At 41.2% G+C, this 106,033-nt stretch overlaps 3 protein-coding genes and 1 pseudogene across 6 annotated transcripts; 3 read left to right on the top strand and 1 right to left on the bottom strand.

Moving 5' to 3' along the window:
- The first annotated feature begins 11,555 nt into the window (after positions 1-11,555).
- LOC141501764 (2'-5'-oligoadenylate synthase-like protein 1) lies at positions 11,556-26,278 on the top strand. The gene is made up of 6 exons (XM_074206039.1): positions 11,556-11,908; positions 16,894-17,170; positions 19,219-19,394; positions 23,260-23,501; positions 24,456-24,603; positions 25,594-26,278. Exons 1-6 carry the CDS (start codon positions 11,726-11,728, stop codon positions 26,140-26,142), a joined length of 1,575 nt encoding a protein of 524 aa, XP_074062140.1. The 5' UTR covers positions 11,556-11,725; the 3' UTR covers positions 26,143-26,278.
- Positions 26,279-31,923: 5,645 nt separating this feature from the next.
- On the top strand, positions 31,924-35,313 carry CXH12orf43 (chromosome X C12orf43 homolog). 2 transcript variants are annotated; one of them, XM_074206037.1, is made up of 6 exons: positions 31,924-32,104; positions 32,652-32,691; positions 32,799-32,893; positions 33,537-33,610; positions 33,704-33,794; positions 34,137-35,313. In XM_074206037.1, exons 1-6 carry the CDS (start codon positions 31,956-31,958, stop codon positions 34,507-34,509), a joined length of 822 nt encoding a protein of 273 aa, XP_074062138.1. In that variant the 5' UTR covers positions 31,924-31,955; the 3' UTR covers positions 34,510-35,313. The 2 variants fall into 2 exon arrangements, with proteins under 2 accessions (XP_074062138.1, XP_074062139.1); XM_074206038.1 differs by having other exon boundaries at positions 31,925-32,104; positions 32,795-32,893.
- Positions 35,314-36,369: 1,056 nt separating this feature from the next.
- On the bottom strand, positions 36,370-96,857 carry HNF1A (HNF1 homeobox A). 3 transcript variants are annotated; one of them, XM_074206036.1, is made up of 10 exons: positions 96,598-96,857; positions 46,739-46,938; positions 44,850-45,036; positions 43,839-44,074; positions 43,471-43,634; positions 41,717-41,918; positions 39,587-39,778; positions 39,052-39,173; positions 38,837-38,930; positions 36,370-37,529 (listed from the first exon to the last, which is right to left on the bottom strand). In XM_074206036.1, exons 1-10 carry the CDS (start codon positions 96,627-96,629, stop codon positions 37,402-37,404), a joined length of 1,557 nt encoding a protein of 518 aa, XP_074062137.1. In that variant the 5' UTR covers positions 96,630-96,857; the 3' UTR covers positions 36,370-37,401. The 3 variants fall into 3 exon arrangements, with proteins under 3 accessions (XP_074062137.1, XP_074062135.1, XP_074062136.1); XM_074206034.1 differs by lacking the exon at positions 96,598-96,857 and adding an exon at positions 68,086-68,573; XM_074206035.1 differs by lacking the exon at positions 96,598-96,857 and adding an exon at positions 66,838-68,179.
- LOC141496980 (non-histone chromosomal protein HMG-14 pseudogene) lies at positions 52,183-60,688 on the top strand (annotated as a pseudogene).
- Positions 96,858-106,033: the final 9,176 nt, after the last annotated feature.

Here is a 106,033-nt window from a genome sequence, read left to right as displayed (position 1 = left end):
CATTTTGCACTTCATAAATCTTTTTCATTGCATTTTAATCCTCAAGTCTGAAAGTCCTAAAATGGTTAACTTAGACCTGGCCCAGAATTAAGAGAAAAAAAAGTCAAGAACAGTAGGCCTGGGCCTTCCCTTTAAGGCCTTCTCTCTAGGAAGTCCTTTAAAACCTTCTCCTCCTGCTCTTAGTCATCCTTTTCTACCCCAATCTTACAGGAGAAAGGAATTCCTCATGGAGATGCTATTCTCTGTCTTTTGAATCATCCCAGCCCATTGTTTGCTCTACAAATCAATAAAACTTGCCTCATTTCAAACTTATCTTTTTGTTGATGTCTCGAGCTCCCTGTGTGTCATGGGGAACAGATAGCCTTCTGTGTGAAAGATCTGTGATCCATAGGGCCATATGCTGATGTTTGTCCTTCATTTTTGAAGAAGACCATGACATCAGGGAACTGATGCTGACAAGCAAGTGAATTTGATTTAAGTGAGGATGTGCTATGCTAAGCCACCAGTTTCATTTTCCTTCCAGAGCTATATGGGTAAAATGGTCAGATATGAATCAGGACAAATGGAGATAAGGGCATCTCATTGTAACCCCAAGAGCCATATGTAGCTTGGTTTACACATACTTCAGTCCATAACAAATTCCTGGAGAAGATTATAAAGGGTCATGTAAGTGAATGAATTTATTAAATATTTGAGCACTGAGGCTACAAATACAAAATTAACCATAGTCCCTCCATTCCCAGATCTTACACTAATCCAGGGAAACAACACAAATAAAAGAATTAAATTGCAAAACTAATAGAAATTGGGGCAGCTAGGTGGCGCAGTGGATAGAGCACTGGCCCTGGAGACAGGAGGACCTGAGTTCAAATATGACTTCAGAAACTTTAATAATGACCTAGCTGTGTGGCCTTGAGCAAGCCACTTAACCCCATTGCCTTACAAAAACTAGATAGGATAGATAGATAGATAGATAGATAGATAGATAGATAGATAGATAGATAGATAGATAGATAGATGATAGATAGATAGATAAAAATTCCTAAAAGTATGAAAAGTGAATCAAAAGGATGGATGTCAAGACCCACAGTAAATCAGATGGCAGTACCTAGAGGTCTGAAGGATGCTGCAGCATCAGAGAGCAAAGCCTAGATGTCCTCCATCTCACTGGAAGGGTAATATGGTTAGTGACTCCCTGCTAATCCAAGTGATATGAGCTTTCCCTGTCTCAAATCTCTCCACACTCCAGTCCATCCCCAACTCAGCAGTCCAAGTGGTCATCCTAAAGCTCAGGTATGCCCATGTCACCTCTTTCTGTCCCCTTCCTTTTCTCCTCTGGCCATTCAATGAACTCAGAGAGGTGAATTGGAACCTTCTCCTATCAATTGTTTGTGTGACCATGGACAAGTCATTTCATCACTGAAATACTTGAAATACTTTAAGAATATAAGTTGTAGAATTGGTGCTGAGCTATATTAATAGATTAACTTTTCTCTATACTACAAAAATCACCAATCTGGTCCCTATCCCTATCCTATTCTCTTTATATTTATTTAAACTGATACATCTTTGTTGTCTCCCCCATTAGAATATTAAAGTCTCAGGACTCATTTTTTTTCCCATTCCTTGTATTTGTGTTCCCAGAGTCTAGTACATAATAGACATTAATATATGATTGCTGATTGACTGACTGAGTGTCACCCATATGGGAATGGAAGACTGATATAAGGCTCCTTTTACTCCTATAGAGTCAATTTCTCCAGATCCATAGATTAGCCTCCAAGTAGAGAATAATCAACAATTAAAATTCTCTAAAATCTCTCCTTCCACCAATCCAATGCAAAATTTGGAACTATATATTCCCTTTCATCCATCAATCACACCACTATGTCGATATCCCAAAGAGATCATAAAGATTCACATGTTCAAAAATATTCATAGCAGTTCTTTTTATAATGGCAGAGAATTGAAAATTGAGGAGATGCCCATCAATTGGGGAATGACTGAACAACTTATGTTATATGAATGTTATGGAATACTAGTGTTCTGTAAGAAATAATGAGTGGGGGTGGCTAGGTGGCACAGTGGATAAAGCACCGGCCCTGGAGTCAGGAGTACCTGGGTTCAAATCTGGTCTCAGACACTTAATAATTACCTAGCTGTGTGGCCTTGGGCAAGTCACTTAACCCAATTTGCCTTGCAAAAACCTAAAAAAAAAATCACGAGTGGCAGGAATTTAGAAAGCTTGGAAAAAGAACTGATGTTGTGGGGGTGATGATCAACCCTGATGGACTGGCTCATCCCTTCAGTATAACAACCAAGAACAATCTTGGTCTATCTGCAATAGAGAATACCTTTTGTGTCCAGAGAAAGAATTATGGACTTTGAACAAAGACCAAAGACTATTACCGTCAAATTGGAGGGGGAGGGGAAGCATTACATTATTATGTAATTTTACTATCTATACTTTATTTTTCTTCCTTAAGGATATGATTTCTCTCATCACATTCAGCTGAGATCAATGTATAACAAAACCAATGTAAAGACTAACAGAATGCCTTCTGTGGGGGGGTGGAGAAGGGAAGCAAGAATGGGGAGAAAATTGTAAAACTCAAAATAAATAAACTCTTTCTTTTAAAAAAACTGATATTGAATGAAGGGAGCAGAACTAGGAGAACATTGTACGCATTAATAACAACATTGATCTTCTATCAATTATGACGGGCATAGCTTCCCTTAGTAGCTTAGTGATCAAGGACAATCCTGAGAGACCTGTTATGGAAACATGTCATTCGCATTCAGAGAGAAAAAAAATAGTCTTATTGTAGAGAATTATTTTGTTGCTGTTGTTTTGGTTTTTGTGAGGCAATGGAGTTGTGACTTGCCCAAGGTCACAGAGTTAGTAGCAAGTGTCTGAAGCTAAATTTGAACTCAGTGCGCCACCTAGCGCCCTCCCAGAATATTACTTTTTGAAATTGATGATGTGTTTTTTTCTTTCTTTCTCATGTTTTTCCATCTTAATTCTAATTCCACTTTCACAGTAATACTAATATGGAAATATGTTAAATATTATAGTACATGTACAATCTGTAACAGATTGTTCACTGTCATGGGGAGAGGGAGAGGGCAGGGAAGGGAGGAGAGTAGAAAATGGTGGAACTCAAAAGTTTGCAAAAGAACAAATGTTGAAAACTACCTTTGCATGTTATTGGAAAAATAAAATAAAATAAATTAGAAAAAATAAAGTATACCACAGACTACTGAGAAGTTGGGAGAACCCATATCAAAAGTCTGATATAGCAGTAATGAGGGATTTTAGTTTTCCAAACCTGCTGGCCTATATTCTCAGCTTGGTTCCAGAGGGTAGAACTTAGAACAAATGAATGGACTTTGGTAACAAAGCAGATTAAGCCAGATAAAAGGAAAACCATCCTAAAGGTTGTCCAAGATTGAAATGGAAAGCTTCAGGAGGGTTTTCAGTGGAGGGTCTCAGGCAAAAACTTGATGATCATTTATTGGCAAGATTATAGAGGGAATTCTTGCTTGAATTTTGATTGGATAAGATTATTGCTAACCCCTTCCAACTTTGTAATTCTGAAGAGTCATCACACTGACCAGCTAAATAGAGAACCAGACATCTCTTGATTCTCTCAAAATTCTTTACCAAATATGGGGGCCTCTAGGTGGCACAGTGGGTAGAGCACCAGCCTTGGAATCAGGAGGACCTCAAGTCCAGCCTCAGACACTTCATAATTACCTAGCTCTGTGTCCTTGGGCAACTCACTTAACCCCATTGCCTTCAGTAAATAATTTTTTTTTAATTCTTTACAAATTAGGATTTGGGGCAAGCAGTAAAAATAATGGCAGCTGTCTCCTTCACAAAATAACAGCAGAGAGACCAGTGAGAGATTTCTCTCTAAAAGAACACAAAGGAAGGGGAAGAAAGAGAAAATGGATCTTAATTTGAACTTACAATGTGTTGTTTTAAAAAAAGAAACAAATTAAAAAACTTAGAAAATTAAATTTAAAAACTAACAAAATAAGTTGAAAAGGAAGAACAAAGGTGATTCTACTTGCCTGAGAAGAGGAATGATGGGAAGAATTATCTATCTAGAATAAAGAAAAGAAAATTAAGTTTAGCAAAACTTCAAACCTAGGGAAAGAAAAAACAAGAGGGAGAATCGAGGCTTGAGAATGTGGGGAAGAGGGGGCATCTAGGTGACGCAGTGAATAGAGCACTGGCCCTGGAATCAGAAGGACCTGAGTTCAAATCCAGCCTCAGATACTTAATAATTACCTAGCTATGTGGCCTTGGGCAAGTCACTTAACCCCATTGCCTTGCAAAAACCTTAAAAAAAATTAATTGGAGGGAGAATGTGGGGAAGAGAGCCTGTGAGAATAAAACTGCTTTCAAGTAGATAAAACAAAAATAATTAAAGAGAAAAATGGATCTTTAAAGTGACAAAGAAATTTTTAAAAATAAAAAATTTTTAAAATTCAGGGAGGAAAACACTACTAGAGACAAATGGAGGAAAATATAAACAAACTCTCATAACTTTAATTTAAATGTATGAAACAACTCAAAAACCTGAAAAATAGATGACAGAAACTAGAAAACTTCATGTTATGTTGCTTATGAGAATCTAAAAAGCAAAGACATACAGAGAATAAGAATAAAAGACTTAGAACAAAATTTACTTTGTATCAGGTAAATTCAAAAAACTGAGGAGTTGTGACTGTGCTATCAGACAAAGCACAAACAAAAATTTGCAACGTAAAAAAGAGATTAAGTAAGGTAATTTTATTATTCTGAAAGGAACTGTAGACCACAAGACAAGTTCAATAATAAATTGATTTGCTCCAAATTAGTTAGCATTGAAATTCATAAAGGAACAATAAAATGAATTACAAGAAGACATGGACTAATACAATAATAACAGGAGACTAATGTCCTCAAAGTTTTGGACAATTCTAATGGAAAATAAACAAAAGGAATATAAGACTGAACAAATGGTTGGAGAATCTAGGGCTAAAAGAATTATGACAGAGGACTGTGAAAGAATTCTTAGAATAACATGGAACATTTATAAAAATTGATCTCTTGTAAGGCACAGAGAAATTTCATATAAATATAAAAAGTCAAAAATATTAAGTATGTTCTCCACAGATAATGTTTATTAACAATAAAAATGTTAATCAGTTTGTAGGACACAAACAAAACACAGACCTAAATGGAAATTTAACAATAAAATCCTCAAAAATGATTAGATCAAATTAAAAAAAAATCACAGAAATAATAATTATGTGAAAGAAAAATGAGAATGATGAAACAGTGAACAAAAATTCTGGGATGCAGTTAAAAAAGTCTTTAAGGAGAAAAGTATCACTAAAAAATACAATAGCAAAATTAAAAAAAAGAGAGAGGATTAATGAATTGAATGTGCATTTTAAAAATTAGAAGACCAACAAATAAACCTAAAAATAGCATAAAAGAGGTGACTAAATCCTAGAGGAGTAATAAATAGGAAACCAGGGGGGAACTAAACTGGTTCTTTGAAAAAACTAACAAAAGTGATAAACCTTACTAAGAAACCTTACTAAAAAAAAAAAAAAAAAAAAAAGACGGGGCGCCTAGGTGGCCTAGTGGATAAAGCACTGGCCTTGGAGTCAGGAGTACCTGGGTTCAAATCTGACCTCAGACACTTCATAATTACCTAGCTGTGTGGCCTTGGGCAAGCCACTTAACCCCATTTGCCTTGCAAAAAAAAAAAGAGGACAGAAAATCAAATCTAGCAATTCAACAATATGAAATCATAATGGAATCAGAAAAAAATTATCAAATTACCAAACACAACATTGAGAATCTGTCCTAGAAAGGGCTGGTGTGCTTTAGAGTTTCCAAACAGGAAGATCAAGAAATAAAACTCAAAGAATTATAAATATGATAAGAGAGCATCTTAAAATGGCATAGGAAAAAAACATTGAAAATCCATATGGAGGGCCGCTAGGTGGCGCAGTGGATAGAGCACCAGCCCTGGATTCAGGAGTACATGAGTTCAAATTCTGCCTCAGACACTTAATAATTACCTAGCTGTATGGCCTTGGCAAGCCACTTAACCCCATTGCCTTGCAAAAACTTAAAAGAAAAAAAGAAAGAAAGAAAATCCATATGGACATATGGACCTTCCCTAGCTTTGCATTTGACCTCAAGAAAGGGAAAACTGAGCCTTGCCTCTTTCATCTTCTCCAAATCTTTGGACTCGAGATCAGACCCAAGAATTTGGAGCATTTACAAGCTTGCGAATATAAGACTGGTGAATGCTAAAGTTGAGAATCAGTTTAAAAAGAAGGGTCAATTTGGAATTATGTCCAAAAGACTGTCAAAATGTGTATTCTCTCTGAACCAGCAATACCACTACTGTACAGTTGTAGAGTTATACAGAGCGGGGATCAACGAGATCAAATGAAAAGGAAAAGGAACTATGGGTCCAAAAACTATATAAAACAACTTTTTTTGTGGTGGCCACGAATTGGACATTAAAGGGACATCCATCAGTTGGGGAATGCTTGAGCAGGTTGTCAGTTTTTTGGTTGGTTTGTTTGGTTTTTTGGGGGGGGGGGTTAGGTTTTTGCAAGGCAAATGGAGTTAAGTGGCTTGCCCAAGGCCACACAGATAGGTAATTATTAAGTGTCTGAGATCAGATTTGAACCCAGGTACTCCTGACTCCAGGGCTGGTACTTTATCTATTGTGCCACCTAGCCACCCCTAGGTTGTGGTTGTGATGGAATACTATAGGGCTATAAGAAATGATGAGCAGAATAGTTTTTAAAAACCTGGGGAGATTTATATGAACTAATGAAAAGTTAAGTGAATAGAACCAGGAGATCATTATATACAATAACTAATACTATAAGAATGATCAGCTTTAAAATATTTAGCTACTCTGGACAATACAATAAGCCAAAAAATGTCAAAGGACTCATGATGAAAAACACTATTCATCTCTGTTTAATTCTGAGTGCATATTGAAGCATCCTGTTTTTAATTTTATTTTTCTTGCTTTTTTGCAAAATGACTAATATGGAAATATATTTTGCATGACTTCACATGGATAACTGTAATCATATTTCTTACCTTCTCAAGGCTGAAAAGGGAAATGAGAATTCAAAATAATCAAGAAAAATTAAAATAAGGTAGAATTATTTAAAGAGAAAGGTGGGGGCAATGCCAGGGAGAAGTCTACCTGGAGCTATTGCCAAAGCTAAGAACAGGAACTGTTGCAGGGCTTCCTGGAAATACTGGTCCCTGAGCCTGGTTGCCTTTCTTAGAGAGAAACCTAGGAAGACTTAAATGAACTAATATAGAATGAGGTAAGCAGAAGGAGCAGAACAATTTAAATCATGACAGCAATGTTGTAAAGACAAATAACTTAGAAAAACTTTGCAGCTCTGATCAAAATACTAATCAACCATAATCCCAGAGGACTAATGCCACTCACCTCCTGCAGAGAGGTGAGTGTAGAATAAGATTTTTTTTTACATATTCAATGAGGAAATTTTGTGACCCTATTTGGAGTTTTCTTGACAAGCTACTGCAATAGTTTGCCATTTCCTTCTCCAGTCCACTTTACAACTGAGAAAACTAAGGCCAACAGGGTGAAGTGACTTGCCCAAGGTCACACAATCAGTAAAGATCTGAGGTTGGATTTGTATGCATGAGAATGAGTCTTCCTGACTCCAGGCCCAGCACTCTATCCACTAAGCCATATAGTTGCCTCTATGTTTGTAATTGGAGTATGTTTTTCTAATTTTCTCATTGGAGGTTGGGATGGAGAAGAGCTGGATTTTTGCTGATTGAAAAAATAAAATTTAATCTTTTGAAAAGAATCAATAGGGGCAGCTAGGTGGTGAAGTGGATGGTGCCCTAGAGGCAGGAGGACCTGAGTTCAAATCCTGTCTCAGACACCTAATACTTAGTTGTGTAACCTTGGGCAAGTCACTTAACCCCATTGCCTTGCAAAAAAAAAGTCAATAGTATTTTGTCAGAGCAAAGAATTAGAAACAAAACAGGTGACCACAAATTGGGAAATATCTAAACCATGTGGTGCAAGAGAACTAGTCTTTCCCACAGGGTGACATATCAGGTGATCCAGGCATGTGTCCAATCATTATTACATTTTTTTACATAGGATAGCTGGGGGGAGGGGGAATGATTAGATGGGAGGGATACTAAGAGAAATTCTAATGATATTTTTAAAAGAAAAATATCAATAAAAATACATTATTTAAAAAGTCAATTATGACTTTATGACTGTGTAAATGAGAAGAACATGAATGGGGGGGGCGGGACTCAAGAAGTAAAGCCATGAGTAATGAACATGCATTCACCTCTCTAAATTTTCCCTGGAAAGCCTGAGAATTAAGTAGATTTTAGCTAAAAGGTCATGGCTCCATCTCTGAGGGAAGAATGCACAGCTGGATAAAGAAATATAGTTCACCCCAGAGAAAGGAAAGGAGGGAAAAGAGAAGAGAGAAATAGAGAAAAAGTAGATGGGGAGTGCAGCTAGGTGGCGTAGTGGATAGAGCACCTGCCTTGGAGTTCAAATCCAGCCTCAGACATTTAATAACCACCTAGCTGTGTGGCCTTGGGCAAGTCACTTAACCCCATTGCCTTGCAAAAATAAAATAAAATAAAATAAGTGAATCTAGTCAGAGAGGAACAAAAGGGGGTGGGAATGGTTTTGCAGTTGTCCTATTGGGTTCCAGGCTAATATATAAATTTATCAATCATTCAATCATGGATCAGAATTATAGACTTTCCCATTCAATGCAAGGTAAATAGCATTTGCCTTGGGGTAGGGCTCTTATCTGGAACAGAAAGGGGATATGAGGACAAAAGGCAATTCTAAAACATGGCAAAGCTGGCCCTCATAAGTCAAGGTAAGCAAAGTCATAAAAACAAAGACAGCCTGTTGAAAGTTGGGGCAGCTAGGTGACACTGCAGTGGAGAGGTTGCAAAGTCTGGAGTCAGAAAGACTCATTAAATTTAAAAGACTCATTAAAAAATTAAATAACAAATTTCCGAGGTGTATGACCCTGGGCAAGTCACTTAATCCTGTTTGTTAGAAGGAAAGAAGGAAGGGGAGAAGGAAGGAAGGAAGGAAGGAAGGAAGGAAGGAAGGAAGGAAGGAAGGAAGGAAGGAAGGAAGGAAGGAAGGAAGGAAGGAAGGAAGGAGGAAAGGGGCAGTTAGGTGGCACAGCAGATAGAGCACCAGGTCTGGAATAAGGAGGATCTGAGTTCAAATCTAGCATCAGACACTTAGTTGTGTAACCTTGGGCAAGTCTTGCAAAATAAAGGGAGGGGAAGAAGGAGGGAGGGAAGAAGGGAAAGTACATTAAGACAGCTAAGTGGGCATCACTCCTGGAGTTAAGAGAACCTGAGTTTAAATCTGATCTCAGACACTAGTTGTGACCCTAGAACCCCATTGCCTCCCCTCCCAAAAAAAAGGAGGGGGGGAAGAAAAGGAAAGTGCATTGTAGAAGTCCATGGCTGCCAGGAACTCACCAGTTCTACAGGGTGAGGTGTGGAATAAGCCAGGGTGAGCCTGTAATAAACACAAATTGTCAAAAGTTCTTATTACACCATTTCCATCATATGGAGGTCATTCCACCAAGATTCTAGAGAAGTTTAGCAGTTAACATTGCCATCAAGTCACTTGCCCAAAGTACCAGTCTCCATCTGGCAGCAATGGAAAAAATACTTTTGCATTTTGTGGGGTGAGTTTGGTGAGTCCTAACTGCCTCAATTCATGTCTCTAGTCCAAAACTCTCCAACTGCATCCCTGTGACCAGTTTGTTAATCCCAATGCTAGTACTTGCTTTAAATAATAAATTAAAGGGGTTTTTTATTATTTTTAAGAGGCACCCCTGGGCAGAGTTGTGTAGTAGAATCTGATCTGTCTTTCATCATTATTACCCATTCCTCCTCTTCTCACATTCTCTCTTCCAAACTGGCCTTCTCAAAATCCCTGATCCGTAACACTCCCCTCGTCCTGGGTCTGCCCTAGTCATACCCCCATGCAGAGGCTGCCAAGAACATTTCCAAAGAGAACTCCTTCCCATCCATTCTTAGATCAGTGATGTCAAACTCAAATAGAAAGGCAGGCACTAAGCCTTCCCTAAGGATCTTTGTGGATTTCATGTTGATTCAGAAAATCATACATCAACACTTTCGGAGAGGTGGTATATTTTAACTTATTTGTTAAATATTCCCCAATGTCATTTTATCTGGTGCAGATCACTTTGAGAGCCAAATATTTAAATTTCTGTCTTAGAAGAAATAGTTGGCTCCCTTCACAACTTGGTTCAGGTACCATCTGAGATCAAATCTGGCTTCAGATTCTTCACTCTTACTAACTGTGTGACCCTGGCGGCTAGGTGGTGCAGTAGATAGAACACCGGCCCTGGAGTCAGGAGCACCTGAGTTCAAATCCAACCTCAGATACTTAATAATTTTCTGGTTGTGTGACCTTGGGCAAGCCACTTAACCCCATTTCCTGAAATTAAGACAATGAAAACACCCAAAGTGTATGACCCTGGGCAAGTCACTTAACCCTGATGGTTTCACCAAAAAAAAAAAAGAGGCAAAAAATACAGCTCATGTCACAGAGTAGGGGCTTAATAATGCTTATTGATTGTTTGGCCTGTAGGAATTGCTCACTGCTTATAAAAGGTCAAACCATTGCAACAGACTTCCTTGGAGTAAAGAGTCTTCCCCTCATTTCTTGATTCTATGGACTGCTGGTTACTCAACCCATTTATTGTTGTTGAGTCATTCTTCTGTGTCTGACTCTCCATGACCCCATTTGTGCTCTTCTTGGCAAAGATCCTGGAGTGATTTGCCAATTCCTTCTCCAGCTCATTATATAGATGAGGAAACTGAGGCAAACACAGTTAACATGACTTAATGGGATCACACAGGAATGTCTGAGACTGGATTTGAACTCATGAAGGTGAGTCTTTCTAATTCCAAGACCACTGTACCCACTAGTTGCCCTGCTCAACCCATACCAGAGGTCAATGCAGCATACAAGCAACACATTATTCCTTCATATGGGAAGGAGGAGAGGAAATTGGGACAAGAGAGGGAGAGAGCTATGGAAGGAGAGGGAGGTTGGATAAATACAAAGATATTCGACCCCTGGCAAGGCACTTAACTTCTGTCTGCTTCAATCTCAACTGTAAAATGGAAATCATAGGAGCCTGAAGTGTGGAATTCAGCCCAGAGAAAGGGCCGGAAGACACTGGAGCACCAAGGACATTTCCAAAGGGAAAAAACCTTTATCTCTTGCTAAAGAACTGAATAGCAGCCAACCTAGGAAGAAGAGAGTCAAACTTCAAATAACTTGTTTCCAAACGTCATAAAAAGGAAACTCAGAAAGCAGAGAATTGAAACTGATATGTTTGGTGGCCAGTAAAAGCCCAACCCCCTAAGGTAGTCCAGAAGAGATCCTGCCAGGGTCTCTGACTTATCAGACACCCTTTCCTTTAATCTTTGATTCTAAGAAGAGAAGCCCCAGCTGTTAACCCGATCCCATAAAAGCTCCCCACTTTTCCAAACCTTTTCCCATCAAGGCAAAGTAAGAAGAAACAGGGCCACCTTAAGGAGGAGAGCAAGGGTTGAGCAGGACTATTTATCTGTAGCCATTCCCATCCCTAAGCACAGATGGAGCTAACTTCGAGCCTGTTTGATACTCCTGCAAAGAAGTTGGATTCTTTTATCGCTCATGAACTCCTCCCTAACAAGGAGTGCAAAAAGGAGATCCATGATGCCTTCCAGAAGATCCAGAGATTCCTTCATGACTATTGCTTCAAGGATCAAGATACCATGCTGCTGAAGGTGGTGAAGGTGAGAGCCTGCCCCAGGAGGATGTAGTAGACCATAATGCTGTCTTAATGCTGTCTTTTCTCCATTTCCCTGGGCATGAAAGCCACAAATACAGCTCCAGAGTCATGTCAAATTAACAAACGTTGACTGTTGTATTAAGGCCCTGAAAGGCAAAAAAAAAAAAAAAATCCTTTGTTTACGAGAATTTTACAGTCTGGTAGGACTATAGCAGAGACAACAAACAAATGGAGACATAAACAAAAGGGATTTGGAAAGGGTTATTTCGGAAGATGGAATCTTCTCTGAGGCCTTAAGGAAAGGAGTCAGGGGGTAGCTGGGTGGTGCAGTGGATAGAGCACTGGCCTTAAAGTCCAGAGGACCTCAGTTCAAATCTGCCCTCAGACACTTAATATTTGCTTAACCGTGTGACCTTGGGCAAGTCACTTAATCCCATTTCCTTGCAAAAACCAAAAGAAAAAAGAGGAAGGAAGTCAGGAAATCCAGAAAGAAGGAAGGCCAGTGAGTGTATCTGGATTAGGTTTTGCAAGGATGGGGTCTCTTTGGTCCCAAACTCCCTTTTGCCCTGCGTCGATCCACCTCCATTAATGTCTCTGAGCTCTACCTACCCTCCTGCCTTCCAGGATTGGACAAAACCCTTCACAAGTGACCGATTCTTTGTGCTCTGTGACCACCGAGCCTTGGTTCACACACCGCAACTGCTTCAATCTACTTCCCCATCCCACTCCAGCTTATCTAGTTTCTTTGCAATAAGGCACTTTGTCCCCAAGCAATTCTTCACCTGACTTGCTAAGCTAATTGTCAACAACTTTGGTGCAATTTATCCATAGCAAACAGGTGCCCAACTTTACTAATATACTCCCAAACAGCTAAATACAGACCATCGGTTTGCTTAACCAGATACCAGTTTGTTTAACTAAGCTAATGTGCATAAAGTGGGCAAGTTAATATGCTCCTGGCTTGATAGACTAACAAACTGCTAACCTGCTAAGCTACTTTATGTCTACCTTACTAAACTAGTATGGTCCCAATTTGGCTTGATGTTGTCTTTCTTTTGGTTTTTTCAAGGCAATGGAGTTAAGTGACTTGCCCAAGGTCTCACAGCTAGGTAATTATTAAGTATCTGAGACTGGATTTGAATTCAGGTCCTCCTGACTCCAGGACTGGTGCTTCATTCACTGAGCCACCTAGCTGCCCCTAGCTTTGACTTCTTAAATTAGTTTGTGCCTAATTTGATAAAATAATATTTACCCAATTGCTAAACTAATGACTACCAACTTGCCAAAATAATACATACCTAATATTTTTGTTCAATAATATTTTATTTTTCCTAATTAATTGTAAAAATGATTATTATCATGAGACAGAGAGCAATTTAATACAGGTTATACATAAGCAGTTACACAAAACAGAGTTCCATATTAGATATCTTGTGAAAAGATACATTCCTCCCCCCAAAGAAAACTAAAAAAATAATGGAATTGAAAAATCACATTCTTTCTTTGGAGGTAGATAGATTCTTTCCTCATCAATCCTTGGATTATATTATTAACTGAGGATAACAAGTTAGTCATAGTTGATCATCATACAATGTTGCTGTTACAGTATACAATGTTTTTCCAGTTCTACTCACTTCATTTTTTGCATCTAGTCATATAAGTCTTGCCAGGCTTTTCTGAAGTTATACTGCTCATCATTTCTTACAGAATACTAGAATTCCATTAAAATCTTATGCCACAACTTGATCAATCATTATCCAATTGATGGATATCCCTTCCATTTATAATTCCCTTCTCCACAAAAAGAGCTGTTATAAATATGTATGTATTAATTGACCTTTTTCTCCCTTTTTTAATCTCTTTAAGATATAAACCTAGTAGTGGTATATAGCTAACCTTTTAAGCTAACAGGAACTAATGTACTAAACTAAGATGTACCCTCTTGCTAAATCAATGTGTCTCTAACATACTAAATTGATGAATATCAGCTTTCTAAGCTAAGACTCCCAACCTCAAGGACACAACTCCGTACATGGAGAGCTTCCCTATTTCCTATTTGTTGAGCCTACCTTGCTTACCCAATGACATCAATGTGTGGACCCAATATGTTCCCCACTTACTAAACAACTGTTTGCCAGCTGGCTAAGAGACCCTAGTCCATCCCTTTGGTCCTGTGACTCCTCCCGATTCCCATTTCCTGTTTGTTGCATCATCTCTCCTACCTATTGCTACCCCTAGGCTAGCCCCAGGAGGATGCAGGTCCCCAAAGAATGTGAGGAAATATGATCTGCTAGAGGAAATAGAGCCTCAGTGGTTTCTAGAAGCCTTAAATCAATGGAATGCACAACAGTCTGTGGGGCAGGACTCTCAGAGATGGTCCTGGATCATAGGCTAAACCAAACATGCCCAGGACCAGAGAGACCTGGGGCTGGAGGACTAATGCTGGGATTGGTATTTCAGAGCTACACAAAATCAATTAAAGAGAATAATTGAGTGTGTTTAGCTCTGAACTATGTATTGGGAGAAATGCACTGAGTGTGAGGTTGGTGAACGTATCCTTCCTAGGTGTCAGTTCCCTTTTCTGGAATATGAGAGAGGGTTGCACTAAATGACCCTTTCAGAGATTTTCTGTTGCAAATCTATGGTTCTATAAGAGATAGAAATCACACTCACTGCCATGGAGTAAGCTCCCATTAGGGCCTTCGACAGGCATGGATCAAATCTACTTTGTGCCAGATAGTATTCTAGGTTGGGACAAGGGATACAAAGACAAAAATAAATAATCCCGAGTTTCTATTATATTTCAGAGAAACAACATAAACACATACAACTAGATATAATATAAATAAAAGCAACAACAAACACCAAACTCTCAGTTATTTTGACCCAAGGACTCAAGAGAGCAGGTTGTCATTCCAGTTCAACCGCTGGACAACGATGGGAGCTTGGGCAAGTCATTTAGTTGCAGAAGGAATCATGGGTTTACAAACTTACCGGTGAAGATGACCTTCAAAGCCACCTACTTCTCATTTCAGACCCCTTGTTTTCTTAAGCATTCCTTCTGAGGTGGTGCAATGGATAGAGAACATTGAGCCTGGAGTCAGGAAGACCTGAGCTCAAATCCAGGCTCAGATATTTACTGGTTGTGGGACTCTAAGCAAGTTACTTAACTTCTGCCTGCCTCAGTTTCCTCAAATGTAAAATTGGGATCATAATAACACCTCCCTCTTTCAATTATTTTTTTAGGTTTTTTTTTTGCAAGGCAAATGGGGTTAAGTGGCTTGCCCAAGGCCACACAGCTAGGTAATTATTAAGTGTCTGAGGTTGGATTTGAACTCAGGTCCTCCTGGCTCCAGGGCTGGTACTCTTAACCACTGCACCACCTAACTGCCCCCTCTTTCAATTATTTTGAATTGTTTTTTCCATGCTTAGTGTTCTCTAATATAGCTGACTGAGTATATATAAAATATATTTTAAAATGTTTTCATTTTACAGATTACGGTCAGAGACATGAAGTAAATAGTATGGAGTTAAGTAATTAGTATGTGTCAGAAGTCAGATTGGAATCCAAGTCCTGATTCTAAGACCAGTTCTGAAAATACTAGGTCATGCTGCTTCTCATACTATTCTACAGATAAGGAAATTGAGGCTCAAGAGGGAATGGAGGGAAAAAAGGAAGAAGTTTGGGGCAGGGGGAGGCTGGAGAATAAGCATTTAATTTTTTGTTATGCTATTTTTATAGTATTTTTCTAATTATATGTAAAAATAATTTTAAATCATTTTTAAAAAATGTTGAGCTCCAAATTTTTCTCCCTCCCCACTTCTGAATATGGTAAGCAATTTGATATAGGTTACATATATATGCAATCATGTAAAACATATTTCCATATTAGTCATATTGTGAAAGAAGAAACAGACTAAACAAAAACACACAAAAAAAATAAAAATAATATTATTTGATCCACATTCAGATTCCATCAGCTCTTTCTCTGGATATGGATAGCATTTTCCTTCATGAGACTTTTGGAATTGTCTTGGATCACTGTATTGTGGAAAAAAGCTAAGTCATTCATGATTGATCATCACACAATGTTGCTGTTACAGCATACAAGGTTCTCCTGGTTCTGCTTCTTGCATTGTGACCTTGCATCAGTTCATATAAGTCTTTGCAGGTTTTCCTGAAATCCACCTGCTCAGCATTTCTTATAGCGCAACAGTATTCCATTAAATTCATATGCCACACCTTGTTCAGTCATTCCCCAAATGATGGGTGAAATTCCCGCAAAATCCAATTTCTTGCTAGCAAAAAAATTGCTGCTATAAATATTTTTGTATACGTGGGACTTTTTAATCTTTTTATGGTCTCCTTGGGAATCAGACTAGCTGTATGATAGGGTATACCCAATTTTATAACCCTTTTAACATAGTTCCAAATTGCTCCCCAGAATGATCAGATCAGGAGATAACTCCACCAACAATGTATTAGTGTCCCAGGTTTCCCATATCCTCTCCAACCTTTACCGTTTTCCTTTTCTATCATATCAGCAATCTGTGGAACTCAAAAACTTGCAAACAGTTGAATGTTGAAAATTATCTTTGCCTATAATTGAAAAATATAAAATCATATAGCATAAAAAATTAAAACTGATTAATTATGATGATGACAACTTGTTGGACTTGACCCTAGGAGGCAAAAATAAGAGCAATAATCAAAGTCATAGGCTCGCTTAGATTTAATCAAACAACCAAACAATAAACATTTATTGAGTACATATTATATACGAGGCCCTAACGATACCAATGGAATAAAGCAAATGAAAACTTCCTAATAATTAGAGTTATTTATGAAGGTAGTCAGTGGACTCCCCATGAAGTAGAATGTGCCTTTTGGGGGACACTGAGGTAGAAATTTTGTATCCATGATGCTTAGATCAAATGGTCTCTGAGACCCATCCCAGATCTATGACTCTGTTATTCTATGCTTGACAGGCAGGGTCTGTGATGAATGGGACACTGCTTAAATACAAAGGAGAAGTGGACATCGTTTTATTCCTCAGCTGCCACAACTACAATACAGAAGCCTCTTATCACCTTGACATGCTGAGGCTCGTGAGGAAGAGACTACACTGCTGCTTGAAGAACCTGGCCTATGTCAGTGAAATATGTGTGAACCCTGATATCCCTAGCTCGCTGTTCTTTACCATTCAATGCACAAAGACCTCAGAGCCCATTGATGTGGTTATCCTGACCGCCTACGATGCTCTGGGTAAAGTAGATCCTGATTCCTATTTCAGATCTCTTGGTTCTAGAATGTCTTAACCTAGAATGTCATGATTTTTAACAGTCAAAATTGAATGAACAATTATCATCAACTTTAAAAGTCAGCAAAAGAGAGATATTAAGAGATTCAGACAGTGGGGTGGAAACAATTCAGACTGCAAGTGAGGAAAGGAATGGCTATGCCACTGGAGGAAAATGTTTGACAGAGAAATGAACAGAGATTAGAAATTGAACATACTGAAAATTAGCTTTGATGGGAGAAGAAGCATCATTCTGGTATGTATAACACAGTATAATATACATAATACATAACATTGTTATAAATTGGATAAAATGGTTTATAATATGAATGTATTATCCATAATGGTTTTTGAACAACATAATATAGTGTAGATTACATCATATTCTGTGTGTAATATATGACATATATAGTATACTTATTTAAGTGTATGTTATATATGACCTATAGTATATTTTATTGTTTATTACATTTTATACATATGTTATATATCTTACCAGGTCTCCTATAACTTTTTAAGTTGGTACTAGTTATTCTTTCAATGACTATTGCTGCTCAGCATTTCTATATATACAAATTTCTCCCCAGAATGATTGGATCGGGAGACAACTCCACCAACAATGCATTAGTGTCCCAGGTTTCCCATATCCTCTCCAACCTTTATTGTCTTCCTTTTCTATCATATCAGCAATCTGTGAAACTCAAAAACTTGCAGATGGTTGAATGTTGAAAATTATCTTTGCCTATAACTGAAAAATATAAAATCATATAGCATAAAAAATGAAAACTGATTAATTATGATGATGACAACTTGTTGGATTTGACCCTAGGAGGCAAAAATAAAAGCAATAATCAAAGTCATAGAGAGGCTCACAGATTTAATTGAACAAACAATAAATATTTATTGAGTACATATTATATACAAGGCCGGAGATATAAATGGAATAAATGAAATGAAAACTTCCATGATTCTTCCTTTTTGGAAAATTGATGCTCTATTTGGCAGAAAAATTTTATTGCATATGTATATCTTATATGCGTATAAATATATAATTGCATTGTTGTTTTGGTATATAAAATTTATGTATATTTTTGTATTTTCTTTGTATGATATTGCTATATAGAATATATGTTGCATAATTATATGTAGTTTATATTATATTTTATATACTATATTAATTATATGATACACAGTATGTAATTTGATATGTCTATAATTACATATAAATGTAAATTCTGTTTCCACAATGGTCATTTTCTAGGTTCCAAATTCCTTTGATGACTGATGATAACTTTTTCACTTGGTCAAGTTTCCCAGATATCATGCTGTTCCTTGCCCCACATCTCAAACTTCTCATATATTCTGGGGTTTGGAGGGGATGGAGTTCCCAGGAAATGCTGCATTCATGCAGCCATCTTGGCTCTGCCCCTCCTCATATATTCTGAATGTGTCTTTTGCGAATGAAAGTCTATTTTGTTTGCATTGTTATTATTGGTGTTTTGTCTGACTCATAACAGTATTTGGAGTTTTCTTAGCAAAGATACTAGAGTGGTTTCTTCAGTTTATTTTACTCATAAGAAAACTGAAGCAAATAGGGTTAAGTGACTTACCCAGCTAGTCACACAGCTGGTAAGTGTCTGAGGCTGGATTTGAACTCAGGTCTTCCTGACTTGAGGCCCAGCACTCTGTCCATTAAACCACCTAGCTATCCTTTCATATACAATAGAAAAATTCATTTTATTGAGATATTATTTTAAGGGTAGATTGTTCCAATCTGCAGTTTTGTCCTTAATTTTTCTCATGCTGACAGATAAAATGGATTTTTTTTTTTGTTATAACCATGCCATGGTCCTTTATGTTCATACTGTGCCAGCCAGGACCCAAATTGGCAACTAGGAAGTATCATGTCCCTGGTCCTCTGACTCTCAAGCCCATGTTCCATCTCTTGAACCACATTGCCTCCCTTCTACTAGTACCATCTCAAACATGTCTCCCTCTATTCTTCTCTCCTCAGGACCCTCTCATGCTATTTCTCCACCATTCCCTGAGACCTACGTGGATCTGATTAGGGCCGACGGCCTCCCTGGGCAGTTCTCTCCATCCTTCATAGAACTTCAGAAGAGTTTTATAAAAAGTCTTCCCACTAAGCTGAAAAACCTCCTGAGACTGGTGAAGCATTGGTACCTGGAGGTGAGGGGGTAGTGGAGTTCTTGGGGGCCAGGGGCAGAGAGGGAGGTGGCTGGGAGTCCTTTAAGATCAGCATCAAAGGAAAATGGAAAATTATGGGGAGAGAGAGAGAGAGAGAGAGAGAGAGAGAGAGAGAGAGAGAGAGGACTGATAGAAACAAAGAAAGAAAATCAGACAGGAAGAACCCCATGGACAGACAGACAGACAGAAGGGCAGGTAGGTAAAGACATAGAGATAGGTAGATAGATGGAGAGATAAACAGGCAAGTAGGCAAAAAGAGCTTTTGAGGCAAATAGAGACAAGAAGAGAGAGAGAGAGTGAGAGAGAGAGAGAGAGAGAGAGAGAGAGAGAGGTAATCAATCAACAATATAAACAAAAAGGAAGACAAGGAGAAAGATACAGGTGGATAGAAAGAGACACAAATAGAAAGACAGAAACAGGCAAAGATGGATGGGCAAGAAAGCAAGTCAACTCACCACACACTGATTTATCCCCTACTTTGTAAAAGGAGCTGTGTTAGGTGTTGAGGATACAAAGAGTTCTTGCCCTCAAAGAGCTTCCAATCTACTAGGGGAATGTAACATATTCAGAGAAAAATAAATACAAAGCAATAGGAGAAGAGACTTTGCCAATAACCAGGGGGTCAGGGAAGGCTTCCCTGAAATGGACACCAGTAGAGAAAGTTGGAAGCATTCCAGAGACATCATGGAGCTAGAGGAAGAGGACATGGCACCTAACTGGATATGAGAACCTTGATGACTGGTCCAATGGTGGTGCCCTCAATAGGAAAAGGGAAATCAGAAGGAAGAGTAGGAAAAGATGAGTCAACTTTTGACATGTTGGGTTTTAGATGGCAAGGCAACATCAAGCAGGAAGTTATCCAATCCAATTCAATTCAACAAACATTTAATAAGCACTTACTGTTTACCAGACTCTGTATCCCTTTTCTCAAGAAACTGACATTCTTTGGGACTATGTGGGACTAGGATTAGGAAAAATCTAAAATTTAAGAAACTAGATTTGATTATCATCTTCATGGAGAAGATCACTGAATCTGGGAGGTGATATCGGATCATAAAGAGAAAATATAGAGGAAAAATTAAAAAGAGCTCAAGTGGAGCCTAATGGAATAAGGGTCCAGAAGAGACTGATGGCCACCAAGACACAGGAAAGAGAGGGCTGTCAAAGAAGCCAGGAGAGGATCAGACGAAGAACATGGAGATCATTAAGTTCAACCCTCTTGTGGCACAAGTGAAGAAAAAGCAAGGCCTAGAGAGCTTAAGTAATACACCCACATTGCTAATCAGAATAGGAGGCAGGATTTGAATCCAGGTCTTCTTGATTCTTAAGTCAAAGAGGATATCCAGAAGGAGAAATTGTCTGATAGGGTCCAAAGTTTCAGAGACATCTAAGAAGGTGAGAACAGATTTGTCAATTAATATCTGAATGTTGACTTTACAGAAAATAATTTCAGTTGGGTTCAAAAGCAAAACTGAAAGATATAAATAGTGATAAGAAAATACAGAAATAACAACAGCAGTTAATGTAGAGTGATTTAGTGTGGGAGAGGGAAAGATGGAGAGAGAGAGGGATGGGGAGAAAGGAAGGAATGTAAGAAGGAAGGATGGAAGGGAGAGAAGGAAGGAGGAAAGAAAAAATGAAGGAAGGAAAGAAGAGAGGGAGAAAGGAAGGAGGAAGGGAAGGAGGAGGAAGAGAGGGAAGGAGGAAGAAAAGAAGAAAGGAAGACAAGAATGGAGGGAAGGAAAGAAGGGAAGAAGGAATACAAGAAGGGAAGAAGGAAATAAGAGAGGGATGAAGGAAGGGAAAAGGAAAGGAGGGAGAAAGGAAGGGAGAGAGAGAGAGAGAGAGAGAGAGAGAGAGAGAGAGAGAGAGAGAGAGAGAGATGCAGAGGCTCTGAAGACAAGGAAGCTGAACTTTGTAGACTCAGACTGACCCAAAAAGAATCCAAGAATATAATAGCTTACCCATCCTTTTGTATTTGTATGTCTAATATCTAGCTCAGTACCTGCCACATAATAAATCCTTAACTGCTTTTCTCATTCATTCATATAATGCTTTAAGGAAAATAACATCCTTTCCTCCCGCCTTTCTTATAAGATAAGCATTACTATTGGGGGCAGGGAGAATGCTGAGAGGAGACAGCAGATCTGAATCCTGGAGTTTCCTTCCTCTTCTGCAGTCATGCTATCATTTATGATGACATTCTACTAAGCATTTCCAATGCATCAGTGCTAAAATGAAGAGCTGGTAAAAAAAAAAAGACAAATAAGGAAAGAAGTCTGTGAGTGACCTCTACACTTTCTGAGGGATATAGGAATAGTCTGGATAAAAAAAGAAAAAAAAAAGGATACTTACACTTATGGTCTAATTAGTCAAGTTGCAATACCCTTGGTAACTGTCCTAACTTTCTCTCTTTATGTAGTTTATTCCCTGCTGGCTTCTGCAGATCAGCCCACTTGTAATCATTTTCTTTAAACAGCTTAGCTTCTATAGACCAGCCAAGTTGCAAGGACCTTGCAATTCTTTTTACTTTCTCTCCTAACTTCTGCTAAATTTCCTTAAGAAATCTAGTCTGTATTACTCCTGAATTTCTTTACTTGTTTAACCACATCAATACATGAATAAACTCTTTTGTCCCTAAAAAAAGGAATAGAAGAGAAAGAAAAAGGGATAATAAGAGGAGAAATGAGAGGAATAAGTCAGTCAATAAACATTATTTATATTATGGACCAAGCACAGTATTAAGCATTGGTATCATGAATTTTAAAAAAGAAAGTTAATCCCTGACCTTGAGGAGCTTACCCTCTAATGGGAAAAACAGCCCACAAAAGGAAATTGAAAAGCAGAACAAGGGAGGGGAAAAGAAGAAAGTATCAGGGGAATCATCTAAGGATGATTCATCCAAAGAATTGGGTGCTCTGTGAGCCCTGTTTAAATGCAAGCTTTGGGAGGAGTTTTTTGCCCCATCTTCCCATCAGAGAGGGAAGAGGATACTGGGGAGATGTAAGTTGATGCAGTCACAGAATGATGAGTTTTAATGGTAAATAAGTTTCCTGGAAGCATGATGATGATGGAATCCAATTCCAAGGAGTCCCATGGGTAGAAAAGGAAGGAAAAGAAAGAGGAGGAAAAGGAAGCCCTATTTCTGGTAAAAATTAGGCAAAAGCTCATCTCTCAGATCCCAGTGGCCCATAGGCAGAGTCCAAGGTTCTGTTGGGAAGAGAATGAAGAAGTAGCCTGAGAGCAGGCACTTGGTATGGAAATGACCAAAATGTGGTATATGGGTGACTTCACAGTTAAATGACTAAGTCATGGTCATACAACTTATCCAGGTCAAAAACAAGTCATATCCAGATCTTCCTGACTCCAAGGCTAATTTTGTAGCCATATTCCACCATACTACTTCTCTCATTCCATTTTACAGTTGAGGAAACTGAGACTTATAGAGATTAAGAAACTTGGGAAAGGTCAACCATCTAGTAAGTGTAATAGTTAGAATATGAACTCCCAAGTACTCAGTAGCTTACAGAATATATTCCCAGAATGCAGCAAGGTAATAGATAGAGAAGTATCGAGGCAGCTGGGTGGCACAGTGGATAGAGTCCTAGAATTAGGAGGACCTGAGATCAAATCCAACCTTAGACACTTAATACTTACTTAGCTGTGTGACCTTGGGCAAGTCACTTAACCATGCAAAAATTTTGAGAGAGAGAGAGAGAGAGAGAGAGAGAGAGAGAGAGAGAGAAGTATGGAGTCCTGGTGAAAGAGACACCCAGAGTTACTCAGATCACCAGTAGTATTCCCATTATCCCACTCATCCTCTGCCTTTATCTGCTTCTCCCCATAGCACTTGAAATTCCATTGCCCCAAAGCCCCTCTACCCCCAATATATGCCCTCGAATTGCTGACCATCTATGCTTGGGAAATGGGGACCCATCAAGCAGAAAGTTTCAACATGGCAAGAGGTTTTGCAACAGTCATGGAGCTCCTCCAGGACCACAATGATATCTGTATCTACTGGACCCAATACTACAGTCTCCAAGACCCAATCATCAGGGACTCTGTGAAGCAGCTGCTGAAAAGACAAAGGTAGTGGTCTTCTCCCTATGCTATTGGGAAGCACAGAAAGACAATAGAAAGAAAGAGAAAAGGGAGGTCTGCTCAAGACAATATTTCACATTTCTCAGGCCCTTCTAGCACCAGAGGAGAGCGGCATGGTGGAGTACATCTGCAATCCATGCTTGCAGTGGGTCTGAAGTTAGTGGATAACATAAGCTCAGGAGTTCTGAGTTGCAGTTAGGCTAAAGCCAATCTGGGATCTGATGTTAATCTGACACCAATATTAGGATGTCTAAGGAGTGAAAAGCAAACCACATTAAAGCTCTGGAGTTCATTGGCAGTGGGATCACCTGTGCAAGGTGCCTATCCGACTTGGACAAAGAAAAATGTGTGGGGTGGGGGCTGAGAAAGGAGAGATGAAAAGGAACTGGGGAAAGGAAAGGAGAGAGAAAAGAGAAGAGGAGAAAGAACTTGGAGAGAAAGAAGAGGAGGAAGGGGAAAGCAGAGAAAGGGAGGAGTAAAAGTCAGGAAGAAGGAAAAAGGGGGAGAAAAAGATTAGGAGGGAAAAAGAAGATCAGAAGAGATAAAGGTAGGAAGGGGAGAGGAAAAGAGAAGAAAAGAGAAGAAGAAAAGGGAGTTAATGAAAATGGAGGAAGAAGGGGTATAAAGAAGGGGAGGAGAAAGGAAAGAGAGAAGGGGAGAGAATTGTAAGGAAAGGGCTGAGGCCCAGACTCAGCCCTTAGTCTTTAGTTTTCATCTTTTCTCATGGGGCAGCTAGGTGGCACCGTGGATAGAGCACTGGCCCTGGGTCAGGAGCACTTGAGTACAAATCTGGCCTCAGACAATTATAACCTAGCTGTGTGACTTTGGGCAAGTCAATTAATCCCATTTCCTTGCAAAAAAAAAAAAAAGCAACTGCAGGGTAGTGGTGGTTTGATTGGGTTTGTATTGAGCACTCAGAGAAAGCCCCTTCTTTTCCTACAGACCTGTCATCTTGGACCCAGTGGATCCTACCCACAATGTAGGAGAGGGAAAGAGATGGGACCTGGTGGCCCAGAGAGCTGCCCAATGCCTGAAAAATATCTGTTGTCTTGACAGATATAACTACCCAATCCCAGTCTGGAAAGTTAAGGTAATGGCCATTCCCCTCAAATCTGTCCTTGGCCTTGAAATTCAGCTATCAATTAAGTCAGCACTTCTGGGAGGTGGGATTTTCATGGTGTTCATTCCCTCCCTCCATTCAACCCCCCCCCCCATCCTGGGTTCACCCAGTCCATACCCTTCCCAAATCTTTATAGATATCTGGGGGGGGGGGGGAATTTTTCCTTTTCAGAGATTGGGGGGGGGTGGCAGATAGAGCATACACTAGCCCTGAAGTCAAGAGAATCTGAGTTCAAATCCAGTCTCAGACAATAATTACCTAGCTGTGTGACCTTGAGCACATCATTTAACACCAGAGAGAGAGAAAGAGGACCTCTGAGTAATTACCTTCATTACCCTCCCACCTCCTAGATCAGAACTCTGTCAATAAATTTCAAAGAGTCCATGAGTTTGAAAGGGGGGTACAAAATCTTTATTTTCACTAACCTCTAACTGAAGTTTGGCATTCCTTCAATTATTAATGTAGGCAGCATAAAATTGGCAAAGAAGTCAATGACACACAAATAAGAAGGGTTAATAACCTCTCTCCTAGAGATAAAATGCCTTAGGAAAAAGGAAAGGTGGCTCCAAATTCACCTTTATTCTATTCCTTTCTGGGTTGACCTTGAGCCTGGATGCCACTTCCATTCATTCCCCTCACCTTTTTCTCCCCTCCTTTTCTCCCTTTCTGTTCCTTTCCTCTTTTTCCCCCTCCCCTCCTTTCTCTTCTCTCTTCCCTCATCTTCCATCCCTTCTCCTTTCCCTTCTTCTTCCCCTCCTTTCTTCTCACTTCCCCTCTTCCCCCCTCCTCAAACATGGGTCATCCAACTCCCCAGGCCAACTGTTCATGTTTCACTTTCTGTCAGCATGAAGCAGTAGTAAATAAGAATGAATAGGCAAAGAAGAAACAGATGATATTATGAAGGGACTAAAATACCAACTAAAGGAGTTTGAACTTAATTTCCCTTCCTCTCCCTATCAGAGAGTAAGGTCTATCCAAGTAACAGCGAAAAGAGAAAAAGGAAAGAATCTGACCATTTGGGTAGATCCCTTTGAGCCCATCCAGCAAATGAAGAAGGAGCCAAAGCTGACCTCCCTCTTCTACCATCAGCAGTATCTGTTCTTCCAAGAGTCTAACAACCAGCAGCAGCACATCCTTAGGTGCCACCACTCCTTAGCAGATTATGGGATCTTCTCTGATGTCAGCATCTACTTATCAGAAAGAGTCAACTCCAAGATCCAGGTCTGTGTCAAACACCCCAGAAGCAGGATTGCTGAGGGTTACTCTGTGGGCTCCAATGATCTCATAGGGAAACTGATGTGTATGACTGAAGAGAGAGGACGACTAATCCCTGGACAGCACATTCTGACGTTCCATGGACAAGAGCTGCAGATGGATCTCACCCTTGGGTATTATGACATACAGGAGGGCGACATCCTTGTTCTCTCAGAGAAAGAGCCCTGCTCATCCTCCTTCCCCAGAAAAGAGTTTGAACAACATGCGGGATTTTTTTTTAAATTTCCCCAATGAGGAGAGAGGGGAGAGAAGGAGGAAGAGAATTTGCAACTCAAAACTTAAAAAAAAAATTAAATATAGCCTCAGATGCCACATTTACTGGCTGTGTGATCTTGGAATTCAATTACATAAAAATAAATAAATAATAAAAACGAGGAATTCCAAAATTGTTTTTTGTTTATGACTGGGGAGGGAATGAAATATTATTTTAAAAAATATTTTTCCAGTATACTCCAACAAGTCTTTGTTGTTCAATACAACTTATCACAGTTCTCTGATGGAAAAGGGGTCCATCTCTTTATTTTTTTTAGATTTGGTTTATTTAAATTTAATGTTAATTCTATACTATATTTCCATAAGAAAACAGATTCTGTATCTATAGTTCCAGTCAGATGTCCAGTAGTACAAATTAGATTCAAGTTACACATACTTTAAAAAAAAAGAGGTTGTTGGGGTGGCTAGGTGGCTCAGTGGATTAGAGCATTGGCCCTGGAGTCAGGAGTACCCGAGTTCAAATCCAACCTCAGACACTTAATAATTCCCTAGCTGTGTGGCCTTGGGCAAGCCACTTAACCCCATTGCCTAGCAAAAAAAAAAAACCCAATTAAAAAAAAAAGAGGTTGTTTTAAGGTTGATCGAGGGAGTGGTCTTGCAAGTAAAAGCAGCCCAACTTGAGATAAGCCTGGGGATCATTAGAGAGAGATTGTTTTAATTTTCCACTGCTTTCCTTGGGAAACCATTTAGCCCTTGTGAAAGCCATAACTAACAATTTTGGGGTAGTCATATAACCTGCCTTGTAAATCATCATGTGAATAAAACGGATGTAACTGCAACAATTTAGGTGAGCAGGAGGAGAGAGTTAATTATTAGAGTGGTTTCTACACTTCTGAAGAAGGCAATGTCTTAAATTTCAATGTCTGGGGATAAAGTACTAAGTCAGTAGCCTAGCTGCCTATTCTGAGAAAAAGTGTGAAATCCATAGAGTGATCCCTTCCACATCATGACTTTTCCCATTGTGGTTTCCTTATATCTTGGATGGGCATAAGAAAAGAAATGGGGTCAGGGGAAGCTAGATAATGCCTGGGCCCTGGAGTCAGGAGGACCCAAGTTCAAAACTGGCCTCAGACACTTGATACTTACTCATTGTGTGACCTTGACTTAACCTCATTGCTTCACAAAAGCCAAAAGAAATTAAATGGGAATTTAGAATTTTGCAGAAGCCACAAACAAAACACAAAGGCCAGCAGCCAACACAGAAAAGTTCTTTTTCTTTCAGCTTTTTTATTTAACATTGACCTACATATAGCCTGTAACCAAATACCTAACCCAGATTTTACAATAAGGTACTATAAACACCCCATAAAATAGGAAAAAAGATCAGACTTCTGCTGTGGTACAAAAAAGAGCCAAACATTTTTCTGCCCAGATCAAAGGGCCCAGAGATGTGTAAGAGATAACTGTAAAGTATGTCTTCACTGCCTTTGCCTCTCTTCTCTGTCCTGTGGCCTTCTCAGACCACCTGCTTTTATAAGGAGACTATAGGGAATCTGCTGAATTCATTCACCTTGGAAAGAGGAGAAACTCGATGCTCCTTCCTTAGCAGAATTGTGGCGAATGTCAAAGGAGATAATACTTGTAAAATACTGGACATGGGATCTGCATACAACAAGTGCTTAATAATTGCTTCCTGCCTGCCTTCCCCCCCCCCCCCAAGGAATGTACATTTTCAAAGGAGAAAGAACAAATGCAGAATATTGATCTCCTTCTCCCAGCTGTCCTGGTCCCTTCACCTAGGGGTCCAGCTTATCCTGAGCTTTTTTCCTAATCATGCTACTTCAGCCAACAAGGATTTATTAAGCACCACATGGCACCAGGCTCTGTACAAGATGCTGAGAATAATACCATCCCTGCCTTCAAGTAGGTCCTATGTATGGGTGAGGTTAAGAGTTAGCAGAGGCAGGGAATATATATATATAAATATATATATATATATATATATATATACATATATGCAGGGTGTATGTTATCTACATGCATCTGTCTAAATGTGGTTCTTTTTTGTGGGGCAATGAGGTTAAGTGACTTGTCTAAAGTTACACAGTATGAAAGTATCAAGTTTCTGAGGTCAGATTTGAACTCAGATCCTCCTGACTCCTAGGACCAGTGCTCTATCCACAGTGCCACCTAGCTGCCCTTCTAGACGTGGTTCAAAGGAAAACACCAATAGATTATTTCTAATATCTCCTCTGTCCTTCTCTAAGAAAGATTGATACCTGCCTGGAGGGGAGAAAAATATTGGGGTCACAATTGTCCTGATTCATATCTGGTCATTGAATCCAGAAGGCTCCAAAGGAGAAAGTGAGACTGGTGATTTAGCATAGGACCCCCTCACTCAAATCCGATTCACTTGCTTGTCATGGCATCATCTCCTTGATATCATGGTCTTCTTCAAGAACAAAGAAGCAACATCACCACTCTGGTCCACTTTGCTCTCCTCAGAGAGAAGAAACCAGGCTAGAATTAGATTTATTTGCCCATCCTTCTTTGAGCAGGGGCAGGGGGCACACTCATTTCTACTTAAGGAAAATCACATTGGCAGCTTATGTGGAGGATGGATTGGAGAGAAAGACTCTTGATGAGAAAGCCAATTAAGGGGCCATCACAATGGTAGAGAAGAGAGGGAATGAAGCCTTCAATTACCGTGCTGGCTTCCAGATTGCTTCTCTTTTGTCTTTGCTATCCTGTCCTGTAGATATCTCATATTTATCATTTCCCAAACAGAGCTTTTAATAACCACTCCTTCCTCTGATTCTTTGGATTTTGCCAAAGCTGGGAGCCGGGGGAAACCTGCCTGCTGATTTTATATTTTATTTCATTATTTTTACTCTTTGGTTGCCGCAGGCAAATTGGGATGATCCTGCTGACTCTTGAATTTGGATAGGGGCCGGACAAGGGAACAGGGATTCATAGAAGCAATTTGTGGAAAGATGTGGGAAGAAGCAGAAAAGGTGGGAGACCTTCCTCAACTTGGTATAGAAAAAACACCCTAAAACTTAAATCCATATGATCTGTATGTTGTCTCCCCTATGAGAACACGAGTGCCTGGAGAACAGAGCCTTTCTTTGTATATCCTGGTCCTGGAGAAAGTTATGCTGACTCAGCATCCCATTGTTCCCAGCTCTGGTTTATCAATCCATGTTGGGGGAAGCTTTGAAGTGGAAGATCACACTATGTCCATTCTCTTTTTTTCACATACCTGTAAACTGAGGCAGATGCTCTCTAAGGAATATGGATCTCTCTTTTGCCCAAAGGGGGAAGAAACCTGGCGAACACAAGAAATAGTTCTCAAAATCCATAGTCTTATAGTCCATACTCTGTCACATACCTGTAAACTGAGGCAGACACTTTCTCTAGGGAATATGGATCTCTTTTTGCCCCAAAGGGAGAAGATACCTGGAGACCAGTTCTCAAAATGCATACTCTTGTATTCCATACTCTTTGACCCATACCTAATAAACCAAGGTAGATGCTGTATTTAAGGAATATGGATCTCTCTTTCCCCCAAAGGAGGAAGATACCTGGAGATCACAAAGGTCAGTTCCCAAAATCCAAATCCCCCTTTTCCCTAAAGGGAAGAAAAAGAAGACAATCCTAAAGGGAAATAGTACCTGTGAAATTAAAAACGATTTATATTAAGCTGAGAGGTAAGCCGTGCTGACAGGAGCTATCAGCTCGATAGGGAGCAGCTCAATGTACTGGATGGGGAAGGCACGAATCCTTTTCAAACAACTTCAGGTAAGGAACTGGAAAGAGAGGCAGCAAGTGGGCTCAGCTCAGAAAGGAATGAGGCAGGGAGCTCCATTTTCAAGGAGATCTAGGAAACAGGGGTGAGAAATGCCAAGTGTCAGGCTGTAATCCTAACTGAACCAAATTTATAAAAACAAATCATTTCTCAATTGATCAATGATAAATTGACAAAAGATTAATCAAAGGATATAAACTGGCAGTTTACAAAAGAAATCAAAGCTCTCTGAAGTTACATAAAAAGTACTCTAAATCACTATTGATTAGAGACATGCAAATCAAACTACTCTGAGATACTATCTCACATGTGTCAGAGTGGCTAACATGGCAGAAAAGGAAAACAATCAGTGTGAAAGGGGATGTGGGAAAACTGTGACACTGATGCATTGTTAGTGGAGTTGTGAACCAATCCAGCCTTTCTGGAGAGCAATTTGGAACTATGCCCAAAGGGCAACAAAACTATGCATATCCTTTGACTCAACAATACAAATACTAAGGACTGTATTCCAGAGGAATCAAGGAAAGGGGGAAAAGGGTTTTTTTTGGTATATTTATTGCTGCTCTTTTTGTAGTGGTAAAGAACTGGAAAATGAAGTCCAACAATTAGGGAAAAACTGAAGAAGGTGTGGTATGAGATCGTGTGGAATGTTATTGAGTAGACTGCTCTGAAGTCAGGAGAACTGAGTTCAAATCTGAACTCATACACTGGTTGGATGACCTTGTGTAAGTCACTGAAGCCTGGTTACCTTGCATCCAGGGTCATCTCCAGTTACCCTGATTCATATCCTGTCATTGGACCCAGATGGTTCCAGAGAAGAAAGTGAGACTGGTGACTCAGCACAGCCCCCCCACTCACTCAAATCCAATCCATGCGCTTGTCATGGCATCACCTCCCTGATGTCAGGGTCTTCTTCAAGAACAAAGGACAAGGGGGCGCTAGGTGGCACAGTGGACAGAGCACTGGCCCTGGAGTCAGGAGGACCAAAGTTCAAATGCGGCCTCAGACACTTAATAATTGCCCAGCTGGGTGACCTTGGACAAGTCACTTAACCCTTAAATAAAAATTAGAAAAATAAAGGAGAAATATCACCACTCTGTTAAATTAAATGCTGAACAGGATGAATGCAGAAAAACTGGAGAAAACTTACATGAAATGACGCAGAGTGAAGTGAGCAAAACCAGGGGAACATTGGACATAGTATGGGCAAGATTCTGATCAATGTAACGATGCAGAACAATTCTAAAGGACCAAGATGAGAAAGGGCATCCACTTCTGGAACGAGAATAGAGGGAGAGGGCAGCTAGGTGGCACAGTGGGTAGAACACCGGCCCTGGAGTCAGGAGGACCTGAGTTCAAATCTGGCCTCAGACACTTCATAATGACCTAGCCGTGTGGCCTTGGGTAAGTCGCTTAACCCCGTTGCCTTGCAAAAACCTAAAAAAAAAAAATATGAGAAAAGAGGGGGTCTGAATGCGGAGTAAAACATGGCTTTTTCCACTTTGTGCTTCTTACTGCTTTGGGGGTAACACAGGTAATCGGGAAGCAGGGCTGTTCGCGGGGTGCGGGCCCGCCGTCGGCTCCCCGAGTTTAACCCTGGCCCGGACGCTTCACTCGGACGAGTCACGGCGCCCTGTTTGCCTCAGTTTCCTCATCTGTAGGAGGATGACGTTTGTCTCTGGTTCTGGAAGGAGACCGTGGCATGGGGGGGGGGGCGTGACGGGCGCGTGGCCTGGAGCTGGGTGAGGGGGCTGTGCCCCCCAGAACCAGATGTGGGCCCCGGGCGGCCCCGGTACTGTACGATGGGGTGGAGGAGGGGAGGCGGGAATCCGTGTCCAGGGGCCCCGGGTCAGCCTGAAGCGCAGCCCCATCCCCGGCCTAGTGATGGCGCCGGGCAGCGGAGGCCTGGGGGGCGGGCGGCCGGGTCGGGGGAGCCCTCCGGGGGGCTGAGCCAGGGGACTACATTCCCCAGGATGCCCCGCGCGGGCTCCGGGAAGTGGCGCGGGGGGCGCAGGGACGGCCCACAATGCACGGCGGCGGACAAGATGGCCGCGCCCAGGGGCAGCGCGAGCGACAGCGACAGCAGCGAGGACGGCGACGCCGACTTGCTGCGGCGGTGCCGGGAGGCGGCCGTGCCGGCCTCGGGCTGGGGGCCGCGGCCACAGGCGGGGCGGGGTAGGGGGCCGGGGCCGGGCGGGGCGGGCAGAGGGGCGGCCGTGCCGGGCTGGGGGCCGGGGCCGGGCGGGGCGGGGCGGGGTAGGGGGCCGGGGCCGGGCCGGACGGGGTAGGGGGCCGGGGCCGGGCGGGCAGAGAGGCGGCCGTGCCGGGTGGGACGGGGTAGGGGGCCGGGGCCGGGCAGGGGCAGAGGGGCGGCCGTGCCGGCCTCGGGCTGGGGGCCGCGGCCACAGGCGGGGCGGGGTAGGGGGCCGGGCCCGGGCAGGGGCAGAGGGGCGGCCGTGCCGGGCGGGGCGGGGTAGGGGGCCGGGCCGGGCCGGCCTCGGGCTGGGGGCCGGGCGGGCGGGCGCCTCCTCTGTTCTGTGGGGTTAAGCGACTCGCCCAAGGCCACACAGCAAGGCCACGAGTGGCTGAGGTCGGACTTGAACTCAGGCCCTGCCGACTTCATGGCCAGGGCTCTATGCGCCGCCCCGCCCCCACTCTGCCTCTTGCAAAGGAGACCTTGACCTTGACCCCTCCCAGAGCCTCACCCCCCTTCTTCCCACAGAGGTCACGGCCGGTTCTCCAGCCGCCCCACGGAGCCTCAGGTACGTGGCGCTGCGAGCCCGGGGCCCCCGACCCCAGAAGTGGAACCCACGGGGGGGAGGGCCCCGGGCCCCTGGTGAGGAGACCCCCTTGTCTCCCCGGCAGACAGAGAGCGGACGGGCACGAGCAAGATGGCAACGAGCTGCGGACCACCCCCGAGTTCCGGGGCCACGTGGCCAAGAAGCTGGGGGCCTTATTAGACAGGTGAGGCGCTGGGGCCCCACTGCGGCGGGGGAGACCCGCAGGGCTCCAGGCCCGGCTGCGCCCTCCCGTGCCTCCCTGCCCCTCGGACCCCTGATCCTGCCCCCACCCGGAGCCACCGCGTACCCTCCACAGGGACCCAGGCCTGGCATCGAAGGCGGCCTTGCCCTCCCTAGCCTCAGTCTTCTGGGGTAGAAGGCGCTCCCTTGAGTCCTAAACATGGGGCGGTTTCCCTGCTCATGCTCTCTAAACCCTCTGAGAACCATATTGATCAGCCTTAAAGCTTCCAAACACAGAGAACACACGATCTCCCTTGAGTCCACAGCAAGCTGGAGAGGAGGTGCTGTCGTTATCCCTATTTTACAGATGAGGAACCTGAGGCAAAGAGGTGAAGTGACCTGCCCAGGGTCACACACACTGTGTCACAGGAAGGCTTTGAATGCTGCTCTGAGGCATTATTGTTGGCATTAACGCAGCACTCTTAACATACCTTGTTTTTTCTGATCCTCCTGAAGACGAGGACAGCCTGGCAGGGGCATGCTGACCCCCAACTCTCCACCAGGCTCTGTCCTGCCCGTCTGTCCTGTTGACCCGAAGCCTTGGCTGAAGGTTTTGAGCTTAGTCCCTGGTGTTCTCTCCCCTTTAGCTGTATCACCATTTTGGAATCCAGCCCCAGGCCCTCGCAGGCTCCCATGCAGACGGACCCCGGGGAGGATGATGGTGAGTGCCCAGCCCCCCCCTTTCCTTCCTGGGTGCCCCCTCTCCCCCACCCACCTCAGGGCTCACTCTCTTGTGTTTGCCTCTTTTGGCCAGGTTTCCGTCTCTTCTTCACATCCATCCCAGGCAGCCCAAAGGACTCAGGTCCCCCCACCGGGAGCAGAAAGCGACCTCCATCCAGGTCCAGGTGAGTGAACTGCTGGACCCAGAGCCAGGTGCTCCTGCCTGCCTGCCTTGCCAGCCCCCTTCTGCTCAGATGGGACTAGAAAGTCATCTTAACAGCCCTCATTTATATGCATATAAAGCACTTGAGTTAAACCTGTGGGGGAATGGATGACAGGGAGCATCCAGGGTCGGAGGGGTCAGGTGATTAGCCCAGGGTCACACATCTAGGGAGCCCAGCTCCATCCCAGATGGTGCTCTGGTCAGATCCAACACACTGCCCACTAACCCACCCCACCCTGTCAGGAACCTGAGCTTGGTAGTGGGTCAGGGTCCGGGGAGACCGATTCTGATTGTCTCATAACAGTGAGTCAGACAGCGATGAGGAGTGGAGGAGATGCCAGGAAGCGGCTGTGTCTGGGACAGACATCATCCGCCACGGAGCTCTGCCTGCCCAGGAGGCCCCTGAGGAGAAGCAGGTGCCAAAGAAAAAGAAGAAGAAAAAGAAGAAGCATCTGGAGGTCGGGCAAGACGAAGAAGCTGGACCCAAAGTGACCACGGAAAAGCCACCTCAGCCCCTGTCCCTTCATAGGCATCCAGAAGGGGGAGAGGCCCAGCACAATGGGGGCCATGCACCCCTTAACACAAAGAAGAAAAAAAGGAAGAAAAATCAGAAAGAGGAAATCAAGGCTCCATCCTGCACAGTACAGAAGGGAAAAGCAACCAGTGCTGCCGAGTGAGTCCAAGATGGGACTGGGTCCTGCCTCCACTGTCCCTGCTACACCATCCCCCAAGAGCCAGAGGGATACAGTGGGCTTATTGACTTTCATTCCTCTGGACCCAGGACCAGAGAGCTGTGGACTCCTGGGGGCCATCAAGGCCCTTCCTTCCATGCCCTCTGGTCTGGCCTCCAGTCTCCCTTTCTTGCCCACTTCCTGCCCTCCCTTGATCATGAGGGACCGGCATGACCTGGCTTAGTGATCTCGGGCAAGTCACTTAACTCCATTGCCTTGCAAAAAAAAAAATGTTTAAAAAGTCATTTCCATGTCTTAGAACATGTAGAAATGCTGCATCCCAAGGGTGACACAGGAAATGTTGATAAAACCTTAAACTGTGTTGAGAGAAGTATGTGACCAGGTACCAGAAGGGCAAGCTGGACTCATGGTGAGGCTTGGTTGCTTTACCAAGCCACTATCTGCCCCACTGGACCACTCAGGAGGCCCTCCACCAAGTGAGGAGGGGAACTGAATTAATCAAGTTGTGGCCTGTGGCAGCCTAGTGCTCTGACCCAGGAACAGCCCCCTCTTCTGGATCCCATTCTATCAGGTGGGGAACCTGGCCAAGGGTCCCCCAAGAGGGGCTTAGGGAGCCCTTTTTTTCCCTGAAGCAGCCCAGATCTGGCCACTAGAGAACTAGAGGCCCAACCATGACTGGGACAGGACCCTCCAAAACTACTGAGGAAATCTCCATGTGCCTTCTCTTCCCACCTCCTCCCCTTTCCCTCCCCACTCCCCTTCAAGCCCCTGAGGATTTTTTGTATTTGTTTTCTGAAAAAAAATATATTTCCTAAAAAGTTTGAGTTTTGCCTTTCTAGGTGTTTAATTCTATAAAGATTAGGGGAAAAAAGGGACAACTAAGTGGAGCTATGGGTAGAGCACTGGCCCTGGAGTCAGGAGGACCTGAGTTCAAATCTGATCTCAGTAACTTGGTGGTACAACCTTGGGCAAGTCACTTAACCCCATTGCCTTGCAAAAAAAAAAAAAGATTAGAAATATGACAAGAAGACGGAGCTGCCCTAAAAGGTCCCTTAGTCAAGCAAACAATCTTGGGATGTTGGGACATAGAGCCGTTAGGAGCCATCCTGTCCAAGCCTCCCACTGCGCCAGATTGCTTCTCACTGGTCGGCTGGCCCTGCTGACCTCTGAGCTTTTGTCCAGGTCTAAGAGTCTGTTGATTTCTTGTTTTCCTTAAGTTCCATTTGTCTCCCAGTTGCCCTCTATCTCTCCTCCCTTAAAAGATGTTTAAGGGGCAGCTAGGTGGAGCAGTGGATAGAGCACCGGCCCCAGAGTCAGGAGGACCTGAGTTCAAATGAAGCCTCAGATACTTAACAAGTCCCTAGCTGTGTGGCCTTGGGCAAGCCACCTAACCCCAATGCCATGTTAAAAAAAAAAAAAGAATTAGAAGGATGACTATAAGAAGGGCACTAGGTGCTTCTGATTGGTCTCTGTAACAGCAGTGTCCGCAGACATGTGGACCAGACTCATTGGCCTCAGGCCCTTTCTACCCCCGGATTCTGTGACTCCACTGGATTGGAACAGTGTAGGCAGCTTAGAGGGCGCCAGAGCACAGAACAATGGAGGACCCAAGTTCAAATCCAACCTCAGACGCTTAGCTGTGTGACCCTGGGCAAGTCACTACCCATCTATTTACCTTCCCGGGTTGTGGGAATCAGGTGTGATACTATTTGTATAGTCCCTGGTACCTGGGAAGCCAGAATTCAGGAGGCTCTTTCCTGAGAACTGAGATGGTCTGGCCCCCAGTTCCTCCCACCCACCATACCCCCCCCCATAAGGCGAGGTGAAGAAACAAAGCACTCTGCCTGAAAGTTAAATACATATATATTCCGAAGCCCACCCCCTGCTCAGGAGCGAGCTGCAGGAGATCTCTGTGTCCTGTTCAGGAGCCAGGGCCCAGGGGATTCCACAGTGAACACGACCAAAGCCCCAGTGTCCTTGAGCCAGGGGCAGCAGTGCCCAGAGGAGGAGGTGGCTGGAGTCCTCAGGACGGCTGGCTTCTCCATATCCTCCTCTTGCCTTGACCCAACTGGAGCTGCCTCCCTGGACTAGTCTGGTCTTCACCCATACTCACATCTGTCTCCATCATGATGTGCTTGGGCTTCTAGGCTTCTGGTGGCATGGTGGAGAGGGTAGGGAACCTAGGCCTTCAGGCAAGACAGCAGAGTAAAGAAGGAAACAAGATGCTTTGGCCAGAAGGAGATGGGAGAAAGAAGCCAGCTGCCCATCACCAACTAGCAGTTCAGTCACAGTTGGCAGAGCGGCTGAGGAAGGCAGCTGGGGAGGGGCCGGTTGACCCCATGTCCTGTTGCTGGGAAGTTTACCCCAAGAGACCAGAGCCGAGCTCAGCCAAGGCCAGCGGTAGCAGCTTTGTCCAGGGAGAGCTGCTTCCTGCCTTTCCTCATCCCTCTGGCCAGTGAGGCTCCGCTTGAAGAAACTGGACAGGCCCAAAGAGCTGGTGATTCAGAATCCCCAGGAGAGTGGGAGGAAGGGAGAGCTCTAGAGAGGCAGGAGGACTGGGTAGAATCCCAGCTCCACAGTCCACGAGCCACGTGGCCCAAGGAGCACTTCCATCTTCCTCCTGGGCCTCAGTTTCCTCCTTTGTCTTCCTTTCCTCTAGACTAACATTCTAGGACATGTCCCTAGGGCCTCTTTTCTCTTCAAAGATGGTAGAGAAGATGGGGAGCCAATGTCCCCAGGAGTCCTGGTTTGGTGGCCTTCCAACTGGGGCAGGGAAGGTCAGAAAGGGCCAAGGAGACCCTGGCTTCTCTCACCCCCGCCAGCAGGGCAGTGCCCCTTCCCGGCAGAGCCTAGGCCCTTGGGGCATGGTCACCAGGGTTACTGAGAAGAAGATGCCATGTGTGTGGAGATGAAGGTCTCGATGACGCCATGATTGGAGGACAGGAGCTGGCTGTGGCTGTTGGTGGAGTCAGAGCCCTGGTACAGCACCAGGCTGCTGGAGGAGACTGAGGAGACAAGCGTGATGGTGAGCCATGCTTGCCCCAAAGTGGGACCTGGTAAAACCCCTCCCCTGTGACACAGATGAGGAAACTGAGGCACAGCCACTCAGCCACCCCAAAGTGATTCAGTATAAATGGCCAACAGGACATGATAAGAACAGTGATGACAGCTAGAGGGTCCATTATGTGCGGGCACTGGGCATTGTTCAATCTTCACAACAATAAATACTATCATCCCCTTTTACATATGAGGAAACTGAGACAGAGGAGAAGTGACTTGTCTAGAGTCCTACAACTATTAAATATCTGAGGCTGGATTTGAACTCAGGTCTTCCTGATTCTGGTCCTGGTACTATTTGAATCCAGGTCCTCTGAGGGCAACCATTTGCCCAATGGCAGTACCTCCTGCAGTTTTGAAAGAGGAAGTGGCCCAGTGGTACAGTGCATAGGGGCCTGGCGTGGGAGATGGGAGGATCTCAATGCAAGTCCAACCTCCAACACTAACTCTCTGTGTGACCCTGCACAAATCACCTAATACTTCCCAGCCTTAGTTTTCTCATCTGTAAAATGAGGGAATAATATGAACACCTACCTCCCAGGATTAAATACCTGTAAATGATACCTCTCCTGGCAGATACTAGGACCTCTCCCAAGGCCTCAGTTTCCACATATTCAGTATCAATGGATCGAATTAGGTGAGCTCTGGGGTCCCTTCCAGCTAAGTCTGTGATCCTCTGACTTGCCCATGGAAGCTTCCTAGTGATCTGGCCAGGACCTCCATTTGGGGCAGGTTGCTCTCTCCCCTATCCTCTTCCCCGCACCCCTAGCAGAAATGGACCAGTAGATACAGGGTTGGACTTCAGTCAAGAAGATCCAAATGTGAATCTTGCCTGAGATGCTAGTTAGACCTCTCCCAGCCTCGGTTTCTTAATCTGCAAAATGAGTGGTTTGGACTCTCCAGCTCTAAATCTATCACCCTACAATAACACCATGCTGCTCTTTTGCATATTTTCCATTTCCTCCCCACTCTCACTTTTCCCTTTCTTTCCAGGGTTTCCTGGGATTTAGATCCTGAGAGCCCACCAGTCCAACCTCATTTTATGGAACCCATGTGATTTGACCAACATTATTCAGCTAGTAAGGAAGTCAGAGTCAGGATGTTTCATTTTCCTTTCCATGACCCCACAATGCCTCCTGCCTCCCAGCAAACATCTATCCATTGGGTGATCCTACCAGAGGGACAAAAGTAGGGCAATGAGCCTCCCCAGCTGGGCTGGTGCTGAGGCTATGTCCATGCTGCAGGGGCTAGATACCTGGGTCCTGGCTGGGGATGTGGATGGTTGAAGTCTGAGACACTGGCGTGTGTAACCCGGACTCACTGGGGGTCTCGGAGTCTGAAGTGAACACCTATGGCAAAAGAGAAACCGAGTCACAGGAGAGAGGAAGCCACTGACACCTGAGCTGAGAGGCATCAGAACCTTGGATGGCGACCAGAGGGAAAGTAGGCTCCATGACTTCTTAGCCTTACCTGCTTGGTGGGTGTCAGGCTGGCAAGTGCACTGAGGTTGGCAGTGTCGGTGATGAGCATAGTCTGGGGAAGGAGGCCGGTGTGTGTGTACTGAGTAACATCAGGTTTGTGACTGTAGAGGGCTGTGGAGGAATCTAAGTGAGAAGAGGAGCCACAGAAAACACAGGAACCAGGGACCCTAATGTAGCTGGGAAACATTTAGCCAGTGACACTGTCTTTTTTGAGTTGTCCCAAAGAATGGCCCAAAGAGGTTTCTGCTTATAGAGGAATGGAGGTGTCAATAAACTGTAAAGTGCCTTGTTTTGATGTGTGAATGACCTAAAGTTAGTCATTTGATCATTTCTAGGGTTTCAAACTTCATCTGCAACTAAGGGTCCAGGATTCCATTCTCAGAGTACAGTACTGAACTGAGTGAGGAAGGGAATCCTTTGGACTCTGAACCCCACAAGTGACCAATCAGGTTGGGATTTCCCAGGCCTCTCCCCAAACTGGGACTCAAGGCGGGCCATGTAGAAAGGAAGAGGAATGGACTCACCATGAGGACTCTGCAGCTGGGCCATGGTGGCCATGAAGGGACTCTGGGCCATGTGACCCTGAACCTGCTGCATGAGCGGTTGCTGATAAGAGGGGTGCAGCGACTGTGAGAACTGCACAGGCTGCAGAGTCGTCAGGCTGCTCCCCATGCTATTGATGACAGGCACACTCTGGGCCTGGCTGGAGGCCAAGCCTAGAACACAGACAGGAAGAGAGTGGAACCCACTTCCCCATTCCATTCCCCTTCTGCCCTCTGGGTCAGAGCCTAGGACCCAAGGGGCCCTGCAGGTTCAACTCAAGTTCGTGTGGGGAATATCAGCTAATACCATCTGTAAAATGCTGGTAACAATGACTGGTCTTCCTGTCTCCATTTTCTCCCCTTTTCAAATCATCCTTCATTCAGGAGCAGCTAGGTGGCGCAGTGGATAGAGCACCAGCCCTGGAGTCAGGAGAACCCAAGTTCAAATCCAGTCTCTGACACTTAATAATGACCTAGCTGTGTGGCCTTGGGCGAGCCACTTAACCCCATTGCCTTGCAAAAATCAAAAAAAAAAAAAATGTCACCAGGCATGCACTAGACTTGGTCATTCCCCTACTTAACAAGCTGCAATGGCTCCCTATTTCTCCTAGGATAAATCCAAACTCTCTGGCCTGACATGTAAGATACTCCACAGTATGGACACATTCTCTCTTTCCAGCCTTCTCCCATGGTTCCCCTTCATAACCATCTCCCAGCTGTCCCTAGAATGATTTGCAGAGACCGTAACCCTGAAAACATCTCTCATCAACTCTGCCTGTTGAAAATATACACTTTCAGAATTAGAGAAAACCCCAGAGGTCCCCAAGCCCAACATGCACCTGAAGAATATCATCTACATTATACCCATCAACTCCAGCCTTTCCTCAACAATGACATGGCAATGACCCCTCTTGATTCCCTCCCTGCCACTCCCAAAGCCTTCTCTTCTACAAACTAAACACTCCCAGATTCTTTGACTGTTCTTCACAGGACATGAAAACCTCAAGTCCTTTTGACTCCTCAAACCATGAAGTCCAGAATGAAATGGTCCTCCATCTATGAGCTGGTCAAGGCTGTAGAAGGATGGGCATCTATTCATTCTTGGACATCAATGTAGTTCAAGGTCTCCCCAGCTTGACTGGCCACTATATCACACCGGGCAACCCCCCAAGCCTGCTGGAAGTATTCTCTCTTAAGAGGATCCTCAGACCCAGAATTTGTGTCAGAAGAACCCTTGAAAGCTATTGAATCCAACCCAGATCTGAGCAAGAATTTCCTTCTCAGTTTCCCCAAGAAATCATCATCCAACCTTTGCTCAGAGACCTCTAAGGACTTCCTCACTTTACAGGTGGGGAAATTGAAGTCCAGAAGGATTAAATGGCAGTCAGGATTCTAACTCAGGTCCTCTGACCTCAAAGCCAGTGCTCCAGTTTCTGACCCACAGGTCACCATCCCCGCTTTCAAGGAATTTACATTGAAATCTAGTGACCCAGGCTTTCCAGAAGAGGTGGACAAAGTTATTGTCCTTTCCCAGTCTTTTCTTCCTCCCAGTAATCAGAAACAAGAGTTTGTATAGTATAAAGGAAAGATCACTGGCCTGGGAATAAGGGTTCTAACTCTTCTGTTAGCTTCCGGTGTGACTTGGGAACAGTCACTTCCACTCTTTGGCCTTCTATTTCTTCATCTTAAAGATGAGGAGATCATCTCTAAGGCCTCTCAGCTCTGACATTCCCTGTTCTAAGACCTAAGACCCCTCCCAGTTCTGACATTCTCTGTTCCAAGGCCCCTCCCAGGTCTGACCTTCCCTACTGGAAGTTCTCCCAGGTCTGACAGTCTCTATTCTGAGGTCTCTTCTAGCTCTGGCATTCTCTGTTCTAAGGTCCCTCCCAACTTTGACACCATATGTTCTAGGTTTCTGGTCTACTCTGAATTCTGTGTTCTAGGTTCCCTCCCAGGTCTGACATTTCCCTATTCGAAGAACTCTGCCAGCTCTCATATTCTCTGTTCCAAGCCCCCCCTCCCCCAGTTCTAGTAGTCTACATGTTAGCTAGCTGGAACCTTGGGATCATGTCTCTCCCCACCTCCATTCCGTTCAACCTGACCCCAGCTCACCAATGACCAAAGTAGAAGCTCCTGTGTTGGTGAAGGTGGGGCCCAAGGAAGAAGGCTCGCCTGCCCCAATGGCCATGACCCCAGGGAGTGAAGCCATGATCAGGTTCTGGGGCTGTTGGTTGATTCCTGGGGGCATGGGCTCTAAATTGTGTAGGGCAGTCAGGGTACTGACAGGGGGAAGGGTCCCCCCAGATGCTGAGACCTGCAATCAATAGAAAGAACCACCAAGATGGGAGATGAGAGGAGGCACCTCATGAAATCCAAAGGAGGCACCCCTGCCACCATCATTTCTCCCTCCCCCATTTTACAACCTCCTTCATTTCAAAAGCTTGGTGTGCCTACAACAGTGGGGTTTCTCCCAGGGGCGCAAGCTCCATGCAAGTCTCTAGCCCTAGTCTGGGCCAACACTACTTTTTAAGGCCTTTGCCTTGAAGGGAAGAATAGTCCAGTAGAAAGAACAATGGATTTGGAGTTTCAAGACTTGGGTTCAAACCTCAGTTCCATTGACTATCCAAAGGACCCTGGACAAATCACTTCACTGGATCTCAGTTTCCTCATCTGGAAAGAGTTTGATTCTAAATTCTTTGTTGTTATTATTCAGTCATGACTGACTCTTGGATTTTCTTGGCAAAAATACTGGAGTGGTTTGCCAAGTCCTTCTCCAGCTCATTAATATGTGGTGAAACTGTCACACAAGGTTAAGTGATTTACCCAGGGTCACACAGTAAGTGTCTGAGGCTGGATTTGAACTCTGTGGATACAACACTGGCCCTGAAGTCAGAAGGACCTGAGTTCAAACCCTGTCTCAGACTTAATAATTGCCTAGTTGTGTGACCTTGAGCAAGTCACTTAATCCCAGTTTCTTTTCTTATAAAGAAAAGAAAAAAGTATATGTTGCAACTTAGATGCTGAATCTGTGTTACCAGAGGGAAGCCCTTACTTCTTAGAAACCCCATAACGGATCACATTCACCAGATGATTTACTTTTCTTAAAGCTATTTTTATTACATTTTTAAATTATATTTTTTATTTTTCTTACATAATTATTCTTGCTGTGGAGCTTGCTGTGGAGAGAGCCCCAGGGTAGGGCAGCTGAGGGCACACAGGTCCCAATCTCTTTTCTTGCTTTAGAGCAGCAATAGGCTACCAGACTTGGGAATAGTCCCAAGAAGTGGAAGAGGGGCTTTCCTGAAGCCCTGAGCACAAACCAATAGATTTGAATAAACTCATTGTGGGCTGAAGGTGTTTCATTTGTTATCTTTTTCTCCCCAGCACAGCTACGGTACAATTTAACAAATCCTTGTAGATTTATGGCAGGATTAACTGAATGAATAGTCGGTGTTACTGCTGATAACTGGATCTAGAATGAATGGAATGCTTCTTGAGGGCCAGTACTGCCTTGCTTGTGCAGCGACCTAACAAGGCAACTCTTAAATGCCTGCTGAATTGAAGGGAAAAGCTACCAAGGAGGCTACCAGGACAGTCCTGGGCATTCCTACTGGACTAGAAAAAGGCTTCCAGGAGTGGAGCTTCCTCCATAAGAAGCAGCACAATAAAAGGGAAAGAATCAGATAGTGGCAGTCAGCACTGAACTCAATTTGTCTCCCTGTTCCAAATCCCCTTTTTGAGCCTCAGTTTCCTCTCTGTAAAATGATGATACACACTTTATAATTCCTGGGGCAGGGGCAGGGGAAGGGAGTGGTCCTGGCTGCCAGGAAAACCAGAAGGAGGACTCTGGTTGAGCTGGCACTCACCAGTTTAGCATCAGCACTGAGCAGACTGTGACTGGGCTCCAGGCCTGGAGGGGATATCTGGTGCAGGACGGTGGGAGTTGTGACCATGCTGCCCCCTCCGTGGCCACTGCCCGTAGATGATTCTGCCTCACTGGTTGACTGTTGGCTGTAACGTACACCTGGAGCTGGAGTGGGAAGGGTGAAGATGAGACCCAAGTCCTAAGATCCCTTCATCTTCACCCTTCCCTGTGTCCTTTCTCACTTTTGTTGTCCATCCTTCTCCCACCCATGCCCACCTCCTCTACACAAATGTCCCCAGGGACCCAAAATCATCTAGAGAGCCAAAGGCAAGTTCTCCACCCTCCACATCACCACCAGCCGGTACTTACCATGGACTTTGTTTGGGGAGATGGAAGGAGGGGGAAGACCAGGGGAGCCATGTGCTTGCAGCGAGGGGCCAGGGCCAGGCTGGGACCCACTAAAAGTGTCCATGGCTAACTTATGCCGGAAGGCCTCTTCCTTCCGGCGATTGGCAAACCAGTTGTAGACTCGCACCTCAGTGACCAGGTTCGAGCCCAAGCCCTGGGCTTGTGATGGGGAAACGCCTCTCTGGATGCACTCAGCCCTGTAGGAGCATCACCAAGTCTGATGCACTTCACAGTAAGGATTGGGGCTGGGGGAGAAGGGTAACCCACCATCAAACTGGCTTAGCTTCCCTAGCTAGAAGCCTCCTTGCTGGAGCCCTCTTTTGATCCCTCTCACTCTTTTCACTTTGGAAGATTCTCAAAACTTCACCAAAGTTCAGAGGTCATCCCTAATCCAATCAGGAAGTGCCCCCCCTACAAAAGAGGTAAAAGTAAAGTCCAGAGAAGGGGAGGAAAATGCACTACTTCCTAAGGAAGACCATGGTTAAGAAACTTTCTATTAAGACAAAAACAGCATTTTAATAACTTCCTTATATTGTTCCTGGTTCTTCCCCCGAGGCCAAACAGAGCAGTCTTAACCTTGATCGTCAGGGCAACAAAAGCCTAGAACTTTCCATCAGCAATTCCTATCCAGGTAGCTACAGGGTACCCCTCAGAGGAGCAGGAAGAGACCCTAATTCCTCTACTGAAGAGATAAATAGGCTAACATTGAGTGTTAATCCTCCATACTGAGATTTTTTTGGGGGGGGGTGAGGGATAGGAGGTAGGGAGAGAGATGGGGACAAAGCCAGAGGGAACCCAAGTTTAGAAATTAACTTTATCTGATCTGTGCCTGTCATATCATCCTGGAAAGTCCGTGGGCAATTAATTCCTCTTCCTGCCTAAGGCTCAGACAATCTCTGGGTCAGAACCAAGGATAGGGACAGGAAGGGAGAGGAGGGGGGTTCCCAGACCCTTGAGCCTGCAAGCCTTTACCTGTTACATTCCTCCACCAGAGCCTCCCTCTCTTCCTTGCTAGGGTTCTTCTGCCTCTCGTAAGCCTGGAACAGGATCTGCTGAGAGGCCGGACCCCACTTGAAACGGTTTCTCCTCCCCTTCTTGGTGGGCAGCTCGTCTCCCATGGGCTCCTCAGTCAGCACTCCCTGTCCCGCATGGGTGAATTCTGTGGGGATGTGGAGCTGTGAGCAGACCCTACACCCTGGACTTGCCCTCCACTGCCTGTGGCCATCTGAATAAGATAGTCATCTGTCCATCCTTTTCCCAAAGTCCCAGAAAGAGACTGGACAGGCCACTTCTAGAAAGAGGACCTAGCTCTTCTGCTCCCACCTACAGGAGGGATGAGCAACTGTAAGTTAGGAATACTGGAAATAGTTTCTGGAAAGTTTGAGTCATGCCCTAAACCCTGTTTCTTAGTCCCTATCTCCCAAACTCCCCTGATGTTGATAGGGACGTGTTCCTTCATTCTCAAAGAAGACCATGATAACAGGGAGGTGATGCCATGACAAGCAAATGAATTGAATTTGAGTGAGGAGAAGCTGGGCTGTCCCCAGCCTCACTTTCTCCTCCAGAGCCATCTGGATCCAGTGACCAGATATGATCAAGACAACTGGAGATGGCCCTGGATGTGAGGCAATCAGGGGTGAGTGACTTGTCCAGGGTCACACAGGGTCAAGTATCTGAAGCTGAACTGGAGCCCAAACTGCCCTAGATAGGGAGAATAGGCAGTGTCCATGGATATCATCTGAGGGACAAGAAAGAGTTCCCATCCTGGAAGCTAGGTGGCGTAGTGGATAAAGCACCGGCCTTGGAGTCAGGAGTACCTGGGTTCAAATCCGGTCTCAGATACTTAATAATTACCTAGCTGTGTGGTCTTGGGCAAGCCACTTAACCCCATTTGCCTTGCAAAAAACTAAAACAAAACAAAACAAACAAAAAAAAAAAGAGTTCCCATCCTCCAAATATCTCCCCCCCACCCAACCTGTCCTCTGCAAAAAAATTCCATCATCATTTCATTCACTGCCCCCCTTCCACCAAGTACCTTAAATATGTGCCAGGCAACTAGGTGGCAAAAATCAAATACTGGGCTTGGAGTCAGGAACATCTGAGTTCAAATCCTGCTTCAGATACTTATTTAGCTATGTGATCCTGGGCAAATCATTTAACATCTCTCAGTCTCAGTTTCCTCATCTGTAAAATGAGGATAATAAAAGCACCTGCCTCCTAGTATTGTCACGAGGATCGGATTGGATAACATAGCAAATCACTTTAGTTAATATTATTATCCTGTACAATTATCCCTTCCTTATTGTGACTTTCTCCATTGTGCTTTCTATAGATCGCGGGTTGGCACAGGGAATTAAATGGGAATTTGGGGGGGAGTTTTGCAGAAGTTGCAGACAACACAGACAAGGGTTTGAAACTCAGAAATGCATGAAAATGTATAGTGTTGTATAATATCGACCCAAAGTTTGTAAGCACCCCATAAGAGAAAAAGAAAACATTCAGGCTTCTTAGTACAAAGGGAGAGCCAAAAAGTTTTGTGTGGATTGTGCAGATGATGGGGGTACTAGCCCCTAACCCCATTGATGTGGAAGGGATAATGGTACTGATAGAGATATATGCTGTCTCCTCTCTCCACCACCTCCATGAAATAAAATCTCCTTCAGGGCAGGAATTGCTTCCTCCTGGTCTTTAGATTCTCAATACAATTTCTTATACATAAAAGGTACTTGATCATTGTTCATTTTTTGTTTGGTGTTGGATGTTGTCTCTCTACTTTCTCCCCCTCTTCCCTCCCATACACATAATATAAGCAAAAAGTTCAGGGTGCCATACAAACGCGAAGATGCCAGTGGTTTACTTACGTTGGGCCACCTCCCGCTGCTTTCGGACATACCAAGTATACAGGGCAGCCCGCTTCTGAGTCTTCATGGGGGTGCCTTTGTTGAGGTGCTGGGACAGGTGGGACTGGTTGAGACCAGTAGTGTCCACCACCTCCCTCTGGGGAATATTGTGTTGTTGAAGGTAAGACTTGACCATCTTTGCCACACGCCATGGGTCCTCCCTGGAAGGAATAGAAAATTAATATAGAAATCTTGAAGGAGATGGAACTCCAGGAAGGCTTTCCCTGGCAATCCCCAAAACTATACTGGGGTCCCTAGCCTGGACCTGGGAAGTGAGGGAAGCAAGTGATTAATGGTGAGAACTGAGTGAACCACACTGATTCCATCTTGTGACTTAAACCTGGAGTTAGCTTAGTTCCTTTTCTATACAATGATGGGTCAAAACCAAGGTCTTTCTTGTGAATAAACGTTATTTGATTGTGGGAATTGAGAAAAAGCCTTACTGTATTGTTTGAACCTAGCTCTACATGACTGGGAAACTGGCCCATTTCTACCTGTTATTTAGAGACCCTTAAACTAAGGGCCTCAATTATGCTGACCAGAAAACCAGTCAGACCCAAAGATTGAGCCAAGGAATTTCCTCACAATTATACATCTCAAGCAGCCCATATGTCTTTTTTTTTTTTTTAGATTCTTGTATGGCAAATGGGGTTAAGTGGCTTGCCCAAGGCCACACAGCTAGGTCATTATTAAGTGTCTGAGGTCACATTTGAACCCAGGTGCTTCTGACTCCAGGGCCAGTGCTCTATCCACTGCGCCACCTAGCCACCCAATCCATATGTCTTTTCTGAAAACTGGCCCCATATTGATCACTCAGTTGTTTCGTAACTGTCTACAGAGAGTTAGGAGGAATGGGATACCTCCTTTTCTGATTTCAGGGAATTGCACTTCCCCCTCCCAACTTAGAAAATCCCTTCTCTCTCTCTTCCAATTAGAAATCAAATTACCTAATGTATCTTAACTAATTTTTTCCTTATTTTATTAATTGTTGTTAATGCATGAACTCCTTCTCCCCTGTATTTGGGATCCAACTCTAAGCAGAGGGCTGTTAGATAATTGATAAGCAATGCTTCATAAATTGAAATGTTCAGAGGCTCAGACCTTTGTGTCCTCCATCATTTCCTCTTTCACCCAATACAGAAGAATGAACTCCTGTGTGGTAGGCAGGTAGGTAGGCTCATACAGCCATTAAAAACTTATAAATTGAGTCAAAAGGAAGAGGGAACTATGCTGGGTACACCCTGAACTTAGTTCTTTTCAATCCAATCTCCTACACCTCCCATATCTCCATTGTCTGTCTTAAACCCCAAGAATCGTAGTTCATAACACTAACCCTTGATACTCCAGCACTGCAAGATCCTCAGTCCTCAGAAGCAGCTAGGTGGCACAGTGGATAGAGCATGGGCCCTGGAGTCAGGAGGACCTGAGTTCAGTCCAGCTCAGACACTTAATAATGACCTAGCTGTGTGACCATGGCCAAATCACTTAACCCCATTGCCTTAAATGAATAATATTTTTTAGGTTTTTTTGCAAGGCAATGGGGTTAAGTGACTTGCCCAAGGCCACACAGCTAGGTCATTATTAACTGTCTGAGGCCGGATTTGAATTCCTGACTCCGAAGATGGTGCTCTATCCACTGTGCCACCTAGGCGCCCCAAATGAATACAACTTTTAAGATACTCAGTCCTCAAAGAACAATTACTAGGTTGGATTAACTAAGGCAGGTACATGGTTAAGCTATTTTTGACTTTCAACAAAGTTTAAAAAAAACACATTCAATCTAAATCCATGAAATCAGAAAGTCCGAGTATCAGAAGGGACCTCAGCAGACCAAGAATTCCCTAAAGAACTTCTCCAAGGGTTCACCTAACCTCTATCTGAAGAGCCCATTACCTCCTAACATAGGAGAGCCTAGTCCAATCTGAGACTGCATTTGCCTCTTTACATTTTGATCCAGCATTCCGGGTTCTCCTTCAGGAGCCAAAGAGAACAAAGTCAATCCTTCTTCCAAGTGACAATCTTTCCAGTACTCAAAGAAAATGATCATATAGCATGCCTTCTGTCTCACGGTGAAGAGGTTATGCCCTGTCCAAAACTCTTCCAGAGAATCTTTGAACCCACATCTAAGAATTAGCATGATTTTTATCCATTTTATTATCTGTATTATTATCTATGTTATTACCTATATTATATCTAAGTTATTATCATTTAATCTATTGGATTTAATCTATTGTTAAGATCTTCTTGGATCCTGCCCCTTATTCCACCTCACATGGTTAATTGAGGCTTGCTTTTTATCAATAAACATATTTATATTTCCCATATATAACTATATACTTACCTATATATAGTGTTGTGTGTTTACATAGACACTTACACAAATCTATCCCATAAACTTAGATACAAATATATTAATTTAGAATATGTTATAACATGATGGGCCACTAGATGGCATAGTGGATAAATTGCCAGGGCTGGACTCAGGATACAGCTTCCTGAGTTCAAATCCAGCCTCAGTCATTTACCAGCTGGGTGACCCTGAGCAAATCACTTCATCCTGTTTACTCATCTGTAAAATGAGCTGAAAAAGGACATAGCAAACCCCTCTAGTATCTCTGCCAAGAAAACTCCAAATGAGATTAGAAAGAATCGGACCCAAGTGAAAACTGAATTTTGTTGTCACATGATCTTTGAACATTTTTCTTCTTTCACTCTTTTCCTCCTTTTGTCTTTTCTCTGTTCTCTTCCCCTTGAGTGAAAGCAGTAGCTTAAAGACTTTGAGATCCTTTCCCCTTTGGTAATTCCTTTTTTAGAGATTCAGAGCCAAGGAGTATTTTTCTATTTATCTCCTTCTTTGTCCCTGTTTTTGTCCCTTCATCTATTTGCCTTATAGAATCTCTAGCTTCCTTCCAAGCCCAGCCCTGGTGTGACACCTTCTAAGGCTTCCTGAGACTTTCTCTAGAAATTAATCTGTATGTTGTTTTATATTTACTTTTCTATGGACATTATTTTATCCCCCTCTCAGCAGAATGTCAACTCTTTGAGGACAAGGAGGTTGCTTTATTTCTATGTTTTGTAATATCCCCAGCACCTAGCCCAGTTGAGGTTTAAAACATGTTTGTTGAATTGAATTGAACTTGTTTTTTTCTTCTTTTATCTCTACATCCAATGCATCAGCCCATTTAGAGAAAAACAGGGGTGAATAGACAGGGGAAATTGAGGATACATTTTTAATGACTGAGTCTTCTTTCCTTAAATTTTACTAAGGTAAATGGTCCCTTATTATTAAAGGACTGAATAAATTATGGTATATACTAACAACTCAGTCTCCCTGGCTTCTTGGAAGGCAAGGAGTACATTGTAAAGTGCTTTTCAGAAGTCAACCTACATTATAAAGAAGCAATCATCAAAACATTGGCTTTTGGCTCAAAAATAAAGAGAAGGTGGGGTGGCTAGATGGCACAAGTGGATAGAGCACCAGCCCTGGAGTCAGGAGGACCTGAGTTAAATGCGACTTCAGACACTTCATAATTACCTAGCTGTGTGGCCTTGGGCAAGTCACTTAAACCCATTTGCCTTGCAAAAAATCTAAAAAAAAATAATAAAGAGAAGGCTGGAATAGACTAGTCAAGAGAGAGTCTAGAACAATGGAACTCAGTAAATCAATGTTTGACAAACATGAACATAGGAATTACTTAGGAAAGGACTCTATCTGATAAGTAAAATTCAACCATGAAAAGTGAAAAACAGTCTGGTAGAAATTAGGTTTAGACCAACATCTTATAACATACTCCACAATATATTCTAAATTGGTAACTTGAATAAAGATCATGCCATAAAAATTAAAATTGAAAAAGAAGCAGATCATATAACTTTCACAGCTTTGAGTAAGAGATTCTTGAACCAAAATTAGATAAAAGCAACATACAGAAGACAAAGCAGATAATTTGATTGCATGAAAATGAAAAGCTTTAATACAAAAAAAAGATTAAGGGATAAAATAGGAAAGCCATCAAGCTGGAGGGAAAAAAATCTTTGCATCATATTTCTTGGATAAATGTTCAGTATCCAAAATATCAAGCTAGCTATCAGAAATATATAAGATCAATAGTCTTTTCCAAGATATATGCGGTCAACAGATGGCAACAAATAATTCTCAAAATTCAGGGAAGCTAGGTAGCACAGTGAATAGGGCACTAGCCCTGGAACCAGGAAGATCTGAGTTTAAATCTGGCCTCAGACACTTGACTCTAGCTGTGTGACCTTGGACAAGTCACTAAACCCTGATTGCCTTATATCCAGGGCCACCTCCAGTCATCCTGATTTACATCTGAGCACTGGCTTCAAATGGCTCTGGAGGAAAAAGTGAGGCTGGTGACTTAGCACAGCATCCCCTTATTAAATTCTAAATTCATCTGCTTGTCATGGTATCACCTCCCTGATGTCATGGTCTTCTTCAAGAACAAAGGACATCATCAACATCAGACTAGTTGTGTGACCTTGGGCAAGTCACTTAATCTCTCTCTGACTCATTTGTAACATAATAATAGGATCCATGTGAGGATCAAATGAGACATATTTACATAGTATATGGAAGAAACACTTGCACCTTTTCTAAAAAAACGGAAAATTATTAACATGAAAGTATACTCTAAATCACTAATAATAAGAGAAATCCAAATCAAAACAATACTGAAGTTTACTCTCAGACCCAATAAATTGTGGAAAAAAATTTCTCAAGATGGGAATATCAATGTTGGAAGGACTGTGGGAAGACAATAACACTAATACAGCTAAGTGGTACAGTGGCTGGAGTCAAGAAGACCTGAGTTCAAATTCAACCTCAGATTCTAACTATGTGCCCCAGGGCAGCTCACTTAACCCCATTTGCCTTAGTTTCTTCATCTGTAAAATGAGCTGGAGAAAGAAGTAGCATCTTTGACAAGAAAACCCCAGTTAGGATCAGAAAAAGTCAGACATGAATGGAAAATGATTGAATAATAAAACTAATACATTGTTGGTAATTAGTCTAATCATTCTGGAAAGCAGTTTGTGATTCTGCAAATATCATTGAGGTATAATGCATATACAGACCCCATCAGTTTGCCCAGTCAACGTGGCCTTTCAGCATGAGTGGCTGGAAGCTTGTTTCCAGGAAAGTCAGGATGATATATGGGAGAAACCAAGAAGCATGTGTGGACCTTTCGTATACGGTTCTGTTCGACTCTTTGATTGTCTATGGAGGAATTCCAAAGGGTCTATCCACTTTGCTTCTTTCTCTTTTCTCTTAGTCAATCTAAAAAGATCTTGATAGAGTAGAAGCTCCCGCCGCCGCGGCCCTCCGCCTGCGACCCCAGACGCCCGTGACCGCCTGCCCCTGGGGAGAGGGAGCCGGTCCGGCGTGCAGCCAAGATGCCCAAGAGGAAGGTCAACTCCGCAGAAGGGGATGTAAGGGAGGAGCCCAAGAGGAGGTCGGCCAGATTGTCAGCTAAACCAGCCCTTGCAAAGGTGGAAGCAAAGCCCCAAAAGACAGCTGGGAAGGCTAAATCTGAGGACAAAAAAGTTCACACAAAAGGGAAAAAAAGGAGCAAAAGGGAAACAAGCAGAAGCTACCAACCAAGAAGAGAATAAAGATGATTTGCCTGCAGAAAATGGAGAAACTAAAAATGAAGAGGTTCCAGCCTCTGATTCAGTAGGAGAGAAAGAAACCAAATCTGAACATCTTATAAAAATCTTAACAATTGTCCCTGTAACCTCCCTTCTTGTACAATTCAGAGGAATATTTTTATCAACTATTTTGTAAATGCCAGTTTTTTAGTAGCTCTCTAGAATTGCATTTTTAAGAAGAAGGCAGTCCCACCTCATCACATTAATTTTTTAAAACATTTAAATAAGTGAAGCCAATCTAAAATGGCGTTATTTAGAGTCCTATTTAAAAAGGTGAGATCATGTGCTGATTGTCAGTTTGGTTTTTTGTTTGTTTGTTTTACTATAATCAGAAATTAATAGTCTGTTGATTTGGAAAGTGTTTCATGTCTTGTGCATAGCCGTAACATTCCATAGGCAATTCTTATGTCAAATTAAATGAAGCAGAGATAGTAATTTGGAGTTGTGACCGTGAATTTTAAAGATCTTATGTTGATTAATCTGTATCCATCTTGTCTTTCAGTATAATTGTTTCCAAAATAAAATGGCTCCCTGGTGTTGGCTCTCCCTTTCAAAATTGTGTGCTATCAGTGACATTGTCATCTTTGGTAATAGTGGCACAATTTTTTTTCTGGTAACTTTATTAATGTACTGTAAAAGACTGGAAAATGTTTATAATGAGTGTAGTTTTATTAAATACAGAATTGGTGGAACCTTGCTTTGTAAAAGATCAAATACCTTATCTATATTCAGGATACTGGTATTTGATGACTTCTTTTTAGGGAGAATTGCCTCCAAATAACGTAAGAAAAGTCACTGGAATAACAGTTTAGAAAAAGATTACAACTACATAATTTTTAGACTTTTCTAGCATTTTTTAAATGTACAATTTATTCATAGTGTCTATGTACTGATGACCAAATGAACCAATAAAATCTTGATTACAAAAGTAAAAAAAAAGATCTTGATAACCCTGTGGCATACAGGGAAAGACAATGTAATAAGAGCTTAAACCTGAGGGCCTTCTCCCTTCTCAGATCATTTGGTCTTAAGGAACAGGCCTAAGACTTGAATGCTCTTTTCCATTCTAGGTGAACTCAAAGTGAGCTCCCAGTGGATTTAAATGTTCTCATGAGAGTCTCTGGCATCTTCCAGAGTCTGGCTCCAGGCTGAGTGTTGCAGTCATTGGAGCAAAGTAGAACCTTCTGGCCCATACTGGTCAAAGCAAAGATGAGGACTCATCTCCATCAATCAGCAACCCTACCTTTGGACATGAACTTGATAGGACTGATGTTTCTTGAGAACTGAGCTAAGTTTTAGGTCAATTTCCCCCAGAGACTGAGTAGGTATAGGGGAAGACTAAGCCCTATGGGCACTGGGAGAAATGATTCCACAAACTAATCAGTATAAAGTAGTTCAATGGGACTTGAGAACGAGTCACTAGCCCCTAATTTGGGAAAACAAATAATGGTGGTTTAAGCAGATGACAGGAGAGAGAAGAGGTATCCCAGTCCTTCAGAGTATCCTGTAATGCTGAGAGGAAGATGGAACCTAACTACTGCTGGGGAGGGAGCCAGAGTATTCATGCTACACAAATAAAGTAGATCAAATGTCCATACCTTTGGATCCAGAGATTCCACAAATAGGCACATACCCCAAGAAGAGTATTCATAAAAATAACCCCTATCTATAGCAAACTATTTATTGCACCACTTTTTCTGGAAACAAATAACTGGAAATAGGGTAAAGGTTCATTGATTGGAGAATTGGAAAACCAATTGTGGTACATGAATGTAATGTAATATTACTGTGCTTTAAAAATGAAATAATATAATGAATGGAGAGAAGCATGGAAAGATGTAAATTGATGCAGAATAAAGTAAACAGAGCCAAAAATGCAATATATATAAAATGACCACAATCGTGTAAATGGAAATAACAATCACAGAACAACTGAAAAGAATGTTGCTGAATTACAGAAAATAAACTTGGTCCCAAAGAAGATAAATGAGAAAAACACTCCCCCCCCCCACTTCTTTGTAGATGTGGGGTAGAGTCAGAATGCACAGTTATGGAACACTGAGTATATCAATAGATTTTTTTCAATTGTCTATGGATGTGTATCTCAATTACATTTGCAGAATCCCAAATTGCTTTCCAGAATGGTTGGACTAGGGGCATCTATGTGATACAGTGAATAGAGCACCAGATCTGGAGTCAGAAGGACCTGAGTTCAAATCCAACTTCAGATACTTAATAATTAGCTAGCTGTGTGACCTTAGGCAAGTCACTTGACCCCATTGCCTTATAAAATAACAACAACAACAAAAGACAGAATGGTTGGACTAAGCCCTGTTTGTGGTGGCAAAGAATTGGAAATCAAGTAAATACCCTTCAGTTGGGGAATGGCTTAGCAAACTGTGGTGTATGTATGTCATGGAACACTATTGTTCTATTAGAAACCAGGAGGGATGAGAATTCAGGGAAGCCTGGAGGGATTTGCATGAACTGATGTTGAGCGAGATGAGCAGAACCAGAAAAACACTGTCCACCCTAACAGCAACATGAGGGTGATGATCAACCTTGATGGACTCACTCATTCCATTAGGGCAACCATCAGGGACAATTTGGGGCTGTCTGCAATAGAGAATACCATCTGTATACAGAGAAAGAACTGTGGAGTTTGAACAAAGACCAAGGACTATTACCTTCAATTTAGGAAAAAACCTGCTATCTTATTATGTAATTCTGCTATCTCTTATACTTTATGTCTCTTCCTTAAGAATATGATTTCTCTCTCATCACATTCAATTTGGATCAGTGTATGCCATGGAAACAATGTAAAGACTGGCAAATTGCCTTCTGTGGGGGGGGGAAGCAAGATTAGAGGAAAAATTGTAAAACTCAAAATAAATAAAATCTTCAAGAAAAAGAAATGTTTGGACTAATCCACCAACAATGTATTACTATTGTCTTTCCACGATTCTTCAAACATCTATTATTTCTATCTTGGGACATTTTTTTGCCAATTTGCTAGGTCAGACTTTAGGATTGTTTTTATTTGCATTTTTCTTATTGTTGATGTATTGATTTGTTTTACCTTTTTCTCGTTTTTTCTTTTTCTTAATTCTTTTTCCTAAGGGATGACAGTCTGGGAGAAGAAAGGAAGGAAGTTTGGAAGGAAATAGAAGTATTTGAAAAAGAAAGATATCAATAACATTTCACTTTTTAAAAGTTTATGAAATGCTGTCATTACTGTAACCCTATGATATCAGTCTCGTTTCTCTCTATTTTACAGATTAAGTTTCAGAAAAGTTCCTTTTCCAGGTTCACACAGCTAGCTCTTGCCCTGAAATGTTCATGTACTGTTTTATTCTGTTTGCTTTGGCACCAAATCTGTAATTTCATGGGTACAGAGAACCAGGGTAAGTAATCTCCCCCTATCTAGGCAGATGAACAACTCATCTACAACTTATATTAATAACGATTTATTTACTGATCAATTGATTTAAGACTTTTACAGTGCTTTGCATATTTCATTTGATCCATCCTGAGGTAGATATTACTGTAGAGAGGTAACTGAAGTTGAGAGTAGTTAAGTAACTTGCCCAGGGTCACACAGCTTATTTATGTCAGAGGTGACAGTCAAAGGAAGACCGAGACTGGTTTTCTATCTGATAGATGACAAAGATGAAGAGACAAAGAAATATGGGAAAGCAAGGAGAGAAAAGAATCTTAAGTGATCTTTGAACTAAAAAATAGTCAGCAATAAAAATATCGAAAAAAAACATAGAATAAAAAGATTAGAAGGAAATAGAAACAAACAATATATTTGTTCAAGGTTTGGTTTTTGTCAAAATTAGCATATCCTTTAAAATCAAAGTATAGATACCTTGGAATTTAGAACTGTATGTATGATCTCAATTTGTGAATGTTTGAAAATGATTAATAAAATTCTCATTTTAAAAATAACCCCCCCAAAAAAAATATAACCTCCTCAAAAAAAGGTCTGCTCTGAGGTGTCAAGACTCCTCCGCCTCCACTTCTCTACGTCTCTCCAAACATCTCCTCTAATTCTCCTCTACTTCTGTCCTATGAGGTCAGCCATGACTCCCTCCTTTCCGTATTGTCTGTGTTGACTTTGCAGTTGCCAGGTAAATGTAATGATAGGAAAGGGACAAAGTCCCTTTTTCTGCTCTGGGTCAGGCAAACACCTTTATCTCAGCTCCACCCCAAGGCCAGCTGTCCTCAGTCCCAGCCCCTGCCTGGGACCAAGAAACCTTTTGTATTCCACAGTCCTTCCTCTCCCCCTGCTTTTGTCCTTTCCCACAGGTCTGAACACTATGGACTACTTTCTTCTTTGAATACACCATCCTAGGGTCTCAGGTCAAAGAGTTAATTTTTTCCCTATCCCACAATCCTTCCTTCTTCAGAATAAGAGGAGCTTTGTTCCAGGGTGCTGCTATCTGGGAGAGAGATAGGTGTCAACCTTCCTTCCTTCAGTGACTGCTACAGCTTCACTGTGAGGTTCCCCTACAATGGACTTTTATGGGATAGGCTACACCCTCTTAACACAACACACCTTCGGTCTGACTGAAGTATCAAACTCATGGCCTCCAAGTGCAAGCTGCCTGCAAAACTCCAGAAAGAAGCCTGTGCTAGATTAAAATGTAATTAGAAATGTTTAACAAAACATATTAAAACACAATGCAACATGGATAATTCTAATTTGGGATTTTCTAAGTCAATATGGGACTAAAGAGATCTCTTCTAGGAGTCTGACTGCCACCCATGCTCCCCCTAAAAAATAGTTTTTTCTTAGCTTAAAAAAAGTTCAGGGGGAGCTAGGTGGTGCAGTAGATAGTCTGTAGAACCTGAGTTCAAATCTGACTTCAGACACTTGATACTTACTAGCTATGTGACATTGAACACAAACCCCACCCCCCAAAAAAGAAAGTTCATTGATGGCTCCCCTTTATCCATATGACTTTCTCTTTATCATAGCACTAGAGTTGAAGTCCCTTACTAGCTATGTGACCCTAGGGAAGTCATTTAACTTCTCAGTCTTAATTTCCTCATCCATAAAAATGAGGTAGAAGTTAGAATGACATCTTTTTATAGACTTACTTGAAAACCTTTAACAATTATTGTTGTTTCCAAATCAAATACCCTTATTTTATAGGTGAGCATCTCTCATTTTCATTCCCTTCTCCCCTCTGACACTGCCTCAAATCTGGTGCAGGCCCTCATCCCCTCATACCTTGATTACTACGGTACCCTGCTGGTGGGTCTGCCCCAAATAAATCTCTCTCCACTCCTGTACTTCCTTCATTCACTTGCCAAAGTGATCTTCCTAAGTATAGGCCTCACTTTATTATTTCCGTACTCAAGAAATGCCATTGGCTCCCTCTCACCTTCATGATGAAACACAAAAATCCTTTGGCCTTTAGAGTCCTTCACTACCTGGCCCCTTCCTACCTACCTTTCTGGTTTTCTTACACCTTTCATATCTCCACCTACCCAATGACACTGGCTTCTTGACTGTTCCTAGCCATATGAGCCTACATCTCCAAACCACAAGCTTTTCATCGATTGTCTGCCATATTTGAAATTTTCCTTCCTCCTCTCTACTCCTGGCTTCATTCAAATCTTTGCTAAAGTCCCACCTTCTGCAAGTAGTCCTTCCCAGGGATCTGTGATGGAGAATGTCATCTGTATCCAGAGAGGGAATTGTGGAGTTTGAACAAAAACCAAAACTTATTATCTTCAATTTTTTAAAGTTGTCATATGTATAATGTAATTTTGCTATCTCTAATATTTTCTTTCTTCCTTTTGGATCTGTTTTTTTTTTTCTCAACACATTCAACTTAGATCCATATACATCAAGGAAGCTAATGTAAAGACTATATCAGAGTACCTTCTGTCAGGGGTGGGGAGGGGGAGAGAAGGAAGGGAGAGAGGGAGAAAAAAATTTGTAAAAACCAATATTGTATATAATTGTAAAACAAATAAAATAGTTATATAATTTAAAAAAAAGAAGTCCTTCCCAGGGGAGATAGGTGGCACAGTGGATAGAGCACTGGCTCTGGAGTCAGGAGTACCTGAGTTCAAATCCAGTCTCAGACACTTAATAATGACCTAGCTGTGTGATCTTGAGCAAACCATTTAACCCCATCACCTTGCAAAAATGAAAAAAAAAGTCCTTCCCAGTCCTCCTTAATCATAATGTCTTCTTTCTGAGACTATTCCCAATTTATTGTTTATATCTTATTTGTACACATTTGTTTGTACATTTTCTCCCCCCCCCAGTAGACTGTGTGCTCCTTGGGAGCAGAGACTGGTTTTTTGCATTTCTCTCAATCCTCAGTGTTCCTAATACATGCTTTTTAACTGATTGAAGAAGAAACCAAATCCCAGAAACACTGTTACTTGATAAAGTTGGGATCTCAGTTTAGATCTCCCCGCAGTGCTCTTTCCACTCCACCATGGTTTCTCTATAGATCTATGATTTGCCAAGAACACAGTAAAGGAGGATTTCTTACTGATCAGTTAAGCAAATCTTGATATCATTAAAGATTCCACTTGTAAACTAGCTTGAATAATTTGATCATGAACCTGGAGATCAGAATATTTGACATACATGTAAGAACTCCAGACGTGGTTGCAGATAAATGTAGAGGAAGAATCACTAGGGAAAGGAAACTGGAGACCTGCATTTTAAACTCAGGAGAGCTACTAACTTCCTAGATCACCACAGGCAAGTCACTCAATCTTCCTGTGACTCAATTTCCTCAATTATAAAATAAATAGGTGGGCATCAACCTTTATGCTTCCTCATCAGTCAGGAATTGGCCCTATGTGAAAAGAGACCTTGAGATGGTATTGATCTTGGCACCATTTATTTTTATGTGAGAGTCCAAAATAGAGACCATTATTAACGATCAAAAGCAAGATCACCCCAAATTTTGTTACCAGGACATCAGGACAAAATGTTTAATTGATCATGCTGCAAAGAATTGTTTCAAGGAGCCTCACCAACAGTTTTGGATTCCAGATGTGATTGGTCACAGAACTGCTGATGTGGTTGTACTATCAGACAAGAAGTATCAGTCTTTCTAAGATGGAGAATGATGAAGGAAGGCCTATGGTCCAGTTGAGTACATGGGAAAGACCAACAGCTTCTATCCAGAAGAAATGTCTTCTATAATCATGACCAAAATATAAAATAATTGCTATTGTTTATCTTGCGGCAACTGTTACAAACCCTATGATCATGGTAACAGTCTACTTCAATATTCCCAATGCCAGGCCATCAAAGATGCTAGAACTATCTGTGCTCAATCATCAATGAGCCAATGACTGCTGCTATTACAATTTGGACAAGAAGGATGGTACCAAGAGATGTATGTTGATCTTTGACCTCAGAAACAACTTCAAGTTAGGTGGTACAGTAGATAGAGCACCAGCCCTGGAGTCAGGAGGACCTGAGTTCAAATCCAACCTCAGACACTTAATAATTACCTAATTGTATGACCTTGGGCTAGTCACTTAACTGAATTGCTTTGCAAAAAAAAAAGAAGTAGCTTCATCATTAAAGTCAAATACACAGTTAAGAACAAGTATTTAGTTGAGCAAGACCTTGGCAACTTCATGGTTAACCATTTTGAAAGCATAAGGCATCAGAGAAGACAAGAGGACTGGACTGTCTACCAATTCCAGAGAGTTTGAACATGGGCAAAGCACACCTCTTCCAGGATTAAGACTAAGATTGATTCTTTTTATCATGGTATTGACTTCTATAATTCTATTACTCAGTCCTTCTATAAAGAGCTGAATGGCAAACTATTCCATAGACACCATAGAAAAGGCACCATGGGATATAGATAAGTCATAGATCGATAGCATCATCTTAGTAGCTGGTTCCATTCACACCCCAAGATCCAATAATTCCTATAAGAGCTTCTTCAAGGATAAGCTTGATGAGGTGGATATTTATGGTACAGCTTTACAAGCCACCACCATCTAGGAATCAATCTAAGAAGTCTAGGACTTGTTCTGTTGGTGTCACTCCTTTTCCCCTTGGTATCAAAACTCTTGACAAAATTATGATTTGTTCACATCAAATCCCATCATCCTCCCCTCTCCCAGCAGTCACAGACCTTCACCATTTATTCAGACCTGCAGCATGAAGTGTTTATGCAGGTTTATGAAGGTGAGAAAACTTTGACAAAGGCTAACAACATCCTTGGCAAGTGTGAGCCATAGGAATGCCTCCTCTTCCTTAGGATATGAAATGACTTTGACATGGAAGCAAATAGCCTCCTCATTGTTTCTGCTGGAGAGAAGCACACGGGAAGGAAGGTAAGGTCCCTGTATTCAAGGACAAAAGACCTCTGAACAAGAAAGATGAGGAACTCCTTGAGATCAGGGGCTGATTTTTTTGCCTTTCTTTGTCTCCTGAATGCTTAGCCAGTGCCAAGCACAAAGAAACCGTATCATAAAGACCCCATACCTGATAGGAAACTGAGAAATAAAAGGCTAAAGATGATCAGCAGAGAGAACCAGTATCTTCCAAGAACTCACTTGTACCAAAAGAATTCAACATGAAGGGGGCGGGTAGGTGGCGCAGTGGATGGAGCACAGTCCTGAAGTCAGGAGTACCTGAGTTCAAATCCAACCTCAGACACTTAATGATTACCTAGCTGTGTGGCCTTGGGCAAGTCACTTAACCCCATTTGCCTTGCAAAAACCTAAAATAAAAAAAAAAAGAAGAAGAAGAATTCAACATGGAAACTACAAGGGAGGATGAAAATCTCCAAGGCAAAACCGGTGATTGGAGACAAGAAGAGAAGTTTACAAAGTCTGGCTATGAACCAGATGGCCAAGGAGGGAGAATCTGAGCATCAGCAGAAATAACCAAAGAAGGTCTGCCATTATCAAGTTACAGCAGCAGTCTAAAAATAATGTGGTATAAATTCACCATCTTCTGAGTGTACATTGGAGAAAAGTGAACAATATGGCACTTTCCCAGGTCTGTAACGAAGGGGAAACAAAATTCTTGTCCTTGAGAATAAAAATCTATTTTAAATTGGTATCATTAGAAAAGCATATTGTTGCTAGGTGATTTAGTCAACCCTAACATATTCTGCACTAAATTCTCTTCCTTCTCCAGTGTTCCCTGTTTCTAATGCCCTTCCAGATCCAACATTCTAAGTTCTCAAGCCTTTTCAGCTCAGACATTCTGTGAGTCAACAAATTCTCAGAAATGGATTCCTAATGATTATTGAGAACTCCCCAAGAATTGGAAACAAAGAAAGTTCTCATGGATCATGGAATAATCATTAAGCAAACTATGGCACATGAAGCTCCCCATTCAGCCATATACCAGGCCATCTCACCTTCTCCTGCCAGCTCAGTGACCCTCTTCTCTCCCCTTGCCCCATTCCTAAAACAAAACTCCCTTCCTTGATCTCTCCTCCCCATTAAAATGTAAACAATTTGATGACAAATAGTATCCTTTTTTGAATCTTTGCATGCCCAAAGCCTAACACATGGGAAACTCTCAGTATAGTGCTTTTTTATTTATTTATTCATTCATGTATTATTACTGTGCTGTAAGAAATGACGAATATGAACAATTTAGAACAGTATGTAAAGCCTTATGTGAATTTATGCAAATTGAAATAAGTAGAACTAGGAAAACAAAATATACAATGAATAAAACAGAGTAAATGGAAAGAATGCCTCAAAAAAATAAATTCTCAGTGCCTATATAATTATGACAGTGACAGAGTTTGGCTCTAGCAAAGAGTTCTAAAAATGTGCCACCCTCACCACTGTACAGAAGGGTGAGACGATCAATGTGTAATTTGTCATATAATATTAGATACAGTGAAGGGTGTGCTGGTAAATGTTTAACACTCTGCTGCAGACACACTTTTAAATTCAATCTGCAATGTTAACATTTTCTCCATCACTTTATTAAAGCTAAACAAATCATCAGTTTTGCTGGTTGTCAACGTATCAATGCTCCCACTGAAAATGTAACAGTTGAGTCTCCAAACTGGTTCACGCTAACCACAGGATACAACCAGCTAAAACAGATGCATTGGTTGGTTTTACTGACTTCTTTTAGTCTTCCTTTTTTTTATTCATTCTACAAAGGTCAGCTTGTTGGGATAGCAAAAGATATATTAGAAAATAAAAGTTATATAAAAACAAAAGATAAGAATTAAGCAAGGGGGCAGCTAGATGGCTCAGTGGATAGAGTACCAGCCTTGGAGTCAGGAGTACCTGGGTTCAAATCCAACCTCAGACCCTTAATAATTACCTAGTCATGTGACCTTGGGCAAGCCACTTGACCCCATTGCCTTGCAAAATCTGAAAAAAAAAAAGAATTAAGTAAGTTTCTAAAAAGAGTATTGAGTTGCCAAGAAGGGGAGATGCCACCAAAAAAAAAACCAAACCTGAGATGCCCAGGTAAGGAGTGATGGTGGTTTTCTGCCTATGCCCATTCTGTTAAGACTTACTAATTACAAACCCTAGACCATGTGACAGCTAGGTGGTACAATGGATAGAGCACTGACTCTGGAACCAGCCCCAAATGCTTGACACTAGCTGTGTGACCCTGGGCAAGTCACTTAATTCCTATAGCCTCACAAAAATAAACCTCAGACCATAACTGAGAGTGAACTAGAAGGCTGGCTAATGCCCTCCCCTCTCACTCTATCCATAGTTTGAGCCCCACAGAGTGCCCAAAGCAGAGAGCTTTGAACCTCTTGGTGTCCAATGAAGGGAAAAGGTAGCCCTCCATGGTCCGGCAGACTCAAGAGCCTAACTCTTAACTTTGGACTGGCAGTATGGGCCAATTAGCAAGTCAATGACTCCTCGTTCTAAGGAGCTGGGTTCAAATCCCATCTCCAGCATTTACCAGCTGTATGAGTTGGGGAAAGTCATTTAACTTCCCTGGTTTTCACATCTGGGGAAAGAGGCTGAAGTAGAGATTGATCTCTGAGTGTCATGTCCATTCCTGCCTTTTCACTGACAGTCCCCCATAGGGAAATGTACTCCTTCCTTCCCACGTGTCGGGGAAGCCATCTCTAGGAAACCTTGCCATCTGCCAGTGCTTTCCCTGCTTTCCCAGAATCACCCTGAAGTTACACCATCTATACCTATATATGGACGTGTTGTCTCAGCCATCCTGAGGCCAGAGATGATTTTACTTTTGTGTCTATTGCCCTACTACTTCCACAGTGCCTACCCCATAGTAAATGCTTAAAATAATCAATATAAAACACTTTGCAAACCTTGAAACACTATGTAAATGTTAATGATTATTATCACGAAAAAAATGATTAATAATTGACTGATTCCAGTTTTGACCTCCTATTCTATGATTCTCACTGGAGAAGAGAGGATCTTAAGAGAGGGTGGAGAAGGAGAGTTGCAAGGAACAATGCTCCACAACAAGAAATTATTCACTTGCAGTCTCAGTTTGGCTGCTCTGGAAGCCATCTGCTGACCCTCCTCCCCACCTTCGACTGCCCAGCCAGTTGAGGTCCTGCTTCTTGGGTCACACAGGTATGTGCCAGGTTTGGAGCTGCCTGGAAGGGGGGAGGGGTTCCTCGTTGCATCAGTCACCTCCTAAACCAGCCTTGTACACACCAATCCCACTATGGCAGCAAGGGTGAATGGAATCAGGAAAATCAAAATTCAGATCTTCCTAGCTATATGACCCTGGGCAAGTCATTTAATTTTTATAAGCCTCTGTTTCCTCATTTGTAAAATGGGGAGACTAATAACCCCTGGGGTTGTTGTGAAAATCAAATGAGATCGGGGAAGGGAAGGAATAAGTATCTATAGAATCACCTCCCATGTGTCAGGCACTCCCATATGTCAAGCTCTTTTTACAAGTATTATCTCAATTGGTCCTCAGAACAACCTTAGATATAGATGCTATATAATCCCCATTTTACAGCTGAGTAAGCTGACACCAAAAGAAGTTTGTACTCTATTCACTGAGCTTAGCAAAGTGCTATATTTTTTTAAAAAAATAATATATAAATTCTAGTTATACATAGCATCTACCATGTTAGGAACAGAGGAGATCAAAGAAACTCACCTCCCTTCTTTTACAGATAAGGAAAGTGAGATCCAACTGGGGTCACTTGTTGAAAGCCAAACAATGATTTAGCATTAACAATGCTAAATTAGCTAATGCTACCTAGAGATCTTATATCCCCAGTGCCTAGCATAACACCTAAATACAATAGAAGCTGATAAATGATTGATAATTGATAGATTTGAACAGATGATGAATGACCTTTTGTCAGGATTGTTCCTGAGTGGACTCTTCTCTTTAAATATGGTTCAAACTAGTCAAAGATGTGAATCCTTTCAATCCAATAAATCTCTATCAGGTATGTACTAAAATGTGCCAGGCTCACCATAATGTTGAAATCCTAGATTTAGACATGTGCCAGGCCCTGGAGATATAACAACATCATAGTTTCTACCCTCAAGGAGCTTACATTCTAGTAGGACCACTACTGTCATGTCTTCAGAAGGCTGATGCTGTTCTAAACTACCCGCTTCCTGACAGGTGGTAAATTCAAACAGAATTAACTTGGCATATGAAACAAGGCAAGTGCAATGGGGAAATTCATTTTGCTTGACTAAGATTTGTTATAAGAGCATGATTTTTCTTTTATATTGAGGGAAAGAAGGAAAAATGTTTATTCGTTTAAAAAAGAAAGAAACAAAGAAAGAAAGAAAGAAAGAAAGAAAGAAAGAAAGAAAGAAAGAAAGAAAGAAAGAAAGAAAAATCCAACCACTATCCTGCTGAAATCTATGGAAGTTTTTGACATCCTCAAAACGGTTGGGATTCCTTGGACTAAGTGAGCTTTCCCAAGTCTGAGATTCTCTAATTCCAGTAGAGGACTCCTAGAAAGGTAGGGCCTGGCTCCCTACTTTGGCAGAGAGGTCCACCGGCCTGGACTCTGCCCCCAACTTCCCCTTGAGTCAGGTATCCTCCCTAACAAATTCCAGATGATCTTTCCAGTAAGGGGGTCCACTCTTCACTAATGAATTGGGCTATGTGGAGAGTAGTAGAGAGCAGTGATCCCGCAGCCAGAGAACCCAGACAATCCCTAGCCATGGGGCCTGGGTCTTCCCTGAATCATCTTGACCTTGCATCCTCCTGGTCTCTGGCCTCTACCTGAGGCTGTCCTTCCTTCACCCCCCCACCTCCCCCTTCCCTCAGGTTGGAGGCCCCCCCTTTTTTTAAAGGGCGTTTTTCACCTCCCTTTTGTTACCTGAACAATAAGTAACCCGGGTAGTTAGTTATAAACTCCAGTAGGAACAAGAGTCTGGTTGATAATTTATAGCAACATCTCAAATTTAAATGGAAAGCAAATAGCAATCTGTTAGCATTAAAGAAAGCCCAATCCCAGAGCCTGACTGGCACACTTGGGCCTCAACAAGGCTCCTCAGCTCCTTCTTCTCCTCTCTCTCGCCTTGCTCCTCACCTCCTCTCTCTTGCCTACTTTCGGCCTTCTTCCCCCTTTCCCTCCTTGCCTCCCTTTCCTTTCCCTTTCCCTATATCTGCCCTCTGCCTTTCCTCCCTCCTTTTCCTCTCTCAGGCCTCAGGTCCCTTGCTCCAATCCAGAATGACCCAGCAGTTGGACTTCAACTCCTGACATCCCTAGATGGCTCCCCTCCCTGTGGGGCCCGTGGGGCCCTTCACTGAAACCCCCCAGCAGGCTGCTGACTGGAGAAGGGCCCACCCAGGCAGGTAAGAATGGCCCGGGGTGGGGGAGGGAGAGATGGCCCATGTCCTAGGACCTTGAGATCCACCCCAGGCTCCCCAGCAGGGCTGGCCTAGCCTCAAACCAGGAGCTACACTCCCCACTCTTCCCCCTCCCTTTCCACCCTTTCCCTAGGCCTGGCCTTGGCCTCTGCCCCTCCCCCGCCCCACAGTAGCATCTACCCTTTGCCCCATAGTTTCCCTGCCAAGACTGGGGCCCCTTCCAAGCATCCAGAGTCAGATCTGGGAGAGAGCATAGACCAACCCTTGGGTTTTATGGGGGTTGAGAAAAAGATTCCCTGAGGTGTGTATGGGGGGGGATGTGCCAATGCCCCATAAAAAATGAATGGTGGGGCTGAAACTAGTAATCAAGTATCCAGGTGCTTGTTCCTATGCTCTTCCTATGCTCCCCATTCCAACCGCTCCTCAGAGGCTCAGGAATTCTTCCTCTTAGACTCTTAAAGTCTGCCCTTTGAGTACATGGGCAAATCTGCCTGCCAGATAAATAACTCTATAGGCATGAATGGATGTGTGCGTATATAAAGGTTTAGAGAGTAAGAGATCCCACAGGGACTGACCCTGACCCAGAAGGAGAAGGCTGATTCCCTACCTAGCCCACCTTCCATCCAAGGACGTTGTAAATGGATCCTCTCCCTCCATCTCCACATAGAACCCCCATTCAGGACCTTGGACAGAAGGGAGGGTCTTTGGTCAGGCCAGCCTTCCAATCCTCAGTTCCTGTTGGAACTAGTTTAGGCAGAACATTTCAAAACCTCAACAGAGAGAGGCCTGATTCCCTCCAGTCCATGGACCCTGTGCTCCTCAAATAGAAAAAAAGCTGGAAGCCTAGCAGAAGACCTCTGTAGCCCCTAGAAGCCTCCTCTATATTCACCCCCCCCACACACACACACACACACCTCTTTCCTTTCCTCTGGGAAACCTGCCCAAGGCCTTTGGAGCCAGGTGGCTGGCCATGTCTTCCCCAGGACACAATCATCAGAAGTTAATGATCACATGGCTTATCAGGAACTTTTCAGTTTATAAATTTATAAAAAAAAAAAACAAAAGAGAAATAATAAAGCCCCTAGATAATTAGTAACCAGGCAAACCTGGATGGGGAGGGGGGGAGCAGCCCAGCCCCAGGTCCCACACAATCCCAGGGATGGGGAACCAGAGAGATGGGATCAGGCAGATGAAGAAAGTTAATCAGGTAGGGGTGGCAGGGAAGAAGAGGAAAAGCATGTCGGTCATTGATTGGGGGCGGGGGGGGGGGTACTATAAGGGAATAAGAATCAAAGAAGAAGAACCCGCTTTGAACCTAAGAATCCATCTGCCCCGAGGTAAGAATGAACTACTTAGATCTTTCCCTGACTGATGGGCTTCTGGACACCCTCTCCAAACTTGCTCAATTTCCAGAGCTCAGAAGAGTCTCCCAAGCCCTGACCAAACACCACTATCCTTCTCCCTCTCCCTTTCTAGACCTTAGTGTACTCAACTTGTGACATGGAAATTCAAGGTAGGGGATGCCCCCAAGAATTTTTTTTAGATTTCATGATAAAAAGATGGTTCCAATTCTTGGAAATACCCACCCATAACACACACACACACACATTTTCCCAACCTATTTCTCTCAGAGGAGACTCTGAGTGAGATTTCCCCTTCCCCCTTTAAGGTTCAAGCTAAGCTCTCACCATCCAGCTCCCCACAAAGCCCCATCACCAAACTGATGAAGACCATATATAGCGATTCTAAGCCAGAGCAGACCCTGTTCCAAACCTGTTCCAGCGTTAGATCAGGGCAAGCAAGGTGGAAGAAGTTGAGCCTAGGACCATGCCAAAGGGGGGAAAGGGCGCCTTACTGTAAGAGTGTCTCCACCACAGCCTTCTGGTGGGCTGCCTCCTCTGGGCTCAGGTTCTCCAGCTCCTTCAGGATGGGGGGTGTGAAGTCCTCCCCTTCATCGTCCGTCTCTTCCTCAGAGCCCCGTGGTTCCCCCAACCCATTGGGCAGCTCGGACAGCTCACTGCCACAGGGCTCCCTCTTGTCCAAAGAGCTCTCTCCCGTCAGATCATAGGGCCCTGTCTCACCCAAGGCCCGGATCAGAGTTTCCTTGGTCAGTCCTGATTCCAACAGAGCAGCCAAGAGTTCTGTCTGTAACTGGCTTAGCTGGGAGACCATAGCTCCAGATTGGAGGCCAATGGGCCACGCTTCCTCCACCCACCCAGAACCCTACGCTTCCTCAAAGCATGGCCAGCCAGGCGGTCCTCCAGAAAGCACAGACAAGTGTCCCTTCCAATTCCCCCCAAAACCACACTTACCAAGCCCTGTGGCCCCCCCACCCACACCCCTGTCCTAGGCTGCCGGTGATTCGGGGCCCCTTGGCTTTCTGTTTACATTGGAGCTAGGGAAATTCTCCAAGCTTCATATTTATCCCTGTGCTTAGCCGGGGACTGAACTTTGGACTTCAGCCCTAAAGCAGCGCGCAAAGTGCACCGAGCTAGGAGAGGGGAACAAGGGATGCGGCAGGATGGGAGTGGGTGGACGGGGTGGGAGGGGGAGGAAAGCTGAGAGCTGGCGCGGGAGGGGGCAGGCCGGCCTAGGGGCTGTGAGAAAAGCCAGAGCTGGAGGGCGCTGCTGGGAAGAGAGGCCCGGAGTGCCCAAGGAGGCTTGGACCCAGACTCGGGACACCTCGACTGGAATACGAAGAAGCGCCCGATTGGTGCCCTCAAACCACTAGCGGGGTGACTCTGGACAAGTCCCCTACCTCTCTGGGCCTCAGCTTTCCCTTCTGTAAAATGGAGCCGGGAGTGGGGAGTGGAGAATGGGGGTGCTGGGTTAAATGATCTCTAAGATCCCTTCCAGGGCTGAACTATGATCCTTCTCTCCGCCTCAGTTTCCTCCTTTGTAAAGTAAGAGAGTTGGACTATAGATCTCTGAGATCCCCAATTCTCTGATCTTAGCAAAGGATATGAAGTCATTGCAGGCAGAGACTTCTGCTCAGCTCAGAGCTAGAAGAGAGTCACTGGGCCCTCTTTGGGAAGGAATACAGATGTGGGCAGCAGAGAGGCCATCACAGGCCGCCCAAAGCTCCTCTTCCCACCGAAGGCATTGCCCCTCCACCTCACCAGTCCGCAGAGCTAGACCCTCACTGTGCCCTTTTTCAATAGCTAGTCTACCCTGCTAGGGACAGTGCCAGAGGGTGACCGAAAGGAGGAAGGGAATCCTGCCACCAGGGGAGAGGGCCCGGGCATAGGAGGACGATCAGTGGCAAAGGAGCTGGGTACAAACGCTGAAGCATTCGTTACCTGCACCCCTGCCATGACCTTGGAAAAGGCATTTCCCCTCTCTGGCACTCAGTTTCCTCACCCATAAAATGAAACAGTTGAAATCCATATTTAAGGTACTTCTCAGAAACCATAAACTCTTACTGCCTAACACCAAGAGAATTTTCTCACTGTGATTTTCTTTAAAGTTTGTTCTCTCTACCCTCTCGTGGTTTTTTGTTCCAATTCATCTTTCACAACATTACTAAAGTGGAAACATGTTTAACATAGTTGTTTATGTATAACTTAAAGCAGATTACTCGCTGTCAAGGGAAGGGGAAGGGAAAGGAGGGAGAAAAAGGTGAAACTCAGAATCTTGCAAGAAAAATGAATGTTGAAAACTGTCTTTGCATGTAGTTGGAATCATAAATAAATAAATTTAAATTTAAAATACAATTTTAAATAAATTAAATTTTTTAAAAATTTCTCTCTCTCCTCTCTTTGTCTCTCCTTACTCCTATTGCTCCCACCCATACCAGCCTTTCAGGGTTCATTGAACACTGTTCCTTTTTCCCCCAAGTAGGAGAACTCTCACTCTGAATACTAAATAGAGGAAACGACCCTCAAATAAGTTACAAGAGAGACTTGGATGAGATGCAGTAAATTTGCCCAGAATTCTAATTTTTTTCCCCACTGTCAGTTCAGGATCTAGAAGGGACCTGGTCTAGTCCTCTCCTTTTACAGAAGTTGAAACTGAGGCCCAGTGAGAAGAGGTAAAGGAAATTTGAAATAGTACAAGGAGTACTAAATTGGGAAGCCCTGGGTTCAGATCCTGCTTCTGTGTGACCATAAGCAAATGACCGAAGCTTTCTGTAGCTCAGTTTGCCTGCTTCTTAGGGTGGTGCTTAAAAGAGATAACATTGTTCTTTGCTGGCTTTAAAAGATAAAGCCGGGGATCAGACTAGTGGTTTCTTTAGCCTTGGGAATAAAAATAACACCTGCCTCACCAGGTTGTAAGGATCAAATGAGCTAAGGTGTGTAAAGGTGTTTTGCAACAGACTATATAAATGATAGCTACAGGGATCTCCTAGCTAAAAAAAAAAAATCTATCCTCCTAAGCAGGTTAATGCCTTTATCTCAACTTAGAATCTTTTTTTTTTTAAAGTTTTTGCAAGGCAATGAGGCTAAGTGGCTCACCCAAGGCCACAGCTAGGTAATTATTAAGTGTCTGAGACCAGATTTGAACTCAGGTCCTCCTGACTCCAGGGCCAGTGCTCTATCCACTGTGATAACACAGTGTTACACAGCTAGAGCGTGTGTGTCTTCCTGCTTTCTAACCACTATATAACTATATAACACTATATAACTCTGCCTCTCTAAGCTTTAGAGCACTGAAAACACATCAGATGAGAAGCAGTCTGCTGTCTTGGTTAGAGGACTGATCTTGGAATCAAGAAGGCCTGAGTTTTAATCCTGCCTCAGACACAGGCTTTGGAATTCTCAACAAATTTTAGAACTTAAAATCCCATAAAAATGAATATTAAAATTGTCTTTATTTATAATTGGAAAAAATAAAAACTATTTACAAAAATACACAAAATATTTACAGTACAGACTCTCTAAGGCTGTATTAGGGATGAGTAGCCCATTCAAATCATTAGAGACCCAGGACTCGCATTCAGTGCTCTCTAAGAGTTTTTGGAAACCCTCTAGCTTGCAAGTATGAAATGATCAGGTGTAAAATAATACAAAGAAAAATCATGAAAAACTTCAGAACAGTAATAAGGGGCAGCTAGGTGGTACAATGGATAAAAAAGTAGCCCTCCAGTCAGGAGGATCTTGGTTCAAATCCAGTCCCAGACACTTAGCTTTGTGATCCTGGGCGAGTCACAAGCTATGGCAGCCTCAGTGTTCTCATCAGTAAAAGGGGGAGGGGGAGGAAAGAATAGTAACACTTCCCAGGGTTATATTAATAATAAAATGAGATATCATATGTATGCTAGCTATAATTATGTTTTCTGCTTCTCACCTCACCTTGGTATCCCATTTGTGTCTATCCCCACCTTTCCTCTAATATTTGTTTAGGCAGGGAGAAGTCAGCAAATCCAAACAATAAATTGAAAAAATACCAGATTGATTATGTTAGACTTAGCTCTTCACAGCAATACAGTAATCAAAGATAATTCCCTGCAATGGGAAATGCCATTCACATCCAGAGAAGGAACTATGGAATCTGAATGCAGATCAAAGTATATTATTTTCACCTTTTAAAATTTGGGTTTTGCTTTTTTCCTTCTCATGATTTTTTCCCTTTTTGTTCTGATTCTTCTCATAACATAACTAATATGGAAATATGTGTAACCTGATTATGTATGTATAACCTTGACCAGAGTACTTCCTAACCTAGAGTGGAAAAAGGAAGGAATGGGAAGGGAAAAAAACTTTACAAAAAGGAATGTTGAAAATTATCTTTACATATAATTGGAAAAATACATTTAAAAAAAGAAAAAGGAAAAAAGTATAAGGTTGCTTATGATCTTAGGGGGGAAGAAAATTTTAGAACTCAAAATCTTATAAAAAATGAATATTAAAATTGCCTTTATTTGTAATTAGAAAAAATAAAATACTATTTACAAAAAAAATCCATAAAGATATGCAATGTGTAGCACCTGTGGACCTTGATAGCGACTATAATTAATCATTGGGGTAGCCAATCATGACAAGCACACACAGGTGAGGGCAAGGGCCAATGGAGACGCTCCCCTACAGGATGCTAGGAATAGTTATTCATAAGAGAGTCAATGGTGAAATGTGCTTTGTGATCTGAGCAATGGTGGGTAACAAATGAGAGCACATATGCAGACATGGTCGGCTGACTGATTTGGTTTGCTGAACTTCATCCCTTTTGTTTACAATGGAAGGTTCTTTGGAGGGGTTTGTTGTTGTTCAATCATTTCAGTTATGTCCAACTCTTTGTGACCTCATTTGCAAATGTTGGGGGGCAAAGACACTGGAGTGGTTTGCCATTTCCTTCTCTAGCTCATTTTACAGATGAGCCAATTGAGGCAAACAGGATGAAGTGACTTACCCAGCATCAAACAGTTAGTAAGTGACTGAGGCTGGATTTGAATTCAGGAAAAGGAGTCTTCCTCTCTTCAGATCCAGCACTCTATCCACTGACTACTGGGAAGTGAGATGGTATTCTTTTAATGTAATATTTTATTTTCCCCTGGCTCCGTTTAAAAACAATTTGTAGCATTTGTTGTTATAGCTTTGAGTTCCAAATTCTCTCCCTTCCTCCAAACCTATCCCTGCCCCCTCATTGAGCAAGAAGAAATTTGATATAGGTTATAAATGTGTATTCTTGCAGAACATTTCTGTAATAGTCAGGTTATGAAAGAAAGCATAGACCCCTTATCCTCTCCCAAATAAGCCGCAAGAAAAATAAAATCAAAAAATATGTTCCAATCTGTACTGACACCATCAACTCTTTCTCTGGGGATGGGGATCATTCTTTACCATAAGATCTTCAGAGCTTTGGAGGGGAAGTGACATGATATTTTTAAAAGAGATTGATTAAAACTTTTTTTAAAGATTCTACATTATATATGATTTTTTAATTTGTATCACAAAAGGGAATGTCCATACCAGGAAAAGCCCTCACCATTAAAATCACTATTGCCAAGAAATAGCAAAAACAAATGTATTGGATGGGGTGGCTAGGTGGTGAAGTGGATAAAGCACCCATTCTAGAGTCAGAAGTACCTGGGTTCAAATCTGGTCTCAGACACTTGAGCAAGCCACTTAACCCCATTTGCCTTGCAAAAAAAAAAAAAAACCTAAAAACAAACAAACAAATAAATAAACAAATAAATAAATAAATAAATAGGTGTATTGGGGTGGCTAGGTGGTACAATGGGTAGAGCACTGGCCCTGGAGTCAGGAGGATCTGAGTTCAAATCTGAATTCAGACACTTCATAATTCCCTAGCTGTGTGGCCTTGGGCAAGCCACTTAACCCCATTGCCTTGCCAAAAAAAAAAAAAAAACCCCTAAAAAGACTTGCTGCAATCATCCAGTATGAGGATGACAAAGTGAGCATTCATACCCAAGACCTCTGTCTTCCAACACCAGCTCCTAGAAGTGATTACAGGAGCTGAAAGGGTCATTTAATATGTCCAAATGGAAGTTATAGTTCAGATACTTGAAATGACTTCCCCAAGGTCATACTGACAGTAACAGCAAGGTAATATTTAATAATATTTAAACCCAGATTTTCTGCCTCTCCAAACTTTAAGTCTCAGTTGAAGTCTCTTCTCCTCCATGACAAGCAGCTCCCTGATCACTGCAGCCCAGGGTGCTCCCTCTTTTATTAGCACATTTGGTAGTGATATAGAGTATAAAAGAGTAGGAAGAACTCTGGGCTTGAAATCAGGAGTCCTGGGTTTGAATCTACCTGTGAGACAAGTCATTTAACCTCTGTGTCTCTGTTTCTTCATTTGCAAAATGAGAATGAGACTTGATATCCTCCAAGGTCCCTGTTCGGTCTCAGGATAAAATTGTGATCATATTGCTTGCAATCCTATGCTGGGAGACAGAAAACTTTACAAAAATGAAAGTCGAAAATTCACTTTACATGTAATTGGAAAAATTAATAACAATAAAATATATGATTATGGACAGATCACAAAGTCTCAGAGCTTAAGCTTCCTTATTTGTGAAATGAGGATTATAACAATAGCTTATAATATGTAATTATATAATCGGCAGCAATGGATTTAGTGCCGGGTCTGGAGAAAGACCTGAGTTCGAGTCCAACTTCAGATACTTATCAGCTGTGAGACTTTAAATAAGTCACTTTGCCTTAATTCACTGGAAAGGAAATGGCAAATCACTACAGTATCTTTGCCAAGAAAAATCCCTTGGATAGCGATGTGTTATGGTCCACAGAGTCACAAAGAGTCAGATACAATTGAAAGACTGAACAACAACAATAGACATATATATGTATATATATATATATAAATTAAAATTTAATTATTAAAATTAAAATGTATATATATATTAAATTAAAATTAAACATACAAACATGTTTAGGTATATACCTAAACATGTTTGTATGTTTAATTTTTTTTTTTTATTTTTGCAAGACAGTGAGGTTGAGTGACTAACCCGAGGTCACTTGTATCTGACTCTGCATGACTCTCTCCAGCTCATTTTACAGATGAGGAAACTGAGATAAACAGAGTTAAGTGACTTGTCCAAAGTAGTATCCGAAGTCATATTTGAACTCAGATCTTCCTGATTCCAGGTCCAGTGCCTTGTCTATCGCAATACCTAACTGCCCCACATATACATGTTGTGCATATAAATATAAATACAGGTATTTACATATATATATACATATTTTAGATATGTATGTGTGCATAGACATGAGCACATGCATAGTACACAGTTCATGTGCAAAAACACCTGTGCATACATACATGCAAGCATGTGTACACCGAGATACAGACATGGAACTGTCTGGTGAGAAAACTCCCCCATTGATGCAGGTCAGCACCTTCCCTGAAACGTGGTCTTGGAGAGTCTGCTGAGATAAGGAGAGAGGGAAAGGTTTGGACAGGACCGTCCTACCAGCTTGTGTCAGAGGTGGAACCTGAGGCAGTTCTCTATCCATTTATATGCCTTCTCATACAAATGATATACAAAATGAAAATAAAGTAATTAGAGGGGATCATGAGCATCTGGAAGGATCAGAAAATGTTCCATACAGAAGCTGATACTTGAACTGAGTCTTGAAAGGAGTGAGAAATCTTAAAGGAGGGAGCTGAGGAGGAAGGGTTAGAATCTTCCTAAGGTTTCCCTCCATCGACTCTATACAAATCTGGAGTGATTTTATAATCTCCCCCTTCAGAATGTGAGCTCCTTGAGGGCAGGAACTGTGCCTCTATTTGTATCCCCGGAGCTATTACAGTGCCTGATACACAGTAGCAATAAATGTTTGCTGACTTATAATACAGTAGGCTTTTAATAAATGTTGACTTGTAATACAGTAGGCATTTAATAAATGCTATTGATTTGAAATACAGTAGGGATTTAGTAAATGCTTGCTGACTTGTAATACAGTAGGCTTTTAATAAATGCTTGCTGAGTTTTAATACAGTAGGCATTTAATAAATGCTTGTTGAGTGAAATCCTTTCAGGCAACAATGTATGAAGACTCAGCAAAGGAAATTTCAGTACTTGATACTTGGGCCTGATGCCAAGGAAAACTTAGCCAAACAACACTGAAAAACAACAGAGCATTGAGGAACCCTAAGGCCAATTTTGTCTTCAGAAGACAAATGATGAAATGTATCCTCCATCACTTTACACATGTGGTGGATTTCAGATCCACAGGGAAATGAGACATATATTTCCAGCCCTGCTCAATGTGTTGGTCAATATTATTTAACTGGACTTTTTTTTACAAGGTATGGATTTGGCAGTTGAGGTAGGGATGATGGGACAGGCATCGGAAAGTGACAGTGATGCTAAAAATTAATAAAAAATATATTTCACTCAAGAATGAAATGTTTTGGTGAGTGTGGTATTTAAAGTTTTTTCACAACTTGCTCCTCCCTACCATTGTTAGTCTTCCTACACTTTTGTCCTCTCCATACAATCTACACTCAAGCCATGAGAGCCTGTTTGTAATTCTTCAAACATGATGCTCTCTTTTTGAATTCCTCCTCCCATCAAAGCCTATTCCTCATGCCAGGTGCCTTCCCTCCTCATCTCCTCAGCTCAAATCCCACTTTCTTCAAGAGACTTTCCTGGCCACTACTGCCTCCCCCTCTCAGATTTCCTTCTATCTACAGTGTTTTGTTTGTATCAAGTTAGACAGTTAACGTGTTGTCTCCCTCATTACAGTATAAAACCTTTGAAGGCAGAGATTGTATTTTGCCTCTTTTATAGTCTATGTCATTCTATATAATACATTTTATGACACATGCTTGTTAATTAACTAACTGCCTTAGGAGATAGTGGTTTCCCTGCATTGGTGATCATCAAGATGATAAAATAATAATAATAATAATAATAAACTATTCATAGAGCATTTTAAGATTTGTAAAAATCACTTTAAAATATTATTTCATTTAATACTCAACAATTCAGGAAGATGAGCTCTATTATGATTCCCATTTTGCTGATAAGGAAACCAAGACAGGCCAATTCACTCAATCAGTTTCTAATGGATTCAGATAGCTAAGACACTTCTGAGGTGAGATTTGAACTCAGGTCTTCCTGATCCCCTGTCCCACACTCTATTCTCTGTGCCGCCTCATTGCAAAAGTTAGGTAATTATTGAATGCTATAGAGAGGATTATGGTACAGGTAGGACTAAGTGGTCACTGAGGTCCCTGTCACCTCTAATATCCTATGAGTCTGTGATGTATAGGATCTCTCCATGTTCCACACTCAATGGCCTAAATAGAAATAGATTAATATAATAATTATCATGTAGCTCCAGATGAGAAGGTACTAGATTTGGCATCAGAAAGTTTTAGTTTCCTAATCCTTTAAAAGAAGGAAGATTCAGTGGTTTCTGAAATCCCTTCTAGCTCTAAATTAATGAAGTTATAAATCTGGGTGGCATTGAGCAAATCATTTCACTGCTTTGTGCCTCAGTTTCTTCATTTGTAAAATGAAGGAGGAAGATTCAGTAGCCTTTCAAATTCCTTTTAGCTTCTAAATCAATAAAGAAGTGAATCTGGGTTATTTTGATCCAATCATTTGCTTGCTTTGTACTTCAGTTTCCACATCTGTAAAATATGCAGGTCAGGCTTGATGGCCTCTAAGGTCCAGCCAGCTCCCAGTCTATGATCTATCATCAGTTTACATGATCAGTTTCCTTTGATACATAATTAATTTACATGAATCATAAATGGAGGGTTTAAATATGGCAGAGCCCATTCCCTATGGAGTAATGCTGATGACTATGATACATACACTGGGAGGGATGTAGGAACCCATCTGTGTTTGTACCCCCTCCAGAAGGGTAGATTATAACTCATTCATACCCATGCCCCCTGATCCTGGGAAATTCTTCTCTATGTCTACCTGTAAATCCTCCAAAGGGAGAATTCCATCCATTAAATTGGGACCTCTCTCTAGTTCTCCTGATGTTGCACAGATATCTATGGAATGTTCATTAGTCATTTCTCACTGTCATCTTATGACCAGGTCATCCTCCTTTCTGTTCAAAAATCTCCCTTAATGATATCCTTTATGCCATTTCCATTGCTCAAATCTTGACTGGTTAAGTGCTGCAACCTAATCATGTCCACTTGGGAGCTCTCCTTTGTCCTTTGACAAGGAAGAAATAATAATAATTATAATTTTGTTAATGACACATTAATTCTGAAATGATATTGTATATTATGATTACATGTGTGTTGATATTAATATAGACAAAAATATATTAATATCATTAATGTGATGGTATATTAATAATGTTCTTATTTTAATAATTATTCTTATAGCTAGCAGTTATATGGCAGCTTAAGATTTGCAAAATACTATCTCATTTAACTTCCTACAACTCTGGGAGTTAGGTGCCATTATTATTCCTATTTTACAGATGTGGTAACTGAGGCAAACAGAGGCACTGTGTCTTTCCCGGGGTCTGAGGTCAAATTTGAACCCAGCTCCTCCTGGTTCCAAATTAACACTTTAACCCCCTTAGCTGAAATGTACTGAAATAATTAAAAGGGAAAAATTCTATGTAAGATTGGGGCATGAGCAAAGGATAAATGGTCTTGACTAAGATGGAGAAGAAATGGAGAAGGAATATTGAAAATTTATATATATATATATATACATATATATATACATATATTTGTGTTAATGGAAACATTTTATATGGATCATGTCACAATAGATGTCACCCAAGGATAAAAGCAGTTTTTGAAGAAGAAATGAAAATGATGAACAACCATGGAAAGAAGCGTTCAGGGAATAATGCATACAGTGACCAAAACAATGTAAATTATAACAACAAGAAAAAGTAGTCAAAGTCCAATGAAGTTTATTAAATGTTGGTGATAGAAAACTGAAAAAAAAATGCACATTCCCCCTCTCAATAGAGAAGTGGGGATTTAGGGATGTAGAATGAGACAAACACTAACTGATGCGATTTCTGTTTCATTAGCCTTTGAATACATGTTTGTTTGTTTGTTTGTTTGTTTGTTTTGTTTCAGGAAAGGATTCCGTGCAGCAGGACTATTAAAAAATTATTTTAAAAAGAAAAATTATTCAATATAGGTAATAAATTAGACCTCTTCCTATCCCAAAACTCTACCCTATGGGTTGGGTTTCCTCTCTACTAAAGGAAAAACACCCCTCTGCCTCCAGTAAGTCCCATCTTACCAATGACTCTTTATATTCACCTCCAGATTTGTAGTATTACCCAGAAATATTTAGGATTTCTAGAAAGTCCTTCCAGTGAGCTCCATCTTCTTCAGAAACCTAAAAAATCCTCCAGAAGTATATTACTTTTTTGAGAACTCTCCAGAAGGAGAAAGATTTTAGGAGAGCTAGTGTATCAGCAACTTGCTCTGTATATGTCCCATCATCTCAAAAACCTTAACAATCCTCAAGACTTATAGTACTCTATTGGCTGGGGCTCTCATGAACAGATATAATTGATGCTTGATATAGTCATCTTCTTTCTCTGAGACCTACATTGTCTGCACAACACAAAGCAGTGAAGGACCAGGTTTGCTCCCCTGTAATCTCTGATCCATTGACGTTTGTGTCCTCCTAGCTTTGAGCATTTTATTTGAAGGCAATTAGGGTTAAGTGACTTGTCCAGGATCACACAGCTAACAAATGTCTGAGGTCATATTTGAACTCAGGTCCTCCTGACTTAAGATCAGTCCTCTATCCACTGTGCCACCTAACTACCCCAACTCTGAGCATTTTCAGAAGCTGTCCCTGCCACCCCTCATGCCTAGAATTCTCTCTCTCTTCTCTCTTGCCTCCAGACTACCCTCATTTCCTTCAAGTCCTAACTTAAAACCCACCTTTTACATTCCTCTATAATTTTTCCAGTGCTCCTTTTTGTGAATACCTTCTTCTGTTCATTGCTCCCTAAATAGCGTGGCTCTTTCATGTTTGTACATAGATGCTTGCGTGTTGTGTCTGCCATTAGACTATGGGAACCATAAGAGTAGAAACTGCCTTTTGGCACAATGCTTAACACCTAATTGGAGCATAATAGATGTTTGAAGACTGAATAATTGATTCATTCCAAATCCTAGTAGCTCAAGCCCTTGCTCCAGTTCTCATGTAGTCCCAGACCCAGTACTTCCAGGAAGCTCAAACTTCTAATTCCATTGTTTGTTCAGGAACTCCTTCATCATGTCCCCATTTGCTGTTCCATTACTCCCAGAAAGATCAGACTGGTAGTAGTTTAAGAAATGGATGCAAGATAGATCACCAGCCTTGGAGTTGGGAGTACCTGGGTTCAAATCCGACCTCAGACACTTAATAATTACCTAGCTGTGTGGCCTTGGGCAAGCCACTTAACCCCACTGCCTTGAAAAGAAATCTAAAAAAAAATGGATTCAAGGCAGAAGAAAGTGGATGGGGGGAGACTTGAAATATGTCTACTGACCTAGTCCCACCACTGACGTTGAATGTCTGCATTAGAGTGGTGGCAGTAGAAATAAAGAAGGAGGAAAGTAACAGATATAAGGAACATATAGGAATTTTTTAAACCTATATAATGTAGCACAGACTGAAGAAAACAGAACCAAGAGAACAATAGGCACCATGACTAAAATAATGTAACCCCAAACAGTCAAAATCTAATGAATTCTAACTATAGGAACTAACTCAGTCTCCTGGTGTGAGTCTAACTACATCTACCTCTAAGGGTTCAAAGTGTATCCTGAGGGATATAGGGGTATCTCTTCATGAATGTCATTGCCTCAAGCCTCCATTGGTGTGTTCCTTCCAATGTTAGGTGCTACCACCTAGCCTTTCAGTTCTATTTAACATCTACTTAACTTAAAAATATTTTAGAATATTTTCTTCAAAGGTAAAGAAATTAAAAGTATGAATACTTCCACCCAATATCTCAAAGTCACACTCTCTTCCATTCCACCTTTAGTCTCTTGAAGTATGAGCCCAATTTAACTCAGTCCCCACGTAACAATGGTCCTACCAAGTTTACATCCTGAAAAGGAATGACTACTAGATGAGTCCATAACTGCATTAGATCTCAGAGGACACCACTTACTCCTCAGGGAACCAACATCAAGCTGACTGGAAAACCCAGATACTGGGACACTGGGATGCTTCAATGCCCAGGCAATTACTCCCTTGACCTTTCTAAATTTATAAAGTCATGGTTTCGAATCTCCTCCCAAAATGGGAAAAAAAATAAATGATGCTTAAAAAGACCCATTTTCATGGAGTTACATATTGACCTCAGTGGGGAGGGCACATGATCCACCCCCCCATAGAGCTATATATCAGCATATGTTGTTAGCAAAGGAGTCCAATAAAGAATACAAAACCCAAGAGAAAATGAAACCGCTGAAGAGAAAATGTTCAAAGTGCTGATTTCTAGTCCTTTTTAAGTGGCCCACAGTCAATCCAACAGCCTCTTATTCACCATATAGTTAGCAGAACGGAATTATGTCCAAACACGGTCCAATATTTTTCCAAACACTTCCATTACATGTCCTCACAACTCTTCTAGAAGTGGGTTCCCTACTTAGCCCAGACATAAAGGAAGACATCACTGGGGCCCCTCTGTTAAACAGGCACACACACACACACACACACACACACAAACACACACTGAATGTTGTCAATCCTAGAGAAATAATAGGGAATGATACCTGAGGAAGATGTGATGAAGATGGTATCAATAGGATTTGGTAATTGTTTGGATTTCATCATCCTTTTTGTTGCAACAACAGCCACAACAATAGTGATAACATTTAAATAATGCTTTAAGATATTTACCAAGTGAAAATATTATCTCATTTTATCCTCACAACAACACTGGGAAATAGGTGTTCTTAAATCTCCATTTTTACCAATAAGGAAACGAAGGCTAGGAAAGCTTAATCAACTTGCTCATGATCACAGTTACTAAGTATCTGAGACTGGATTTGAACTCAGATCTTTAGGATCTAGCACTCAATCTACTGCACACTTTATTCACAAGGGTGTTGGAAGAGAAGAGCGTTGCAAACCTTAACATCCTAGATTCTCACATATATAAAAGTAAACTAGCTAATATTTATATGATGCTTTACTTGTCTCCTTTGATCTTTACAAGAACTCTTTGAGGGAGGTTTTGGAAATATTTTATAGTTAATGAACCTAAGGTTAAGAGGCTTGTCTAGGTTCATTTTTCAAGTATATATGGCTCTGACAGGATTAGAACCCAGGCCTTCTGAACCCTAAGTACAGCCTACTGTCTAATAAACTACACTGCCATTCTGCTAGTCTTGTTGTCCATAAGTAGGAAATGGTCAGAAATGACACCAAAGCTTTGAACATGGAAGATTTGATGTAAAATTGATAAAAATGACAAGGTGGGTCATCCTCTCGATATTGGATAAATATTGATTTGGGGTACCAAAGTGAGGTCAGGACTGCATAGAGAGCCACCTCAGTTGGGCCTCTGTGACCCTGAGGCAAGCACTTGACCTCTCTGAACCTCAGTTTCATCCTCTATAGAAAGAGGGGTTTGGGCTAGATGACCTTTGGAGTCCACCTGTTCTAAATCTCTACTATAATTCCAGTTATTAGGTCTATCAGACAGCAGAGGGCGCTACACCATCATCTCTCTTTAACAGGCATTTTAAATGAAATGAAAGGATAGAATTAGGGGATTTTCAACTGGATTCCTTCAGTGTCTGGTACTATCCTAACTACTAGGGAGACAAAGAAAGGCAGAAGACAGTCTCTGTTCTCAAGGAGCTCACAGCCTAATGAAGAAGGCAACTCAGTAACAGCTCTATCCAAACAAGACATAAATAGACTGAATTAGAGATAATCAGAAGGAAGCCACTTGCATCAAGGGGGCTTAGATAAGGAAAGGAGCAGGAGGAATTTTAGCTAGGACCTGAAGGGAGCCAGAAAGTCAGGAGGTGAAGATGAGGAGGGAGAAAATTCCAAGCATGGATGATGATTGATGGTGATGGTGATGATGATGATGATGATGATGATGAAGACTGAATGTGATATCAAGGGAGTGATTCTATGGCAATTAAATTTGAGTAAGAGGGTGCTGTACTAATTCAACAGCCTCATTTTCTCCTCTAGGGTCACTTAGGAATCAGGTTGACTGAAAATAAATTGCCTCTAGTGAGGCAATAAGGGTTAAATGACTTGTCTAAGGTCACACAGCTAGTAAGGGTCAAGTATCTGAGACCAAATTTGGACTCAAGTCCTCCTAACTCCAGAACGTGTGCTCTGTTCATCTATCCACTGCACCACCCAGCTGCCCAAAGGCATGGAAAATGTCCAGAGTCATCAAGCATGGAGCCTGCCCTCCGTGAGTCATAATAGTGGGCGACATGTGTACGACCTTTTACAATTGTTATTTGTCCTTTGCTTTCAAAGAGGGACAGTGACATCATAGGGTGATGTTTTGATTTGTGGCTGAACTGGATTACATGACACAGAGTTGCTCAAAGAAGTCAGTCTCATTCTCTTCTGGGGTCATCGAAGTCCATTGGCAAGACAACAGTCAAAATGACTGGTGATAGTCCAGGATATAATGGATGACGTTGGCATCTTTGTTGGCTGACCACTTTCTAATTCTACAATTACACAAATACATTAGGACCATCATCTAACAATGAGTAGTCTGGAAAGTTCTCTCTCTCTCTCTGTGTGTCTCTCTGTCTCTGTCTCTGTCTCTGTCTCTTCTCTCTGTCTGTCTGTCTCTGTCACTATCTCTCAGTCTCTGTTTCTGTCTCTGTCTGTCTGCCTGTCTCTGGCATGCACACACACACACACACACACACACACACACACTACAAATCTTTAGTGTAAAAAATTGGGTGGACACATTACAGGGATGACAGTATGTCATCTCTGTCTCTCTCTGTCTCTTTGTCTGTCTCTCTGTCCCTGACATGTACACACACACACACACACACACACACACACACACACACACACACACCAATTCTTTAGGCTAAAAAACTAGGTGGCCACATTATAGAGATGACAGTCTGAAATCTCATTCTTTTGCCTACAATAACCCTGTGTTCTTATTGTGATGAACCAGGGGGCTAAATAGGAGAGAGAGAATGAAGAAAACTGGGTAAGAATTGGAATCTTGGAGTTGAAGGGAGCCCTTTACAAAATACCCAACAGGAGTTATTCACCCTCTCTCTCTCCAAGACTTCCAAGGAGAAGGGAGCCCATCACCTACCTCTCTAGCCCTCCTAGCCACTGCTTCTTAGATCTTTCTTGTAGAGCCAAGAAGAAAAAAGCTAATCCCTCCTCCATGTGAAGACCTTCAAAATCTGCACAGTGCTTAGAGGTGCTTAATGAATGCTTACTTAAAGTCTCCCTGAGTCTTCTCTTCTAAACTAACATCCCAATTCCTTCAACTGATCCTTATATGGCATAATCATCAAGTCCCTCATATTCCTGGTCAGTCTCCTCCAAATGATCTCCAACTTATCAAGGTCCTTCCTAAAATAGCTCATCTAGGGGTGGCTTGGTGGCACAGTGGATAGAGCACTGGCCCTGGAGTCAGGACTACCTGAGTTCAAATTCAGCCTCAGACACTTAATAATGACCTAGCTGTGTGGCCTTGGGCAAGCCATTTAACCCCATTGCCTTGTAAAATAAATAAACAAACAAACAAATAAATAAATGAATGAATAAATAAATATATACATATATATATATATATATACATATATATATATATATATATATGTATATATATATATATATATATAAATCTGGAGAAGACAAAACCTCCCCCATTAAATTATAAGCTCCTTGAGGGAAAGGATTGTTCTGCCTTTTTCTGTCTCAACACAGTCAAAGATGGAATTGCCTTCGGACATAGCCACATCACACTCTAAATTTTTACGACAGCCTGCAATCCCTGCTTCTTGGCTCTCCGCACTCCAGCCTTGAAGTTGCCAATGTGATTTTTTCCAAAGCAGGAATATGCTTAATATGTTTGTATTGTATAACCTAGATCAGTCTTGAAGAGGACAGAAGTGAAGGAGGTAGCAAGAAAAATATTTGGAACTCAAAAATCTTATAAAAGTGAATGTTGAAAACTATCTTTCATGTAATTAGAAAAAATAAAATACTACTTAGTGGAAAAAAATAAATTGCACTCTAAAGCACAGGAAGGACTATGTCATTCCTCTACTCAATAAACTTCAATGATTTCCTATTGCCTTTAAGATAAAATATAAACTCCTCTGTTTAGCTTTTAAAGAGCCATATCTATTCCAAGCCTCTTCCTAGGTTCACTGAACATTACTCTCCCTCCCCCAAGCACCTAGGCGATACAGTGGATAGAGCTAAACCTGAAGTCATGAAGACTTATCTTCCTAAGTTGAAATCTGGTCCCAGACACTTCCTAGCTATGTGACCTTAGGCAAGTCATTTAACCCTCTTTGCCTCATTTTCCTCATCTTTAAAATGAGCTGGAGAAGGAAATGGCAAACCACTCTAGTATCTTTGCCATGAAAACTTCAAAAGGGGTCATGAAGATTTGGACATATCTGAACAACTGAACTCCTTCTCTCCCTTCTGTGATCCAGTCTGAGTGGGATAAAGTCTGAAATTTCTTCAGTAGAATATTATAGATTAGAAAATAGTTGAACCATGTGCCCCTCCTCCCTTGACAAAGCAACTTCTGGGATACTGGTGAAGAGTCAACTGACCCCATCTTATCTGTGGAAGTCCAGATATCCATTCAATTCCTGGGGCTGACGGGATATTCTGGTTTCAGTTTGAATTATATGCTCTTTTCCTTGGATTAATTTAGTCTAAATTGTGAAGACCATATTTCTCATTAATGAGAGTGGGTCATGGGGGGGGGAATCGAGTTACAATAAATGTGATTCTTAGGCCTTTTACTTTTGCCTCAATCTCTGTAATTGATTGGGGCCTGTTCCTACAGAAATGAATAAAACTTTCTCTTCATACCTTGAGAGATCTCTGAAATTTATTTTAGTGGCATTTGTCCCACACAGTTTGGGGTCTCCTCAGGGATTGCATGCCCATTAGGGACTTCGGCCTCTCAGGACTTGGCAAAAAGGCATCCCTGACCAAATTTTGGCAGTGTGCCATTTTCTGGGAAGCCTTGGTCTCCCCTCCGTGCTATGTGACCTGAAGGGGAGAGACTCATAGGAAGAGAACAGCAAATCTGAGGCAAGAACCTGACCAGTCAGTGAAGACAAAGAACCCACCCCCCAGGTAAATCAGGTAAATAAGACCAAAATATAAAGGGAAAAGTAAGAAGAAAATGATTAAGTATTGTTGTCTTATATGGGGAAATAAAGATATAGGAGAAGGAACGCATTTGGTCTGCCTTTGGGAGGGAGAGATTATCAGACTATCCCTTCTCAGTATTCCTTGAGACATCAGGAATTTGCCATTGGCCTGCGTTTTGAAATTGTCAGTTTGGAAAATTCTGTTGCATTTTATGTGATCTGTGTTTGTGCCTCATCTGTCTTTATGTGTTTAGAATGTCTATTTACTTGTGTGATTTGTTAAACAGGGGAAAGAGGAGTCAGTGAGTTCCCCTAAAGAGTTCCTTGGGTAGCCTCATTTTGTTATTTTGGATTTTTAGGCTGTATTCATCTAACTCTCACTGGCTCTCCCCTTGAGTTTACTTTCTGCCTGTGTTACAGAGGATAATATGATCCCTCCCCCCTCACTCCTGGGTTGTCTCTTGAGTACTTAAAAGAGGGATTTTTATTTTGATCCAAAAGGAATGGATTATGGAGGTCAAACTACTCACCCTGTTTTTCTACCATTATGAGGAAGGCCCCCCCCTTCCTTGTTTATGTTCACTTCTTTACCCAGTTCTCCATGATTCTGTGCTGCCAGAGTGTTTTCCCCCACCCTCTTTTAGAAAAAGGACTAACTAAAAGAGGGAGTTACTTCAGGAAGAATTAGTAAAATAAATGTTAAAAAGGACTTTATTTTGAAGTTAAAGAAACAGGAAAGAGACAGTGAATATCCTGATAATGTTGGTTATTACAGAAAATTATGAGACATGTAAGGATTTAAGAATAGAAAGATTAACTGCCCCCAGAAAGGATTGTCCCTCTATAAAAGTTATACAGCTGACTCTATTTGAAGAAGGGGAGGGGGACAAGAAATATTCTAATTAGGCTAGGGGATTTTGGGATGACTGTCTTCTCTAGGTTTTAGCAGATGTAATCCAGAAGTGTTAAATATTAAAACCTTGGAGTGGAAAATATATTGTGAAAAGTGGAATCACATCTGTGGTTTACATAGCTGTATAAGCTGTGTGACTCTAGTTCGGAATAATATGAATTCAAGTCAGGAAGAGCTAATGAAAAGGAAAGATAGAACAGTATATCGAGGAAAATGGGAGTTGTATATCTGAGTAAGAGGTTCTGAAAGCATGGGAAGAAAATCCAGACATAGAGACAACTGAGGTTTTGAACTATTTGTTAAGTATGGAAATTGGTTAGAGCATGTAGACAGAAGATTTGAGCAGATTTGACTTTGTATACCAAAGATGGATTTTGGTAACTTTGTAAAGGGGTTTACAAATCATGCTAAGAGGAAAAGAAAGTGGTTGTGCAGCGGCCCCCATGTGGAAATCAGCCCCTCACTGAGCCAGTGGTAGCTCTGCTAGGTGTGCAGAGTTAAAGAAAGCGGAGGGGGCTTCTTAAAGGAAAAAAACAAAAGCTGTGCTTTGGGGAGAGTTTAGAAGTCCAAGAGAAGAAAGAATCTTTAAGGGAAAGAGTAAGAATTTAGAGAAGGGAAGATTTCCTGTCCTTATGCTTTCTCCCTGGGTTGGACACATGGTGGTCTCAATCCCATCCACCATCTTGTTAAGACTAGAACCCTAGGGGCGGCTAGGTGGCCTAGTGGATAAAAAGCACTGGCCTTAGAGTCAGGAGTACCTGGGTTCAAATCCGGTCTCAGACACTTAATAATTACCTAGCTGTGTGGCCTTGGGCAAGTCACTTAACCCCATTGCCTTGCAAAAAAAAAAAAAACTAAAAAAAAAACCTAAAAACTTGAACCCTAGACTGAGTCCACCTGAGAGCCCCACCCGCTGTGGAGGGAAGCCAAGAAAGAGAAGACCTCAAGTACATAAGCCTTAAAGGGAAAGAGACCCCATCACAAATGAGACGTGTGATAGGAAAGGGGAAAAAATATATAAAACTGACCACATGGGCTGAGTAATGACTCTCACTGTTTAAGGTTTCTGAACTAGAGTTTTGGGAAGCACACTGAGGATTTTAAAAGAGGGACACTAGTGTTGTAACATTCTGACAAAATTTGTACAGAATGGGAGGAATTAAATAACCTAGATTGTTAAATTAGTTTGGGATTATAAACTATTTTAACACTATTGTAACTTTTGCAAGGAGTCAAGTGGTTTGGGATTTTAAATTTTATTGTAACACCTTTGGGTTAAAGAAAAGTGGTATTATATTACAAAAAAGAGAAATATCTATGTTACCAGGGATGTTTACTGATTTCTTTTGGGAAAAAGCTCTAGTTCACTTTAATGTTAAACCTAATAATGCTAACAGTTGTATTTTTATTTTGGATAGAGCACTTGGGTGCTGGATTCTCAGTATAAGGTACTCTAAAGTTTTATCACACTAAACTGTTGGGAAATTTAGTTGTTATTGATAGGGGGTTTCAAATGTATCATGTATGAGATTGGATTCTGAGAATTTGGGTAAAGAGACAAAAGTGTAAAGATCATGGGATATTCATTTTGCTTTTGTTCTAAGGGAAATGAGATGTTTAAATAAGAATCTTCTGATTAATGTATATTAACAATGTGTGTTTAATTCTAAAGAAGTCAAGAATGTGGACTTCTTTCTTGGTGACTGAAGACAGCTGATGGGGGAGCTCTGAATAAATGACAATTGTGTGAGTCCCATTGTAAGGTAACTTATTGATGAATAAGATGTATCTATCAGTTATGTGATATTCTCTTGTAACCACAAAGAAATTATATTGGCAATATTTAGCTATCTCTTGTGAATGTCATTTAAATACTGTATTGTTAAAGCCTGGGATTAATGTGTGATTGCTTTGAAGGGCAAGAAGGAAAATACAAAAATCATGACCCTTTCTGGAATAGATCTGTGGGTTCATAAATAATGTAATAATGGAGGGATTGCTTTGTACAATCTAGTAATTTGTGTGTGACTCTTATTGCTGTTCTGTTATAATGAAATTAATAACACATGTTGGAAATTTAAAGCTACCTAAGATGTTCTATTGGTTTTAAAGAATTCTGAAAAGAAATTCATATGCTAGGGGACAGCTAGGTGGTGTAGTGAATAGAGCACGGGCCCTGGAGTCAGGAGACTTGAGTTCAAATCAGACCTCACTTAATGATTATCTAGCTGTGTGACCTTGGGCAAGTCACTTAACCCCAATTGCCTTGACAAAACAAAATAACCATTTGTATGTTGAGGATGGCTAGTAGGTAAATAAGTTTATGTAGAGGAGTTTCTGTGTGTGTGTGTGTGTGTGTGTGTGTGTGTGTGTGAATTGGGAATATTTTAGAACTATATGTATATTCCAAAGCGATGACTGTTTGCTTTGAAGCAAAAGCATGTAACATGAGAAAGATAAACACAAGATAATTTGAGATTTCTCTGTGCAATCTCCTGGACAAAGGCGGCATTTATTTGTTGTAAGATTCAACAGACTAGAAGGAAGTTTCTCTAGCCAAGGGGAATCTGATATACCATCTTTATATAGAGATAGAGTAGATATGATTTCAGACAAAGGGATGTCTTTAGAAAGAGGTAGGAGATGAGGCCTGTAGCGCCAGTCACAGTTAGAATACCAGGTTTTAGGCAAAGACCTAGGAAGGATACTCAGAGCTTTAGGTAGGGGTTTCATTAATTGGGACTCCATTAAGATTATTATTGGAATCTAGTGAATTATATTCACTGGGAGTTCTAACTAGGTAAAACAACCATTTTAGATCACAGGACTTTTAGTCGATTTTCTCTTATGTCAGATACCAGGATGGTCAACAAAAAGGAAATGCTACTGGGTAAATGTCATGTTCTTGGAGCCTAGGAAGCCAGTGGGCTAAAGATGTTAGGTGACAGGGGTGGGCAGCCAAAGGGGCGGCTTCTCAGTATGACTGTGGTTGGACCCCTTTGACTTGATTTCCCCAAAATAACATTTGGATAATATCTCACCTGGAAGAATAAATCTGGCCTAAGACATTTGACTTACTCACGTGACCTCTGCCTGATCACTGATATTCAATACTTACATCTATAAAGGAATTTTCCTCATTATTGTTCTATTAGAAACCAGGAGGAACGGGAATTCAGGGAAGCCTGGAGGAATTTGCATGAACTGATGCTGAGCGAATGAGCAGAACCAGAAGAACATTGTCCACCCTAATAGCAACATGGGGTGGTGATCAACCCTGATGGACTTGCTCATTCCATCAGTGCAATAATCGGTGACAATTTGGGGCTGTCTGCAATGCAGAATACCATCTGTATCCAGATAAAGAACCGTGGAGTTTGAGCAAAGTTCAAGGACTATTCCCTTTAATTTAGAAAAAAAAACAGATATCTTATTGTCTGATCTTGTTATCTCTTATACTTTTTGTTTCTTCCTTAAGGATGTGATTTCTCTCTCATCACACTCAATTTGGATCAATGTACAACATGGAAACAAAGTAAAGACTGACAAATTGCTTTCTGTGGGGGAGGGAAGTAAAATTGGGGGAAAATTGTAAAAAAAATAAATAAAAACTCAAAATAAATAAAATCTTTAATAAAGCAATTTTCCTTTGATGTCCTGGATCTTTATAGTTACTAAGCAAACCAGAAAACGAAGTTTTAGGTGAATTGGATCTAATAGCCAGAGATGGGTTAGGTATCTGGTTCTGACACCTGCTATCAGCTCAGACACCTCCCATCATGCTAAGATAGGAAGTAAGTTTCCTTAGTTTTTGTGTTAGAGGGGATATTTAGCTAAGGAAAAGAACAGGAAATTCTTAGGATAATTACAGTTTCAAGTTCCAGTTTAAGGAGAGGAATGTGAGTTAGATAAATACTCCAGGAAAAGGAAAATATGGCAATATTTGGGAAAAAATTCATTTTGGTCAAGGATGTTTGAGTCATTATTGTAATGAAAGCAAAGGTTAAAATTGTTTTATTTTAAACCAGATGCTGGGTACTCTTAGAACAAAACTGACTGTTGAATGTGTGCTTTACAAGCTTGAGTCGATGTGATCATTCTCATTGGGAGTTTGCTCATGTAGTAGTAAAACACGTAGTAAAACACTAATGGAAGTTTATTGTTTTAAAAGTAAAGTATAGGGGCAGCTAGGTGTCGCAGTGGATAAAGCACCGGCCTTGGAGTCAGGAGTACCTGGGTTCAAATCCAGCTCAGACACTTAATAATGATCTAGCTGTGTGGCCTTGGGCAAGCCACTTAACCCCGTTTGCCTTGCAAAAACCTAAAAAAAAAAAAAGGTAAAGTATGTGTGTCAATATGGCAATCAGGGAAAATGCAAACTGTAATAAGCTCCAGAATCTCATTGTTTTGTGATGGAAACATGGGTCTTGATCTGAATAAGATGTTAAGCAGTTTCTCTACCAGAAGACAAGGTCTCAGCTAGTCACCAGACCTGGAGAGGACCTTTTGAAACAGATTCAGAAGATGCTGAAGGACGTTGGATGCCTCCAGGGGAGAAGGGAAGAGAAGAGAAGAGAGGAGAGGAAAGACACTGGACCAGATTTCTCCAACATCTTCCACCTATGTGTACATTGTTTGTCTGTAACTTCCCCTTGACTCTGTAAGTGTGGCACCCCTACTTATGCCATTCTCCTTATGCAAAGGAGGAGGGGGGAGGCAGGGTGAAAATGTTCTCCATTGGGAGAGAAAGAGGGAGATTATTGGGTGCCATGATTACATCTACATAAGTCTGTATATCCTATCTAGGGAGTCTTATCTCCGATGGGGTATTAGTAAAGGTGGGAGGAGAGTCTAGCTGACAGAAGTCAATGCCCAATCTTTTGGTGTGGCTAACTGTTGGACTTGAGGTAGTTCACAGCAGTTTGAGAATTGACCTTGGGTGGCAGTACCCCTGAGTCTGGCCTAGATTCTCAGTTCCTGGTCAGAGGTGCACTGTGGCACAGGATTCTGATCCAGAAGAAACACCAGTGGTATATGACTGAGTCAGTATAGGGTGACTATTGTTTATAACTGACTGGCCAGGATATTTGCCTGAGGAGTAGCAAATGTCTGGACATATCCAGAAGCTTAGAGATAGATGGCCTTAGAGATAGGGGGGCCTCAAACTCACGTGAGACTAATGATGGTACCTGGAGGACTTCTTGTTAAGGGACACTCTGATTATGAGTTATAATGGACTTGCAAGGAAAGTGTAGAAATGGCCATTTGCAAGAAAAATAATTTAAGGAACATCACTAGGTATATTAGCTATTCTTGGGGCTGCTCCACTGGCACAAAATCAGGGATTTATTTTGATCAGTTTGGGAGCCAGGAAGACCTATCTAAAGACATTGTTATAAAAACTTTCCAGTGGAAGGAGATACTGCAACTTTGGAAATGTACCTATTATCATGGTGATTATAGGACTTATCTGAAAGAGTCCCTTGGAAGTAAGGAGGTGATCAGGCAGCTGTTATCTAGACTTAAGGACCTACTTAGAAATTTGAAGAAATCTCATCAAAAATAAAAGAGGAGGGATTGAGTGGGATAAAATCTGAGATTTCTTCAGTAAAACATTATAGATTAGAAAATAGTTGAACCATGTGCCCCTCCTCCCTTGACAAAGCAACTTCTGGGATATTGGTGAAGAATCAACTGACCCCATCTTATCTGTGGAAATATGGATATCCATTCAATTCCTGGGGCTGAAGCTGTATTCTGGTTTCAGTTTAAATTACATGCTCTTTTCCTTGGATTAATTTATGTCTAGATTGTGAAGACCATATTCCTCATTAATGAGGATGGGTCAGTGGGCGGGGGATCGAGTTATGATAAAAATGTAATTCTTGGGTCTTTTGCTTTTGCCTCAATCTCTATAATTGATTGGGGCCTGTTCCTGGAGAAATGAATAAAACTTTCTCTTCATACCTTGAGAGAGCTCCAAAATTCATTTAAGTGGCATTTGTCCTCCACAGGTCCAATTAAACCTTTTTTCTGTTTTCTATCTAAACAATGCTCCATTTCCTAATCTCCATGACTTTGTATTAGTCTTCCCTCATCTTCCCTCCTTATATCTACTTCAAGGTATCCTTCTCTTCTTTCAAGATACAGAGTAGAAACTTCATGAAACTTTTTGATAACCACTATTTCTACACCCTCCCTCCCAAACTATATTATAAATATTTACATGTATTTTCTTTACATTTATTCTGAATATACATGTATATCATTAGTACTGAGATAAATTTGGTGATCTCCTAAACCAAGATGTCAAATTGAGGGCCAATAAGCAGCTGCGTGCTACAAGAACCAGATTAAAATGTAATTGGAAGTTGTTAAGGGAATAAATTAAAATACAACATAGATAATGTTTATTTGTGGTTTTCTAAGTCTTCACATGGTCCACAAGGATCTTTTTCTATTTGCCATCACTCCCCTAAAGAATAGCTATATACATGTAGGAAAATGTGACTCCAGATTAGCTGAAAACCTTCTAAGAGAGGAAAAAGAGAGGGGGGAGATAGAGAAGAGAGAGAGAGAGGAGACATAGGAGAGAGAGAGAGAGAGAGAGAGAGAGAGAGAGAGAGAGAGAGAGAGAGAGGAGACAGACAGAGAGAAAGAGATAGACAGGCAGACAGAGACAGACAGACAGATACAGTCAAGAGAAACAGAGACAGAGACAGAGACAGAGACAGAGACAGAGACAGAGACAGAGACAGAGACAGAGACAGAGACAGAGACAGAGAACCTGGAATAGGAGGGAAATCTGCCCCCTAACATGTCCCTTGATTAATAACCTCCAGAGACTACCACAAAAAGACTTCTCAGATGAGATCATTTTCTATGTGGTAGAGTTAAGATTTTATCTCAATCCCAAATCACAAAGTCCTCTTTTAATCTGGAGCATTCTATTGTCTAAATCTGGACAGCTTCCTTGAATATTGTTTTACTTGCTGGCTTTGATAGATATGTTTGTTTGTTCTCCCAGTTTGTCTTTGGTGTAGTAAGTGTTTAGAGAGATCATTGTCTACCCAGGTGAGCTAAGATCTCAATCCCAGGTCACAAAGCCCTTTTTAATCTTGTGTATTCCATTGCTTAACCTTATTTGTGTAGCTTCCCCAATCATTGTTTTCCTTGCTAGCTTTCATAAAGATACTTGCTTGGGCTCCATCATTGTCTTGGTGTGTTAAGTGCTTAGTACAAATAGAACTAAACAACTGAGATTAAGCTAACTGTTACCATCCAGGTTTGAAGTCTAAGGAAAGTGTGACTCAACCCCACCCCCCAATGTATGATATCCCTAGAGTACAAGCGTTAGATTGTGTGATGAGATAGCAATCATTCCACACCTAATAAATCTCTTAAAGGTAAGAGAATGAGAGTCATTGCTTAGTCAAGGTCATTCCCTACTCCCCACAAAGATGGAACCCCAGTCTCCCTGAAATGTGGAGTGGACATTCCAGAACTACTTATAAAGCCATGCTACCCACCACCAGCTATTCCTATATCTATGTTACCAATATCTCTAATGTCTCCCTTATTAGAACAGAAGTTTTCTGAGAGAGGATTTAGCAGTGCCTGATACATGGTGAGCACTTAATAAATGTTGATTGATTAATTGATTTATTGACCTTGCAGTCCAATAACAATATTTTGTGTTTGTTTGCACTTAAAAAGGGCATCAAATTCAATGAAATAAAGTCTCATGAAAAAATGTGATGGCTTCAGGAAAGTTGTGAGAACTGTCCTGCTTACTTTGAACCCTTAGTTGATAAAAAATTTCAGAACATTTCAGGGATTGAACTCCAGGAGATCAAAGACCTTAAAGAAAGACTCAGTAAATAAGAAAATATTGTTAAAGTAGGAAAAACCAAGTGTATTCCCATCAAATGGGATGGAGGGTACATGAACACCATGAAATATTATTGTGCTCAAAGCAAGGGAGATTTTAGGAGAAGCATACATGGAATATTTACAATGTAAAAATCTAGGAGGCATGAGTGGCACAGTGAGTACAGCACCAAGCCTGGAGTCGGGAAGATCCATTTTTATGAATTCAAATCCAGTCTCAGACACTTATTAGCTGTGTGACCTTGAAAAAGGCACTTAATCCTCTTTACCTCAGTTTCCCTATTTGTAAAATGGTCTAGAGAAGGAAATGGCAAAACATATCTTTGCCAAGAAAGTCCCAAATGGGGTCACAGAGTTGGACATACTGAAAACAACTCAACAACAAATTAGTTTTCCTTCTTTATTATTTTTCTAATTACATACACTAGTTTTCAGTATTCATCCACTGGCAAATTTATGAGTTCTTCATTTTCCTACCACCCTTTCTTCCCCCCCCCCACCCCTCCCCATGGCAGTGAACAATCTGGTAAAAGCTGTACATGCATAATCATGTTAACATATTTCCATGTTAGTCATGTTGTGAAAGAGGAACGAGAACTAAGAGGGGAAGGGGAATACTGAAAGAAGAAAAAACATAGAAGAAACAATAATAAATTATTAAACAAGTCATCCTAAAGTCCATAACATACATAACACCTTTGGTAATTATCATGGAACCTTTAACTCATTCATACCCTCCTAAGTTATTCACACACACAAATATATAAAACAGACCCAAGGTAGCAGGAACTCTCAAATATTGGATATCCACATGGAAAACCATCCTCGATTTAAAACAGCCAATCAATATAATTATGTCAAAAAAATTGATATTAATGTAGTGTTTGTCAGGGAGACTATTTTGGTCCATTGAGATTTATACCTAGCCTCAAGCCCAATATCACCTCTCTTAAAAAAGAACTTAGGATGGAATCCAAATTAAAAAAGTCAACTCAAAATATATTATTAGTCACTCAACGTCATATTCAACCTTCCATGACCCTATTTGGGGTTTTCTTGGCAAAGATGCTGGTGTGGTTTGCCAAGTCCTTTGCCAGCTCATTTTAATAGATAAGGAAACTGAGGAAAACAGGGTTAAATGACATCTCAGTTTCTCCATCTGAAAAATAGGTTTATTAAGGGTCATACAACTAATAAGTGCCTGAGGCCAGATTTTAATACATGAAGATGGGTCTTCCTGACTTCAGGCCCAGTACTCTATCCACTGCACCACCTTCTTAATGTATATGGATGGCATCATACTATGACTTTAGGAAAAACAAGTTAGATGTATCCCTCATCTTAAGTAATCTTTCTCTGATAATATCAAAATATCATCCCGACTCACTGAATATAAAATTCTTGATGATGAAGAAGAAGGAAAGATGTAAACTGAAAAAAAATCTCATAAGAATAATGGTAATGGGGGTGGCTAGATGGCGCAGTGGATAGAGCACTAGCCCTGGAGTCAGGAGTACCTGAGTTCAAATCCAGCCTCAGACACTTAATAATTACCTAGCTGTGTGGCCTTGGGCAAGCCACTTAACCCCATTGCCTTGAAAAAACTTAAAAAAAAAGAATTATGGTAATGATGATGGTAGTGATGATGGTAATGATAATGATAGTGGTGATGGTGATGATTTATATAGTATTTTAAAGTTTATAAAATACTTTACAAATATTATCTCATCTCAACTTCACAGCAACCCTGGGAGGTATAGGCTATTATTATCCCCATTTTACTAAGGAGGAAACTAAGAGACAGATAAGACTTACCCAGGATCACAAAGTAAGTGGTCTGAGCTCATGTCTTCTTGGCTCCAGGTCCAACCCTCTATCTTACTGCATTAGCTGGCTGTGGCCTGAATTCAAAGGTCACAAGGAAGGAAGGGATGAAGAGATAACACTCAAATACTTGGGTCTCTCCTATGGCAAGACATAACTAGCATAAAGAAAGTAATGATGCAAATTTCAGAGGCAAATTTCAACTTGATTTTTTGGACATATTAGTGCAAAGATTTGTTTTGTTTAACTTTATATAGTTTTAAAAAGGAATTGTTTTTCTTTTAGTTGAAGAAAGGAGGGGCAGTAGGAGGAAGAAAGGTAGAGTTCAATTAAATTGAAAAAACAACAAAATTTAATTTTAAAAAGAACTTCCTAATATGTACATTATGGAACACTATTAGAAACCTCGAGGGATGGGAATTCAGGCAAGGCTGGAAGGATTTGTATGAATTGATGCTGAGTGACATGAGCAGAACCAGAAAAACACTGTACACCCTAACAGCAGCATGGGGGTGATGATCAACCCTGATGGACTTGCTTGTTCCCTCAGTGCAACAATCAGGGACAGTTTTGGGCTGTCTGCGATGCAGAATACCATCTGTATCCAGATAAAGAACTCTGGAGTTTGAACAAAGACCTGACAAATTAGAAAAAAAAAGTTATATTATTATGTAATTTCACTATCTCAAATTATTTTTCTTCCTTAAGGATATAATTTCTTTCCCATCATATTCAACTGAGATCAATGTATAGCATGGAAACAATGTAAAGACTAACAAAATGCCTTCTGTGGGGGGTGGGGGGAGGGAAGCAAAAATGGGGGGGATTGTAAAACTCAAAATAAATAAAATATTTCCTAAAAAAGAATGAATAAATTATACTTTTTAAAGAAAAGAAAAAGAGAAAAAACAATAAAATTTAATTTTAAAAAGAACTTCCTAATATGTACATTATAGAACACTATTGTTCTATTAGAAACCAGGAGGGACAGGAATTCAGGGAAGTCTGGAGGGATTTGCATGAACTGATGCTGAGTAAGATGAGCAGAGCCAGAAGAACATTGCACATCCTAACAGCAACATGGGGGCGATGATCAACCCTGATAGACTTGCTCATTCCATCAGTGCAACAAGCAGGGACAATTTGGGGCTGTGATGGAGAATGTCATCTGTATCCAGAGAAAGAATTTGTTACCGTTAATTTAAAAATAAAGCCCATTATCTTATTATATAATTTTGCTATCTCTTATACTTTATTTTTTTCCTTAAGAATATGATTTCTCTTTCATCACATTCAACTTAGATCAATGTATAGCATGGAAACAATGTAAAGACTAACAGACTGACTTCTGGGCGGGGGGAGGGAAGCAAGATTAGGTGAAAAATTGTAAAATTCAAAATAAATAAATTTTTTAAAAAAGAACTACTTCAAATCTGGCCTCAGATACTTAATAATTACCTAGCTCTATGGCCTTGGGCAAGCCATTTGCCTTGCAAAAAGAAAAAAAAAGCTTCAGTTCAGAGTAAACTGTAAACTAAATCTTTATTAAATTAAAATGACTGAAAGAGCTTGCCAATGATTCTGTAGAATCAGAACCAGGAAGAAGCTTTTCAAGTTAAACTAGTAGAACTGACCAGGTGCTCCAATCTGGGCACCTTCTTCCCTTGCCAACTTCAAAGACAGACTGATTAGGTCTCCTTTCAAGTTCTCAGCTTTCAGGACTCCAAGAGGCTCTTCAGATTACATCAAGTTCTGCCAGCACTTGCTGCCTCCCTCAGAGGGCTGTTTTGAGGGAGTGTTTTTTAAACTGCAAAACATTTTACTAAATGTAAGCTAGTATTCAGTCTTATTTACTATTATTATAACAATTCATTATTATTAACATATTATTCCTGCATTTTATTATGTGTTTCTATCATTGGCTTTTTTTCATCTTCTTAGAATTAAGCACAGATGAGAAAATGTATGTAGATCACTTTTCAAGCTTTAAAACTCCACATAAATGTTAACTATTTTAATTTTTTTTCCAGACAACCTCCATTAGCACCTCTTCCTCCAGGATCTCAGAGTAAAATCATTTGTTCTTTGTCTGTCCTTTGTTCTCAAAGAGAACCATGACATTAGGAAGATGATGTCATGACTTGCAAGTAAATTGGATGTAAGTGAAGCAGGGCTTTGCAACATCACCAGCCTCAGTCTCTCCAGAGTCATCTGGGTCCAATAACAAGATAAAGATCAGGATGAATGGAGATGGTTCCCCAGAATAAAATGTTTGTTAATTGACTGACTTGTGATTTCATAGCTATATGTGACTTCATGGTTCATATATCTCCCATATAGTGATCACAGGATCTCCCAGTGTGGAAAAATTCCTCTACTAAAGAAGTTCAACAATTACAGATATTAGGATACTGTGTCTCGACCAGGTTCCCACTGCCGGTATGTAACAGAATTTTAACAGAAAAGTCCTCTGGCACCTCAGGTCCTTTCTAACTTGTTTGTTTTCTACTTTTGCAGACTTTTTTCATCTTAAACTCCACAAATTCAAAGTTCCACCTCCTTGAACACAACTCTCCCTCTCCAATCTATTCATCTTGCCTGGAGTCTCTGCCCCTTCACCCCCTCAGAGTTTACTTAGTTTGCTTCAAGTTGCAACACAAATCCTACCTTCTGCAGGAAGTCTTTCCCTGTGTTTTCTCTTTCAGACCACTCTCACCTACTCTGTATAATTTTCTACATATTCTTATTTACATACTATCTCCCCAATTAGACTAAGTATTACTCGAGGACAGAACTGTGGCTTTTATAACCCTCTGTCCACTCCACCACATAATTCTCATTGCTATTATTTTCTTCTATTAATGGCTCACTATGTCAAGGAGGTAGACCTGGATTGTCTTTTCAGTTATGATCTTAAACATGAACAAACATAAAAATCTCAACATAGAGAGAACACAGAAAATTGTATAGGAAACTAAGTTTCTGCTATGTACAGCTTGTTTGTTTGGATAGGGCATATTATATTAGGTAATCCTTGACTCAAAGGGTCATTTGTTTAAGACTTTGCTCATTGTTGGAAATTATTTACTCAAGACTCCAAACTAATGAAAGGAGGGAAGTTGGTGAGAGCTGCAGAGAAGAGCGATTCCGGTTTTTTGGCTCCCAGTTGAAAAGAGAAGTCAGGAAGGTCCAGAATGTTTTTGTCGAGTTCGTTTCTACCTGAAGAGAATCTGGAACCATGTCTTCTTTCTAGAAACTAGAAGCCAGAAGATCATGGACTCTCTTCTTTCCAACTCTCACCACCCCTAACCCTCACACAGGCAAAGAGCATGTGTAATCAGTCTCCATCCATGAAGAAAGTTTTATTCAGATAGACTTCTGAATTACAACTATAAAGACAACTTTAAAAGGTTTAAGAATTAAATGAGGGTAGGCTAGGTGGCGCAGTGGATAGAGCACCAGCCCTGGAGTCAGGAGTACCTGAGTTCAAATCCAGCCTCAAACATTTAATAATTGCCTAACTTGTGTGACCTTGGGCAAGTCACTTAACCCCATTGCCTTAAATTTTAAAAAAAGTTTTAAAAAATCATTAAATGAAATAACCAACCATAATTCCAAAGAGCCCATGGCAAAACATGCTTCCCAACTCCTGACAGAGAGATGATGGATTCATAGGACAGATTGGGACATATTTTTAAATATGACCAATGCAGGAATTTGTGTTAATTATGTAAATTGTTACAAGAATATTTTATAAATGTGGTTTGGTTTTTAAGGAGGGGAGGGAGTGATGACAACAGGAAAGACAGGAGGATGAGAAAAATAATGCTTATTAAGGAAAAAGAGGAAAAAAGCATCTGCACCTACTCAATTTCCTTCTGCTCTCTTATATATATTTTCCTTTTTAATGCTTCATTTCATCTTCATTCTCATTTCTTTCTTTTTCTGGCCCCCTATTTATCAAGACTGTGCCAGAACAGCAGAATTTTTGACAAAGCCCAACACACTAGAAAGACTTTAAGTGCAAGTCAGAAATGGACTGTGTCTGTTGGAGGACTAATTTAGGAAAAAGAGGTTCAAACTTGAAAAGTAGGTCACTGGCTAATTAATTTTGGGAACTCCTATAACCAGTGAAAACTGTTTAATCTCTGAACCTCAGTTTTCCTGTACTGTCAAAGAAAAGGAAATGGTTGAGTTGATCCCTAAGATCCTTCCCAGCTCTAAATTCTATGATCATATGACCTTATTAAAGTTTAGAAGTATTTGACTATGTGAAGGTAGAAGGAGTTGCAATCTGATGAAACAAAACGATCTTTCATGTCACTCCTCTGTATTGAATCAATTTGTCGAAAAAAGATTTTTTTTATCATCTACTATGTTCTGAGCACTAATAAATTAAAGACAAAAAAAAAATAAAAAGATGGGGAAGAAGGTTGAAAGTGGTCCCTAACCTCAAGAAAGGTACCATGTGCACAAAGAAACACTAAGAAACCTGCAAAAGAAGAGTACATAACAGCTAAAGAAATTTGGGAAATCATCAGAAGAAAAAGTAGCACCTGAGATGTCTTTAGATCCAAAATCATCTTCCTGGATTTTGAGGGTCACCCCCTCCCCAATTTATTTAACAATGTCCAACACCAGTACAGTACTTCCACTATGTCACTTCATTTTACTGTGATGACTCCCTCAAATAAATTCTTGGCTGCTAATTATGATCCCCAGAAAAAGATAGAATCATCTGGCCCCTTTGCTCATACTCCCTACCACCCCTTGCCTTTAGCCTTTCTTTCACCTATCCAAAACTGGCCCATTTTGAAAGTCAACCTCCTCCAAGAAATTTTCCCTAACTTCTTCAACTCAAAATGAGCTATCTTTTGTTTGTTAAAACACACAATCCCATGTGATTCACAGAGCAAAACTGTGAGATGGGTGCTATCATTATTATCCCCACTTTACAGATGAGGAAACTGAGCACCTGAGAGGTTAAATGATTTTCCTTGGGCCACACAGCTTGCAAATGTCTAAGGTAGGATTCAAACTTTAGTCTTGCACTTTAGAATGATAAAATAAATGCTTTATAGGCTCCTTGTTTCCTATATGCCTCTTCCTGACTCTTGCCAAGAACCTGATCTGAAGAGGATTGGGAAAATTAGTTAAGACACTTTTTCCAATACAAACTTGAGCCCCAGTGTGCCACAAACACATACCATCCATGGAAAGGATGGGTTCATGCTGAGAGAACAGTGGTAGCAAGGCTCATATGTAGAATCAAAGTGTTGAAAGCTGAGTTGAAAGCCTTGGTGCAGCAGGGACTTGTCCTTTCTGTGTTGTCTGCATTCGACTTAATTGTTTATATGGCTTTCTCCTTGCAGGGGATGATTTCTCTTTCGCCTGGGATTTTGTTCCTTTAAGCTATTTTGTTCTTTGCTTGACTATCTGTATTTGTAAGTATATGGAGTGAGTGTCTTTACTCCTGTACCTATATTTTAGTCTTTTCCATCCAAAGAATTTTCAAAGAGCTGAATGAAAGGAAAAATATCATAAAATAACAGGATCATGGATTTACAGCTAGAAGAAATCCTACAGTCCAGCCCCTTCATTTTACAGATGAAGAAATGGAGATACATAGAGGCCAAGTGTCTTAATCAAGGACACAAAGCTAGTAAGTATCTGAAGCAAGATTTAAACCTGGATCTTCTTAAGTTGTTTTGAGGAAAGAAAAGAAAGAATTCTTCTCTACCCCCCCAAAAGCAATTTCTATTATCAAACCTAAACTTGGGTTTAAGGGATTACAACCCTTAGAACATTGGCTAATTTATTGGCTCAGTTAATTGAATGAATCCTTTCTCTTTCTTGGCTTATTCATAAAGGTGTTCACACCTCATAAAGGAAAGAACAAGAATAAAACATTCCTACAATCAGTTTAACACCTCATTAATAACTTTTAATTACATTCTGGGCTTTCTATGAGTATATCAACTGTGCATTGAGGGTGGCGGGAACACTCTCCCTTACATTATTATTAACTTGAGAAACATCAACAAAATGAGCATTCTGCCTTCCTCAAATAAAATCCTTCCCTTGAAATAGGAATAGTCAAGCAAGACAAATTTACACAGTGGACATGCCTGAAAATATAGACCTCATTCTATGTTTCTGGTCTAAGGGTCATAGCCTATAGACTAAATCTGAACCATCATTTGTTTTTGTATGGCCAGTGAACTATTTTTAAAGTTATTTTAAAATGTTAAAAACCATTCTTAGTCCCATATCTCATACAAAAAAAAAAAAGGGCAGCATTTGGCCACTAACTGTAATTTGCCCACCCCTGCTCTAGTCCATCAGCCTCATCCAAAAGACAGTTACTGTGCTTAGGATTAGGGATATGAATCCAAGTAAAATAAAAATATTCTCTGTCCTCAGGAAGTTTACCTTCTAATGCCTAATGAAAATATATTTTAAAAAAAGACCTAGCGAGGGAGGGAGGAAGAGGGTACCAAGATGTCAGAAGCACAGCCTGGAAGGTGATGAAATATGGCCAGCATGATTTCTCTGAATTCATCTCTTTTGTCATTTCTTTTTTTTTCCTTTTGTTGGTGAGGGGAGAGAAGGAGAGGAAGGCAGCTGGGGTTAAGAGACTTCTTCAGAGTCACACCGTTTGTAAGTGTCTGAGACCCAGTTTGAATTCAGTCAGGTTCTCCTGACTCCAGAGAGGTGCTCTATTCACCTAGGTGTCCCTCTTTTGTCATTTCTTAAGTCACAATATTACTCCCTTAAATTCATAAACCATAATTTGTTCAGCAGTTGATGAATTTTTTGTTTCCAATTCTTTGCCAAGGCAAAAAGCATATTAGAAATAGTTATATATTTTTGTACAAAATGTCTTATAGCTTTTCCCCTCTGCTTTTTATTTCCTTAAGTAATTTTTTATCTTATTTTGAAACAAAAATCTTCTTTCTGCTCCTTTAAACTCCCCTCCTCCTCCCACTGAGAAAGGAAGCAAAATAAAAAAAGCCTTATTGCAAGCATGTCTGGTCAAGCAAATAAATACCCACATTAACTGTTTCCAAAAGAAATAAGACTCAATCTGCGCCCTGAATTCATCAGCTGTCCTACTGGAAGTTGATAGCATGTTTCATCATGAATCCTTTGAAATTGTAGTGAGTCGTTGGGTTGCTCAGAGTAACTAAGTTTTTCAGAGTTGTTTGTCTTTGCGATATTTTTATTATATGAATTATTTTCCTGTTTCCACTCACTTCACTCTATAGCAGTTCAAACAAATCTTTCCAGTTTTTTCTGGAAAAATCCCATTCATCATTTCTTATGGCACAATGATATTCCATCACCTTCATAGAGTATACGTTGTTTGACCATTCCTCAATTAATGGACATCCTCCTCAGTTTCCATTTCTTTGCCACCTTGAAAAGAACTATTATATATTTCATACATATAATTTATTTTCTTTTTTCTTTGATGTCTTAGAAGTGATATAAGTGGATCAAAGGTTATGTACTGTTTAATAGCTTTCTGGGCATAATTCCAGTTTGCTTTCCAACCAATAACTGGACCCGTCCATTTACTCTAACTACGCAACATTATTTAACGTGTCCTATTCCCTGCTTAGCCATTGTTATTTTCCTTCGTCACCTTTGGCAATCTGATGAATATGAGGTGTAACCTCAAGATGTTTTGATTTGTGTTTTTCTTATTTTCCTTCTGAATTTTTTATTTTGTTAAATAATGTTTATTTTATTTTTAAAGAGAGATCCTCTTTTCTGTCTCTCAAGTCTCCTCCTCTCTTTGAGAAAGAAATTTAAAAAACCCCTGTTACAAATAACTTAAGTGTTTTTTAAGATGGCTGTTGATAAGTTGAATTTTTTCCCTTGAAACTTGAACTGAATATGGCAACTTAATATTATTTATACTTACTTTGATTAAACCACTAGGTGGCGAAATTGGTAGCACGTGGGAGTGAGAAAGACCAAGCTCCAATCTTGCCTTTCTTTGTATGACCTTAGCCTCAGATTCCTCGCTTATAAAATAGGAATGATAATAATTACCTACAAGTTTGTTTTGAGGCTCAAATGAGATAATATATGTAAAAGGTTTTCACAAAATTCATGGAAGGCTTGTTCTTCAGTCTTTTCAATAGTGTCCAACTCTTTGTGACCTCCACTTGAGGTTTCCTTGACAAAAAGATTAGAGTGGTTTGTCTAAGGCCAGATTTGAATTTAGAAAGATGAGTCTTCCTAACTCTAGGCTGGTCACTCAATCCATTGTGTCACTTAGCTGAGCCATAGGAATAATTAGTTTTTATTTTTGTTATTCCTCTTTTGGGAATAACCCTCATTCTTATATATTTATATCAATTTCCTAAATATTTTAAACATCAAACTTTCTCAGAGAAATTTGCTGCAAGATTTTTTTTCCAGTGAACTATTTTCCAATTAATTTTCATGACATTGATTTTGTGTATAAAGTTTTCAGTTTTATGTAAAAAAACTCCAGTAAATATTCTGGACCACCAAAAATTAAATAAAATTGGTATTTCCATATATGAAGTATAAGAAAAAAAGAATTGCATGTGAGACTATAAATCTCTATTGTATATAGTTTGTTTTTTCATTTAAGAATAGATTAAATTCAACATATAATTTTCAAAGTGGTCTTGCTTATCTGTGTTTTCTTCTGGTCTTCCATATGTTCTCTTCTGTTATTTTAAATAATACTAACAAGGACATTTTCTTTTCTTTCTTTTTTTTTGTTTTTAGTATCCTCATCCTTTATCCCTCTCTTCATTCCATCTCTCTCCCAAAAATTATTTGAAGGGGGGGGAAAAAGTAGAATACCTTTGTAACAAATATACATAATCAAGCCAAACAAATCCCCACCTTTAGTAAGTCCTAAAATATATGACTCATTCAGTACCTTGAGTCTATCTCCTTTTTGTCAAGACAGGGGAAGGGAATAATCATTTGTTAATGCCTACTATGTGCTATGGGGCAGTCATGTAGCTCAGTGGATAGAGTGGATAGAGGATATGAGTTCAAATTTGACCTCAGATATTTAATACTTAGCTGTGTGACCTTGGGCAAGTCACTTAACCCCATTGCCCTGCCTGTATATATATATATACATATATATATATATATGTATGTATGTATGTATGTATTAGGACAACTAGATGGCGCAGTGGATAGAGCTGACTTTGGAATCAGAAGGATGAGAGTTTGAATCCATTCTCAAACTCTTGACACTCACTAGCTGTATGACCTTGGACAAGTCACTTAAGCATGATTGCCTCACATTCAGGGCCATTTCCAGTCAACCTGATTTATATTTGGCTACTGGACTCTGGAGGAAAAAGTGAGACTGGGGACTTAGCATGTACCCCCTTCACTCAAATCCAATTCTGCTTGCCATGCC

This window comes from Macrotis lagotis, chromosome X (assembly GCF_037893015.1).
Source record: "Macrotis lagotis isolate mMagLag1 chromosome X, bilby.v1.9.chrom.fasta, whole genome shotgun sequence".
NCBI classification, from domain to species: domain Eukaryota; kingdom Metazoa; phylum Chordata; class Mammalia; order Peramelemorphia; family Peramelidae; genus Macrotis; species Macrotis lagotis.
The sequence above is the reverse complement of the archived record's forward strand: the minus strand, read 5'-3'. Positions and strand labels throughout refer to the sequence as shown.

Coding starts and splice junctions, on each gene's coding strand:
- HNF1A (XM_074206034.1), bottom strand. CDS start 68,402: ATGGTCTCCCAGCTAAGCCAGTTACAGACAGAACTCTTGGCTGCTCTG. Junction 41,919..43,470: donor TCAGTGCTGATGCTAAACTG/GTGAGTGCCAGC, acceptor TATTGATTGCAG/GTCTCAGCATCTGGGGGGAC. Junction 39,174..39,586: donor CCAGCTGCAGAGTCCTCATG/GTGAGTCCATTC, acceptor ATTCCTCCACAG/CCCTCTACAGTCACAAACCT.
- LOC141501764 (XM_074206039.1), top strand. CDS start 11,726: ATGGAGCTAACTTCGAGCCTGTTTGATACTCCTGCAAAGAAGTTGGAT. Junction 11,909..16,893: donor TGCTGCTGAAGGTGGTGAAG/GTGAGAGCCTGC, acceptor TATGCTTGACAG/GCAGGGTCTGTGATGAATGG. Junction 24,604..25,593: donor TCCCAGTCTGGAAAGTTAAG/GTAATGGCCATT, acceptor TCTCCCTATCAG/AGAGTAAGGTCTATCCAAGT.
- CXH12orf43 (XM_074206037.1), top strand. CDS start 31,956: ATGCACGGCGGCGGACAAGATGGCCGCGCCCAGGGGCAGCGCGAGCGA. Junction 32,105..32,651: donor GCGGCCACAGGCGGGGCGGG/GTAGGGGGCCGG, acceptor TTCTTCCCACAG/AGGTCACGGCCGGTTCTCCA. Junction 33,795..34,136: donor CGACCTCCATCCAGGTCCAG/GTGAGTGAACTG, acceptor GTCTCATAACAG/TGAGTCAGACAGCGATGAGG.